This window comes from Amblyomma maculatum, chromosome 9, assembly GCF_055883805.1.
Source record: "Amblyomma maculatum isolate TAMU_Amacu chromosome 9, ASM5588380v1, whole genome shotgun sequence".
Taxonomy (NCBI): domain Eukaryota; kingdom Metazoa; phylum Arthropoda; class Arachnida; order Ixodida; family Ixodidae; genus Amblyomma; species Amblyomma maculatum.
The window spans coordinates 43692342-43836520 of record NC_139352.1 but is presented as its reverse complement, the minus strand read 5'-3'; the positions used below and the strand labels follow the sequence as shown (position 1 = coordinate 43836520).

Here is a 144179-nt window from a genome sequence, read left to right as displayed (position 1 = left end):
GTCTTCTTGTTTCTTCCAGATTGCCATGCATTCTCCAGATGATTCATCCATGATGCCTCCATGGTAAAGTTGCTACTCGCACAACCGAACTGTTGGGCGGCAACAAAACCGCGTTGATGAGATGAAACGATGGAGGGCTGCAAAGGAGCGTCCACTATAGCGCATAAACAAAATACTTCTCAATTAGACGCAGTGGCAGCTCACAAGCGAGCGAAGGTGCGGTTCGCACATTCTTCTTTCACTATGCCACGACTACTCGTCTGATTGGACGACACGAACAAGAGTCAGCTCCGCTATTAAGCGAATCGCTGGATAGCAAACGCAGATTTTTTTTCTCTTGTTTTTTTGTTTTTAAATCTTATTTTGCTTCGTATTTTTTTCTCTATCTGCCGAGTGATGGCGTCATCGGTAAGCTCGGACAGGCTTGTTGTTGCGACTGTAGGAAGAAGGAAAAGAAAGTTCACGTGACTGCTACTGGAAAAATGAGGAAATAGAGAAAAAAGAAAAAAAATAGGTAGAGAGAATAAAGCTCGTCAGAACAGCCGTCGTCAGCCCCAGATACGGTAGCGGGTTCAATGACTGCCTACAACAGGTACCACCGCCACTTGGAATTTGATCCAACCCAATGTTGTTGTTGCGGCTATAGGAAGAAGGAAAATAAAATGCACGGGCCTGCTACTGGCTGTGTAGCTGAGTCATCTCCACTGCCTGATTGATTGATTGATTTATAGGAAGGAAAAGGCGCGGTAACTGCCTCACTTGTTTTCTGTGGGCACCTCAACCGCGCCGTAGGGGAAGGGAGGAAGATGGGAGTAAAAGTGGAGAGAGGGAAGAGGAGGTGTAGTGGAAGGCTACGGAGCAATTTCGACCACTTGGGGATCTTAACGTGCGCTGACATCGCTCAGCACACGGACGCCTCCGCTGCCTCGTGTGGACAGAAGAGAAAATCGAAAAGAAAGGAAAAAGCAGAGGCTGAGAAAGACGCGCGCAAAAACAGCCGTCATCCACCACCGAAGTAGTAGCGGGTGCAATGACAGCCTACAACAGATATATTTCGGTGGCTGGCCAGCCCCCGCCACATGCAGCAGCGGAGCACTCCGTATTTTCAGCCAACTGACGTTCTTTAACGTGCATTGGCATCGGACGGTACACAGGCGCTTTGCCTTTTGCCTCTATTGAAATGTCCCGCATTCTTGGACACAGCAGTCAGGCGCCTTAACCAATGCGCCACCGCTGCGCGAACGATAACATTCTTCTGTAAATTGATTTGTCGGGTGGTGTGTGAATTACGTTGGGGCAAAAACTGCCTGCAGCCGCGTTTTGTAATTCGCCGGGGGTCATGTCAGTGTCCAGAATACCGGAGGTCGTGCGAGGGGACCTCTCGATCGTTTTCGCTGCTATAAGGGCGCTAGTGTTTAGCAAACCCTGACATATTGCTTCTCCTAATGACGAATCTCTACAGTCACTCTCCTGACCTTAAACAGACGTTTGTACTGGCGACCTTTGTCTAGGTACGACTTCTCTAATTGCTCGTACAGGCAAACAAACTGAGACGGTATATATCAGGCAAAAGGGAGCCTTGTAACTCACTGCAAGCGTCCCTTTAGGTTCTTTGCAGTTCTAGTAATATGTGAATGTTTTGCTAACATTCATAGAGGTTCTGCCTGAAGGTGGATCAGTCGAAAACTTATCTGCGGGCGCTCCGCTCTGAGACAGCATCGGAGGATATACTTGCATACATACGGGATAACAGCGATGATTGCCTAACGTTGGTGTGGAAATGCCATTCCTGAACGAAATTGGATACAATCCACGTCAGGTCCGGTCCCCGACAGCCGATCGGGGTAGGGAAAGGTCTTTCGTTAAAACAAGCCAGTCTTTTCCATGGCGTTACCAAGGGCTTCTTCTCCGGTGGTAGGTTTGGTGCAACCTCGTTTTATGCGCTGCCCATTGTAATCACCCCAAACGATGATCCTTGCTTCGAGATGACTGCAAAAGGCTTCGAGCCTCGAGAAGCTATGTCGAAATTTGTATGGTGTTTCAGGCCGTATATAGGTAGACCGGAACAGCAATCACCATGACATCATAAAGCTTGAATTTCACAGAGGCGAGTTCTTGGTATGAAATACAATGTGAGGAGGTACCAATTTAGGATATACGGATGGAATTATGTACGCTGGTCACGGCTTGTTCAACTACCCATGATTAGCTACTCACAGGAAGAGAAAGGCGCAATGTCTGTCTCACTTGTTTCTGTAGACACCCGATCGATGTATAGGAAGGGAAAGGCGCGGTAACTGTCTCACTTGTTTTCTTTGGACACCGCAACCGCGCCGTAAGGAAGGGAGGAAGGTGGAATTGAAGTGGAAAGAGAGAACGAGGAGCCATAGTGGAGGGCTTAGGAGTAATTTCGATCACCTGGGGATCTTTAACGTGCGGTGACATCGCACGGCACACGGAGAGTGAAGCCTCTTCGTTTCGCCTTCATCGAAACGCAGCCGCCGCGGTCGGATCCAACTCGGGTAATCCGGCACAGTAGTCGGGCGTCTTACCACTGCACCTCGCGTAGCCGTTGCTCTAGCGGTGGCGGAGAGCTATAGAACCCGACGGTCGCTAACAATACTCACGGACTCTCAAACAGCCTGTCGAAATTGCATGATTAGTAGGGTAGGTTGTCACGCGCTCCGCATACTCCTTGAAGCGAGCAACAAAACTTAAAACCCCGAAGAAAACAAGACCACACACAAACGTGTTTTGGTACCGGGGCACAAGGGGGTGGCAGATTGGATTGGAACACATTTATTTCGTCAAAATGCAGATGGAGACGGAGCGCTCTAGATGGCCTCCAGTCCATGGCTAGTGGCGACCTTAGTGGCCCACTCGGTGGCCAAGGCTTGAATGCCCAGGTCCGAGCTGACCAGAACGGCCCTCCCATCGCTCAAGAGAAGGAATTTGTACTAGATCTTCAGGTGGAGGTTCTTCTTTACATTGCCATAGTATGTGATCATACGAGGCTATTTCGCCACAGAACCTGCACGCGGGGTTAAAGTCATCCGCGTACATATTTGCTAATAGGTAAGGGATCAGAAAGGATCTCGTCTGGAGTCTCCTCTAAGCAGTCTCTTGTGCCTTATCCAACGTTTCGTCAGGTGGTGGAAATTTGTGCCTTTCCAATCTGTAATGTCTTGTGATATCGTAAAAAGGTGCCAGCCCTGAGGCAGCAAAGCTCGTCGTTGCTTCCCCTACGTTGCTATAGAGAAGGCAGGGACGCTCTACAAGGAGAACACATCGCCTTTCCTTTCGTTGAACCAATTAATATTATTATTATTATTAAATTACAGCGCACCAGAGCTTGTCATCGCGCCCCTACGTTGCCGTAGATATGGCAGGAACGCTATAGAGAACACCTCTCACGGAATAATAATAATATTAATAATAATAATTGGTTCACAGGAAGGGAAAGGCGATCCTTGTATAGCGTCCCTGCCGTCTCTATGGCAACATAGGGGACGCTACGACGAGTTTTGATGCCTTATGGTTCTCTGCCCCCCCCCCCCCCCCCCCCCCATGTGCTCCGGTACCCACAAAATGTCGTGTGTGGTCTTGTCTACAATGGCCTACAACAGGTACAAATATGGTGGCAGGCTAGCACACGCCACAAGCGGCGATGTCCTACTAGTCCCAGCCCAGTAGGGCCAGGAGCGACCACCCTATAGTGCCATTAAATGTTACCTGCTAAAACGCGCATTGCTCACAACACGCGAAAACAGTGATTGATCGTGTCGATTGTACGCTATGCAAGACTTCGTTTTGACTGGCTAACCTCTGAAACAGACTCAGCGGCACGACTGCGACTAATAGTGCTTCTACGTAATACGAAATAAATGAACAGCTAAGTTGGTTCGGTTTGGTTTGTGGGGCTATGACTCAGGCTATGAGAGACGCTGAAGTGGAGGACTCCGTAAATTTCGACAACCTGGGGTTCTTTAACGTGCACTGACATCGCACAGCGCACGGGCGTCTTGCTTTTCGCCGCCATCGAAAAGCGGCCGCCGAGGCCGGGGTTCGATCCCACGTCTTTGGGAACAGTAGTCAAGCGCCGTAACCACTGCGCCACCGCGGCGAAGCGAAAACATATGTTGGCTTGTATCGACAGTATACCAGCTCCTAATCTCTAAAGCAGCTCTGTTACCTAACATCAACGAACTTATAAGGTAGAAACGCGGCATGAGATACACATAGAGCAGACTGGCCGCTGCATGAAATTCACTTCGGAGCCGAGGGTCTAATTACGTCACAATCACATCGCAAAATGCTGTTAAATGCATTTAAGACTGCTTAGATGTGATAATGCGAAAGCGTGTAGACGACCGCAAAGGCCAAAGAAACCTCTTCGCATTGCACAGGTATATCGAGTGTTAAGGCTCTCGCTTTAACACTGTCACATGCCAGTTTCTCCTATGCAGGTCGACTGGTCAGCCGGTCATAATCGACAAATTAGAGCTGAGCTTGCTAGTTGTTTGCTTGTTTGTGGGGTTTAACGTCCCAAAGCAACTCAGGCTATGAGAGACGCCGTAGTGGAGGGGTGCAGAAATTCGACCATCTGGGGTTCTTCAACGTGCACTGACATCGCACAGCACACGGGCGCCTTGCTTTTCACCTTCATTAAAAAGCTGCCGCCGAGGCCGGGATTCGATCCCGCAACCTTGGGAACAGTAGTCGAGCGCCGTAACCACTGCGCCACCCCGGCGGGGTGCAGAGCTTGCGAATAGGTTTGTGACAGGTTTTGTGATATGATCGTCACGTAAATCTGCTAGGATGAACGTCATTTACCGAAACGTGGTTGGATTCAGTAATGCAACCTTTACAAAAAGTCAAGATCGTACACAAGTGCAGCCACGAAACCGTCGGGAACACGAAGCATATTTCATGAAGAGAGCTACTGCCTATTTCAGTGACACGTCGATCAGCTGTTAAAAGTATTGAAATATGTGCCTTCTTGAAGCAACGCTCCAGTGAGATGATGACCCCGCCCACCATTTTTTGTTGTCGTCAAATATGGCTTTGATACCGTTTTTAGCCTGTGCTGGTAAAATTATGAAACCCACCTGTTCAAGCAAACCTCAGTTGTAAGTTTCTGCTCACCATTCATATCTTTTCGAAACTGTGGAACATACCCGAGCGTGCGCACCATATATGTTGTCTGCAGAAACTATTCCGAGTACCTCTAACAATAAACAGTGTTTTAGGTCTGCGAATCGGCCCTGGGAAACAGATATAAGACGTGTACTTTTTATTTGTATATTTGTATGTACATTGGACGTTTCGACAAACTGCAATTTCATCTTACATGTTACCCTCAATATAGTTCATGCAGCGAACTTTGTCAGCCCATTTGTCGGACTATAATTTTGATCATTTCATGTTATACGGTTACTCATCGGTGCATCTTAGTAACCATTTAATGGTCGCCTTTTTTATGTACCCTCTTTATTTCTTTTTATTTTCCACACCACTTCCCTTCCATCTTTCGCTCCCAAATTCCCTTTCCCGCGCATTGTAGCATGCCAGCGAATTCTAAACGCCGGATAAATTCGCTGTATTTTAATAAAGGCTTTCTTACCCTCTCTCTTTTCTCTTGGAGTGTTTTTTCTTGCCCATCATACCTTTCCATGGCCTCCTGTTAGGCCTTTGCAGGAAAACTGAATTTGTGGTTGTAGCTTGAAGGAAAAGAAAATGAACGGGCCTGCTACTGGCTCTGTAGCTGAGCCACCTCCGTTGCCTCGTTCCGACAGAAGAGAAAATAGAGATGAAAGGAAAAAGAAGAGGGAGAGAAAGACGCGTGCCGCAACAACAGCCGTCGTCCACTACCTAAGTGGTGGCGGATGCAATGACGGCCTACAACAGATAAAAATTCGGTGGCTGGTTAGCCCTCACCGCAAGCGGCGTTGACCTAAAAGCAATCAATGTGGTAAAAAGAGGGTATGCAATGAGAGATAAAATAAACGGATGGTGATATAAGCGAAAAGAGTCACACGATAACGGCGTGCTGTCCTCTGATGTGATCTCGCATTGAGAAATCAAACGAAGACGAGCAGGCAGAGGCGAAAGCGCTTCCGAACGGATAAGGTTGATACAAAGGAGATGCATTCTACGCGGGTGCAGGTTGCCCACTGAACAAAAAGCTTGATAAATTACACTTACACCCCGTCTCTAAGTGTATGACGCGTAGCGTAGGCTTTCAGCCCACATATAAATTCCCATTTTAACCAATCCAAATGAATGCACCTGCGGGGCCTAGGAGTAACGTTAATGCAATGGTCCTGGCAGGCTGATTCTGATATCACCCGCGCTTTCGGAAGGAGAAGGTCGAGGTGGCAGGCCTTTGGGAGAACAAGAATTCTGGCGGCAATGGTCAACACGATATTTTCATGTATCTATAAACAGTGTTTTTAACTGTTTGAGGGTCTTTTTGATGTAACATAACGTCCAGCTCGAACCTACACCAGCGGTTGTGTAACCTGTATGGTTAGGTATCTTTTGTTGTCTGTTGTAACGTTTGGGTATGTGCAACGTGATTATTTGCTCTTTTGATTGTCATTTTTTAGCAACATTCATGCTTACAGTCCATTTTATTTGGAGGGAGTTGTCCTCTTGTTGTCATTTACCATCGTGTCATGTTTTCACATGATCGTATTGACCCCGTGCCATGGTGTCGATGGTCTGTTTTGTACTGCTGTACTTGACATGTCATTTTCGGGTGTAATAAAATATTTTCTTTCGCCTTTTTACCGCGAGGTTTCCGAGATAAAGTCGACTCTCGATGCAGACCTGTCGGCTGTTAATATAGGCGACCTACCAGCCATACGCATCAGCGAATTAGTAGCCGTTCGCAGGCTTTCAGCTGATGAGCAACGAGAGACCGCTATAAGCAAATGGCGAGAGTGGACAGCTTGTCGGCTGCCAAATGAAGTGCGATATTTTGACTGGCTGAGGCGCTGGGGCGTCCTCCTCACGAGAGAGCGCCTTGCCAGATGGGGTGGTGTACCCGATGACCAGTATGCCAACTGCGGTGCTCCCGAGAGCCTCGCGCATGTTTTTTTTCGAATGCGTAGTTGCGAGAAGAATGTGGCGGCTCGCATTAAGGATGTTCAACGTCCGCATGAAATCCGGGGTCAGGCGCCGGCGCAACCCTTTTGAACACCTTGTGTTCAGTGTGATTCCGTTTGTGTTGTGGCGTCGCAGGTGCCTCGCTGAGGTGCGCCGAACTCCCGCCTGAGCAATGTACCCAGCCGTGCAGAGGCTGCGCCTCGTCGTCTGGAAGTATCTGTCTGGACACAGAAACTCACGGCGAGACGCGGTTTCTGCGGCGCTGGCATACGCGCTTCTATGTTGTACAAGCTAGGAGACTTCAGATGCCTGTCGTCCTTTATTAGAACCCTCCTAGTTTATAGTTTTCCCTCTCTGGGGAATCATGCTATTTTTAGTTTATTGTGCATATGTAACCTATATAGTGCTTTGTTTTGTGAGTAATAATAATAATAATTGGTTGACAGGAAGGAAAAGGCGCTGTATCTGTCACACTTGCTCTGTGGACACCTGAACTGCGCCGTAAGGGAAAGGGAGAGGGGAGTGGATGAGCAAGTGGACAGAGAGAAAGAGGAGCCGTAGTGGAGGTCTGCGGAGTAATTTCGACCACCTGGGGATCTTTACCGTGCGCTGACATCACACAGCACACGGACGCCACTTCGTTTCGCCTCCATCGAAACGCAGCCACCGTGGTCGGGTTCGAACCCGGGAACTCCGGCACAGTAGTGGGGCGTCTTACCACTGCGCCACCCCGGTGGGGCCTTTGTTTTGTGAGTAATGTGCGTATTTGCATGTATGTACCCAAGAAATTCTCTTTTCGTGGCAGCTCCTGCAAAACATAAAGTCAGGCGCCTCTACCTCTAATCAATGCGCGACCATTTTGAACTGCCTGCTTTCGCCTGCCGGCGCCATGTTCGGGAGTTTTCGCTCACACCCCAACACCAGATGTTCTGGTTAATAACGTTATCTATTTAAAAAAGCTGCACTATACTCATATGAAAGTATACAGCTAAATTGTCCTAGCACTCAAATTCATTTCTGGAGACTGATTGACTGCCTGGCTAAATTTTACAGTAATAATGGAGTTATGACTACATTCGGATTTGCTTTCTCGTGTGCATTATCACCTTCCCTTGTGGTTTGTTGCTCGTTCACCTTCTCATTTATTTTTTAGCACAGCTAAGCACCTCTCTCTGCCTTCAGGTGGTCTAAACCCCCACACGGTCTAAATTTAGGCAGCCCTCCACTACGCAGTAGTTCATACCCCGAGCCACCAAGGGATGTTAAACCCCGTAAAGCAAACCAATTACCTAGTGTGCACCTGTGTATGTGCCACTTGTCGTAACGCAACAACAATATGCATAGACGAGACGCCACGTTTCCACTAGTTAACGTTCAGGAGCTCAGCGATGACCGCTATCCCGCCGCGTGCAGATAAAAAAACTGATTGATTTATAGGAAGGGAAAGGCACGTTAACTGTTTCACTTGTTTCCTGTCGACACCTCAACCGCGCCGTAGGGGAAGGGAGGAAGGTGGGAGTGATAGTGGAAAGAGAGAAAGAGGAGCCGTAGTGGAGGGCTACGGAGTAATTTCGACCACCTCGTGCGCTGACATCGCACAGCACACGGACGCCGCTTCGTTTCGCCTCCATCGAAACCGCGTGCAGATAGAAACGAGCAGGAAGGAATATAAAGAGAGAGAGAGAGAAACAACTTTATTTCCTCGGGCTAAATACGACGTCTGCTTAGACGCCGTCGATGGGAGTGGTTCCCTCTTCACGGGACCCATATGCATCCCTGGCCGCCTGGCCCCTAGAGATCAGGACGAGCTGCTCTTCTACGGCGGGGCTGGTTAGCAAGGTCTCCCATCACTCGGTAAGGGAGGATGAGGGATGGGGTGGTGGGGTAGTGGGACAGGTAAGACGTGGGGGGATTTCCTTGATGAAGTTGCATACTCCAATGACATGTTCGAGCATGCCTATCTCAGTCTTGCAGAAATCACATTCCTTCTGGTACCTTTCCGGGTACATCTTGTGTTGAAGGTAAGGGTGCGGGAAGAATCCTGGCTGTATCTGCCTGTAGATCGCTTGCTGTTGTCTGGTAAGCGATTTGTGAGGGTCAGGGTAACATCGCCTCTCCGTCTTGTAATAGTTTGTAATTTCCTTATAGCTAGTAATGGACTGTGGCTCACCTTACTCTTCCCGGTGTTCCATCTCTCGGACGAACTGGTGGGCAAGTTCGTTGCCCTCCAGCCCAACTCAACTTTCCTTTCAGGAACGTCGCGTTTACTTTTGAGAATTCTTAGTGCCGTAAGAGACACCCATCGCGTTCTGTAATTGTTATACGCCTTTTGCGAGTCGGTGACAATTCTTCTCACTTTGGGCTGCCGAGTGCAAGCGCTATCGCGGCCTCTTCTGCCGCCTCTGGAAAAGACGAGGCGCAGGTTACGAGCATATTCCGCGTCGTAACTGCCAGCGTGGCTTTCGATGAAAACATGGGTAACGAAGCGTCTGTGAAGAGGCTGGCACCCTGTTCCTCTTCTATTTTCTCTAATGTATCTGTCAAGGCCGCTATGCGAGCCGTTCTGCGGCCGTCGTTACGACCCGGCCTCATGTTTCGAGGCAGCGGCTAAAGAGACGTACGCTTTTTCAGCGCATAAGATGACAGCAGATGAGAGCACGAACACCGGACTAGCATCTGGCACTAATTTATTTGCGAAATATACAGGGCTATGTTTTAATATATATCTTTCGTAGCATCTCGAAAGCTACGAAAGATACGTCTGCGTCCTGCACATTAAGATTTTAGATCAAGCCAGATATTAGGAAAAGGCCCCGTTTCCAAATTAGCTTAATCTAGAAATGCCGAATGTGAAACATGTGCAGAAAAAAGGTCGTTGAGCTGACTTTACCGCATTGCATATTTATTTAGCGACGTCTTTACATGTGGTTGATTCAACATCCCGAAATACTTAAACGGCATCTGTGTTTATTGCATAAAAAACGCTAGACACTCCATGCTCTTAAAGTGAAACGCCGGAAAGGCAATTCAACAGGGTTTATATGAGTATTTTAGAAGTTAAATATTTTGACCCCTACTGCAGATAACGGAATTGAAAAGAAGGGCATAGTTTATTAACCACGGCCTCAACTTTTACAAGGATTATCGTCTCTTATAAATGGAATGGCTTGTTACATACTTTTAGTTAATTGCCTAATCATCAAGCCCTACCACGTATATAATGCTCGCCTTGTTGCAAAACACGCCTGCGCTGACCATAGTGTTTGATAGTATTTGATATGCAATTTCGTAAGTGGGTAAAGAAATCATGTATTTATAATGCTTTATTCCTATGGGTGTGAAAGCAAGCTGACAGATAGATGAAAGTAAAAAGAGAAAAAGGGGTACACCCCACCCTAAATTCAGCACTTTACGAACCAACTGCGGTAACGCGGGAAGGTCTGTTCGCGCAATATACAGTGCATTATGTTACAGGCCATGATTGTCATTCGTTGAGGCCTACCATCTCTTAAATCCAGCCAGATTCAACCGGGTTGTCATCGTCCTCGTTTTTCCACACGGGACACCGGGACACTGGAGGGTCACGTGGACAATTGAAGACTGTCCGGAATCTCTGCAGGTCCCGGACAGCAAGGTTCACCCGAACGCTGGGCGGCAGGATGAGTCGATAGTGCATGCGTTCCTTCATCTGCGCCTCTTCGCTCTTGGGAACGCAGAAACCCGCTGCATTGTTGACAAAGAACAGCCGCCAGGCGGTCCGATTGGAGGGATGCCAGTCGAGTTCGGAGAGGGGAGCGTGCGAGAAGCGTCTGAAAGCCACCGTAAGGGGCTTAATAACAGCATTGTCCGCGAGGATGTCTGCGAGGAAGTAGCGCGCGTTTGTTGCGGAGACACGAAGCTTGCGGATGGCTCGCTCGTAGCGCTTCAGGAGGCAATACTGAAGATCGCGGGATCGGTCTAGTTGCCAGCTGGACCACTGGGCATCTTCGAGCGAGGACAGGGAAAGCGCTCTCGTCACGTCGGCTGCCAGGAGTGAGAACAGGGTGGAAGAGTAGTTAGCACGCATCACGAGCGCCGTAGAGGCCACGCTGCTGGAAGTGAGGCAGATTCCCAACGGTGACTCAGGGGAGCGCGTCCATTCGATGTCCAGGTCTCTCAATCGTTGGTCATAACGCGCATCGTAGCCGGCGCCATCTGAGCTTGACTCCCAGTATCTGTTTAGGCTGCCGGCGAGCATCTTTCCGTAGTTGCGGACGAGGCTGTCCGGCCCGTAGGAGACGTTCAAGGGGGTGTAGTACTGATCGATGTCTTCTTCGTGCTCCTGACCCGCCAAGTACGCCACTTGTATCGCCTTGAGTCGTCTAATGATGTGGGCAACGTCCACGCTCTGCGTCCAAGTGGCGCCTTGGCGGAAAATGTGCGCCAACGAGGACACCATGTTCTTGGTCGTGAGGTCCCACTGGCGGTCAAGGTCGGACGTCTTGGCGAGAATGCCTCGCAGAACCCACCGCATACCGTGTGGAAAGAGCCGACTTACTAGGTGGAAGCAACTTTGGGTCCTAGCCTCTATGTGGTGTTGGAAACCTGGAAAGCCCATGCGTATTGTGTCTCGCGGGATTGAGTCCTGCGGAAGGAGTGGAGCCATATGTGTGATCATGCGGACACCGAAGAAATTGAGGACAGTTCGCGGTATAAGTTCACGAAGAATGGTGGGAAGACTACCAATACAGGCTTCGTTTAGGACCACAACTTCGTTCGCGTCATGTGGCCTTAAATGGGAAAGGTTAGCGTCTACGCGAAACATAGGTAGCCTAAGCGAATCTTTCAATGAATAGACGGTGGCTTCTTTCCAGAAGAAAGACGTGAATCAGCCGTCGTCCACCACCGAAACGGTGGCGGGTCCAATGACGGCCTACAGCAGACAAATATTTGGTGGCAGCCTAGCCCCCGCCGCAAGCGGCAGTAACCTTCCAGTCCCAGCCCCGCTGGGCCAGGAACAATCACCAACTACATTTTTAACCACGGCCACCGACCCCTACCCTTCGGAGCCGCTCATGGCGCCATTTAGGCTTTGCGCACTTTTCCGTGGTGGTTTTACCTGCTTCTACTTGCTGTTCCCGTTTCGGACGTGCTGTGTGATGTCAGCGCACGTTAAATATCCTCAGGTGGTCGAAATTACTCCGGAGCCCAACACTTCGTCTCCTCTTTCTCTCTATCCACTTTCACTCCAACCTCCTTTCGTTACGGCGCGGTTCAGGTGTCCACAGAAGCAAGTGTGACAGATACTGCGCCTTTCCCTTCCTGTGAACCAATTATTATTTATTATTACTATTATTCGGACGTGTTGTGTTGTTGTGACTGTAGGAAGAATTAAAAGAAAATGCACAGTCCTGCTACTGGCTCTGTAGCTGAGCACGTGATTCCGTTCTCTCAACTGTAGGGTCCTCTGAGCAGCGTCACCTGGCGACAGATAGTGGAAATATTGTAAGGGTCTTCTGAGCAGCGTCACCTGGCGACAGATAGTGGAAATATTGTAAAAATGAATAAGAGCACATTTAAAGCCTGCCGTACTCCTTGCCTCAGTGGCGCAATAACTGACAGACCGTACGAAGAAATGGATTTTTCACATTCCTCAAAAACATGAAACGATTGACTAACTGGCGCAGAAGCAGATGTGCCAAACCAAGCCCGCCGTCCTTCACCCGGCGGAAGAAATTTGTCCGACTTGTCCGTTCCCACGAAGACCCCCACACAAAGACGGCAAAGATACGATGCATCTTTTGGACATTAGCTCTTGAACAATATAACACTTGAAGCACATACCAAACTGGGTCAAGCTCTCCCGGGAATTGTCGTTTCTTCTGACCGCATGTCAGGAGGTGTCCACGGGTATCTAAGGGAAGTGGTCTTGGCGTACAGGTTCTTGATGGTGCGGTTTACTTTAGACTATTTGTGGAGTGTAAACCGGAAAAAACTGTATAAAGACTTGTGCGATGTGGTGCTTCCAGAACCGTTGTACAGAGCTGTGTACTCGTCCACAGGGGGGCAAAAATGTTCTTAAAAGAGTGAAGAGGATGATGGTGCCGGCAGGGGTGAAAACGTTCTTTTTTAAGCTGCACACTGGAACATTGGAGGTAAAGAAATGGAAGGAACAGAAAGGGCTTTTTGTACCCTGGGGTGTCCATTGCATAATATGCAGGAAAGAGGAGACGATTGAACACGTGTTTCTCGAATGCTGGGATGCCGTATTTTTATGGGACGTGTTCCAGGGGACGCTTAAAAAGGAACTACCCATAAGCCCACATGGTATCCGATTCTTGCCAGTAAAAGCGAACAATGATACACCGTTGGATCTTTTGATGCTACTGGCTGTCCACAGCATATGGAAAAGCAGAATGGCTGTCGAGCACGGTGACATCGATGCACGTTCAGCGAGACAGCTCTTTAGAGAGAGCATACGGGCATATGTGGACGAATAGAAAGCTTTAAAACTAGAGCCAGAATGTTTAGTTAGTTTTGAAGGGTTGTCACATATGAGGGATTTTAATCTGACAACTTCAGCTAAGGAAGGCTGAAGCTTTAAGTCAATGCTTGATCTTTTATTTTGTCATGGTATTGATGTCACATGTGTCTTTTTTCTGTACGTCCTCGGTCAGGAAATAAAGAAAAAGAAAAAAAAAGCCTCAGTGGCGCAATAGATTAACATTACTTACCTAAGCACTTGGCGAATAAAATGTATCCTGCATTTCCAAATTTTTCCAATTTTGTTTTTCAAATTGCAACATTAAAATAACCTACTAATATCTTTCTGAAAGGGGTTCCCCTTTAGGTTGCATCATGTGATGTCTTTAATTCTTTGTTACAAAACCTGCCTTGAACACAGCCGCGAGACAGCAGAATGACAACGCTTACACTATTTAATAATTTTCAACGTAATCATTTCCTGCCTTTAGTGCGTGTATATTACGTTTAGGTTGCGTTCAGACACACCTCTCAGTAACAATCGCCGTTTAACCCGCTCAGAGGCAACCAGTGACGACAAAGAAGTTGCGGGAGCCTACCGTTGAGAAGACGGAATTACGCTGCCTCGCGCAGATAGAAGAAAAAATAGAGAAGAAAGAAAAGGTAGAGGGAGAGCAAGATGCGCGCCGCAACAACAGCCGTCGTCCACCATCAAAACGGTGGCGGGTGCAATGACGGCCAACAACAGATAAAATTCCGGCACAGTAGTCTGGCGTCTCACCACTGCACCACCCCGGCGGGGCACGTCCGCTGCCTCGTGCAGGCAGAAGAGAGAAAGTAGAGAAAAAAGAAGAGGGAGAGAAAGACGCGCGCCGCGACAGCCGTTGTCCACCACCCAAACGGTTTCGGGTGCAATGACGTCCTACAACAACTAAATTTAGTGGCTGGCTAGCCCCCGCCGCAAGCGGCGTTGACCCACTGTGCCAGCCCCGTAGGCCCAGAAACAGCCACCCTTCACCACCTCCTCAGCCTCTGACTCGGACAGAAAAGATTGATTGATTGATTTTTTGATTGATTGATTGATTTTTTTTTACCCGGGTTCGATCCCGACCTCGGCGGCTGCGTTTCGATGTAGGTGAAATGAAGAGGTCCGTGTGCTGTGCGATGTCAGCGCACGTTAAAGATCCCCAGGTGGTCGAAATTACTCCGTAGCCCTCCACTACGGCTCCTCTTTCTTTCTTTCCACTTTCCCTCCTTCCTCCCTTCCCTTACGGCGTGGCTGCGGTGTCCACAGAAAACAAGTGAGACATGGATGGATGGATGGAAAAACTTTATTTTCCTCAGAGAGCATGTATGGATGGTTCCGTGTTAGATGGCCATCAACCCATGGCTGACGGCGACCTGGGTGGCCCACTCCACGGCCCTGGTCTGGACGACCGGGTCTGAGCTGGCCAACACGGCCTCCCACTGCTCGAGGGAAGGATCACGCATAATATCCGCCGGTGGCGGTGCTATGCTACAGCTCCATAATATGTGGTCATAGGTTGCCAATTCCTGACACCATTTGCACTCCGGCTGAATGTCCGGGTAGAATTTGCTCAACAGGTATGGGTTGAAGAAACATCTAGTCTGCAATCGTCGCCAGACGCATTCCTGCACCTTCACCAATTGCTTGTCCGGGGGTGGGTAAATCCTCCGCTCAAGTTTGAAATGATTAGTAATGTCATGAAAGGATACCAGCCCATCTCTCGTGGACCTTCCCGGAACGTCCGGCTTACCTACTCGGCTGACGAAACCTCGAGCATTCATGTGAGCCGTCTCGTTCCCAGGATTCCCAGAGTGTGCTGGTACCCAGACAATTTCCGCCTCCGTGACATCGCACAGCACACGAAGAGGCGTCGTGTGCTGTGCGATGTCAGCGCACGTTAAAGATCCCCAGGTGGTCGAAATTACTCCGTAGCCCTCCACTACGGCTCCTCTTTCTCTCTTTCCACTTTCATTCCCACCCTCCTCCCTTCCCTTACGGCGCGGTTCGGGTGTCCACAGAGCAAGTGTGACAGTTACTGCGCCTTTCCCTTCCTGTGAACCAATTTAATTTAATTTAGTCCCTCGCCCCGTGGCCCGATTCAGCAATCGCGCCTCTGTGACAGATATTCTGCCCCTCGCTAAATTTTGGATGGCTGTTTTGGAATCGCTGAAGATCAAGTCAGTATTACTACTAGTAATAGCTAGTGCTATCGCCGCTTCCTCTGCAGTTTCTCACTTGTTTTCTGTGGGCACCTGAACCGCGCCGTAAGAGAAGGAGGTAGCAGTGAAAGTGGAAAGAGAGAAAGAGGAGCCGTAGTGGAGGGCTACGGAGTAATTTTGACCATCTGGGGATCTCTAAAAGTAGAGAAGCAAAAAAAAGAAGAGAGAGAGAGAAAGACGCGCGCCGCAACCGCAACAGCTGTCGTCCACCACCTGAGCGGTGGCGGGTGCAATGACGGCCCACAACAGATAAAAGTTCGGTAGCTGGCTAGGTGGTGGTGGTGGTGGTACAAACTTTATTCATTGAAGGCCAAAAAATTAAAAAAAGTAAAATTATGTTGCCGCCGTTCCGTGGGTGGCCTTCCGGCTGCTGGTCGTGGCCTCCAGGTCACGCCTGGCGGCGACTTCCGCTGCCCAGGTCGTAAGCCGCTGTTGAATATGCGGCTCCGAGCTGGCCAAAGCAGCCTCCCACAGCTGCGGGCTGTTTATTTGCCAGGAGACGGGGGGAAAGTGCGCCGGACAAGAGTAAAGAATGTGAGCATAGTCTGCTCGGGGAGAGCTGCAAAGCGTGCATTGGGGCGAGAAGGCACCAGGGTGAATAAGGGCAAGGCGTGCAGGGGAGAGGAAAGTGTGGGCCTGTAAATGGCGCCACGTATTCTGTTCGATTTTAGATAGGGACTTGTGAGGGGGAGGGAGGGATAATCGGGAGTTGCGGTAGTGGAGGGTGATGTCATGGAAGGTGAGGAGGGAGTCACGCGTGTCCATCCCGGGGTGGAGGGGGCCAGCTCGGTCGGTCATTTCGCGAGCGATAGAATTTGCCGCCTCATTTCCAGGGTGCCCCGCGTGAGCCGGAACCCAAAATAGTTGGATAGATCGGGAAGGGGGGGAGGAGTGCTTAAGGATATTGAGCGCAGAGGAAGAGATTCTACCCTTTGCAAAGTTGCGGACTGCGGTCTTAGAGTCGCTAAATATGAAAAGGGCTGGTGTGCTGGCAATGGCGAGGGCGATGGCTGCTTCCTCTGCGGCAGTGGAAGTGAGAGCATGGATAGTGGCGACGGAGAGGGGGGCTCGTGTATTAGAGACAGTGGCCAGGGCATAGGCGGGATGCGAGAGGTAGGGTGCCGCATCAACATACACGGCGTCAGACCGTGTACCGTACTGGCACCAGAGGGCGGAGGCGCGGGCAGATCGGCGAGCGGCATGATGCTCAGGGTGCATGTTCTTGGGAAGGGGCTTGACAGTGAGCATGGAGAAGAGGGAGCTGGGCAAGGGATGGGTGACAGAGATAGGGGAGACAGGGGTCAAGCGAAGGGAAGTAAGAAGGGCTCTACCAGGGGTGGTGCGAGATAAACGATCGAGTTGTGCCACGCGATGGGCATCCACAAGTTCTGAAAGAGTATTGTGGACGCCCATCGCCAGTAGACGAGAAGTGGGGGTGGAAGTGGGAAGCCCGAGAGCCGACTTATAAGTTTGGCGGATGAGACAGTTGACCTTGTCTTCCTCGGTACGAGACAGAAAGAGGTAGGGGAGGGAGTAGACAAGGCGGCTTAGCACAAAGGCCTGAACAAGACGACGGAGGTCGTGCTCGCGCATGCCGTAGTGTCGGTTAGCGACCCGTCGGATCAGCCGTACCGTCTGCTGGACGGTGGTAGTAAGGCGGGAAAGGACAGTAGTGTGTTTGCCATTGGATTGCAGAAAGAGACCGAGAATACGGATGCAAGAGACAGAAGGGATGGGATGTCCATCGATAGTGACGTTAAGGTTAGGAGATGAGGTTGGAGCTATGCCTCGAGCCAGGAGGAGCAGGAGCTCCGACTTGGACGGGGAACAAGCTAGCCCGACCGTGCGAGCATAATCGGCGACCGTTTTAGCGCCTGCCTGGAGAGCGGCTTCCATCTCACCAAGATTGCCGGTAGTCACCCAGAGGGTGATATCATCAGCGTAGAAAGCATGGGAGAGGTTAGGAATGCTAGCTAGAGCACGTGCCATCGGAAAAAGGGTGATGTTGAAGAGAAGGGGAGAGAGAACAGAACCCTGGGGGGTACCTCGATTTCCAAGAGGGAAAGTAGGAGAGGAGAGGGTGCCGAATGAGATCTCAGCCGTGCGATGGGCAAGAAAAGCCTTGATGTAACTATGGATTCGGGAGCCCACGTTAAGGGTAGAAAGGGCGTCTAGGATGGCAGTATGGAAGACATTATCAAATGCTTTTGTCAAGTCCAGTGCCATGATCGCGCGAGTGCGCTTGGCGTGAAGAGGGTGAAGGACCTCTTCGGAGAGCTGGAGCATGACATCCTGTGTAGAGAGGGATGGGCGAAAGCCGAACATCGAATCGGGGAAGAGATTGTTGTCCTCGAGGAAGCTCTGTAAGCGGTCTAGAACGACGTGCTCAAAGAGCTTACCGAGACAAGAGGTGAGGGAAATAGGACGGAGATTTTGAATGTCTGTGGGTTTGCCGGGCTTGGGGATGAAGGTCACCTTAGCGTGGGTCCACTCAGAAGGCAGGGTGCCTTCGTGCCAATGTTTGTTAAAGAGGTCCGTAATGGCCTCTAGGGATGATGTGTCCAGGTTACGGAGGGCCTTATTAGAAATTTGGTCTGCTCCTGGTGCGGAAGTGGTGCGGAGCTTATGTAGCGCCGCACAAACCTCCCCCAAAGTGATATCTGCGTCAAGCGCAGAATGAATGGTGCCGAAGTAAGAAGGGAGGGGGGACGGAGGGGAAGTGCAAAGATAGCGATCTCGGAGTGCAAGAAGGAAATCGGAATCGGATAGCGGTGAGGATTGCAGGAGGCGCGTCACATCCCTGCGTTGCGTGGCCTTGACATGCGACGGGTCAAGGAGGGCACGTAGGAGCGCCCACGTATCCCTCAGCCCGAGATTACCGGCCATGCGGTCGCATGTCTGGCCCCACTGCTGCCTGGTGAGGTATGAGCAGTGCTCCTCAATTTCCATACCCAGGCGGGCAAGGCGGAGGCGTATTGAGCGATTGTGTTTTTGTGAAAGCCATCGGCGGTGCAGGGAATGATGCGCCTCCCATAGGTGAAGGAGGCGGCTGTCAGCCGTGGAGGAGTGAGGAGGGGTAGGGACGGTAGAGGTGGCGGATGAAACATCTTTGAGCAAGGTGGCAGTCCATTGAGAAAGGTCTGAGATGGAGGTGGGGGCATGTTGCCGTGAGTGGCGGAACCGATCCCAATCGACTACCTGGCTCAGACGCTGGCGGGAGGATAGGCTAGGAAGAGAGAAAGAGATGGACAGGATATAGTGGTCGCTGCCGAGAAAGACCCAGGTGTTCGTCCACGCTGCATCCACGACGTTTTTGCAGATGGAAAGGTCCGGATTAGTGTTGCGTTGGACGCTGGAGCCGATGCGGGTTGGGTCAGAAAAATCATTAAGGACGGATAACTGTTCGTTCTGGATGAATGTCCACAGCGCGAGACCTTTCCTATTGTTCCCGGGATAACCCCAGCTGACGTGATGTGCGTTGAAATCCCCAAGAATGAGGAGCGCGTTGCGATGTGCGCGAGAAAGGGCTTTGCGTAGAAGGAGGAGGAGAGGAGCTGAAGGTGTGCGAGGAGGGCTGTAGACATTAAGAACAAAGAGACTGGCATCCTGCCGCTGCCGGGGGAGGAGTTCTAGGAAAAGGTGCGTGCACTCTGGAACGTCGAGAGGATGCTCTATCGCCGTGTAGTTGCGGTGAACCAGAGTGGCAATGTTGGGGGGGGATGAGGAAGAAGGATGGAAAGCAGTGAAGTCGCGCAGCTTAACTGGGGAGAAAGTTTCTTGGAGAGCGATCAAAGCGGGGAGCTCGGAGGGAGGGATGTTCTGGAGGTGGAGCTGCAGCGCGTTCCGCTTTCCGCGGAAACCACGGCAGTTCCACTGCCAGAAATTAAGGCGTGAGGGGTGTCTGGCCATCACGAGGCCTGGGTGCCCCTGATGGTGCAGGGGGATTGGGAGATGAGGAGGAGGGGAGGAGGGATGACACCATTAGGGTCGTCTGGGCAAGTTCGGCTTCGTGGGCACTCTGGCGGGCCTCAATTCTGGCTACGCGTTCGTTAATTTGTTCCATCCATTTCTGCGTGTCGGTACGCAGCGTAGAAATTGCGGCCATGAGGCGTTGCTCATGGGCTTCAAGAAACGAGGCTGTGTGGTGGATGACGGCCTCCACCTCCGGGATGGATGTGGGCTGGTTGGTGGATCGCCTCTTTTGTGGAGGGGTGCGGGAAGGAGAGGTGGCGCGGGAGGAAGCATTGGAGGAGATGGACATGGGGGCGGGTAGGGGCGGCTGGGGCTTTTGAGTGACAGGAGGTGGGGGGCATTGTGAAGAAGGGCTGGGGAGTTGGGGGTGCCCCAACAACGCCTGCAGCTGTTGTTTTAGCAGGGTAATCTCCCTGTTTTGGGCAGCGACTTGAGCTTTGAGCTCTTCTTTTTCGGGGTCGGGGGTGGGAGGCTGCAAAGGCCGGCTCACCTGGGAAGAAGTCGATGAGGTGTCTTGACTCGGCAGTGGCGGAAAAGAGACGGAGCGGCGGCGGGGGCTGCGTCCTTGGCGGGTCCCGGAGTTGGACCGCTGGCTGGGTCTAGATGGGCGGGAGTCTTCGGTGGACGGTTTTGATTGCGGTGGGGTGGATAACGTTGACTTAAGGCTGGAGTTGGTTGGAGAGGGACCGGTCCGCGCGTAGCGAAGTCCACACGGGCGGGATCCCGTGACATGTGTGCCTTGGCACAAGATGCATTTAGGTGTGCAGTCGGGGGGCTCCCGAATCTCGTGCACGGCTCCGCAGCGAGTGCAGCGTCCGGATCTGGGCTGGGTGCATACGTCGGAGCGATGGCCGTAGCTCCAACAATTGGTGCAGGCTTCGGCCTTGCGGCGGAAAGGGTGGCAGATAAAAAGGCCGCAGTTGAATATCACGGTGCGGGGTAGTTCTTTTGTGCCGACGAAGGTGATCAGGATGGACCGCGTACGCCCCATCTGTCTTGCATCGGCAATGGCGTAGGTATTGCTGGGGTTCATAGCTTGAAGGTCTGCTATGATCTCCTCTTGGCTCTGTTGGTCCACGGCGTTGTAGATTACACCGCGGAGAGCGTTGTCAGGAGCGGCAACATAAGCGCGCAGGGGGTACGAATTGGTTGCGAGACGCAGCTCAGAGGTTTGGACATATAACCGGGTGCGTTGGTCTGAGGGTGAACTAACAGTGAATGAGTTGTTGTATGGGTTGATACGTACGCGATCCTTGGCACGGGCGGTGGCATAGTCAACTTTGGCGATGGCACAAAGTGAGGTCAGGAGGGCCCCATTGGTAGTGGTGCGGAGGTCGAGGCCACCGCCGGGGCGGAACACGATCTTGTAGTCTTCTTGTGGAAGTCGAGGTAGAGGGACATGGTGACGTAATCTGGGAGTCTTCAGTGATGGCGGGGACGCTATTGCGGACTTGAGGGGGTCGCTTTGAGGAGTAGCGTCTCCTCTAGGGTAGGCCGAACGCTGGGCCTTAACAATTCGGGTCCAGCGGGGGTCGTCGTCAAATTCTTCTGGAGTGATGGGCGTACCGTCGACTTGGTTCTCCATGTCGACGTCTTTGAGGCTACAGCAGCTGCGGCGATGGCTCAGCGGCCGCAGGGATGGCGTGAGACGCAGCTCTGCGCTGCGGACAAAGCGGTGCCACGCCGAGCGTTAGGCTTAGCTCGGCTGCTTCGTGGTGGGTCAAAGATGAGGTCCTAGTCAACCGGCGGTCGGTCGGATGAGGGCAAATAAGGTGTCAGGTGAATCCTTACACCTTCACGGGCTCGCTCACAAAAATGGGTGAGTATCCGAGGCGAAATATGAAATCCACGCACTGAAGAATACGGATCCCATGCGAGGTACGTTCGCACGCGTTCCCTGGTGAGAGAGAAAGCCTGGCTAGGTGGTAACAACTTTTATTGCCACGAAATTAAAGGAATTATTTCGGGTTGGGGCGAGTCTAGGGTGGCCTCCAGTCGGGAGCGACCTCTTGAGCTCGCGTGACGAGGGCCAGTTGCGTAGTTTTTCTTGGGCTGGCCAACAGCTTGTCCCATTCCTCCGCTGAGGGAGCTGGCAAGAGTGTCTTTGGAGGGGGATTACTGGCGCATTCCCACAGTATATGGTCTTGAGTGGCCTGCGTCCCGTCACCGCAGTGCCGGCATGCAGGGTTGAATTCTCCGTTCGTAATTAACGATAATCGGTAGGGGCTAAGAATGACCCTTGTTTGTAGGCGTCTGAGTGTCGTGGCTTGCGCCCGGTCGAGGTCGGGGTGAGGGGCTGGGTACGTGCATCTTAGCTCGCGATAAAAGTTTGTTACCTCCGCGTATGTGCGCGGTGCCTCGACAGGCGCGTCCGTTCCCGATAGATCTCCCGTCTCCCGGTTGGTTAAGCCTCGGGCTAGACGGTCGACCCCTTCGTTTCCGGAGTTACCCGCGTAAGCAGGAACCCATACGAGATTGATGTTGTGATTGAGAGATCGGTTGCGCAGAATTCGCGCCGCGAGTGCGCTTACAGAATTTTGGCGAAATTTTGAACGGCGCTTTTTGAGTCGCTTAGAATAGTTTTGGTGCGGGGATCCGCGATGGCCAGTACGATAGCTACTTCCTCTGTCTCGCATATGGAGCTAGCATGAAATGTTATGGCGTTAATGAAGGTTGACTTTGGAGTGGCCATACATGCCACGTATGCTCCGTTTTTGATGTGTTGAGCTGCACCCACGTACACTGCTTGTGGATCGTCCTCGTACTGTTTCTCAAGGGTCTGTGCCCTTGTCTTCCTGCGGGCATCATGTCTACCTGGTAGCATGTTTTTGGCTATTGGTTTAACAACTAGTCTACTAGTTATGTCAGCCGTTAAATGGGATATTGCGCACACCTCCTCAGTGGGGTGTATGTGGAGCTTGTCGAGAATTACGCGTCCCGCAAGGCTGCGTGACAAGGGGGTCACTTGTGCTGTCTTATGGGCTTCAATTAGTTCAGATAGCGTGTTAAAAATTCCTAACAGCAGTAGTCGATCTGAGTTAGCGTATACTGGTAAGCTAAGGGCCGCTTTGTATGCTGTTCTAATTATGCTATTAAGTGCATGTTCGTCCCTTCGACGCAGATGATAGTACGGGCAAGCGTACATGATTCTGCTTATCATAAAGGCTTGAATGATCCTGCACAGGTCGGCTTCTCTCATACCCCTGCGACGTGTGGCAATGCGTCTCACCAGCCCACCTATCTGGTGCGCCGTGACGCGTAGCCGGCGTATAGCTTCTGTGTTCTGCGTATTATTCAGAATCAACATTCCGAGAACTCTGATCGTGGCTACCGGGGGTATCGGATGGTTGTCAATGTGTAACTGGATAGGTTCTCGAGAATCTGGTTTTACCTGTGAAGCTTGTTTGTTCCTTATAACTAATAGTTCTGATTTAGCCGGTGAACAGGTAAGGCCGTTTTCCTGTACATAAGACTGTACCGTGTCGATAGCTCGTTGTAATGACTCTGTAATATCTCCATCGGAGCCAGAATTGGTCCATATGGTGATGTCGTCGGCGTATATGGAATGATGTATGTGTGGGATATCATCTAACAGACGCGGGAGGCCGCTAATAACGATGTTAAAGAGAAAAGGTGAAAGTACGGCGCCTTGCGGTGTTCCTCTCGTCCCTAGTGTAATTTTGTCGCTAACTTTGTCAACGAAATGGAGCGTAGCCGTACGCGCATTCAGAAAGGCAGCGATGTAGTCGTATGTCCGTTTGCCTACGTTTAACTGTGAGACGTGATTGAGGATGGAAGCGTGTGACACATTGTCGAAGGCCTTACTCACATCGAGTCCCAGGATGGTTCGCGTGGCTCTTATGCGATTTGTATCTAGAATGTCTTGTTGAATTTGCCACATAATGTCCTGAGTCGAAAGACCTGCTCGAAACCCAATCATGGACGGGGGAAACGTGCCTTCCGCATCGGTGTGCATAAGGAGCCTGTTTAAGACAACGTGTTCCATTACCTTCCCGAGACATGACGTTAGCGAGATTGGGCGGAGGTTCCCCATCTCCAGTCTTTTGCCCGGTTTAGGTATGAAAATACTTTTAGCGTGCTTCCATGCCTCAGGGACGCTGCCCTCTGTCCAGTACCTGTTGAAGAGGTCCGTAAGAGCCTCTACTGACTGGTCTTCTAAATTGCGCAACATCTTATTGGTGATGCAATCTTCCCCCGGTGCCGAGGTGGTGTTAATTTGGTTAAGAGCAGCCCTAATCTCTGTTACGGTAAAGACGCTATCCATGCGAGGATTATCCAATCCTGAGTACTCATCTGGCGGGGGTATATCCTGGGAGGTGTTAATGTATTTATCTTTTAAAGTGGTCATGAGCTCTTCGTCGGTGCCTTGGAAAGATTGCGAGATCCTATGTAGGTTCTTGTGGGAATCTGCCTTAGTTCTCGTAGGATCCAGTAAATGTCTAAGTAAAAACCACGTGTTCTTGTTGCCCAGTTGCCCAATAAGGCGGTCGCAAGTCTGATGCCACTGTTCTCGGCAAAGTTCCCACGAGTAAGCCTCGATTTCCTTTTCAAGCCGGGTTAGCCGAATTTTTGAACGTCGGTTGTGCTTATTTTTACGCCATCGAGCATAGATACTTCCGTGTGCTTCAATCATGTGCACTAGCTTAGCATCCGGGCTGGGACTGCTGTCCTCGAGGGTAACAGTTCTTGAAGTGTTTGCGGCGTCTTGCAACAGACGCTAAGTCCATTGTCTTAAATCTACTATACTTTCCGCTGGCCTTTGCGAGCGGACATATCTAAAGGCGGCCTAGTTCGTGTGCTTCACTTCCTGGCGGCGCATTTTGCAATGCGTGGCTCGGAAAGTGGTCCATAGTACATAGTGGTCGCTTCCTATGTTTGTATTTAGGTTTTCCCATCTCGCATCGGGGATATTTCTGGCAAAGGTAAGGTCAGGGCACGTATCCCTGGTTACACTGTTACCAATGCGCCGTCCCAGCCCCATCAGAAACAGAACCGCCCCCCTTACCCACCTCCCCCTCCCACGGCAGTCCCTGGACCTACGGGGCTGTGACGGTGGGTCAACACCACTTGCGGCGGGGGCTAGAGAGTCACTGATTTTTGTCTGTTGTGGGCCGTCATTGCACCCGCCACCGCTTCCGCATCGTGGACGACGGCTGTTGTTGCGGTGCGCCTCTTTCTCTCCCTCTTCTTTTCATTCTTCTCTATTTTCTCTTGCCCCGCAGGGGTGGTGCAGTGGTAAGACGCCCGACTACTGTGCCGGGGTTCCCTGGTTCCAACCCGACCTCGGCGGTTCCGTTTCGACGGAGGCGAAACGAAAAGGCGTCCGTGTGCTGTGCAATGTGTGCGCACGTTAAAGATCCCCAGGTGGTCGAAATTACTCCGCAGCCCTTCACAACAGCTCCTCTTTCTCTCTTTACACTTTCACTCTCACCATCCTTCCTTCCCTTACGGCGCGGTTGAGGTGTCCACAGAAAACAAGTGAGACTGTTACCGCGCCTTTCCTTTCCTATAAATCAATCAGTTTTGCGGTGCTGCACAGGATTGGCTTGCAGGAAAGGAAAGGCGCTTTATCTGCCACTTTCTCCGGCAAGCGTCGGGACTGTTCACAAAGCTCCTGTCGCGCGGCGTTCCTTGGCGCGCGTTCAAATCTCAGGAGCGCTAGAATATGCGAAATATGACAGATCTCGCGCACAACTCGCGTACGGGTTTGCTTCATGAACCTAGAAAGGTTTTCGCCTTAAAAAATTCGCTGGTGGTTAACTCTGGTTAACGAAATGGTGTTGCGAAAGCAACTTGCTTGGCTACGCTAAGAACTCGCTTATGTTTAGGCGTTGATATGCTGCTGTGAACTTGGCTAATCTCTATTCAAGTCGCTTGGCATGCTCTTCGCCCCTCTCCGGCAACGGCGCTTCTTTATGGCTTCGTTCCATCTTCTGTCTCTAGCTGACTTCTCAGTCGCCGAACTTGAAGCGTCGTCTTCGACCGTCGCCACGGATTCACTGTTTGAGGCTAAACAAGCTTGTCTAGCCGCGTCTTCATTGCGGCGCTTGTTGTTCTCTAATTTGATAGCCAATACCCACACAGGGGGATCGGGCAAGAATTGGGGTGCAGAGATAATCTAGCCGTTTGATACGATCTTCGCTCTCTTCGGAACGCTGTCTTCCGCTTGCTTCGTTCGGACGCCGAACTCTGGCTTCTTTCAGTCTAGCCGTCCTGTTGCTTTCCATAACGGATCGCCTTCCGCTACACTTTTGTTGTTGCGACTGAAGGAAGAAGGAAAAGACAATGCACGGACCTGCTACTGGCTCTGTAGCTGAGTCACCTCCGTTGCTTTGAGCGGAAAGAGAAAATAGACAAGAAAGAAAAAGAAAAGGTGGAGAAAGACGCGCGTCAGCCGTCATCCACCACCTAAACGGTGGCGGGTCCAATGACGGCCTACAGCAGACAAATATTTGATGGCAGGCTAGCCCCCGCCGCTAGCGGCAGTAACCTTCCAGTCCCAGCCCCGTTGGGCCAGGAACAACCATCAACTACTTGTTCTTACCGCGGCCACCGACCCCTACCCTTCGGAGCCGCTAATGGCGCCATTTAGGCTTTGCGCACTTTTCCGTGGTGGTTTTACCTGGTTCCACTTGCTGTTCCCGTTTCGGACGTGCTGTGCGACGTCAGCGCACGTTATAGATACTCAGGTGGTCGAAATTACTCCGGAGCCCGACACTACGTCTCCTCTTTCTCTCTATCGACTTTCACTCCCACCTCCTTTCGCTACGGCGCGGTTCAGGTGTCCACAGAAGCAAGTGTGACAGGTACTGCGCCTTTCCCTTCCTGTGAACCAATTATTATTTTTTATTACTATTATTCGGACGTGTTGTGTTGTTTTGACTGTAGGAAGAAGGAAAAGAAAATGGTTGGTTGGTTGGTGGGGTTTAACGTCCCAAAGCAACTCAGGCTATGAGAGACGCCGTAGTGGAGGACTCCGGAAATTTCGACCACCTGGGGTTCTTTAACGTGCACTGACATCGCACAGCACACGGGCGCCTTGCTTTTCGCCTCCATCGAAAAGCTGCCGCCGAGGCCGGGATTCGATCCCGCGTCCTTGGGAACAGTAGTCGAGCGCCGTAACCACTGCGCCACCCCGGCGGGTAGAAAATGCACGGGCCTACTACTGGCTCTGTAACTGAGCCACCTCCGCTGCCTCGTGCACACAGAAGAAAAGTAAAGAAAGAAAACAAAGAGGGAGAGAAAGACACGCGCCGGAACAGCCGTCGTCCACCACCAACACGGTGGCGGGTGCAATGACGGCCTACAACAGATAAAAATTCTGTGGCAGGCTAGCCCCCACCGCAAGCGGCGGTGACCTATCTTTCCCAGCCCCATCAGGGGAGTACCGCGGCCCGCAGAGGACCCTGGGCAACCTCTAACTACGCCGCTCTTTCGCGGATGTTGCTTTTTTTTGGCCACGTGCTGTGTGCCAAGCCGCCCAGACGCGGCTTGGCACACAGCAGCGTGGTACGCAGGACGATTCCCAGCAGCGGAATTGACTCTCGCTGAAATTAAGAGGCTTTTTTTATAGCCAGATGTTTATGGTAGCTCGACCACACCAAGTAGAGCAGTTCGAATTATCCTAAAATTCGAATTAGCGAGGTTTGATTTAATGAGCTTTCACTGTAAAAACCCATAAACAAACAAAATTCCAAGTAGAAGATTTGTCATAATGGTGCAGGATGATACTGTAGTATGTATGCTCTGTAGACTTCTAAATTTGGGATTCGAGTTTCAACTTCAAAACCCACGTATAAACAATAACATTTGTACTCATCAATAGCATTGTTCTTTTGACTGATGTCAAAAATGAAATTCAAACTTGGTGGAAACCAATTTGTAAAAGTGAGAAATCACTATAGTCGGGGCTAAATATTCACGAAGAAAAGAAGCGGCTGGGGCAGTTGTACTAGGCAAAAAAAAACTTAAAATATTCTCTTCAGCACACTACATCAAGTTGGGAACTACTGTGCAAACTGTGCACACTCCATGTGCTCAATAAAAGAAATGGGGGAAACATCACATTAGGCCATCATTTATTTTTATTTGCTCGAGCAGTAGCTCGGATGTAATGCAAGGGTATACTATAATCGCTTAACGTAAATCGACAGTATAAACATAAATAGAAACGTCGCAGCGTTTGTGTAAAATTGCACAGGTCCACAATTCTGCTAATTTTAGCATTTGGTTGCAAGGCTGTCTCTGCCAGTAGTCTGAGGTCCTCAGCAATGCCATAACCCAACTTCAGAATTCTGCGCGATGACAGAATTTCAGAGAGCAGCTTGTCCCAATCAGAGGCTTGCAATTCCGCTACATGTTTCAGCACATTCCAGATGAACACCAAGTCCCAAACCGCCAGCTGAATTAAGGCCAGCCTTGAAGGAATCAATCCAATGGTTGGCTTCCACTCTGCGTCGATACCAACAACATTGTAGTGCGTAATAACTCCGATGAAATGCTTTAAACCAGCAGATGAAGTCACCATAGACGCATCTTGAAAGTTAAGCCTCAGTTGCAAGAACATGCCAGTAGACTCTGGAACATCAGTCACGTTCCATGATGTAAGCAGTTCCTGCCCTTTTGGTGGTTCACATTGATTCTTGTAGTCCAAAAGGTGCCTTGGCCAATAATCCTCTGGATAACCAAGCTTCAGTGCAAAGCTTAGAGCAGTTTCATAGTCATTCAATGACTCAAGTATTTCAGAAAGTCATGCTGCAGTTTCATGAAACCGTGGACAACATCATAAATCCTCTCTTTTTTAGCTTGCTTCTGAGTACTCTTTCGCATACCGCTTATGGATAAGGTACTTCAAAGCCTTCTTGCTCCTAGTGTAGTGAATACTAGGGCAGAGCTCGGCTGACAGTCTATACTGCTTAAGTAGCCTAGAGCAACCTTGGAAATTGTTTCACCATTAAGCTTCTCTTTGCTCACCAGCTTGATATTCAGATTGTTCTTCACCTTCTCAACACGGGATGGCTCAACGAACAAGAGGTCGAGGAACTTCAGTAGATCCATTTGAGCTTGAGGCTCTCCTTCGATGTATTTCTCCAGCAGCTCCACTTTGTCTAGAAGGTAGAGTGGGACAGCAATTTCTTCAATTCTGTAATATACTTGAAGCTTCAGCCTTGCAACGATATTGCTTGCCTTATTATAATAGTTCTTGACTAGCAAGTAATCTATGATGTCAATGTTGTCATAGGGATTGTCTTCCAGCTTGTACACTTGGCACACGACATTAATCAAAGATATATTTGCTTGCTTTACGACTACCGCCAAAGCACGGTGTTTCATTTCCTTCCAAAGTCGATCATACAAAGCTGGATGGCCAGATATCCAATTCTGAAATTCCTTCATGACCGTAAAGCCTAGGGTGTTGGGACGATTCCGATGAAAATCCCGCGTTGTACGCATCAGCACAAGTGCACGTTCAAAACAGTTGGGAGCTTCGTCAAAGCATGTGTGCAGAAGACTTACAAGATAATCGGTCTTCTTGTTTCTTCCAGATTGCCAGGCATTCTCCAGATGATTTATCCATGATGCCTCCATGGTAAAGTTGCTCCTCGCACAACCGAACTGCCGGACGGCATCAACAAAACCGCGTTGATGAGATGAAACGATGGAGGGCTGCAAAGGAAGGAGCGTCCACTATAGCGCGTCAAAGAAATACGTATCAATTAAGACCCACCGGCAGCTCACAAGCGACCGAAGCTGCGGTTCGCACATTCTTCTTTCACTGTGCCACGACTACTCGTCAGATTGGACGATACGAACAAGAGCCAGCTACGCTATTAAGGGAATCACGGGATAGCAAACGCTCGCGAAGGAGATTTTTTTCACTTGCTTATAGTTTTTAAATCTTATTTTGTTTCATATTTTTTTCTCTGTCTGCCGGGCGATGGCGTCATCGGTAAGCTCGGACACCGTTTTATTTCCACCGATTCAAACGGTGTCCAACGATTCAAAGAGAATCACGGGGTAGCAAACGCTATCCCGTGATTCCCTTAATAGCGGAGCTGACTCTTAATCCGTAGAAATTAAAGTTGTAATCAATCAATCAAACAATCGGACACCGTTTGTTGTTGAGACTGTGGGAAGAGAAGAAAATGCACGGGCCTGCTACTGGCTCTGTACCTGATCCACCTTGTTCTTGTGGCTGTAGGAAGAAAGAAAAGAAAAAAATGCACGAGCCTGCTACTGGCTCTGAGCTGCTGTTGTTGTTGTTGTGGCTGTATAGGAAGAAGGAAAAGAAAATGCACGGGCCTGCTACTGGCTCTGTAGCTGGGCCACCTCCGCTGCCTCGTGCAGACAGAAGAGAAAATAGAGAAGAAAGAAAAGGATTGATTGGTTGGTTGGTTGGTTCATAGGAAGGGAAAGGCGCAGTATCTGTCACACTTGCTCTGTGGACACCTGAACCGCGCCGTAAGGGAAGGGAACAAGGTATGAGTGAAAGTGGAAAGAGAGGAAAGAGGAGCCGTAGTGGAGGGCTACGGAGTAATTTCGACCACCTGGGGATCTTTAACGTGCGCTGACATCGCACAGCACACGGACGCCTCTTCGTTTCGCCTCCATCGAAACGCAGCCGCCGAGGTCGGGTTCGAACCCGGGTACTCCGGCACAGTAGTCGGGCGTCTTACCACTGCACCTTTATTGAATGGGAAGGCTCATGGCCATGGATGGGGATAGGAAGAGGGAGAGAAAGACGCGCGCCGCAACAACGGCCGTCGTCCACCACCGAAGGGATGGCGAGTGCAATGACGGCCTACAACAGGTAAAACTTCGAACAGGCTAGCCCCCGCCGCCAGCGGCAGTGACCTACCTGTCCCAGCCCCATCAGGGGAGCTGAGCCACCCGCTGCCTCGTGCTGTGGTTGTGGCTGTAAGAAGGAAAAGAAAAGTTGGAGGATGCTTAAGCTTCGCCTTTAAGAACGCAACGTGATAGCGTTATTGAGCAACTTGCTGTACTGATTTTTATTTGTTAATCCTTCCGAGACGTAGAAGCGATGCCAGCCACCTTGCCAAAACCCAAGGGCCTCAAGTTGCAGTCGTAGTTCGTTCGTCGGTAACATCGTTGCCGATCTGCGCCGGCGCGTTGAAGATCTCGGAGGCCATGCCCTGTCTATCTTATTCAGTGCGCCACACGCATGATGGCACTACGTGCACGTCCAGCGAAGAGGTACCACAGCGGAAAAGTATTTTGCCACTCGCTTAACTGCGTGTTCGGTAATTCTGTAATTTACATCCTCAAAATTATTATTATACGCCACAATACACTTCTCTAAGGGAGATTTCTGAGACAACAACACCGCAATCAATAGACGCGGCTTTGTCCATTTCAAACCATCTAGCTGGCGTGGTGGAGACACTAAGAGAATTTTAGCATGACGACGCCACAACCCACCTGGCTGATTGTTGAATTAATAATTGCTCATTGTGCCCTGTAAGTGATTTTGTGTATTGTGGTTCCTGCCGAAGTCAGGCAATAAAGAATAAAAAAGCTGGCGTGGTGGAGTGGTTAGCGTGCTCGTCTCGCACCCAGGAGGCCCACGTTCGATTCCTCAGGTCGGCGATTTTTCCTACTCGCTCTTATTTATTAATGCTTCTGGGATTTTTTGGTCACGGCCAACGCCGGACGACGCGGGACGGTGGCCAACGACGACGACACTGACTTCTCTGCGACACGGGGCCCTTAACGCTATCGCGTTAAAATGCACGGGCCTGCTACTGATCTGTAGTGTAGCCACCTGATTTATTTATAGAAAGGGAAAGGCGCGGTAACTGTCTCACTTGTTTTCTGTGGACACCGCGACCGCGCCATAAGGAAAGAGAAGGTGGGAGTCAAAGTGGAAAGAGATAAAGAGGAGACGTAATGGAGGGCTACGGCGTAATTTCGACCACCTGGGGATCTTTAACGTGCGTTGACATCGCGCAGCACACGGACGCCTCTTCGTTTCGCCTCCATCGAAATGTCGGGTTCGAACCCTGGTACTCCGGCACAGTAGTCGGGCGTCTTACCACTGCACCACCCCGGCGGAGCACGTCCGCTGCCTCGTGCAGGCAGAAGAAAGTAGAGAAAAAAGAAGAGGGAGAGAAAGACGCGCGCCGCGACAGCCGTTGTCCACCACCCAAAAGGTTGCGGGTGCAATGACGTTCTACAACAAATAAAAATGTAGTGGCTGGCTAGCCCCCGGCGCAAGCGGCGTTGCCCCACTGTCCCAGCCCCGTAGGGCAAGGAACAGCCACCCTTCACCACCTCCTCAGCCTCTGACTCGTGCGGACAGAAAGGATTGATTGATTGATTTATAGGAAGGGAAAGGCGAGGTAACTGTCTCACTTGTTTTCTGTGGACACCTCAACCGCGCCGTAAGGGAAGGAGGTGGCAGTGAAAGTGGAAAGAGAGAAATAGGAGCCGTAGTGGAGGGCTACGGTGTAATTTTGACCATCTGGGATCTTTAAATGTAGAGAAGAAAAAAAAAAGAAGAGGGAGAGAAAGACGCGCGCCGCATCCGCAACAGCTGTCGTCCGAAGCGGTGGCGGGCCAGCTGGCTAGCCCTTGCCGCAAGCGGCGTTGACCTACCGTCCCAGCCCCATCAGAAACAGAAACCGCCCCCCTTACCCACCTCCTAATCCCACGGCAGTTACTGGCCCTACGGGGCTGGGACGGTGGGTCAACACCACTTGCGGCGGGAGCTAGACAGTCACTGATTTTTGTCTGTTTTTGGCCGTCGTTGCACCCGCCACCGCTTCTGCAGTGGTGGACGACGGCTGTTGTTGCGGTGCGCCTCTTTCTCTCCCTCTTCTTTTTAGTCTTGTCTAGTTTCTCTTGCCCCGCCGCGCCTCTCCCTTCCTATAAATAAATCATAATAAATCTCTTGCCCCGCCGGGGTGGTGCAGTGGTAAGACGCCCGACTTCTACCGGAGTACCCAGGTCCGAACACCCACCTCGGCGGCTGCGTTTCGACGGAGGCGAAACGAAGAGGCGTCCGTGTGCTGTGCGATGTCAGCGCACGTTAAAGGTCCCCAGGTGGTCGAAATACTCCGTAGCCCTCCACAACGGCTCCTCTTTCTCTCTTTCCACTTTCACTCTCAATATCGTTCCTTCCATTACTGCGCGGTTGAGGTGTCCACATAAAACAAGTGAGACAGTTACCGCGCCTTTCCCTTCCTATAAATCAATCAGTTTTGAGGTGCTGCATAGGATTGGCTTACAGGAAAGGAAAGGCGCTTTATCTGCCACTTTCTCCGGCAAGCGTTAGAACTGTACACAAAGCTCCTGTCGCGCGGCGTTCCTTGGCGCGCGTTCAAATGGCAGGAGCGCTAGAATATATTGCGAAATATGACAGATCTCGCGCACAACTCTCGCGTACGGTTCATGAGCCTAGAAAGACTCTCGCGTACGGGAGTTTGCTTCATGAGCCTAGAAAGGTTTTCGCCTCAAAAAATTCGCTGGTGGTTAACTCTGGTTAACGAAATGGTGCTGCGAAAGCAACTTGCTTGGCTACGCTAAGAATTCGCTTGTGTTTAGGCGTTGATATGCTGCTCTGACATTGGCTAATCTCTATTCAAGTCGCTTGGCATGCAATTCGCCCCTCTCCGGCAACGGCGCTTCTTTATGGTTTCGTTCCATCTTCTGTCTCTAGCTGACTTCTCAGTCGCTAAACTTCAAGCGTCGTCTTCGACCGTCTTCACCGATTCACTGTCTGAGGCTAAACAAGCTTGTCTAGCCGCGTCTTCATTACGGCGCTTGTTGTTGTTCTCTAATTTGATGTCGAATACAGGGGATCGGGCAAGAATCGGGGTGCAGAGATAATCTAGCCGTTTGATACGATCTTCGCTCTCTTCGGAACGCTGTCTTCTGCTTGCTTCGTTCCGACGCCGAACTCTGGCTTCTTTCAGTCTAGCCGACTTGTTGCTTTCCATAACGGCTCGTCTTCCGCTAAACTGTTGTTGTTGCGACTGAAGGAAGAAGGAAAAGACAATGCACGGACCAGCTACTGGCTCTGTAGCTGAGTCACCTCCGTTGCTTGCGTGGACAGAAGAGAAAATAGAGAAGAAAGAAAAACAAAAGGTGGAGAAAGACGCACGTCAGCCGTCGTCCACCACCTAAACGGTGGCGGGTCCAATGACGGCCTACACCCGACAAATATTTTATGGCAGGCTAGGCCCACTGCAAGCGGCAGTAACCTTACCAGTCCCAGCCCCGTAAGCCCAGGAACAACCACCAACTACCTTTTTTTAACCGCGGCCACCGACCCCTACCCTTCGGAGCTGCTCATGGCGCCATTAGTCTTTGGGCACTCTTCCGTGGTGGTTTTACGTGGTTCCATTTGCTGTTCCCGTTTCGAACGTGCTGTGCGATGTCAGCGCACGTTAAAGATCCCCAGGTGGTCGAAATTGCTCCGTAGCCCTACACTACGGCTCCTCTTTCTCTCTATCTGCTTTCACTCCCACCTGCTTTCCTTACGGCGCGGTTCAGGTGTCCAATGAAGCAAGTGTGACAAATACTGCTCCTTTCTCTTTCTGTGAACCAATTACATTTATTATTACTATTATTCTGACGTGTTGTGTTGTTGTGACTATAGGAAGAAGGAAAAGAAAATGCAAGGGCCTGCTACTAGCTCTGAAGCTGAGCCACCTACGCTGCCTCGTGCAGACAGAAGAAAAAAATTAAGAAAGAAAAGAAAGAGGGAGAGAAAGACGCGCGCCGCAACAACAGTCGTCGTCCACCACCAACACGGTGGCGGGTGCAATGAAGGCCTACAACAGATAAAAATTCTGTGGCAGGCTAGCCCCCACCGCTAGCGGCGGTGACCTATCTTTCCCAGCCCCATCAGGGGAGTACCGCGGCCCGCAGAGGACCCTGGGCAACCTCTAACTACGCCGTTCTTTCGCGGATGATGCTTTTTTTTGGCCACGTGATCTGTTGCTGCTTGGTATACAGCACGATTCCCAGCAGCGGAACTGACTCTCTCTGAAATTGAGGCTTTTTTATAGCCAGATGTTTATGGTAGCGCGACCACACCAAGTAGAGCAGTTCGAATTATCCTAAAATTCGAATTAGCGAGGTTCGATTTACGAGCTTTCCCTGTAAAACCCCATAAACAAAACAAAATTTCAAGTCGAATATTTATCATGATGGTGCACTTTTACACTGTAGTATGCTCTGCAGACGACTAAATTTGATATTCGAGTTTCAACGTCAAACCTCATGTATAAATAATCCTATTTGTACTCATCAATAGCATTGTTCTTTTGACTGATGTCAAAAATAAATTCGAACTTGGTGGAAGCCAGTTCGTAAAAGTGAGAAATCACTATAGTCGGGGCTAAATATTCGCGAAGAAAAGAAGCGGCTGGGGCAGTTGTTATAGGCAAAAAAAAATTACCGACGATTACGTTACTTCCTAATGCGAAATTTGAGCGCAGCAAATAAGCTGTTTCACCTTTTCGATAGATTGAGGTAATCCGCCGCCACCGATCTGGCTCTCTGATTGCCACCGCACAGGGGTTGCATTGGAGGAGGAGCGAAGAAAGGAATTAAGTTCGAGCCGGCGCTTTGACAACCGGAGACTCGCAGGAAGAGGGAAGAGGGGGGCGGCGTGTACACCCAGTGGCAAACGAGGGGGGCAGAAGCGCGCGCAGCAAGCGGACAACGCGATAAAGGGAGGAGGGAAGAGATAGCAGCGACTGACGATGCTGACGCCGATGGTGAGTCAACCCCAGCTGCGGAGTTGGTTTCAGGGACAACGCCGCCGATGCCGACGCAAACAATATGATACCCTCGCTTCCGCAGCGCCAAGAACCATGTCTAGCCGTGGGAAGGTGGTCACGTATTCGTCGACGTGCCGGGGCCTACGTGAAATAACTGGCGCGTCGGCAACTGAAAAGCACCCTATGCGCCACACAGGGACAGAGAGGGGGGGGGGGACCCTCCCCTCCTCTTTCTGCATGGCGGCGACGGTGTTCTATGCAGTCACGTTATCTTGACTCTCTAGCGGCGTCAGCGGCATCCAGCGGTATCAGTCGGTCGCTGCTAGCGCTGGGGGGATGAAAGGGGGGCGGAGCTGGTTACGAGGCCGACGACGACGCGAAACCCAGGAGCGGACGCCAAAGAGCTGCGCTCTAAAACTTAAAATATTCTCTGCAGCACACTACATCAAGTTGGGAACTACTGTGCAAGCAGTGCACACTATATGTGTTCAATAAAAACATGGGGAAACATCACATAAGGCCTTCATTAATTTTTATTTGCTCGAGCAGTAGCTCGGATGTAATGCAAGAGTATACTATAATCGCTTAACGTAAATAGACAGTATAAACATAAATAGAAACGTCGCAGCGTCTGCGTAAAATTGCACAGGTCCACAATTCTGCTAACTTTAGCATTTGGTTGCAAGGCTGTCTCTGCCAGCAGTCTGAGGTCTTCAGCAATGCCATAACCCAACTTCATAATTCTGTGCGATGACAGAATTTCAGAGAGCAGTTTGTCCCAATCAGAGGCTTGCAATTCCGCTACATGTTTCAGCACATTCAAGATGAACACGAAGTCCCAAACCGCCAGCTGAATTAAGTGAGGCCAGCCTTGAAGGAATCAATCCAATGGTTGGCTTCCACTCTGCGTCGATACCAACAACATTGTAGTGCGTAATAGCTCTGATGAAATGTTTTAAACCAGCAGATGAAATCACCATAGACGCATTTTGAAAGTTAAGCTTCAGTTGCAAGAACATGCCAGTAGACGCTGGAACATCAGTCAAGTTCCATGATGTAAGCAGTTCCTGCCCTTTTGGTGGTTCACATTGATTCTTGTAGTCCAAAACGTGCCTTGGCCAATAATCCTCTGGATAACCAAGCTTCAGTGCAAAGCTTAGAGCAGTTTCACAGTCATTCAATGACTCAAGTATTTCAGAAAGTCATGCTGCAGTTTCATGAAACCGTGGACAACATCATAAATTCTCTTTTTTAGCTTGCTTCTGAGTACTCTTTCGCATAATGCTTACGGGTAAGGTACTTCAGAGCCATCTTGCTCCTAGTGTAGTGAATATTAGGGCAGAGCTCGACTGACAGTCTATACTGCTTAAGTAGCCTAGAGGAAACCTCGGCGATTGTTTCACCATTAAGCTTCTCTTTGCTCACCAGCTTTATATTCAGATTGTTCTGCAGCTTCTTAACACGGGATGGCTCAACGAACAAGAGGTCGAGGAACTTCAGTAGATCCATTTGAGCTTGAGGCTCTCCTTCGATGTATTTCTCCAGCAGCTTCATTTTGTCCAGGAGGTAGAGTGGGACAGCAATCTCTTCAATTCTGGAATATACTTGAAGCTTCAGCCTTGCAACGATAGTGCTTGCCTCGTTATAAAAGTTCATGACTAGCAAGTCATCTGTGATGTCAATGTAGTCATAGGGATTGCCTTCCAGCTTGTACACTTGGCCCACGACATCAATCAAAGATATATTTGCTTGCTTGATGACTACCGCCAAAGCACGGTGTTTCATTTCCTTCCAAAGTCGATCATACAAAGCTGGATGGCCGCATATCCACTTCTGAAATTCCTTCATGACCGTAAAGCCCAGGGTGTTGGGAAGATTCCGATGAAAATCCCGCGTTGTGCGCATCAGCACAAGTGCACGTTCAAAGCAGTTGGGAGCTTCGTCAAAGCAGGTGTGCAGAAGACTTACAAGATAGGTTTGGTTTGTGGGGCTTATACGTCCCAAAGTGACTCAGGCTATGAGAGACGCCGTAGCGGAGGACTCCGGAAATTTCGACCACCTGGGGTTCTTTACCGTGCACTGACATCCCACAGCAAAGTACATCACGCAAAGCACTTACAAGATAATCGGTCTTCTTGTTTCTTCCAGATTGCCAGGCATTCTCCAGATGATTCATCCAAGGTGCTTCCATGGTAAAGTTGCTCCTCGCACAACCGAACTGTCGGGCGGCAACAAAACCGCGTTGATGAGATGAAACGATGGAGGGCTGCAAAGGAGCGTCCATCAACAAAATACTTCTCAATTAGACCTAGCGGCAGCTCACAAGCGACCGAAGCTGCGGTTCGCACATTCTTCTTTCACTATGCCACGACTACTCGTCTGATTGGACGACTCGAGCAAGAGTCAGCTCCGCTATTAAGGGAATGACGGGATACTAAACGCTCACAAATGAGATTTTTTTCATTGGTTTTTTTGTTTTCAAATCTTATTTTGCTTCATTTTTTTTTTCTGTGTCTGCTGGGCGATGGCGTCATCGGTAAGCTTCGGAGCGTGATTCCGTTCTCTCAACGGTAGTGTCCTCTGAGCAGCGTCACCTGGCGAGAGATAGCGAAAATATTGTAAAAATAAATAAGAGCACGTTGAAAGGGAGACCACGCTAAGAAGCTCCGACGAAAAAACACAGCGATTCGCCGTCCGCCTGGCGGCCGAGGCTGAAGACCTCTTCTCCTAGACGAGGCCGGGTGTCCTCTGGCCGCGGTGTGACAGACTGCCTCCCCGGACGCCTGCGTGCGGACACGTAGGTGGCTGCTGAACCATATTCGGCGGAAATAAATGTTCTTCCTCCTCCTCCTCCTCCTACCGTACTCGTTGCCTCAGTGGCGCAATGGATTAGCATTACGTAGCTGGCCACTTCAGTTCAGGCGTTCAGTCGTGTCCGACTCTTCGTGACCCTATGGACCATGTCACGCCACGCTTTCCGGTCTCTCACTATCTTCTTAACATCACATAGCTTCATCTGCAATGCCTCGAGAATGCCATCTAACCATCGCGTTCGCTGCCTACCCCTTCTCCGGCGACCCTCAACCTTTCCCAACATCAAATCTTTCTCCAGCGACTCCTCTCTTCTCATCAGATGACCAAAGTAGCTGAGCTTTAACTTTAGAATTTGACCCTCCAATGAGCAGTCAGGGTTTATGGTCGACAATATCGACTGATTTGATCTTCTGGCAGTCCAAGGAACTCTTAAGAGTTTTCGCCAGCACCACAATTCAAACGCGTCAATTCTTCGGCGGTCAGCCTTTTTCACAGTCCAACTCTCGCATCCATACATCACAACTGGAAAGACCATAGCACGGGTTATACGGATCTTGGTTGGCATACTAATGTCTCTGCTCTTTACTAGGCGGTCAAGGCTAACCATTGCTCTCTTTCCCAGAAGCAGGCGTCTCCTAATTTCATGGCTGCAGCCTCCTTCCGAGGTAATCTTGGCGCCCAAGAACAGAAAATCTGTCACAGCTTCCACTTCTTGTCCATTGATGCTCCAGGACTTGATAGGGCAAGCAAATGGGTACAAGCGTCCCCCGGCCTGGTGCTCGGCTTTTACAGGGGTGTGCGTTTGGGAGAAGCTCCGTAAACCCCGCTGCGCGCCCCTCCTCCGCAGTGGGCCCAAACCCAGTTTCGAACCTCGCAGCCTGCAAAGGTGGTTCTGTTTGTCTTGCAAAGGTACTTCCTTTGCAAGACAACCGAAGCGGTGGCCTTGTGGTAGAGCATCCGCCTCGCATTCGGGAGGTACCGGGTTCGATCCCTGGTGCCGCCGGTTACCCACCGGTTTTTAAATGGGTACAAGCTTTCCCCCGGCCTGGTGCTCGGCTCTTCTGGGGTGAAATGCTTGGGAAAAGGTGCCACGGCCCAAATAGTTGCGCCGATGTGGCAGTGATTCGTTCCGCCATCGGACAACAATAAGTCCGCCTTGCGCGGCAACAGCCCATTATGTGGCCCTTTTTTAGGACTGCTGCAGCTGAGGCTCTAAGGGAGCACTTCAGGTGAGGGTCAAAGGAAGTACCTTTGCAAGACAAACAGAACCACCTTTGCAGGCTGCGAGGTTCGAAACTGGGTTTGGGCCCACTGCGGAGGAGGGGCGCGCAGCGGGGTTTACGGAGCTTCTCCCAAACGCACACCCCTGTAAAAGCCGAGCACCAGGCCGGGGGACGCTTGTACCCATTTTTACCGGTGGGTGTCCGGCGGTGGGTTTCGAACTGACCACCTCCCGCAGCCGAGACGGGCGCTCTAACCACTAGGCCACGGACTGCTGGCCTAGTGCAGTCCCACCCACCCACCGCCGGACACCCACCGGCAAAAATGGGTACAAGCGTCCCCCGGCCTGGTGCTCGGCTCTTGTGGGGTGAAATGCTTGGGAAAAGGTGTCACGGCCTAAATAGTTGCGCCGATGTGGCAGTGATCAGTTCCGCCATCGGACAACAATAAGCCCGCCTCGCGCGGCAAAAGCCCATTATGTGGCCCTTTTTTTATTAATAAATCTTTAAATCAACCATATCTCTTTGCTGCAGCACAATGGGGGGGGAGAAAAACATGAGAAAACCACGGATGAGAGAGAAAAACAAAACAAAAAAAATGAGAGATGCCTGTACAAAAGAGTCCCGACCAGCGGTGACCGCAGCCGCTCACAGTTCCTCGTGCTTGTGGTCTTCGTCGTCCTCGGGCGCGGCGGTGGTGTCTTCTTCCTCCTTGTCTTTGTCATCGTCCTTGTCTTCGTCTTCGAACTCGTCCTCCTCCTTGGCGTCGTCTTCTTTCTTGCTCTTGGCGTCCTCTTCCTCCTCCTGCTTTTCCTTCATCTTCTTCTCGGCATCCTTCAGTGCGGCCCACGTCTCCTCGCCATGGACTCGCGCGTACTCCTCGTCGTCCGTGATCAGCAGATTGTCGAAGATGGTGCCAGACTTGACCTGCCACAGATCGAAGCCGATGGTGCAGATCTCCGGGTGGTGATAGAGCTTCGGGTCTGGCGTGTACTCTGGGTTGTCGATCTCCGGGTGGACCCAAGCGCCCTTGTAAGCAGGGTTGTCGATCTGCTTGGGTTTCCACTCACCCTTGTACTCCGGGTTGTTGATCTGCGGGGGCTCCCACTCACCATCCATGTCGTCGTCCCAGTCCTCTGGCTTGGTGGCGTCGGGGTCAGGGATGTACTCGGGCTTGTCCCAGTCCTCGGGCTTCTTCTCGTCCGGGTCGTCGATCTTGGCGCGGTCGTCCCAGTCTTCGGGCTTCTTGGCCTCCGGGTCTTTGATCTTCTTGGGTGGCAGGAAGGACCAATCGCTCTCGAGCTCGCCCTTCTCGGCAACCTCGTTGTCGATCTTGACCACGTACGTGTTGTCAGGCTTCACGATCAGTGTGTACAGGTGGGTGTACACGTCGTCCTTGCAGCGGATCTCCTTGTTGATGAGGTGGTTCTTGCCCTTGTAGTTGAAAATGACGTGGACCTTCTTGGTACCGGGCCCGCAGATGTCTGGGCCGAACATGATCCTGTATGGGGACTCGCCGTGCATCTGCGTCTGGTCTAGGCTGCAATCGAACAGTTTTACGTAGCCGCCACCGCAGTCAATGTTCTGCTCGTGCTTGACGGTGAACTGCACCACCAGGGTCTTGTCCTCGTTGGAGAAGGGGTCGAACTTGGCTGAGATGCCGTAGAACCGTGCATCTTCGGACGTCTGCAGACCCTTGCTTTTCTCTGCGTCTCCGTAGAACTTGCCGGCGGATAGCACAAACTTGCCCAGGTTGTCGCCCTTCGTCGACTCGACCCACCGGCTCTTCCAGCCGTCTCCATCGTTAAATTCTTCTTTGAAGTACACGGTGGGATCGGCTTTGGTTTGGGCGCCCGTCTCGGCTGCGGGAGGTGGTCAGTTCGAAACCCACCGCCGGACACCCACCGGTAAAAATGGGTACAAGCGTCCCCCGGCCTGGTGCTCGGCTTTTACAGGGGTGTGCGTTTGGGAGAAGCTCCGTAAACCCCGCTGCGCGCCCCTCCTCCGCAGTGGGCCCAAACCCAGTTTCGAACCTCGCAGCCTGCAAAGGTGGTTCTGTTTGTCTTGCAAAGGTACTTCCTTTGACCCTCACCTGAGGTGCTCCCTTAGAGCCTCAGCTGCAGCAGTCCCGCAGCTGGCCACTTAGCGAATAAAATATATTTTTTTTTTTTTTTTATTGTTTTTTGGTGCGCTACAGGAAAATAGGCAGACACTGCTTGAACCCATAGCCAGCGGCTAGTAAAGGGTCCAATGGAAAAAGTTCATAGGTTGCAGGCACCCAATCGTCAAAGTTAGAGACATCAGAAGTAGTAACTTTACAATAAACATAACAAAGTTAGTTATCGCTTATACATTCGTAAAACTACCAATGAAGAGAAGAAAATATAAACTAAAACCTCACAAATCAAACAAAAGCGCGTAGAACTTATACAAGAAATAAAGCAAAGAAAGATGAATGCATAATGTCACCACACTATAACAATACATAATGTCACATGTCGCGGAGAAATAACGCATCAGATACAATACAGGTATACGTAGAGGTTACATGGGTAATACCAGGCGAACAATGTAAGGTTACAGTAGGCAAATGCAAGTATGGACTCAAAGTGTTTCATTCATTTTAAGGTAGTATTCTTTTATTGCAATGGAAAAATTCTTGGCAAGCTTTACGTCACAGGGTAGAGAATTCCAGATTTTGACGCCCGTAAACTGCAGCATACGCTCACCATAAACGTTTCTTTTTATGGGTAAATTAAAATTTCCGTAAGTGTGGCTTCGGGTTGTACGTGACGGGATGTTAAATATAGATATATCGAAGGGGAGGTTGTTACTTACTATTTTGTGGATACATTCAGCAGTGTTTTTCTGACGAAGCAGGTCAAAAGGCAGCACGCGTAGTTTAATAAATAGTGGTTTGCTGGGTCTAGAGCAGTCTGAAAACGAGATTATTCTAAGTGCTCGCTTTTGTGAACGTCTAATGGGTTCTAGGTAAGTATTGTACGTCCAACCCCACGACTCAATGCAGTATGACAGGTGAGTATGTACTAATGTGAAGTAAAGGACTCTCAGAATATTGACATCAAAATATTGGCGAAATTGATGAAGAGCATAGCAACCCGATGCAATCTTCGTGCAAATGGAGTCAATCTGATGTTGCCAATGTAAATGGTTATCTAGGGTCACTCCAAGGTACGTAAAGACAGTGGTTGGTTCAAGCTGGGTCTGACTGATAGTTAATCTAATATCACTCGAGTCGTGATTTTTTCCGTGAATGGAACAGTATGTATTTAGTTTTCTTAGTGTTCAATGTTAATTTGTTCGCGAGATACCAGTCTGCAATTTTTTTCAATTCTGTGTTTGCGATGCTTTCTAGTTCGGCAGTATGACAAGCAGTAACGATAATGGCAGTGTCATCGGCATACATGAGAGCACTGGCTGAGGATAATACCTGAGGAAAATCGTTGACGTAAAGTGAGAAAAGTAACGGACCGAGAGTTGAACCTTGCGGTACTCCTGTGTATAAGCACCGCACATTTGATGTTAGGTTATTCATTGAGACAACTTGTTTGCGATCAGTAAGGTAACTAGAAAAAAAGTCAAGCACCCTATCACGAAATCCATATATTCTTAATTTATTAAGCATGATGCCGTGGTTCACTGTGTCGAAGGCTTTTCTTATGTCCAGAAATATAACAGCGGCCAGCTCATTGTTATCTAATGCACTGTTAATTGCCTGGGTGAGTGTAATGACTGCTGAGCTAGTAGAGTGCTTTGGGCGAAATCCATGTTGCTGGGGGCAGATAATATTGTATTTCTCAAGAAAAAGGAGAATACGTTTGGACAGAATTTTTTCAAATATGTTATTAATAACGCTAAGTACGGAAATAGGCCTGTAACTAGAGGGGTCAGAAGGGTCACCATCTTTAAATACAGGGGTAACTCGGGCTACCTTTAAGGGTGATGGGTATGTGTAATTCAGCAGGGAATGATTGAACAGCCGGCATAGTATGGGCGCTAAGATATCAATGTTTTCCTTAATAAGCTTTGCAGGAATGCCGTCCAAGCCTGCTGCCTTGTTTGTTTTCAACTCCATGACAACAGACAACACCTCATTGATTTCAACTTCGTGCAGAGCGAAAGAATTAACAACTGACGCTGGAAGATTATTGTCTGCACTGGCATCAGGAAGCTTTGCAGCTAGATCTGGACCGACACTTGTGAAAAATGTATTGAATTCATCAACAGTTTTTTCAGTGATATTAGAGGGAAGTGTGGGATATCTTTTCAAGTTTTGCGTGACCTCATTGATAACTTCCCACATTTTTTTTGGATTTCCAGCAGAACCTTGAATTCGGCTAGTAAAATATTCTTTTTTTCGGGCTCTCATTAAGGACACAGATTTATTACGGACGCATTTGTACTGATACAGATAATATTCGTTGCCTTTATGATGTAGCCATTTATGATACCAATAGTCCTTTCTTCTTAATATGTTCAATATTTCTTCGGTCATCCAGGGACAAATTGGTTTATGACGCTGGGAAGACGCTACACTTTGGCTGCTGCAATTTATAAGGTCAACCAGAGCGCTAATCAAGTTAGAGAACTCTATATTGACATCTTCATGATATATTAAGTCAGTATTGAGTAATAACAATTTGTTACGGAATAATTCATAATTTAACTTGGTTGTATTTCTTGGTTTCATACCTTTTACTTTTGTAGGTGTGTCTACCTTAACGAAAATTGGCAAGTGGTCCGAAATTGGTGTTTGGTAGACGCCAGCATGTACACCGGTGTCAATATTTGTCAGTGCATGATCAATAGATGTTGCCGAAAGGGTGGTTATGCGTGTCGGAGAAGCAATCAAGTTGCGGAAGTTGTATGATTGAAGAAGGTATGTGTAATCTGGGGCACTTGTGGAGCTAGTATCAATATTCATGTCACCAACGATAATAACTCGGTTTTTGTAGCTTTTAGTTAAACAGGACAAGATTGATTCCAGTTTATCAAAAAAATCGGCAAGATTTGAATTCGGAGGTCGGTAGACTACGCCCACTATAAGTCCGCATTCAAGTTTCACAAATAAGGCTTCAAGTTCGGGTGAACAACAAGAGACTGATGATAAGATAGTGTAGTGAAGGCTTTCTGTCACGAATAATGCCCTGAGTTTGTAACTTTTTCAAAACGTTTTTTTTTTTTAATTGCAACATTAAAATAAGCTACTAATATCTTTCCTCGAGGGAGTTCCCCAATAGGTTGCATCATGTGATGTTTTTAATTTTTAATAGACACAATACCTGCCGTGAACACAGCCACGAGACAACACAATGACAACGCTTAAACGATTTAATTACAACATAATCATTTCCTGCCTTTAGTGAGTGTATGTTACCTTTAGGTTGCGTTCAGACACACCTCGGAAACAGTCGCCGTTTAACCCGCTCAGAGGCAACCAGTGACGAGAAAGATGTTGCGGGACCCTACCGTTAATGCTGCACCTACTATTCTGCATACTGTAGCCCTCCGAATTTTGCTCAGCGTACGTAAGACTCTTTTCATTGGCATCTACGTTTCAGCCCCATATGTGAGTACATGTAAGACGCAACTGTTGTATACTTTCCTCTTGAAGGATATCGGTAAGCTGCTAGTCATAACCTGCGAATACTTGCCAAATACGCTCCATCACAGTCTTATTCTCCTTGTTATTTCCCTTTCATAGCCCGAATATGCAGTTACTAGCTGTCCTAAGTAGACATGTTGGCCTACTACTTCCAGTGTCTCACTATCTATTGTAAACTGATCTCCCTTCCCTAGGCTGTTGAACATTACTTTAATCTTCTACATACTAATTTTTGGCCCAACTTCCTGCTTTTCCTGCATAGGTATATAATAGTTTTTTTGCAATTCATTTCGTCTGTTATTCAGCAAGGCAATGTCATCAGTGAATCGCAGAATACTTAGGTATCAGCCCTTATTCCTAGCAGAAGTAGGCAGCAGGATAGTTAGGATGCCTAAAATTACCCAAGCAGACGAAAGGTTTTAAGAAACGCCAATGCACAGCAGCCTCCGACCCAGCAAAGAGGATAGAACTGGCAGAGCTATCAATCTAATCAATAGGTGCAAACTGTCCGACGTAATGAAGTATAATATGGACAAAATCGAACATACTCTTAAGAACGGTGGCAGCCTAACGCGATGAAGCGGAAGTAGGCAAAAATCAGAATTATGCGCAAAGGAACAAGGCGGTCAACGTCATCATTAATACGGTCAAGATAGTGAAAGTAATTGAGGAGTCCTATACTCACCTATACAGTAGCCAATGTAGTGAGGAAAATAATGAGACTAGCAGTAGTGAAGAGCAGTCAGACATTCTGACAGGAACGAAGGATGAAGTAAAAAAGCTTTAGGAGCTATGAAAAGTGGGGAAGGCAGCTGGGAAGGATAAGGTAAATACAGATTTGTTGAAGGACGAAGGATATCGTGTTAGAACTGGCCACCCTGTATATGCAATGCCTGGTGACATCGACGGTACCGGAATCATGAAAGAACGGAAATACTATCTTAATTCATAAGATAGCGGACACAAAGGACTTGAAAAATTATAGACCAACCAGCCTACTACCCTTTAGGTACGAGGTATTCAATAAAGTAACCGCTAACAAAATCACGGCAATCTTAGACTTCAATGAAACAAAAGATCAAGCCGGTTTTCAGAAAGGTTACTCTACTATCGATCATATCCTTACTATCAATCAGATGACAGAAAAATGCTCGTAATATAACGCCTATAGATAGCATTTGTTGATTACAAAAAAGCATCTGATCTGTCTAAACCTCCTCATTCTCGGAGGCATTCCAAGTCAGGGAGTAGATGAGGCGTATAGGGGAGTACTTCAAAGTATCTATAGTGGCGACAACAGCAACCATAGCTCTGCTTAAAGAGAATAATAAAAATCCGAAAAGGAAAGGTTTTAGGCGGTGTTCGGCAAAGAGACACGACCTCCACAGTACTGTAATCTCTACTAAAAATCAGTTGCTTGAATTATGGCGTAAGATGTCTGAAAACTTTATTAGCTACTAAGGAATGTTCATGGGCTTGTCACCATTATTGTGGAGGAAATGAATTTCTTCTGCTGTTTTTTTTTTTTTTTTTTTTGGGGGGGGGGGGGGTGTGATTTTACGCCTTAAACCAGTTCAGTGCTCTGCTCAGATTGTGGCTGATGTACTAATTTCCCTAAGTCATGTCCAGTTGTAGGCTTAGTTCATCTCTTGTTAATGCAGAATTTACCCGACTATGGCGGCAGCGTTTCGATGCAGGCGAAACGAAGTGGCGTCCGTGTGCTGTGCTGTGCTATGTCAGCGCACGTTAAAGATCCCCAGGTGGTCGAAAATACTCCGTAGGCCTCCACTACGGCTTCCCTTTTTCGCTTTCCACTTTCACTCCCACCTTCCTCCATCCCAGGTGATCGAAATTACTCCGTAGCCCTCCACTACTGCTCCTCTTTCTCTCTTTGCACTTTCACTCCCATCTTCCTACCTTTCCTTACGGCGCGGTTGCGGCGTCCACAGAAAAACAAGTGAGACAGTTACCGCGCCTTTCCCTTCCTATAAATAAATCAGTTTTTTTTACGACGTGGTTCAGGTGTCCACAGAGCACGTGTGACAGATAGTGCGCCTTTCCCTTCCCTTGAACCAATTATTATTAGTGCAGAATTTCGAGTACTGGCTGTGATGCAAAGCATTCAGATTCTGCGAAGTTCTGGTCATGACCATTTTTTATTAGCGGCAGTAGAGCCTTGCTAATACGTTTTTCACGGCACCGCAAAAGAATTTTAAATGTAAGAACCGAGCAGTAGGACAGTGGAAAAGGATAGTAGGCGGCATTTGAACATCGTGCGCGTTTTCTGCCGCATTTCTCACTACCGGTGAGCTCAGCTCGCTTCGCCAGGACTTGTACTGCCGTGTGGCTCTCGAGATTGTCACAAATATACCTGCTGAGAAGGTAAAGGCCGCTACAGCAACGTAAAGGTTTGTTCTGACAGCAGTTTACCCACTCTCTATTTATTACAACTGTTGTCCGTAGAGAACCTCGGCCCCGCCGGGGTGGTGCAGTGGTAAGACGCCCGACTACTGTGCCGGTGTACCCGGGTTCGATCACCTTCTTGACTAAGGCCCTTCCACGGAGGCCATGACGTCACGCCAGTTGCCCTCGCCAGTTTTGCTGTCGCTAATTATGAACTTGGCTGCTGTTCCTACGCAAGCTAGCGCTATCGCAACTTCCTCCGCAGTCTCTATGTTGCGGCCCCTGATGGCTGCCGCGGATACCGGTGCCCCTCGGCCATCGACTACCGAAGCTACCGCCGCACCTGTTCTGCCACTTGCCGCATCAACATAGACTACTTCCTTTGCTCCCATGTTCTTGAACCGTGGCTCTAGGGCTTCAGCTCGTTTGGCCCTTCTTTCCACATTAAATTCTGGATGCATATTCCTAGGGAAGGGGGGGACTACCAAGGCATTCCTGATTTCACTATTAATTGTGACTTTTTTTTTAACTCCAATGTCTGGGTTGAGGCCAACTTTTGCAAGGATTACCCTGCCCGTCTCGGTCGTGCTTAGTCTCTCTAATTGGGAGACTCGCACTGCCTCCGCCAATTCTACCCACGTGTTATGCACCCCGAGTTCGAGTAGTCGTTCGCTCGAGGTACCCATGGGCAGTCCTAGCGCCTTCTTAACGCATCTGCGAATCAGGCAGTCTAACTTCTATTTTTCGCCGGCCTTGATTTCCAGGTAGGGCGTGGCGTAACTGATTCTGCTTATTACGTATTCCTGGATTAGTTTTAGTAAATTTCTCTTCTTGAGGCCTCTTCCTTTAGTGGCGACCCTCCTCAAGAGCCCGAGGGTTTGCATCGCGTAACTTTCTAATTTTTTCAGGACCTCTCCGTTGTGACCGTGGGATTGAATGACCATCCCCAAAATCCTGATCTGATCTACTTTTGGCACCGGTTTGCCCTCCACCTGAATATGAAACTCCCCGCTATTCTTGCAGCGGAGGTACTTCGGGTTATAAACGAACAACTCAGATTTATGCGGGGAGCACGAAAGTCCCCTTTTAGCCGCGTAATCGACAATGAAGTCGGTCGCTGCTTGCAGGCGTTCCTCCGTACTCGCATCGCTCCCATGGTTAATCCAGAGGTTAATATCGTCCGCATACATGCTAAAATTTAGCCCCTTGATTTGGTTAAGTTTACCCGGGAGGCCTCTCATTGCCACGTTGAATAGAAAAGGCGATAGCACTGAGCCCTGCGGTGTGCCTTTGCTTCTTAACTCTATCGTAGGAGATTCTAAATTTTTAAATATCATGCAGGCTTTTCTGCCCGATAAGAAGTCTTTTATGTAGTTCTACGTTCTCTCCCCTACTCCGAGCACTTCGAGCCCTTCGAGAATAGCCTCGTGCCTGACATTGTCGAAGGCCTTGGTGAGGTCTAGGCCCAGGATCACTTTGGCGTCTCTCGATCGCGAGTCTATGATACCATGCTTTAGTCGGAGCATTACGTCCTGCGTGCACAAGTGTGGTCGGAAACCGACCATTTCGTGCGGCCACAGGTTGTTTTGCTCCATGAAGCACGTTAATCTTGTCTGTATTACGTGCTCCAGCAACTTCCCTACGCATGAGGTTAGGGAAATCGGTCTCAAATTTTCCAATCGCGGGGGTTTTCCCGGTTTGGGTATTAGTATAATGTTTGCCGTTTTCCACTGATCTGGCAACTGGCTCGCTTCCCAAACTTTGGGATATCGCCGGAGGCGGCCAAAATCCTCACCCAAAGAACAATAAATAGGAAAATTCAGTTGATTTGACACCCGCTCACGCTGCCGTCCCTGGTAACGAGGCGGCTCACGAGCTAGCCCGAGCTCTCTACTTCCGGGTAGCCGTCGAGCCCCCCGAACAATGGGCATACGACGAGCGTCTGCAAAATTACGGCGAAATCATCGACCATTATAAATTGGGACGTAGGCTGGTACCCCCGCCAGATGTTAGACTTAATAATAGAGAAGCTGTCGCGTGGAGGCGGCTACAAACTAATACGTTCATGAACCCGGTCTGGGCGTTTCACGCGCTACCAGACTTTAGGGACAATGATCTCTGCAAACACTGTGGGGCGAGAGGGACCCTCGACCACATAATTTGGGAGTGCCCACAATCTCCAGGGATAGGGCAAAATTTTACAAGTAGAGAAGCCTGGGATACCCTGCTGCGAAGCGCGGACCCTGCGATCCAGCACCGCACCGTCCATCTGGCGGAAGAGGCCGCAGGAAGCCAAGGGCTACCTGCCAGCCTCTAATCCGCGGGCGCACGACTCCCCGTTTCCGATGGAATTAAAAGTTGTACAACCAACCAACCAACCTCGCCACCCCGGATGCTGATTTCGGCCGCCTGGCGTTCGCGTTAAATCTCTCGCGGCTGCTTGTTATAATGACACCGAGGTGCGCGTTTGTTGCAGGTTTTTTGCGTTCGGTAATTAAGGGAGCTTCACTAACACTCGAGTTTATTGTTTTCGCACCACCGAGCTCCTTAACGCTACCGCATTAAAATATTGAATTATGACCAGCGTCACTGGTCTCGAACCTGATTCCGGGAACGTTCGCAGAAAGCCTTTGTTGCCTCATACTGTCGTCGAACAAAGCTATCCGGGCGAACGGCGCACCTGGTTGGTCGACAGAGAAGTGACATCACCAGTCCTCACTGCGATCAGCGGACCCGGCCAGGCAGAAGATCGTCGTCAGCCGGGCCGCATACGTCATGGATAAACATAATATGAACGTTTAGATCGTGAGTGGGGTCGTGCGGAGACCCAGGAGGCCTGCGTGCCTCGAATTCTTCTGCAAATAAAGTTTTTTCCTCCTCCTCCTCCATCACCAGTCACCAAAATCGAAGCGACCAACCAGAAGTCTCATTTTGTCTAGCGTTCCTGCCATCTGCAATCCCACACGAACGCGCGCCAAAGCACGCCACGCGACAGGAGCGATGGTGTACCGTCCAAACGCCAAAGGTGACAGAAAATGTCAACTAGCGTGACGCAGACGCTGAGGAGAGATTTAAACTGATTTATTTATAGGAAGGGAAGGGCGTGGTAACTGTCTCACTTGTTTTCTGTGGACACCGCCACCGCGCCGCAAGGGAAGGGAGTAAGGTGGGAGTGAAAGTGGAAAGAGAGAAAGAGGAGGCATAGTGGAGGGCTACGGAGTAATTTCGGCCACCTGGGGACCTCTAACGTGCGCTGACATCGCACAGCACACGGACGCCTCTTCGTTTCGCCTCCATCTAAACGCAGCCGCCGCGTTCGGGTTCGAACCCTGGTACTCCGGCACAGTACGGCGTCTTACCATTGCACCACACCGGCGGGAACCCGACCTCGCCGGCTGCGTATCATGGAGGCGAAACGAAGACGCGTCCGCGTGCTGTGCGATGTGGTCGAAATTACTCCGTAGCCCTCCACTATGGCTCCTCTTTCTCTCCTTCCACCTTCACTCCCACCTTTCTTCCATTACGGCGCGGTTGAGGTGTCCACACAAAACAAGTGAGACAGTTACCGTGCCTTTCCCTTCCTATATATCAATCAATCAGAGAACTTCGGCTACGATCTAATCAACATTCGACACCTCAGATGTGGCAATGGCATCGTCCACAGAAACTTAAAGGGATCCTGCGAAATAATTTGAGTGCATTGTTTTGTTTATTTGTGACAATCATTGAGTTATGGCGATTCTATTGCCACCAATCATAACGCGCATTTTTCGGTACTTAATATTTTAATTTGCTCTTGAGTGAGTGAGTGAGTGAAAACTTTATTGAATATTTTAAGGGTTTCGCGGTTGTGAAGTCTCCGTCGTCTTCTCTGGCGCTGGCGACTTGAGACTTCTCGTCAGCAAGGGTGGGCCCCTATTCCAAGGCTCCACTGAGTCGTGCTGCATCAGTCGCGTGCTGCACTAAGGCCCTTTGGGTCGCGAGCTCGCCGTTTGTGAGCCGACTCTCCCATTGCTCCGCACTCGGGTCTTCGTGTTGGTGGAATGCTTTGTTGCGTTCGCATTCCCACGTGATATGATAAAGTGTAGGTGTGGCATCGCACCAAGGGCAAATGGCTCTGTATTGTGTCGGGAACATTTTATTAAGTATGTGTAGGTTAGGAAAGGAGTTGGTCTGTAATCTGCGCCAGCCGGTCGCTTCCTCCTTTGTTAGGGCTTTGTGTGGTGGTGGATATCTAATTCTAGCTCCCCTATGCAAGTGCAAGATCTCTGCGTATCCCCCCTCGCAAGCCTGTAGGCGGAGCTCCGGAGCATTTGACTGCCCTGCTCGGAATGCGTAACCTCGAGCTAGGCTGTCTGCTCTTTCGTTCCCCCCTATGCCCGTGTGGCCCGGGATCCAGATTAGGTTATGCCTGGGTTTCTCCTCGGCGGAGGTTGCCCCGCTGAGTATTTTAAGGGCTGTTCTGCTGATCCTGCCCCTCGTGTAGTTCCTGCACGTCTCTTTCGAGTCCGTCAGTATGTTGAGAGATCGGCCCGTTCTGTAGCCTTCTGCTGCCGCCAGCGCGACGGCAATTTCTTCTTGAAGCAAATTCACGGTACTGATGGTGTCAGTACACAGTGGTGGCCCTTTTCAGCAGATATGACGTCAACAGGGGTGTGTTTGACAATTGAAAAAAATTAAAGAGCACTGCAGAATCTGCATTGGAGTAATGCGAAAGCACGGATGCTGCTGTTGGTTGCTTCTGTTTACTTCTAGTTGCTTAATTCACTTCTTGTTTGCCATTTTAGTCTCTGGTACTTTCAAATTGCGTGCCAATCCCTTCCTATGCCCCTCTTTGAGTCTGCTCCCGGTTGCGTGACGTCACATTATTTCACTTCCTCTTTACACATTTCAGTCTTCGGTACTTTCAAATTGCACGCCAACACCTTCATATGCCCTTTTTTGGCTCGACTTCAGGTTGCGTGACGTCACATCCTTGGCCTCACTTTAATTGACTTATTTAATTACCGATTTTAGTATTTGATACATGCAAATGTGGAGCAAGCCATTGGTTATTGAGGCCATTTTCACCTTTACTTTTAAATTTTTGCCTCTAATTTATTACCAAATTACCTTTTTGGCCTCATTATTTTTTCGGACAAAACATACGTCAACTTCTATTGATCGACATCACTCATTAACCTCTACTATAGTGTACTAGAATACTTTCCCAAAGTATTCTAGTACACTGTACCTCTACCACTTCGCAATTACAACTGCTGCGGACACGATTTTGCGTGCTTTGCCTCTAAATAATTACGTAATAATCTTATTGATCTAATTATGTTTTGAACACAACATTATGTCACCCTCTATCATCTGACACAACTCATTAACCTTTACCACTTTTCAATTACAACTGCTGCGGACACGATTTCCCTGACGTGGTCTGCGGACGCGGTCTGTAGACAGAAATTTGTCAACATAGCGAAGTAATGCTTTCGCATTAATAAATAGCAAATGTACGGCAAATTCTGTCCATTAGAAAAGATTTGTTTTATCACTTTGGGCTCTGCAGACGTCTAAATTTGAGACTCGAGTTTCAACATCAAAACCCACATATAAACAACCCTATTTGTACACATCAGTAGCATTGTTTTTTTTACTAATGTGAAAAATGAAATTCAAACATGGTGCACGCCAATTTGTAAATGTGAGAAACCACTATAGTCGGGGCTAAATATTCACGAAGAAAAGAAGCGGCTGGAGCAATTGTACAAGGCATAACTTATAAGATTCTCTGTAACACACTACTTCAAGTTTGGAACTACTGTGCAAGCAGTGCACACTATATGTGTTCAATAAAAAACATGGGGAAACATCACATTAGGCCATCATTTATTTTTATTTGCTCGAGCAGTAGCTCGAATGTAATGCAAGAGTATACAATAATCGCTTAACGTAAATAGACGGTATAAACATAAATAAAAAAGAGAAGCCCTTGAAGATGAAGAAAAATGTTTTTAGAGCCAGTATAATGCAGGAGTACCACTTCCAGGCAGCTCCAAGTGATAACATAACCCTAACGCTTGTTGGATGTAGGCCTGGGACCGTTCCTTCGGCGGGCTGTCTTGGCTCGGCTCATTTCCGTCCAAGTTTCTTCGGCATCTCGAAGAAGCATTCCAAAGCCCAGATGTTCCTCTTCACACCTTTTCTTGAGCTCTTCGTAGATTTGCAGGAGGCAGTAGGCATCCCATACGCTGTCTCAGATGGACGCAGCAACCTCTTCTCCCAAATGGAGCAGCGCTGACTCTTGTTTAATGGTAAGCCCAGCTTCAAATATGTCAGTTCAGACAATCCTTTGCAGTTCCGCCTTGGGTACACCGGTTTAATAACCCTTGGGTAGTCACGTCGCAGCTTCTGTGTAAAATTGCACTGGTCCACAACTCTGCTAACTTTAGCATTTGGTTGCATGACTATCTCTGCCAGTAGTCTGAGGTCTTTAGCAATACCAGAACCCAACCTCAGAATTCTGTGCGATGACCGATTTTCAGAGAACAGTTTGTCCCAATCAGAGGCTTGCAATTCTGCTACAAGTTTCAGCTCATCTAAGATGAACGCGAAGACCCAAACCGCCAGCTGAATTAAGGCCAGCCTTGAAGGAATCAATCCAATGGTTGGCTTCCACTCTGCGTCGATACCAGCACGCACAGCTCAGCAACAGCACGCACAGCTCAGCACAGCACTTACAAGATAATCGGTCTTCTTGTTTCTTCCAGATTGCCAGGCATTCTCCAGATGATTCATCCATGATGCCTCCATGGGAAAGTTGCAACTCGCAACATCGAACTGTCGGGCGGCATCAACAAAACCGCGTTGATGAGATGAAACGATGGAGGGCTGCAAAGGAGCGTCCACTATAGCGCATAAACAGAATACTTCTCACTTAGACCCAGTAGCAGCTCACAAGCGACCGAAGCTGTGGTTCGCACATTCTTCTTTCACTACGCCACGACTACTCGTCTGATTGGACAGCTCGAGCAAGTCAGCTCTGCTATTAAGGGAATCACGGGATAGCAAACGTTGACGAATGAGATTTTTTACACTTGTTTTGTGTTTTTAAATCTTATATTGCTTCATATTTTTTTCTCTGTCTGCCGGGTGATGGCGTCATCGGTAAGCTCGGACACCGCTTGTTGTTGAGACTGTAGGAAGGAGGAAAAGAAAATTCACGTGCCTGCTACTGGATCTGTAGCTGAGCCACCTCCCCTGCATCGTGTGTAAAAGGGAGAAAATAGAGAAGAAAGAAAAAAAATAGGTAGAGAGAATGACGCGCGTCAAAACAGCCATCGTCAGCCCCTTAAACGGTAGCGGGTTCAATGACTACCTACAACAGCTACCACAGCCACTTCGAATTTGATACAACCCAATGTTGTTGTTGTGGTTGTAGGAAGAAGGAAAATAAAATGCACGGTCCTGCTACTGGCTGCGTAGCTGAGTCACCTCCACTGCCTGATTGATTGATTGATTGATTGATTGATTGATTGATTGATTGATTGATTGATTGGAAGGAAAAAGCGCGGTAACTGCCTCACTTGTTTTCTGTGGACGCCTCAACCGCGCCGTAAGGGAAGGGAGGAAAGTGGGATTGAAAGTGGAGAGAGAGGAAGAGCAGGCGTAGTGGAGGGCTACGAAGCAATTTCGGCCCCCTGGAGATCTTAACGTGCGCTGACATCGCACAGCACACGGACGCCTCCGCTGCCTCGTGCGGACAGAAGAGAAAATAGAGAAGAAAGCAAAAAGCAGAGGGAGAGAAAAACGCGCGCAGCAACAACAGCCATCATCCACCACCGAAGCAGTGGCGGGTGCAATGAAGGCCTACAAGAGAGAAATTTCGGTGGCTGGCTAGCCCCCGCCACAAGCGGCAGCGGAGCACTCCGTAATTTTCAGCCAACTGACGTTCTTTAACGTGCATTGACATCGGATGGTACACAGGTGCTTTGCCTTTCGCCTCTATTGAAAAGTCTTGCATTTTTGGGTACAGCAGTCAAGCGCCTTAACCTCTGCGCCACCGCTGCTCGAACGACAACATTCTTCTGCAAATTTATTTGTCGGGTGGTGTGTCAATTACGTTAAAGCAAAAAGTGCCTGCAGCCACGTTTTGTAATTCGTTGGGGGTCATGTCAGTGGGCAGAATACCGGAGGTCGTGCGAGGGGACCTCTTTCGATCGTTTTTGCTGCTATAAGTGGACCAATGTTTAGCAAACCCTGACATATTGCTTCGCCTAATGACGATTCTCTGCAGTCACTCTCCTGACCTTAAAGAGACGTTTGTACTGGCGACCTTTGTCTAGGTGCGACTTCTCTAATTGCTCATACAGGCAAACAAACTGAGACGGTATATATCAGCCAAAATGAGCTTTGTAACTCAATGCAAGCGTCCCTTTACGTGCTTTGCAGTTGTAGTAATATGTGAATGTTTTGCTAACATTCATAGAGCTTCTGCCTGAAGGTGGACCAGTCGACAACTTGTCTGCGGCCGCTCCGCTCTGAGGCAGCATCGAAGGATATACTTGCATACATACGGGATAACAGCGATGATTTCCTAAAGTGCGGTTGTGTGAATGCCATTCCTGAACGATATTGGATACGGTCCACGCCAGGCCCGCGATAGCCGATCGGGGTAGGGAAAGGTCTTTCGTTAATACAAGCCAGCCTTTTCCATGACGTTGCCAAGATCCTCTACTCCGGTGGTAGGTTTGGTGCAACCTCGTTTTATGCGTTGTCCATTATAATCATCCCAAACGATGATCCTTGCTTCGAGATGGCTGCAAAAGACTTCGAGCCTCGATAAGCTATGTCGAAATTTGTATGGTGTTTCAGGCCGTTTATAGGTAGACCGGAACATCAATCACCATGACATCATAGAGTTTGAATTTCACGGAGACGAGTTCTTGGTATGAAATACAGCGTGAGGAGGTACCAATTTAGGATGTACGGATGGAATTATGAACACTGGTCATGGCTTGTTCAACTACCCGTGTTTAGCTACTCACAGGAAGGGAAAGGCGGAGTATCTGTCACACTTGTTTCTGTAGACACCTGAACCGCGCCTCACGGAGAGAGAAGGTGGGAGTGAAAGTGGAAAGAGAGAAAGAGTAGGTGTAGTGTAGGGCTTCGGGGTAAATTCGACCACCTAGGGATCTTTAACGTGCGCTGAAGGTGGACAAACGCCGCTCGCGGCGGTAGCAAGCCGGCCACATAATTTTTATCTGTTGTAGGCGGTCATTGCACCCGCCACCACTTCGGTGGTGGTGGACGACGGCCTACGTTGGGGCACGCGTCTTTCTCTCCCTCTTCTTTTTTTTTTCTTCTCCATTTTCTCTTCTGTCCGCATGAGGCAGCGGAGGTGGCTCAGCTACAGAGTCAGTAGCAGGCCCGTGCATTTTCCTTTCCTTCTTCCTACAGCCACAACAACAACAACAGCGCTGACATCGTGGGGGCTAGGACAGGTGGGTTACCGGCGCTTGCGGCGGGGCTGCCACCGAATTTTTATCTGTTGCAGGCCGTCATTGCACCCGCCACCGCTTCGGTGGTGGACGACGGCTGTTGTTGCAGCGCGCGTCTTTCTCTCCAACTTCCTTTTCTTTCTTCTCTATTTTCTCTTCTGTCTGCACGAGGCAGCGGAGGTGGCTCAGCTACAGGGCCAGTAGCAGGCCTGTGCCTTTTCTTTTCCTTCTTCCTACAGCCACAACAACACAACAACGCTGACGTCGCACAGCACACGGAGAGCCTCTTCGCTTCGCCTCCATCGAAACGCAGCCGCCGCGGTCGGGATCGAACCCGGGTAATCCGGCACAGTAGTCGGGCGCAGCAGTTGCTCTAGCGATGGCGGAGGGCTATAGAATCCGGCGGTCGCTAACGATACTCACGGACTCTCAAAGAGCCTGTCGAAATTACATGAATTGTAGGATAGGTTGTCATGCGCTCCGCATACTCCTCGAAGCCAGCGACAAAATTAAAAACCACGAAGTAAACAAGACCACACATAACATTTTGTGGGTACCAGGGCACACGGGGATGGCAGAGAAACATGAGGCAGCAAAGCTCGTCGTTTCGTCGCCTATGTTGCCATAGAGACGGCAGGGACGCTATACAAGGAGAACACATCGCCTTTCTTTCCTTGAACCAATTATTACTATTAATAATATTAAATTACAGCGCAGTAGAACTTGTCATCGCGCCCATACGTTGCCATAGAGATGGCAGGAACGCTATACAGAGAGAACAGCTCTCACGGAATAATAATAATAATAATAATAATAATAATAATAATAATAATAATAATAATAAGAATAATAATAATAATAATAATAATAATTGGTTCACAGGAAGAGAAAGGCGATCCTTGTTTAGCGTCCCTGCCGTCTCTATGGCAACCTAGGGGACGCAACGACGAGCTTTGCTGCCTCGTGCATGGTTCTCTGCCACCCCCATGTGTCCCGGTACCCATAAAAAATGTGTGTGTGGTCTTGTGCTACAATGGCCTACAACAGATAAAAATATGGTGGCAGGCTAGCCACCGCCGCAAGCGGTGGTGGCCTACCAGTCCCAGCCCAATAGGGCCAGGAGCGCCCACCCTATTGTGGCATTCAATGTTACCTGCTAAAACGCGCATTGCCAACAACACGCGAAAGCAGTGAGCGATCGTGTCGATTGTACGCTAGGCAAGATTTCTCTTTAACTGGCTAACCTTTGAAACGGACTCAAACTAGGGCTGCTACGTAATACGAAATAAATGAACACCGAAGCGAAAACATATGTTGGATTGTATTGATTGTATACCAGCTCCTAATAACAACAGCGCCCTGTTGCCTAATAGCAACGCTCTTATAAGGTAGACACGCGGCATGAAATCTACATAGAGTAGACTGGCCGCTGCATGAAATTCACTTCAAAATCGAGGGCCTAATTACATAGCGATCACATCACGTAAGTGCATTTAAGACTGCTTAGATGCAATAATGCGAAAACATGAATACGACTGTAAAGGCCAAAGAAACCTCTTCGCATTCCACAGGTCTTTCGATCAGAGGGCTTGTCCAAGCTCTCGCTTTAACACTGGCACATCTCATTTTCTCCTATGTTGGTCGACTCGTCAGCCGCTCATAATCGACAAATTAGTGCGGAGCTTGGAATCGGTTTGTGACAGGTTCTGTGATATTACCGTCACGTAATTCTGCTAGGATCAACGTCGCTTACAAAAACGTGGTATGGTTCAGTAATTCAAGCTTTTACAAAAAAATCAAGATCCTACTAAAGTGCAGCCACGAAAAAACTGATTGATTGATTTATAGGAAGAGACAGGCGCGGTAACTGTCTAACTTGTTTTCGGTGGACACCTCAAACTGCGCCGTAAAGGAAGAGAAGAAGGTGGGAGTAAAAATGAAAAGAGAGAAAGAGGAGTCGTAGTGGAGGGCTGTGGAGTAATTTCGACTACCTGGGGATCTTTAACGTGCGCTGACATCGCACAGCACAAGGACGCCTCTTCGTTTCACCCACGAAACAGCCGGGAACTCGAAGCATATTTCATGAAAAGAGCTACTGGCTGTCGATCAACTGTTAAAAATATTGAAATATGCTTTCTTGAAGCACCGCTCCAGTGAGATGATGACCTCGCCCACCATTTTTTTTGTTGTCAAATATGTCTTTGATACCGTTTTTAGCCTGTGCTGGTAAAATTATGAAACCCACCTGTTGAAGCAAACCTCAGTTGTAAGTTTCTGCTCGTCATTCATGTCTTCTCGAAACTGTGGGACATACACTGCTTGAGTTTCCTGCGTATGATGACAAGCGTGCGCACTATGAACGTTGTATGAAGGAACTATTCCCAGTGCCTCTAACAAAAACAGTGTTTTAGGTCTCCCAATCGGCCCTGGGAAAGAGAGACATGACGTGTTTTTTTTTATGTGTATATTTGTATGTCCATTGGACGTTTCGACAACCTGTAATTATATCTTACGTGATACCCCCAACATAATTCGTGCAGCGAACTTTGTCAGCCCATTTGTCGCACTATGAATTTGATCATTTCATGTTATAAGGTTACTCACCGGTCCATCTTATTAACCATTTATTGGCCGCTTTTTTTATATACCCTCATTACTTCTTTTTATTTTCCACACCAGTTTCCTTCCATCTTTTGCTCCCCAATTCCCTTTCCCGCGCAAAGTAGCGTGCCAGCGAATTCTAAACGCCGGATAAATTCGCTGTATTTCATTAAAGGCTTTCTTACCCTCTCTTTTCTCTTGTGAGTGTTTTTTCTTGCCCATCATATCTTTCCAACCCGCCGGGGTGGCGCAGTGGTTACGGCGCTCGACTACTGTTCCCAAGGACGCGGAATCGAATCCCGGCCTCGGCGGCCGCTTTTCGATGGAGGCGAAAAGCAAGGTGCCCGTGTGCTGTGCGATGTCAGTGCACGTTAAGGAACCCCAAATGGTCGAAGTTTCCATATTCCACTACGGCGTCTCTCGTAGCCTGAGTTGCTTTGGGACGTCAAACCCCGCAAACCAAACCAAACCATCATATATTTCCATGCTCTCCTGTCAGGCTTTTTGAGGAAAACTGCTTTTGAAAGCAATATATGTGGTAAAAAAAGGGTATGCAGTGAGAGATAAAATAAAACGATGGTGATATAAGTGAAAAGCATCACGCGGTGATGGCGTGCTGTCCTCTGGTGTGCTCCGGCATCGATAAATCAAACGCAGACGAGCGGGCAGAGGCGGAAGCGCTTCCGAATGGAGAATGTAGATACAACGAAGGTGTATTCTATGCGGGTGCATGTTGCTCGCTGGAAAAAAAGCATGAGAAATTACACTTAACCCCGCCTCTAAGTGTATAACGCGTAACGTATAGGCTTTCAACCCACATATAAATCCCCGTTTTAAGCAAGCCTGCGTGGCCTAGGTGTAACGTTAATGCAAGGGTTCTGGCAGGTTGATTGTGATATCACCTACACTTGTGAAAGGAGAGAATCGAGATGGCAGCTCCTGCAAAACGTAATATAAGCAACTCTACTTCTAATCAATGCGCGACCATTTTGAGCTGCCTGCTATCGCCGCCAACGCCAGATATTCTTGTGAACGGGGTCTTTAATAACGCTATTTATAAAAGGTGCACTATACTCATATGAAAGTATACTGCTTAATTAATTCACCTAGCGCTCAAATTTATTCCTGAAGACTAATTGACTGCCTGGCTAAATCTTACAGTATTATAGAAATTATGACTACATTTGGATTTGCTTTCTCGTGTGCATTATCGCCTTCCCTTGTGGTTTGTTGCTCGTTCCCCTCCTGTTTTACTTTTTGGCACAGCTGGGCACCTCTCTCTGCCTGCAGGAACTAACCGAATTTCTGAGCGTGATCCCGGCTCCGGCCACGCCAGGGTGGCGCAGTGGTAAGACGCCCGACTACTGTGCCGGAGTACCCGGGTTCGAACCCGACCTTGGCGGCTGCGTTTCGATGGAGGCGAAACAAAGAGGCGTCCGTGTGCTGTGCGATGCCAGCGCACGTTAAGGACCCCCAAGTGGTCGAAATTACTCCGTAGCCCTCCACAACGGCTCCTCTTTCTATCTTTCCACTTAAACTCCCACCTTCCTTTTCCTTACGGCGCGGTAGAGGTGTCCACAGAAAACAAGTGAGACAGTTACCGCGCCTTTCCCTTCCCATAAATCAATCAATCAATCAATCAATCAGAGAACCTCGGCCTCGATCTAATCAACATTCGACACCTCGGAGGTGGCAATGGCATCGTCCACAGAAACTTCAAGGGATCCTGCTACATAATTTGAGTGCATTGTTTTGCATATGTGTGACAATCATTGCGTTATGGCGATGCTATTGCCACCAATCATAACGCGCATATTTCGGTACTTAATGTTTTTAATTTCCTTGTGAAATGAAATCATGGTACTGACGGTGTCGGCACACAGTGGTGGTCCTTTGCAGCGGATATGACGTCAACAGGTGCGTGTTTGATAATTGAAAAAATTAAAGAGCACTGCAGAATCTGCATTGGAGTAATGCGAAATCACGGATGCTGCTGTTGGTTGCTTGGGTTTGCTTCTAGTTGCTTAATTCACTTCTTGTTTGCCATTTTATTCTTTTGGCTATCAAATTGCATGCCAATCCTTTCCTATGCCCTTTTCTGAGTCTACTCCCGGTTGCGTGACGTCACATTCTTGAAGTCACATTATTTCACTTCCTTTTTACCCATTTTATTCTTCCGTTTCAAATTGCGCGCGAATCCTTTCCTGTGCCCTTTTTCGGCTCTACTTCCGGTTGCGTGACGTCACGTTCTTGACGTCCACCTAACTGACTGCCTTAATTAACTACTTTAGTCTTTGGTACTTTCAAATTGCGCGCCAATCCCTTCTTATGCCCTTTTTTGGCTCTACTTCATGTTGCGTGCCGTCCCATTCTTGACCTCACTTTAATTGACCTATTTAATTAATATTTTAGTATTTGATACATTCAACTGTGGAGCAAGCCATTGGCTATTGGGGCCATTTTCGCCTTTACTTTTAAATTTTTGCCTGTAATTTATTAACAAATTAACATTTTGGCCTAATATTTTTTCGGACAAAACATTACGTCACCCCCTATCGATCGACACTACTCGTTAACCTCTACTACAGTGTACTAGAATACTTTCCCAAAGTATTCTAGTACACTGTACCTCTATCACTTCTCAATTACTCACAACTGCTGCGGACACGATTTTGCGTGCTTTGCCTCTAAATAATTACCTAATTAACTAATTGACCTAATTATTTTTCGAACACAACATTATGTCACCCTCTATCGACTGACGCTACTCATTAACCTTTACCACTTCTCAATTACAACTGCTGCGGACACGATTTCACTGACGCTGTCTGCGGACGCGGTCTGTAGACAGAAATATGTGAACATAGCGAAGTAATGCTTTGGCATTATTAAATAGCAAATGCACGACAAATTGTGTCCATTAGGAAAGATTTGTTTTATCACGTTGTTGTTTTTTATATTAAAGGGGTCATGCCATGGTCATCCAATACATTGTTTTTTTTTAGTTTGTGAGAGAGTACTGGAGCTTATTATTCCATTTCCAAAATGTGAGCGCCATAGGCACATTGAATAAGTGGCTGAAATTGACAACGCGAAGCTCCTCCTGTCGACAGCGTTCGCCATGTTGAAATGCTTGGTGACGTCACAGAGCGACACCGGTCACCGCGTTGTCTTCTGCAGCGCTGGCACCGATAAGCTGCCAATACGAACAGTACTGTGTTCGCGTTTGCCTTGCTAAAAGACCGGCATAACTCTTAATAAGTGTACTCAGCACGTTTCTGAGAACAGCACACAGACTGTAGCGAAGCGCGATTTAGTTCTTCCCAGGCATCCACCTTTGGCGCGACCGCCGCTGCCGCCGCCGACGTTCGTGGCAGAACTGCCCCCATTGCAGTTAGTATCGCTGTGCCAAAAGTGCCGGCCGTGTTTTCCGCCCAAGCTGTCCACGTCCGCACCAGCGATACGAGGGATCCTTTACGGAGGTGGTTCAGCTACAGTACCCGGGTTCGAACACGACCTCGGCGGCTGCGTTTCGACGGAGGCGAAACGGAGGCGTCCGTGTGCTTTGCAATGTCAGCGCACGTTAAAGATCCCCAGGTGGTCGAAATTACTCCGTAGCCCTCCACTACGGCCCCTCTTTGTCTCTTTCCACTTTCATTCCCACCATCCTCCCTTCCCTTACGACGCGGTTGAGGCGTCCACAGAAAACAAGTGAGACAGTTACCGCGCCTTTCCCTTCCTAGACATCAGTCAGTTTTGCAGTGCTACATAGGATTGGCTTACAGGGAAGGAAAGGCGGTTTATCTGCCACTTTCTCCGGCAAGCGTTAGGACTGTACACAAAGCTCCTGTCGCGCGGCGTTAATTGGCGCGCGTTCAGATGGCAGGAATGCTAGAATATATTGCGAAATATGACAGATCTCGCGCACAACTCTCGCGTACGGGAGTTTGCTTCGTGAGCCTAGAAAGGTTTTCGCCTTAACAAATTGGCTGGTGGTTAACTCTGGTTAACGAAATGGTGTTGCGAAAGCAACTTGCTTGGCTACGCTTAGAGTTCGCTTGTGTTTAGGCGTTGATATGATGCTGTGAACTCGCTAATCTCTATTCAAGTCGCTTGGCATGCTCTTCGCCCGTCTCAGGCACGGCGCTTGTTTGTGGTTTCGTTCCATCTTCTGTCTCTGGCTGACTTCTCAGTCGCCGAACTTGAAGCGTCGTCTTCGACCGTCGTCACGGATTCACTGTTTGAGGCTAAACAAGCTTGTCTAGCCGCGTCTTCATTGCGGCGGTTGTTGTTGTTCTCTAATTTGATGGCCAATACCCACACAGGGGGATCGGGCAAGAATTGGGGTGCAGAGATAATCTAGCCGTTTGATACGATCTTCGCTCTCTTCGGAACGCTGTCTTCTGCTTGCTTCGTTCCAACGCCGAACTCTGGCTTCTTTCAGTCTAGCCGACCTGTCGCTTTCCATAACGGCTCGCCTTCCGCTACAGTGTTGTTGTTGCGACTGAAGGAAGAAGGAAAGAACAATGCACGGACCTGTTACTGGCTCTGTAGCTGAGTCACCTGCTTTGCCTTTAAGATTTATTTGTAGGAAGGGAAAGGCATGGTAATTGTCTCAATTGTTTTCTGTGGACACCGCAACCACGCCGTAAGGGAAGGGAGGAAGGTGGGAGTGAAAGTCGAAAGAGAGAAAGAGGAGCCGTAGTGTGACGGGCTACGGAGTAATTTCGACCAGCTGGGGATCTTTAACGTGCGCTGACATCGCACAGCACACGGACGCCTCTTCGTTTCGCCTCCATCGAAACGCAGCCGACGAGGTCGGGTTCGAACCCGGGTACTCCGGCACAGTAGTCGGCCGTCTTACCACTGCACCACCCCGGCGGGGCTCCTTTGCCGTGCGCGGACAGAAGAGAAAATAGAGAAGAAAGAAAAAGAAAAGGTGGAGAAAGACGCGCTTTAGCCGTCGTCTACCACCGAAACAGTGGCGGGTCCAATGACGGCCTACAACCGACAAGCGGTAGTAACCTACCAGTCACAGCCCCGTAGGGCCAGGAACAACCACCAACTCCCTTTTTTTTAACCGCGGCAACCGACCCCTACCCTTCGGAGCCGCTCATGGCGCCATTTAGGCTTTGCGCACTCTTCCGTGGTGGTTTTACCTGGTTCCATTTGCTGTTCCCGTTTCGAGCGTGCTGTGCGATGTCAGCGCACGTTAAAGATCCCCAGGTGGTCGACATTACTCCGTAGCCCGACACTACGGCTCCTCTTTCTCTCTAAACACTTTCACTCCCACATCCTTTCATCACGGTGCGGTTCAGGTGTCCACAGAAGCAAGTGTGACAGATACTGCGCCTTTCCATTCCTGTGAACCAATTATTATTGTTTATTACTATTATTCGGACGTGTTGTGATGTGACTGTAGGAAGAAGGAAATGAAAATGCACGGGCCTGCTACTGGCTCTGTAGCTGAGCCAACTCCGCTGCCTCGTGCAGAAAGAAGAAAAAATAGAAAATAAAGAAAAGGAAGAGGGAGAGAAAGGCGCGCGCCGCAACAACAGCCGTCGTCCACTACCAGAACGGTGGCGGGTGCAATGACGGCCTACAACCAAAAAATATGTGGCAGGCTAGTCCCCGCCGCAAGCGGCGGTGACCTACCTGTCCCAGCCCCATCAGGGGAATACCGCGGCCCTCAAAGGACCCTGCGCAACCGCTAACAACGCCGCTCTGCCTCTTTCGCGGAGGTTGTTTTTTTTTTGGCCACGTCTGGGCGGCTTGGCACACATCATGATTCCCAGCATCGGAATCGGCTCTCGCTCAAATTAAGAGGCTTTTTTTATACCCAGATGTTTATGGTAGCTCAACCACACCAAGTAGAGCAGTTCGAATTATCCTAAAATTCGAATTAGTGAGGTTTGATTTAATGAGCTTTCACTGTAAAACCCCATACAAAACAAAATTCGAAGTAGAAGATTTGTCATAATGGTGCAGGTTGATACTGTAGTATGCTCTCTAGACTTCTAAATTTGGGATTCGAGTTTCAACTTAAAACCCACGTATAAACAATAATATTTGTACTCATCAATAGCATTTTTTTTTACTAATGGGAAAAATGAAATTCAAACATGGTGCAAGCCAATTTGTAAATGTGAGAAACAACTATATTCGGGGCTAAATATTCAAGAAAAATATAAACGGCTGGGGCAGTTGTACAAGAAAAAACTTGATTCTCTGCAGCACACTTACGTCAAGTTGGGAACTACTGCGCAAACAGTTCACACTACATGTGCTCAATAAAAAAATGAGGAAAACATCACATTAGGCCATCATTTATTTTTATTTGCTCGAGCAGCAGCTCTGATTCAATGCAAGAGTAGACAATAATCACTAAGCGTAAATAGACAATATAAACATAAATAAAACGAAAAGCTCTTGAAGATGAAGAAAAAAGTTGTTTTAGAGCCAGTACAATGCAGAAGTACCACTTCCAGGAAGTTGCAAGTGATACTTCTGCGGGCTGTCTTGGCTCGGCTCATTTCCGTCCAAGTTTCTTCGGCATCTCGAAGGAGCATTACAAAGCCCAGATGTTCTCTCTTCAAACCTTTCCTTGAGCTCTTCGTGGATTTGCAGGAGGAAGTAGGCTTCCTGTACAGTTTGAGATGGAGGCAGCGACCTCTTCTCCCAATTGGAGCATGGTAAGCCCAGCGTCAAATATTTCAGTTCAGACAATCCTTTGCAGTTCCGCCTGGGGTACACCGCTTTAATAGCTCTTCGGTAGTCACGTCGCAGCTTCTGTGTAAAATTGCACAGGTCCACAACTCTGCTAACTTTAGCATTTGGTTGCATGACTGTCTCTGCCAGTAGTCAGAGGTCTTCAGCAATGCCATAACCCAACTTCAGAATTCTGTGCGATGACCGAATTTCAGAGAACAGTTTGTCCCACTCAGAGCCTTGCAATTCCGTTTCACGCTTCAGAACATCCAAGATGAACACGAAGTCCCAAACCGCAAGCTCAATTAAGGCCAGCTTTGAAGGATTCAATCCAATGGTTGGCTTCCACTCTGCGTCGATACCAATAACATTGTAGTGCGTAATAACTCTAATGCAATGCTTTAAACCAGCAGATGAATTCACCACAGACACATCTTGAAGGTTAAGCATCAGTTGCAAGAACATGCCAGTAGTCTTGAACATCAGTCAAATTCCATGATGTAAGCAGTTCCTGTCCTTTTTGTGGTTCACATCGATTCTTGTAGTCCAAAAGGTGCCTTGACCAATAATCTTCTGGATAACCAAGCTTCACTGCAAAGCTTAGAGCAGTTTCATATTCATTGAATGACATCACGTTATTTCAGAAGGTCATGCTGCAGTTTCATGAAACTGTGGACAACATCATAAATTCTCTCTTTCCAGCTTGCTTCTGAGTACTCTTTCGCATACCGCTTATGGATAAGGTTCTTCACAGCTTTCTTGCTCCTAGTGTAGTGAATATTAGGGCAGAGCTCGACTGACAGTCTATACTGCTTAAGTAGCCTAGAGGCAACCTTGGCAATTGTTTCACCACTAAGCTTTTCTTTGCTCACCAGCTTGATATTCAGATTGTTCTTCAGCTTCTCAACCCGGGATGGCTCAGTGAACAAGAGGTCGAGGAACTACAGTAGATCCATTTGAGCTTGAGGCTCTCCTTCGATGTATTTCTCCAGCAACTCAATTTTGTCCAAGAGATAGAGTGGGACAGCAATCTCTTCAATTCTGTAATATACTTGAAGCTTCAGCCTTGCAACGATAGTGATTGCCTCACTATAAAAATTCTTGACTAGCAAGTAATCTATGATGTCAATGTAGTCATAGGGATTGTCTTCCAGCTTGTACACTTGGCACACGACATCAATCAAAGATATATTTGCTTGCCTGACGACTACCGCCAAACACGGTGTTTCCTTTCCTTCCAAATTCGATCATACAAAGCTGGGTGGTCAGATATCCACTTCTGAACTTCCTTCATGACCGTAAAGCCTAGGGTGTTGGGACGATTCCGATGAAAATCCCGCGTTGTACGCATCAGCACAAGTGCACGTTCAAAGCATTTGGGAGCTTCGTCAAAGCAGGTGTGCAGAAGACTTACAAGATAATCGGTCTTCTTGTTTCTTGCAGATTGCCAGGCATACTCCCAATGATACATCCATGATGCCTCCATGGTAAAGTTGCCCCTCGGACAACCGAACTGCCGGGCGGCATCAACAAAACCGCGTTGATGAGATGCAACAATGGAGGGCTGCAAAGGATCGTCCACTATGGCGCATCAACGAAATACGTATCAATTAGACCCAGCGGCAGCTCACAAGCGACCGATGCTGTGGTTCGCACATTCTTCTTTCACTATGCCTCGACTACTCGTCTGATTGGACGACACGAACAAGAGTCAGCTCCGCTATTAAGGGAATCACGGGATAGCAAACGCTCGCGAAGGAGATCTTTTTCACTTGCTTTTAGTTTTTCTTATTTTGTTTCATATTTTTTTTCTCTGTCTGCCGGGTGATGGCGTCATCGGTAAGCTCGGACACCGCTTGTTGTTGAGACTGTAGGATTTGGATTGGAAAAATCCCGCGTTGTACGCATCAGCACAAGTGCACGTTCAAAGCAGTTGGGAGCTTCGTCAAAGCAGGTGTGCAGAAGACTTACAAAATAGGTTTGGTTTGTGGGGCTTAACGTCCCATAGTGACTCAGGCTATGAGAGACGCCGTAGTGGAGGACTCCGGAAATTTCGACCACCTGGGGTTCTTTAACGTGCACTGACATCACACAGCACAGCGCTTCACTTACAAGATAATCGGTCTTTTTGTTTCTTCCAGATTGCCGGGCATTCTCCAGATGATTCATCCATGATGCCTCCATGGTAAAGTTGCAACTAGCACAACCGAACTGTCGGGCGGCATCAACAAAACCGCGTTAATGAGATGAAACGATGGAGGGCTGCAAAGGATCGTCCACTATAGCGCATAAACAAAATACTTCTCAATTAGACCGAGTGGCAGCTAACAAGCGACCGATGCTGTGGTTCGCACATTCTTCTCTCACTATGCCACGACAACTCGTCTGATTGGACGATACGAACAAGAGTCAGCTCCGCTATTAAGGGAATCACGGGATAGCAAACGCTCGCGAAGGAGATCTTTTTCACTTGCTTTTAGTTTTTAAATCTTATTTTGTTTCATATCTTTTTCTCTGTCTGCCGGGCGATGACGTCATCGGTAAGCTCGGACACCGTTTGATTTCTACCGATTCAAACGGTGTCCGAGCTTACCGATGACGCCATCGCCCGGCAGACAGAGAAAAAAATATGAAACAAAATAAGATTTCAAAACTAAATGCAAGTGAACAAAATCTCCTCCGTGAGCGTTTGCTATCCCGTGATTCCCTTAATAGCGGAGCTGACTCTGAATCGGCGGAAAAAAAGTTGTAATCAATCAATCAAACAATCGGACACCGTTTGTTGCTGAGACTGTGGGAAGAGAAGAAAATGCACGGGCCTGCTACTGGCTCTGTAGCTGAGCCACCTTGTTGTTGTGGCTGTAGGAAGAAAGAAAAAAAAAAGCACGAGCCTGCTACTGGCTCTGTAGCTGTTGTTGTTGTTGTTGTTGCTGTATAGGAAGAAGGAAAAGAAAATGCACGGGCCTGCTACTGGCTCTGTAGCTGAGCCACCTTGTTGTTGTGGCTGTAGGAAGAAACAAAAGAAAAAAATGCACGAGCCTGCTACTGGCTCTGTAGCTGTTGTTGTTGTTGTGGCTGTATAGGAAGAAGGAAAAGAAAATGCACGGGCCTGCTACTGGGTCTGTAGCTGAGCCACCTACGCTGCCTCGTGCAGACAGAAGAGAAAATAGAGAAGAAAGAAAAGGATTGATTGATTGAATGTCCTTTATTGAATGGGAAGGCTCATGGCCATGGATGGGGATAGGAAGAGGGAGAGAAAGACGCGCGCCGCAACAATGGCCGTCTTCCACCACCGAAGAGATGGCGAGTGCAATGACGGCCTACAACAGGTAAAACTTCGAACAGGCTAGCCCCCGCCTCCAGCGGCAGTGACCTACCTGTCCCAGCCCCATCAGGGGAGCTGAGCCACCCGCTGCCTCGTGCTGTTGTTGTGGCTGTAAGAAGGAAATGAAAAGTTGGAGGATGCTTAAGCTTCGCCTTTAAGAATGGAACGTGATAGCGTTATCGAGCAACTTGCTATACTAATTTTTATTTGTCAATCCTTCCGGGACGTAGAAGCGCTGCCAGCCACCTTGCCAAAACCCGCGGGCCTCAAGTTGCAGTCGTAGTTCGTTTGTCGGCACCATCGTAGCCGATCTGTGCAGGTGCGTTGAAGATCTCGGAGGCCATGCCCTGTCTATCTTATTCCGTGCGCCACACGCATGATGGCGCTACGTGCACGCCAAGCGAAGAGGAAGTACAGCGGAAAAGTAATTTGCCACTCGCTTAACTGCGTGTTCTGTAATTCTGTAATTTACATCCTCAAAATTATTATTATACGCCACAATACACTTCTCTAAGGGAGATTTCTGAGACAACACCGCAATCAATAGACGCGCATTTGTCCATTTCAAACCATCTAGCTGGCGTGGTGGAGACACTAAGAGAATTTTAGCCTGACGACGCCACAACTCACCTGGCTCATTGTTGTATTAATGATTGCTCACTGTGCCCTGTAAGTGGTTTTGTGTATTGTGGTTCCTCCCGAAGTCAGGCAATAAAGAATAAAAAAGCTGGCGTGGTGGAGTGGTTAGCGTGCTCGTCTCGCACCCCGGTACCCACTTTCGATTCCTCAGGTCGGCGATTTTTCCTACTCGCTCTTATTTATTAATGCTTCTGGGATTGTTTGCCCACGGCCAACGCCCGACGACGCGGGACGGTGGGCGCGGACGACGACACCGACTTCTCTGCGACACGGGGCCCTTAACCTTATCGCGTTAAAATGCACGGGCCAGCTACTGGCTCTGTAGCGTAGCCACCTGATTTATTTATAGGAAGGGAAGGGCGCGGTAACTGTCTCGCTTGTTTTCTCTGGACACCGCAACCGCGCCGTAAGGAAGGGGAAGAAGGTGGGAGTGAAAGTGAAAAGAGAGAAAGAGGAGCCGGCGTTGACCCACTGTTTCAACACCGCAGGGCCACGAACCGCCACCCTTTACCACCTCCTCAACCTCTGACTCGTGCGGACAGAAAAGATTGATTGATTGATTTATAGGAAGGGAAAGGCGCGGTAACTGTCTCACTTGTTTTCTGTGGACAGCTCAACCACGCCGTAAGGGAAGGAGGTGGCAGTGAAAGTGGAAAGAGAGAAAGAGGAACCGTAGTGGAAGGCTACGGAGTAATTTCGACCACCTGGGGATCTTTAAAAGTAGAGAAGCAAAAAAAAGAAGACGAGAGAATGACGCGCGCCGCAACCGCTGCAGCTGTCGTCCACCACCTAAGCGGTGGCGGGTGCAATGACGGCCCACAACAGATAAAATTTCGGTAGCTGGCTAGCCCTTGCCGCAAGCGGCGTTGACCTACAGTCCCAGGCCCATCAGAAACAGAAACCGCCCCCCTTACCCACCTCCCCCTCCCACGGCATTTCCTGGTCCTACGGGGCTGGGAAGGTGGGTCAACACCACTTGCGGCGAGGGGCTAGACAGCCACTGATTTTTGTCTGTAGTGGGCCGTTATTGCACCCGCCACCGCTTCCGCAGTGGTGGACGACGACTGTTGTTGAGGTGCGCCTCTTTCTCTCCCTCTTCTTTTCATTCTTTCTATTTTCTCTTGCCCCGGCGCCCCGCCGGGGTGGTGCAGTGGTAAGACGCCCGACTACTGTGCCGGAGTACCCGGGTTCGAACCTGACCTCGGCGGCTGCGTTTCGACGGAGGCGAAACGAAGAGGCGTCTGTGTGCTGTGCGATGTCAGCGCACGTTAAAGATTCCCAGGTGGTCGAAATTACTCCGTAGCCCTCCACTACGGCTCCTCTTTCTCTCTTTCCACTTTCACTCCCACCTTCCTTCCTTCCCTTACGGCGCGGTTGCGGTGTCCACAGAAAACAAGTGAGACAGTTACCGCGCCTTTCCCTTCCTATAAATAAATCAGTTTTTTTTTCTCTTGCCCCGGCGCCCCGCCGAGGTGGTGCAGTGGTAAGACGCCCGACTACTGTGCCGGAGCAACACCCTCTTGACAAAAGTCGAGAAGGTGTTGGCCGGAGTACCCGGGTTCGAACCCGACCTCGGCGGCTTCGTTTCGAGGGAGGCGAAAGGAAGAGGCGTCCGTGTGCTGTGCGATGTCAGCGCACGTTAATGATCCCCAGGTGGTCGAAATTACTCCGTAGCCCTCAACTACGGCTCCTCTTTCTCTCTTTCCACTTTCTCTCCCACCTTCCTCCCTTCCCTTACGGCGCGGTTGCGGTGTCCACAGAAAACAAGTGAGACAGTTACCGCGCGCCTTTCCCTTCCTGTAAATAAAAATAAAACTCTTCAACAGCCACAACAACAAGTTGTGGCTGTATAGACTGAGAGGGAACCCACGTATAAGAATTACGAACTGGCATAAAAACAACATACTGAAATATCCAAAACCCCACCCTACACTCAAATCATAAAAAACAATAATCAGAAAACTTCAGACAAATGCGTGCTTTAATTCACATAAATTAGCACAATGGTATCCAGGCTAGTACAGCCCCTCATGTTCCCTTTGCCGTGATCAAAGGGCAGATCTAGATCACATCATGTTTAAATGTGAAAACATATGTTACCGCTGGAGGGCCTGCAGATTACCGATTCGGAACAATATGGGACGCTGCATTTGCTTACCTCTGATCCAGGCCGGCAACATGCCGTCAAGGCCTGGGCCAAGGAGGTCCCTAGGGCAGCTTTAGCAGAAGCCTCTTCTCACGAAGAGAGAATACTACTCCAATTTCTCCACAATAAAGTTTCCTCCTCCTCCTTCTCACAGCTTTCGCTCTATCACTATGTTCAAGCCATGCTTAAATCCCCCAATTTTTTTACTCTCCTTATTCTATTATTTCATTTTTTCTGTTAATTCAATGCATTGATCAGTTATACTCTTTTTTTTTTTTACTTAGCATCATCAAGCATTGGTTTTCATTCAGACCATTTTGACACCTTTGAATGCGGCCCCTGAAATGCTCCTTGCGGTGATATTTTAATACAAGAAATCCATAGAAGTGCTCCCTATGAGTATTCGAGTCAAATTTGAAAGCTTTGAGTGGATCGTATAATTTACAAATACTCTGACAAAAGTTCTCCTGAGCAGGGTGTCGAACCGTAATTTTTTCGGGTTCGGTTCCGGTTCGGGTTCACGCTTTTCAAGTTTGGCTCGGGCTCCGGGGAAACATGTCGTTCCGGTTCGAACGGGTTCGACCCTGCCTGAGCCGATTGAAACGGGTTCAGAAAAAAAAAATTCTTCGAGCCTGTTTTTTACTCCACTTTTTTAATGCTCAGTTTTCTTTCTTATACCAGCATAAAATAAAAGCTGAGAATTCATATATTAGTCCGCCTATTGTTTTCGTCGTCATATGTGAAGGGCTCCACTGGTTGTACAGACCACGACTTACTACAGACATCAGCAAAATGTTTATAATGAGTGACGGACAATTAGAACAGGATTGGAGGAAAATAATGATTTTTTTGGTTGGTTGGTTTCTGGGGTTTAACATCCCAAAGCAGCTCAGGCTATGAGAGACGCCGTAGTGGAGGACTTCGGAAATTTCGACCACCACGTGCACGGATATCGCACAGCACGCTGGCGTCTTGGTTTTCGCCTCCATCAAAAAGGGCCGCCGAGGCCGGGATTCGATCCTGCGTCCTTGGGAACAGTGGTCGAGCGCCGTAACCACTGAGCCACCCCGGCGGGGTATTCCTTTGCACATAACCAGCTAAAGCTGTCACGAGCCGAAAGAAAGCTAAAAGAAAAAAATGTTTTCTGCTGCGCTTTTCAGCTACACAGAATTTCACATGGATTTTATTTTAGAGTGTAACTTTCACTATTGCATAAACAATTCAGTGTTTCGTGCGGCTCCCACTAAATGACCTTGAAATCAGCTAGACCAAGGTTGAACAAAGCACACACCTCAAGACTATGTATATACCATATATGTGTGACTACACACTCGTATGTATATATACCATATATGTGTGACTACACACTCGTATGTCACCCTGCCGGGGTGGCACAGTGGTTACGGCGCTCGACTACTGTTCCCAAGGACGCAGGATCGGATCCCGGCCTCGGCGGCCGCTTTTCAATAGAGGCGAAATGCAAGGATGTCCGTGCACGTTAATGAACCCCAGGTGGTTGAAACCTCCGGAGTCCTCCACTACGACGTCTCTCATAGCCTAAGTTGCCTTTTGGGAGATCCTACTGTTGTGGTCACATCCTGACACACAGCCAGAATTAATCCGACTGGCCGAACACGCTGCCCGGGTCCAAGGTCTCCAAGCTGCCGTGTAGGTGGATAGGTTGACGCCTATCCTGTATTAGTTGGGCATAAAGTTTTTACCACTACCATCCGACATCTTTTAACAGATTCATCATTACGTTTTTGAATTGTACATATATATTTATTTATCTGGATACGTAAAACTTAAGAATTTTATTCTGTTGTTTCACTGCCTAGGAGAAAGGGTTCAGCGGGCTGTCAAGTGATCACGCTATTGCATCTCTTCAAGACAACTGTGTCATATAAAAGTACTCGACAAGTACCTTCACTGCATTTTCTACAATGTAAGGGAAGGTTGGAGCCGGTGCCAGTCTTCTGACACAGGCTGCCAAGCTTGCATGGAGCAGAGAATACCGCAGGAACCTTGAATTTTGTTGCTACCTTCTTCAAGTCATGAGCGACACGGTGTGTGTATGGAACTACTACAGGTTTAGTCGGTTTTGCAGAATCATCCCTTTGTACTCTTCTTTCTGCTTTCACTCTTAGCACAAGTGTTTCAGATACAGCAGATAATAAAGTAGTGGGGAACCTAGCAGATTTCGGCTTTGTGATCTGTCTATTAAAGCTAGTTCTTTGAATATGGCAACATGACTTATTGAGGCTGGATTGCAGAGTGATGCTATCACTTGTTTTACTGTTTTAGAATGCATGGAACCGAACGGTAAAAGCTCTTTTTTTGCTGGCACGAGAACTGTACATTTAGCATACCTGGTCTTCCATGACAGTGATATGTATATCTAAAAACTGCAAACAGCTATTAATGGTAACTATATGTGTAAATTCTAATGACATGATGTGCTGTTTAAAATAAGTTTGACAGCATCTCATTCAAATTGAATGTGTGTAATCCTTTAGCACTGCAAATCCTTTTAATAAGCACGGTATCTATCACATTTGTTTCTGTGGAGGCCTAAACTGCCTGTAAGGTAAGAGAGGATGCTGGGAGTGAAAGTGGAAAGAGAGAGAAAGAGGAGCCGTAGTTAGGGCTACAAAGTAATTTTGACCACCTGGGGATCTTAGTACACATTTCAGTGAAAACCAAGCAATCGTGGACACACATAATCAGTTAGGTTCAAGCACAGTAAATACTGTATTGATTGATTCTGCTTTGCATCGTCATCCAGCAAGCGGTGTAGTGTAAGGGACAAGTGGCCGCACTTGTGTGAAAATATGATGTGGCAATGACGTGTAGAGCGGGCTCACTTGCATAGCGATGCTTGTGGATAATGTTTCCAGGAGGCAGTGCTTCTTGCCAAAAATGTATTTCATACTTTGCAATAGCGGCACAGCACTTCTAACCTGCTCGTGGGGATGTCTGCAGCCAATTCCCAAACATAGACCCTACCTCGAGGAAGAAGTGGACACCGGTCCCTCATATCTATCCCAACCTTCACCCCCACCACCACCCATACCCTCACCCCCACCCCTACATCCATGAAGCAACTTAGTTCTGCCGCAAGGTAAACGCCTACCGTAAGCAGAAATAAAGAATAATAAAAAAAAAAAAACAATCAAGGCTTTTAGCTTTGACACTATGACAGGTGATAAATTGGCTTACATGGACGTTAATACCATGAACAGGCAAGTGCCACTTATATCTGTATGTCTGTAGAAATTTCGTGTTGATTATTGTGTTTAGGCGAGCTACACTTGCCACACATCGGAACATACAATCCTGAAACAAGCTTTGGAATCATACAACATGCATTGCCTTTTGTCTCTAGCCAGCTATAATTTTTCCACAGCTACGGTGACTACCTACATAAACAATCTTCCTAATAACAAGTGCTTGCTGACTATTGTATTCTATACACCATCATACAAATAAAATTTCTCATTGTAACAAGTTGTCGGACCAATTCTCCACATCCCAGAAAAACTTCTGAACAGAAGTTAGGTGAATTAGTAAATAATATTACTGTAGTTCACTTAGTTTGTAATGCAATGCCACCATTAGAATGGAGTTTCTTACTTACAAAAGGCAGGCTTCTTTGTGACTGGAGTACCACTGTATATCCTTTTCTGAATTTTGACAACTTCAATTTCCTGCAGATTTCTCCTTTTTTGGTCTGTGCCTGGACCTTTGAAACATTTTCATTAAGTAGACGATAGCCAGACGCGACCTCAAAGAAAAAGCGAATATGAATTAGTTTTTTCTTCTTTGGAAAAGTGCTTTATGTTCCTTACATGCATAGGCAAAATTATGTTGAGCAAAGGATACTAACAAGAACTATTATCTATCACATCATCCATGTCACTAAGTTCGGTAATTCTCAATTAGTGCTTGAGCTTTGATATGTCTTGCCTTCATTAAGGATGTGATATAACAATCCCAGGATGCCAAGACAAAGTGTTTATGGTAAGCAATCTCACATTGAGTCACTGACTCCTGCAGGAGTTGACCTACAAGGCAGTATAAACCTCCTAGGTAGTGTACCAGTTGTAGTTAAGCAATCCTGATTTCTTGGCACTACAGCAAGACAGTCATCAATCTGCATCACCAATGAAGCCTGCATCTTGGTCCAGAGATGGGCCTGCATGCCTGGCAATTTGTTAAATATACTGCAATTAAAAAGGCAACGCATATTTGTCAACCTAAAGATTTGAAAATTAGTAAAATCCTCCAAGCGGGGGGAAAGGGGGCAGCACTTATTTTTTTATATTTTTCGAAGGTCAAAGGATATACCTTTTGCAGCAAGCTTACTCATGTTTTCGTGTTGTGGAGAGAAATGAGCAAGCACTCCAATGGTGAACCATTTATTTTTTCAATGATTTTGCTGTTACCGACTTTGCCTGCTTGACAAGCTTCTCTATGTAAGTCTGCTCCAAAGAAGTTCTACTCTGGTGCCCTTTCACCATCAGCAGACATTAGAGCGTTTTCTCACACACAGATAAGCGGAACTCTGAGTTTTGTTCACAATACTGAATATTCTGTCGCATTCACCATTACAGTGGGGAATAGAGAGGATGCCAAGCATAACCGTTAAAATTCTTTGGAACCTGAGCGATCTGTCAACACTTCGAACATTTCCTAATTGTGACCACTGCACGTCGCACCTTGACTGATTCAATACGTCTGCTGGGACCCAGTATGCTTGCAAGTTGGCAAACTGGACTTCAAGTGCGTCGATTGCATCTTCTCTTGATTCCCCACTCTGCTGGGGTAGAATAGCAGGAAATGCCATAATAAAGTGACGTACTAGCTGAATGAAGCAGTCTCGAGACCTTGCATTTGAGCAACTTCAGCCCTCTTAGAGATGACGTGGCTGTCCTGCCAATGACTATGTCTTCATCCTTTTTTTTGGTTCTCTGCAGCTCCATAGTCAACTTCCAGCAATGAATGACATCCCTTAACACCTGGGACACAAATTTCGTCACAAGGTCCTCGAAAAGAAGGTTCGAGAGGCCCCTCAGCGCATGAATCTGAGGAGGTTTTGCCTGAACAAGGGATTTTGACTCCTCAAAAATCGGTACAACATTCTGGAGAAAAAGGCAGCATGCTCTGCTTAGTTCTGACGACAGAAAAATAAAACAGTTGGCTTCTCTGGATTCCTTGGGATGAAGTTTCAGTTTATGCACTGGTGGTCCAGAATCAGCTCCTTTTCTCTTTAGCGAGTGTTCATAACCATTGCTGCTTTTCTTCCCGAGGCCTGCAGCAGTCTTGAGAAGGTGAGTAGCAGGCTTTGGGGTCGGCGCAAGGTTCTTGGGGGTTGGTCAGGAGGTCCTTGGAATCTCGTACGACTCCAAAAACAAGCTGTGCTTGTTGCACTGCTTTGTTTCTGATAGAATAAAGCTAAGTAGTGGTTTTCACTGGTCTAGCAGCCTCTTCAAACACTTTCCCAACGACAGCCAACGTGTCAGCGAACGTTTCAACATATTTCTGACCTCGACGTCATGTATCTTTTGAAAATCTAAAGCCAATCTTTTCATTTCGAGCTTTTTCCTAGGTAGAAAAAGATATCAACCAATGCCTCATCAACCTTCACAGGAACACATGAAGCTCCTTTTCGGGCGGCCAAGTTGTTCAGATGGCACGGGCAACTAACCCCTATCAAACCTGGTAGAGCCTCACTCAGTACAGTAGAAACACTGTTTTTTTCTTGCTGATGATGACATTGGCCTTGCCCGTACACAGCGCCCAGCAGGCTTCCAACAGGCAAATTCTGGGAATTTTTCTCGTCCAAAACCAGACTTCTAATCTTGTCACCCGTTGCTTCCCCTTGGATTGTTCTGGGGCAGAGAAGGCAGCTTTCAACTCTATTCGTTTCTTTAATGAAATATGCCACAACAATAAGGTAGAGCTGCATACCCCAATTATTACTGCCATCCACAGTGATGGAAAATACTTGCCATTTCAGGGCATCCAGCAAAGGAATCTCTGCATCGGCGGCCATTTTTTGAACAATTGACACCTTCGTTCAGTCACAGGCGTAGCGTTTCGCTTCTTCGCACTTCGGGAACATCTTCCGGCAAAGCGGTTCGGCATGATTGCTGACACTCAGCGGGATGTAGCACACAACTAAAATGCCGTGACGAGGTATTCTGCACGAATCACACAGAGGTCGTTGTCGCTGCGTACAAAACTTGACTGGCTGTCCGGAGCTTGCACGTACCCCTGATGCTTTTTAGAAACGATGTGAACTTTGCTGTCAGACTTGCCACCATGCGAAAGGCTCACGTCACAGGTGCACATGATGCAAAATCCAAACTTCTCCCCCTTCTTCAATGGCACGAAGCACGGATATTCTGCCATATACAGTTTCAAAATTACTTGGAAATATCGGGCCTCTGAGCCCCACCATTGCACTGCGAAGCCACTACAGCTAAAACACAGTCACACTCCTCTGGACGAAGCAACTAGTCGCTCAAAGGACAAGGCCAACACCGAAATTACTAAAGACCACAGCCGGGGCGTACAAAGGCAACAGCGGCAACAGGCATGGCAACAGGTTTGCGGAGGCGCTATCGAGTTTTGGATATGTTGTTGTTGTTGCAACTCTAGGAAGAAGGAAAAGAAAATGCATGGGCCTGCTACTGGCTTTATAGATGAGCCACCTCTGCTGCCTCGTGTGGACGGAAAGGAAAATAGAGAAGAAATAAAGAAAAAGAAAAGGGAGAGAAAGACATGCGTTGCAACAGCCGTCATCCATCACCGAAGCGGTGGCGGGTGCAATGACGGCCTACAACAGATAAAGATCCGGTGGCAGGCTAGCTCCTGCCGCAATTAAGTGGCGGTAGCATTATCATGTGCGCTTTTTTTTTCTCATAATTTGCAGTGCCTATGATTTCGTTTTTAACAAAATAATCTTGCCCGGCAGGCTTTCTGTGGTCCGTGTGAATCGGTTGCCGAGGTACTAATGTAGCCCTTTCGTGCCTTTGAACTTAATACTAATTCCTCACTTGTGAAATTCACTTCAGGAAGGCTTGAGAGAAGTGTTACTAAGTGCTTTCGATGACAGAGTCAGTCAATGCAATGTCTGTGCTTCACCTGTATGTCTGTGAAGCAAAAACTACTCTGCACTTCATCGTTCAGAACAGCTGCTTCAGAAATATGCTGGCTTTTTTGTGCCTGTTAACGACTGCATGATAATCAGCTAAGCAGCACACTGCAGGCTTGATACAATTGTTTCAAAGTTCTCTGGATTAGATAATAATTTGGATAAGTCTTGTCCCTGAAGCTTTCCGTGTTGCACCCATTTGGTGCACTGTAGTGTATCCAGTGAGGATGAATTTACCTTGAGCTGGTCTTTAATTGTAATCTATTTCTGCCACACTTTTGGCATTGTCACTAATTTTGAAATCCTAAGTATTTTGTTTCCATGACCACATATTAATTTTTTTTTTTTTTTTTTTTTTCAGTTTCTTCTGCATCCTTCTTCTCCCAAAAGAAGTGTAGCATATCTTGGTGCTTCTTACAAAACTGGCTATAACCTCTGTTGTCCTTGAAAGAGTTCCTCTTTTATTTTTTTTAAAGAGTCTGTTTCAAAGCATGTAAAAATGACATAACAGAATTACAAACTGTTGAATCAGGTTTTGCTGTACTATGTTTTTACATTTCGCCTCAATTACTGTCTACACTCACAACACACAGAACAAAGAGAATGTCATGTTTTTTTTGTATGCCAATTTAAGGCACACTATTTGCAACATTGAAATAGATGCCGAAATCAGGGGTGCTGGGTGGGCCAGAGCCTTGGCCTGAACCAATCTCAGTTCAGCTTACATTTACATTTCGAAATGTAGATTCCTGTTTACGTGGCACGCATGCCTTAATTCCTCTGATTAAAAAAAAAAAAACTGAGAGACTGGCCAGCACAGCACTTTCTGTATCTGCATCCCTGAAGGTTGCCGATGTTTACAGGTTAGATGGTGGCAGTGGTGGTCATAATTCGGTGGAGGCGAAATGTAATGCAAATGCCAATTAATATACTGGTGTATTGTTGCGATAGTGACGTGAAATAAAGAACGCCAAGTGGCCTAAGTCATCTGCAGCCCTCTGCTATATGCATTGCCCATATATGCACATGTCGCTTCAATGGGTTAAATCTCGCAGTCTACCGAATGGGATGCAGTCTCAGTGCAACTACAATCGTACTCTAATGCAGGCGTCTTGTGGAAAACATGGGTGCATGTCTCTGAATGACTGAACTGTATAGTGCAAAATATAAAAATCCCCGGCAGAGCTTTTTTTTGTCAGTCTATTTTGAGCACTGTCGGTAGCTTACTATGATAAATCAGCTCTTCTGCACACCAGCGCCCAGAAGAAGACCACCTGAGCTATTAAAATGTTACCAAAACATGCTACGATCATCGAGTCTGGCTAATTCTTAGTAGCGTGCTTAACTGTGCGCATCAGGTGTGTGCGCTGGCGCAATCTTGCTGAGGACACCCAGATCATGAACAACATTCCAGTTGACACTACAGTCATAAGAAGAAAGTGCCGTGCCCAAATGCAACCGCTTTTTTCACTGTTGCTGACTGACCGACTAACTGTGCCATGCTTGCTGGAGTCTGCAGGCATCTCGAGGCACGAGCACTGACGAGGGAGATTACGATTTGTGAAATTTCGGCCACTTTTCGAACCGACGTCTCTTGTCATTGGACCCTCACCTAAAGCTCAAACTATCACCTGGCCTACCACGATGTGAAACAACTTTGCTGCGTCGCCTGTGGTTTGGTGTTGCCTTCCCAAATCATTACCTATATATAGTAGTTGACTATTCAGGTAAGGTAAGAGGAATCTGCTGATGTACTGCTGCCTGTTGCCTCTTTCAGACATAATGACCTTGAATGGGCACAGCAGTTTTCGTCTCGGATGTTTAAAAAGAGAGTTGGTGGGAAAGCATGAAACACCACCATGCATGTACAACGTAGTATGACAAAGAACACCTCAGCGCAATGCAGAGTGTGGGTAACACACGTGTCCTTCACTTTTAGGCCGAGCAGCTACGAAATGAAAGCAAATTAAACCGAGTCCGCATCTAACGGGAAACCCAGATCGAAGTCATGGACGTGAGACATGCTCATATGGCAAACAGGCAGGACGAGAACTCTTCGAAAAACACTCTACCTTAAGCAGCTTTTCACACGTTCAGCTACTCCAGCGTCCAGAAAATGGTCCAGACCATCTAGACGGTCGAAACAATCGATTAGCTAACGTTTCAACGGTTCCAACAACCAAGAACGCCGCGCTAATCAAGCGTTGCACTGTTGTCATAGCAGCTGCATGAAAAAAAAAAAAAAAAAAAAAGAAAACATCAAAATTTTTGTTTTCATTTCTTATTCCTGAACATTGTGCTTAACATGTTATTATATGGACTTACTTCGTGGTATTCGCCAGTGATCATTAAATATTTCCTGCTTGATGTTTCGATTTCGGTTATCGAACTATATTATTTTATTTTTGCATGCGCATGCGCAGTTTTGTTTTCTTCCATGATTTCGGACAGTTTAGGCGTAGAGGCGTGCACGTTTGAGAGATATTTGGAGATCTTGTGCCCTCATTAACATGACTTGTTCCTATCAAGCTGCTTTGTGGTCAGAAGAAGTGAGAGTTCGCGGATAAAACTACTGCAGCGGCGAGTTCAGCATCATACACACTGCACCATCCTGCGCGTATGAGAGAGGGACCGCGAAATTCAATCTCCGAGATTGCTTCTCTTCGACGTCGCTTCCTGCGCCGCTTGGATATTGTTAAAGTGCCATCGACCGCGTACTGCTGCATGAACACTCTGGATGCTAGGTGGGTAGTAAATGTGACTTCCTGCTTTATGTAATATGACTTTCTCGGCGTTTTCTGAGGTGCCATCGAAGTCTCGCGTGCAATTGTGAACGCAAACAGCAGGACGAACGCGACGAGGTTGGTGCCATTTAATTCTCCTCTTCTCGATTGTTATGGCCCTTCTGCTGGTGATCGAAGCCGAAAAGAATCTGCGTAGCTGGGGGAGAGCAGGTATAAACAGCAGGTACGCTCACCACGACTCTAGTCGCACTACATGCGCCAATTTTCACTTCATTTGTTGATTGCGCCGCCAACCGCAGTAGTGTGAGAACACTGAAACATGCAGGCCGACCATTTGTGGAGTGGCACAAAATATAGCTTGAAAAGCGGTGTGTCCGGCACACCGCGTTTAAAGCTGTTTTGTGCCTCCAGAAAGCATCGCAGTGCACGAAAGTGCTTGTATGCACTGTAGCATACGCTCAAAATACAGTGGCAATTGAAAAAAGAAAGAAAAAAAAATACGTTGAGTAATCACACAAGAGAAAGACAAGATAAAACATGTTAGCCCTCTCGGCTTTAAACAGTGATCCTGCAGGTGAATAGCGCCGAATTTCTGAGTGTGAAATGAAAAGGGTTGCTCTGTGAACAGCCCCGGAGTTCTAAGAGCATCAGTTGTTTACTACAGTCCATTATGTCTAATTAGAAATCCTCGACACCATTTCAACTTTTTTTTTTTTTTTTTTTTTTTTTTTAATGAGTACAGGCCAACCGTATTGGCTAAGCTACCTGTGATAACAAATCTGCCAGATTCAAGATCCTTATTAGGCGGATCATAAGAAAACATAAGGAAAATGAGGCGCTCGTGAGATACATACGAAGGAAGCCTGCAGCAAACTGACACTACCATAGAAAGCACTGGGGAATTTTTGTGTGTGTGTGCATCTGCGTTCGTTGATCAACGTGAAATAGTAATGTAGTCGTGGCGGTAAACAATTAGAAAGTATAACGACAACCAAGAAATAACTTATCAGGAATTTTAGGTGGTTTGGTGATGTACAAAAAAAAAAATTTGCCTCTGCAGTTAAAAAAAAAAGTGTAATTTAATATTCAGTACTTGAAGAAATTGGCAGGAAGATTGAAGAAAGAGATTTGCTTTGCATGCATTGTAACTGGCTCCAGCAACAAGTCCAATTATTTTCTTTTTTTTTTTTTGCAGAATTAACAGTTAAGATCTGATTTTGATGCGGTGCTCCAAACCAATAGACAATAGTTATTATGTGACTGATATATGACTGATAGGTTAATTTGAACATGTAGTGGAAGTGGATCAACTTCCGGAAAAAGTCCCAATAGGTCAGTTGACTTCATGCAGGCAACAAAACTCCACGTGACTTGAACATGTTCTCTGTTTACATGTTGCTGTTGTCAGGTGGCAGAGGCTTGTTCGGGGTGATTTTTAGGTTTACTGGTTGGAAAAATGCTGCTTTACACATAGTACAATTTATGGCTAAACCATTGTACTGAGACCAAGTGTGGAGCGTTTAAAAGGTGAGCTGTCCGTATCTATTAGGCCATCAGAGGAAAGAGGCTCCTAGTGTCCACATACAAAATAGACTGCATATCATGCATATCTCTGGCTATGATAAGGACACCATTAATGTATGTTTTCGATAGAAATGGGACCAAAAGGCTGCCCTGAGCAACATTGCAGCATGTTGCTCAAGCCAATGCCATTCATTACAAAAGACTTTTTTTTTTTTTCGCTAGTTTAATAAGTAACATTGGAAAAAAATCTAGAGATATTCCACGGACACCATATTTCCTCATTAGCAAAGTGATATATTATGGTTCAGGAGGTCAAGTTGTTTGCTGAAGTCAATGAACATCGAAGCGTTAGATGCTTGTTTTCAGTATTCTTTAAGATTAGCTCTTTCTGCAACAGTAAACCAGATTCAGAACAACATTTGCAAAAACTAAAGTGTGGATTACTTATCGTTATGTGCATATTAAAAAAACTTTCACTTCATTTAAGTACTATCGTCTTTATAGCTTTATAGAAAAATGGGAGAACAGAAATAGGGCGACAATTTAAAAGAATACTGCGGTCATCATTTTTAATGTTACTGAAATTTTGGAATTATTCATCCTGCTTCGAAATACAGTGAGTGGAAGGCACAAATTAAATATGAAAGCTAGAAGCAGTGCTATTATGTCACCTACATACTTGTTTTCCTTTATTTGTAGGCCGTCATAGTCTGCAAGGGGTGTTGATTTCAGGTTTATTAATATGCTGAACAGTTCAGTAAGATGAGTGAAGATGAGTTCAGTAAGATGAGTGCTTTAAGTTGAACTTTCACGTAACTTGCAATTCCTCTGCTGCTTGTGCGATGAATCGAGTTGAGAGTGCATAACCTGGCAGAATCACAGCCTTTTGCAGGCAGAAAGAAAGAGGGAGAGACTTTCTCTCAACTGCTTCATTTCTTTCCTTTAGGTGTCGAGGCATGTGAGAAGCTTTTCAAACTAACTAGAAAGCGTTTAGCTAAGTTTCTCAATGCCGCCTACTTTTTTGGGCAAGCAAGGAAAGATTTTCATTTTTTAAGTGGAATCAAAAAGGACATTAGGCATAGCTATTCTTCCGGCACATCGGAAACAGCACTACTCTCATTCTCATTTTCTATGATTTGGTAACATGAATAGCATTTCAGTTTCTTCCAGTGCGTTGTGGCTTTTAAGGGTCCTCTCTGCTATCCCAGAACACGAACTGGCATTTAGATAGAATTCACAGTCGGTGCATGTCAGATACGCTGTGTTGTCCTGAAACACTTCCCTACCAGTACAACATTGTGACGTCATACTGCTGCACAGAAAGGTGTTAGGCAAGGAGACACAATCTCCCCAATACTCACAGCTTGCTTAGAGGAAGTATTCAGAGACTTGGAATGGGAGCAGTTAGGGATAAGGGTAGATGGAGAATACCTCAGTAATCTGCGATTCGCTGATGACATTGCCTTGCTAAGCAACTCGGGGGATGAACTGCAAATAATGATTGATGACCTAGACAAGAAAAGTAGAAAGGTAGGCTTGAAAATCAATATGCAGAAGACTAAGGTAATGTTCAACAGCCTCGGGAAGGAGCAGCAGTTTACATTAGGTAGCGAAGTACTGGAAGTAGTAGGCGAATATGTCTACTTAGGACAGATAGTAACCGCAGATCCGGTCCATGAAAAGGAAATAACAAGAATAAGATTGGGATGGAGTGCATTTGGCAAGCACTCGCAGATTATGACTAGCAGCTTACCGGTATCGCTCAAGAGGGAAGTATACCACACTTGCATCTTACCTGTACTCACCTATGGGGCTGAAACGTGGAGGCTAACCAAGAGCGTTCTACTTGAGTTGAGGATAACCCAGAGGGCTATGGAACGAAAAATGGTAAGGGTAACATTAAGAGATAGGAAGCGTGCAGAGTGGGTCAGAGAAATAACTCAAGTTACCGACATTCTAGTGGAAATTAAGAAGAAGAAATGGGCATGGGCAGAACATGTAGTGCAAAGAGAGGATAACCGATGGTCGCTTAGGGTAACAAACTGGATTCCAAGGGAAGGAAAGCGTAGCAGGGGGCGGCAGAAAGTTAGGTGGGCGGATGAGGTTAAGAAGTTCGCTGGGGTCAAGTGGATGCAGCTAGCACAGAACTGGGTTAAGTGGAGAAATATGGGAGAGGCCTTCGCCCTGCAGTGGGTATAGTCAGGCTGATGATGATGATGATGACTGCTGCACATGCTACAGCACATGTGTGGTCTAATGCGCTGCGCATCTCATGCCTCGTGCCATGTGCTTAAAATTAAAATGAACAGCAGCAAAGTGGGGAGGGATCATACAGTGCGAGAAAGCGTATGTGACAACCTATTCAGTGCCAGTGAGCCATTCTCACACATTAACACTAGATTGACCCATGAATTGCCTTTGAATTTTTCTTAGTTTGTTCCGTGACTTATAACTAGCACTCTTTTTTTTTTTTTTCTATGGTTCCTCTACCTGCACTACTGTTCAGAGTATTATTGGCTGTTAACACTCTAACATGCAAGGTACATTCGAGTCTCCATCTTTCTTTGTTTTTGGAATAGAAATGGGTTAATTTCTGGCTTTTGTTTCCGGACCACGCAAGCACTCATTAAGCATGAATTGGGCAAATGGTAACACCAGCTAGCTTGTAGAAATCATTCAACCTCATATTGTGCCAGGAGCACTCTGGAAGTGAAGTCTGTAACCTTTCCTCTCTTCTGACTGCACATACGCACCTATTTCTGTGCTTCTGTGAAATGCGCATTGTACTCAGTGGTATGGGCAAAGGCACATTATTCTTTCTTTTCTGGAGCCTCACAGTACTGTATGTCTTGGGAAAGAAAAGCCCATTACACCTAGGAGGATTAACCAATACTGTATTTTTCTATTTTCTTCCAAGCCCCAGGCTAATGGTTGTCTCAGGAAAAGAAATAATTCTATGTTTGAGGCTCTTAAAACATTGGGTTGGAACGCAAAGATGCAAAGCGAGGAATGCAAGAAAGAAGAGCAAAGAAATGCATGAGAAAAACGAGGCACACAGACAGGGCAACAGCAGGTTAAGTGACAGCGTGCCGCATGATGGGCTTTGTTAGAACCTGAACCGAGGCTGCCTTACACAACTGGTGATGGTGTTGGGATTTGAATGTTCAGGCTCATTTCTTGAGTCGCAAACCCTGGTAAGGCAAACGTCCAGGCCGGGCCATGGCTTGTACCCGTTGGAGGGAACCATTGGGTATATGACCGGCAGCGAGATTCTGACCCATCACCTCCCAGAGTTGAGGCCGCCACTATAACCTAGGGCTTCAGGAACAAACCTGCCAGTCAAGGGACGTTATTCTTTAAGGTAACATATGTCTAAGGGTGGCTGCCAATGGTGTGGCAGGCAGTGTGGACGTAAGTGCTTCCATTCTATTTGTTGTTGCAATTGATGACATATGTATTTTATTTACCAATGGTGTTTGGCCTGACAGAACGATGGAGGCTTTGTGATGCTGGAAAGTATTCTAGTTATTACGAGTGCTACAAAAATGATGGTCATCATTTTTGTTGCAGTGATGTCATTAACCTCACTCACTTCGTTACGAAGGATATGACTGTAATGGCTAAAGCCCATAAAATTCTCTATGAATAGAATATCTTCTCACATTCGAATAGAAACATCCGTGACAAGGAATTACTTCAATACACTCCAAGCGATAAAAGCCTCATGAATTTGGCTCAACGAGCGGCTTGTGTTCGATAGTTGTTTTTGCACAGCAACTTTAGCTTTTTTTGCGAGCTGTCTGTGTTCAATGCCATTGTCCCGCTTGCCACTTTGATGTTTAGGCAGTGGCTGTTGTGAGGCTATCTTCATCGATACCATCGAGTGTTGACAACAACAGCAGCGTAAGATGGAAACAAGCATTCTCTTTCCATGCAGAATTGGTTCGCACAGAGCATAACAGCCAAGGAGGTTACTCTTATTAACCTTTGTTACTTACGCATTAGTTGTTTTGGTATGAATTAGTGAACAAGGTTGCAATTGCATGCGTTTCTCAATATCCGTACTAACCTTGCCTTATGTCTGTCAATTTTCTGCTTTTCCCTTCCCCTGAGAGGTCTCCCTCGTGCCACAGATTTTTCAAGCTTTTTACTTGACAATCGTTACCAACAGTGGAAGGTTTTCAGAGCATATGCCGAATGTGCCTACCTAGCACTAGCTTGATCATCCACTGAATGACCTTTGCTCTCGATAAATCCTGTACAATCTTTTCACGTGTATCTAATGGTGGTGAGAGGTGATAATTTGTTCGTTTATTTTCTCTCGGCATCTGCACACTTCATCTCTATTTTGCTCCTTGGTTGTTATATCTCCTGCACCCGGCTCCACAAAGTGCTCGTTACCATTGTCACTTTTGTTTGACACCTTGCGATTGTTCACTGTTTAAAATGAAACATTTGTTGCCCACTTCTCACACTTCTCTTGGTTTACTGACATTACTTGGTTGTTTGCATTACTTTTTCTGCTTATCATCCCTTCTGCAAAGCAATTTGGGGGGGGGATATCATTGCAACGCTCTCTTTGCCTCAGAACAGGCCAACTGGTGTAAGACTTTTCACTCTACAGAGTCCCTGCGTAGATCAAAGTGGTGCCATTTTTGGTTATTGGGTCCCTTTCAAAAGTTGTCCACATGTACAGGGTGATCCACTTCTAGCTATAACATGGCCACTGCTTTCAAAGTAGCATTGCGTCCGACCCGGCCATTCCATAAATCTAGCCGGCAGACCATGCGAAGCAGCACCTCCGCGTCCCACTGTGCACATATCGCTTTGCCTCGATAAGCGCCTGCATCCGACGCAACGCTGCTTTGAAAGCAGTGACCGTGTTGTAGCTAGAAGTGGGTCACATTGCACTCCTGTGCACCACCACTTTGCTTCGTTGCCTGCGCAGGTGCTGATCCTAGTGTCCAGGCACTGTGCAGCACTGGGACTGGCCACGGCGTTGTGATGAGCCCCCCGAAAGGCTGGTCCGGTGCCAAACCTGGATGAACTTCGTGCGCCAGTTTCCTGGTGGTGGTAACAGTGACCGGACGCAGCCAGAGGGCGAGGAAAGCTTTCTGTGCTCACAAAACTTTGACCTGAAGTGTATACGCAATCCCTGCAAAAGTGTTTGGGCCTACAAGCAGATGCTGTACCTTTGCTGAGTGCTGGAAAGGGCTGTTTCCTTCCGAGTACCATGGACAGCTCTTCTGCCAATGCTGCAGATGTAGCCGTGTCGCAGGTTTGTACCCAAATTCAAGTTGGCCGGTATCAATGGAATACCCTGTTCCACTGAGGATTACAAAAAGTGAAGTTAAAATGATTGGAAGCATTGCGTGTGTAAGCTTGGATGGATGGATGGACTAAACTTTAATGTCCAACAGATAAGGTGATCTACTCACCCCCCGACACGCAGGTCAAGGGGCGGGTGCCGCCGCCTCAAAGGCAGGCCGGGAGGTCTTGGGTCCCAGCAGCCTCTTCAGCCAGTTGGACGAGTAGGAGCTGGAGCTCAGGGTCCGAGCTGCGCAGCAGGGTCTCCCAGGTGTCTCTACAGCCTATATTGTTCGTCCTCCTGGGAGAATACGGGCATTCCCATATTATGTGGTCGAGGGTCCCTCTCGCCCCACAAAGATTGCACTTGTCACTCCTAGCCTCAGGGAACATGTGGTTCGCCATAACCGGGTGCGGATATGTATATGTTTGCAGTCGCCTCCACGCCACTGCTTGTCTGCTGTTTAATTTCGGGTCTGGTGGGGGTACCAGTCTACGATCCAATCTGTAGTGCTGCGTGATCTCCCCATATTTTAGCAAGCGCTCTCCGCTTCCTCGGTCATCAAGTGGCCCTGTAGCGGCTCGGCGGTAGAGATCTCGAGCCAGCTTGTGGGCCGCCTCGTTGCCGGGGACGGCTTCGTGCGCAGGAGTCCAGATTATTTGAATTTTCCTATCCAACTTTTTCTGGCCTAGGATTCTGGCTGCTAAGGGCGAGATCCTGCCCTTGCTAAAATTTTGTATGGCAGTTTTGCTGTCACTTATGACAAACTTCGCTTCCGTTCCCACGCAAGCTAACGCGCTCGCAGTTTCCTCGGCTATTTCTATGCTCCGCCCGCGCAAAGTGGCAGCTGTCACGGGATTTCCCCGGCCGCTGACGACCGTTGCTACCGTGAAACTGCCACCACCTCCCGCCGCGTCTACATAGGCCACTTCATGTTCCGACATTTCGCCGAATCTAATTTCTAATGCTTCGGCTCGTTTTTTCCTCCTGTCTTTGTTATATTCCGGGTGCATGTTTTTTGGCAGCGGCGGAATCACCAAATTTTGTCTGACTTCTCTAGCTACCTCCACCTTGACCGTGGGACCTCTATCCGAATTTATTCCAACTTTCGTCAAAATGACTCTTCCTGTCTTCGTGGTGCTAAGTCTCTCAATTTGAGAGGTTCGCACCGCTTCCGCAAGTTCTGCCCATGTGTTGTGTACCCCTAGAGCCATCAATCTCTCTGTGGATGTGCATATGGGCAGTCCCAGCGCTCTTTTTACGCATTTTCTAATTAGAGACTCAATTTTTTCTTTTTCCACCGCTTTCAAATCTAGATACGGCGTTGCGTAGCTCACTCGGCTGAAGATGTAGGCCTGTATCAGTTTCATCAAATTTTTTTCCTTTAACCCTCGGCCTCTGTTGGCCACCCGCCTAATTAGGCTCAGGGTCTGCATCGCGTGATTCTCCAGCCTCTTGATGGTCTCGCCATTATGTCCGTGTGACTGGAGAATCAAGCCCAAGATTCTAATTTGCTCGACTATGGGTACCTCGTTACCCGCCACTTTAATTTTGATCTCCGACGGTGCCTTGCACCTTAAGTGCTTCGGATTGTATATAAACAATTCTGATTTCTGCGGCGAGCACGCTAGGCCTCTCTCTGCCGCGTAATCGACTATAATGTCGGTGGCGGTTTGGAGCAGGTTTTCGACGCACGAATCACTTCCCCGGTTGACCCAAAGGGTGATATCATCCGCATATATACTAAATTTTAATCCTTCGAGCTTTGCCAATTGCTCGGGGAGTTCCCTCATTGCCACGTTGAAGAGTAGGGGGGACAGCACTGATCCCTGGGGCGTACCCTTACTCCCTAGCTCTATTGCGGGGGATTCCAGCGTCTGGAACTTCATGCAGGCCGTTCTACCTGTCAGAAAGTCCCTGATGTACCGATATGTCCTGGTACCTACATTAATCTTGTTCAGCCCTTCCAGGACCGCCTCATGTTTTACGTTGTCAAAAGCCTTCGTGAGGTCGAGCCCCAAAATTGCTTTCGCATCTTTAGACTTTGAGTCTATTATGTCATGTTTGATTTGGAGCATGACGTCCTGCGTACACAAGTGAGGACGGAACCCAACCATCTCATGTGGCCACAGATCGCCCTGCTCCATGAAACTCATCAGTCTGGTCTGGACGACGTGTTCCATCAATTTCCTCACGCATGAGGTTAAGGAAATTGGTCGTAAATTTGCTAGTTGAGGAGGCTTCCCTGGTTTCGGTATTAAAATAATGCTTGCCGTCTTCCACTGTTGTGGGAGCTCGCCTTTTTCCCAACATTCCTGCATATACTCCGTTAGATACCTAATGGAGTCATCATCTAGGTTCCTGAGCATTTTGTTCGTTACTCCGTCAGGGCCTGGAGCCGACTTCGTTTTAAGTCTTACAATCTCTGCCCTCACTTCCGCTTCTGTGATGGGGGCGTCCAGCGCCTCGTTAGGCGCTCCACCATAGTCAGGAAGTGGGGTTCGTGAAGTTTCTCCCACATACGTCTCAATTAATTTGTTCATGAAATCATCATCGTTCCCTTCGAAAGCGTGCCTCACTTTTGCCAATCTTATACCAGATTGCGTCTTCGAGTTGTCTGGGTCCAACAAGTGCCGGAGGAAGCTCCACGTCTTGGAGAGGTTCATGCTCCCCTCCATTTCGTCACACTTGTTGTCCCAATTTTGTTCGCATAATTTGAAAGTATAGTCTTCGATTTCCTTATTATGTCGCGCAATCCTTCTTCTGAGGTTGCGGTTCCATTTCTGCTTTTTGAGACGACGCTCCATGCTCTGCTTAGCTTCCCACATATGCAGAAGACGGCTGTCCGCAATCTCCGGGGCGTTATCACCTTCGAGCAATTTTCTTGCCTCTCTAACATCCGATTTGAGCGCAGTCTCCCATTCCTTGATGCTTCTGATGGGCTATAGTTCCTGAGCCCTCCTGATATCTCTAAATTCATCCCACTCAACGACGGCCGGCGCGCGAGCCCGGCGTGTTTTAACGCCTTTCCTCAGTGTGGAGACAATTATGCAGTGGTCGCTGCCAAAATTTTGATCCGAATTATGCCATTCTAGACCTTTTACGTTTTTCGAGAATGTTAGGTCTGGGGATGTATCCTTACTGACGCTATTGCCCACCCTCGTTGGGCTGTCGGGGTCCGTGTGCAAAGTGAGCCATAGGTCATGCGTATCCTCCCACAGCTGTCTACCTTTTGGGCACTGGTGCGGGTACCCCCATTCCTGGTGATGTGCATTAAAGTCCCCCACTATCAACAGTGGCTCGTTGTTTGAAATTTTGAGGGCCTTGCGAAGCAGAGCTCTGAACCTCACCTTCCTTTGCCTGGGTGAGCTGTATAAATTTAGAATGAATAGACTAGGGTCTTTCTGTTTTCCGGTTAAAACTTCTACAAACACGTTTTCGATCTCTCTCGACTCTAGATCGTGTTCAATGGCTGCAATGTTTCTTTTCACGAGTGTTGTGACCGAGGATTTCTCTCCCCTGCCACTATGAAATGCCTGATATCCCGACAATTTTGCGGGCCCCCCGGTTTCTTGGAGAGCAATTGCCAATGGAGTCTCATCTAATAGCAATAGGTACTGTTGCAGAATCGGCCGCTTGCGCCGGAAGCCGCGACAGTTCCACTGCCAGATTTGATTTTCATTTGCGCGCCTGGCCATTTTGCAGTTGCGAGACGACCTGTTCTATATTTTGTTGCCACCCGTTTATGGCGGCCATCTCATTCCTTAACCTTTGGCATTCCTCGGCCTGTTTCTGAACTGCCCCGAGGACAGCTTGAATTTGGATGTTGATATGATTCATAAATTCACTCATCTTGGCATCTAACCTTTCCAAATTTTCCATCCTTTTCTCCATAGCCTGAATAGGGTCGGTGTCTTGAATTTTGCGTTTCACCGGTGGTGGGAGGGACGGCTCTGTGACCATCTTATCCTGTCCCTGAGGCTGTTGACGTACCGCTTGGGAGGTCGTTTGTCTAATGGGTTGTTGCGGAGGTGTTGCCTGAAAGCTTAAGAAATGAAATGCAGGTATTCCTGCCTGGTTGCTACCAGAAGGAGGGTTTTGTGAAATCAAAAGCAGTTCACGTGTATCTCTGAAGCTAGATTTCAGTGCAGTTTGCTTCCTAACAGCGATCACAGAGTCCGTCTTGATATTGGCATCACGAGTTTCAATAGAGTGGCAAGGAAGAAAATAATGTTTTCAACTTCGACTTTCCTAGTAGTAATGGTTTCTTCTACTGTTGAAAAAACATCGGCACAACCATAGCGAACATCATAATTATGTTTGGTAACAAAAATAATTAGGCATTATTTGCAGTGTCTTCTTAAACGGTGCTGATAGTTTCCTTTGTTTAGAGGTTGGTTTTGACCAGTTTTTAAGCATGCTTGCGGTTAAAGGGCCCACGAAGAGCTATTTACTAAAATTATGAAACGTGCGCTAGCAAGACATATTGGATAATTTTTTTCCTCAACACAAAAAGTTTTAAGCTAGCTTCATTAGCACTGAACATATGCAATTTTTGTTGCACTTTGGGTGAAACTATTTTTGGCTACATTTAATGTTGTTTGAAAGTGATCAGGTTTGAATTGTATCGGCCCTGCTACTCAGAGATGACTTGCCCAAAAGTGACGCTTGATTTTGAAATGCAAAATTGAATGGCAGCTACGCATTGGCAACATATTGCAGTTTTATTTCTTTTGTGCAGTAGCTTCTACAAAAATAAAATTCTTTATTGCCCAAGTCACATCATTGCAGTATTAATTTGCTTTTGTAAAACTGCGGGCCATAATAGGAAGTGGAAGGTTTGGGTTTAAACAGCCTGAATTGATGTGTCCAGATGGGCGTGGCTCAGGCTGCACTGTGTCATATTGCTCAAGCCTCATGTTCCATTTCAGCAGTTCCTGTGTGACAGAAGTGAACTGTACAATTGCGGTGTGGAAACTATTTTGCCTAAATTTACCTCTGACCTTCCTGAGCACTGCTTTTACCACCATTGCCTCTGTGCCCCATCGTTAATAAATATTCATTTTATTGTCATTTTTCTCAGGTGTGTGCACATTCAACGAGCTGACCTATTGTACAGCTGCTCTACATTACTTTATAGTGCCTCAAAGGGCCAGTATGTTCTCATTTATCGCAAAGTTGAGTATGCAAATTTTCTTGAGACGATGGTACGCTTAGCAGGGATTTTATCATGTCAAGATGAAGATGGGGATGAAGACAGGGATGGACGTTAGAGAAGAAGGCTGCGTCAATGCGGTGCAGAAATTCCTCAGTTTTTTTGTGAGCATTAATTGACGTATATCTGAATGACTGGTGCATACGAGTCACATTGTTAAACCTGTTTTAACTATACTACTTCAAAGGGCTAAACTAGGTTGCAAAATTCAAAGATAATGCGAGAAGTAAGGCCGGCTTGTTTATGTAATGGAAATAATGGAACAGCATTGTCAGATGGGGCTGGACAAAGAGACAAAGACGTGATACTTTTACTGGGCGTCAGTCTCATTCTCTTGTCCCGTCTGCTAGCGCTGTTCCATAGTTTCGTCTACTATAACGTGAGAGAGTTAAGATGAGAATAACAAGGTGCTTTTATTTTGCCCACGTGTGTACTTCTAAAAAAGTGATGATATTTACTTTTGTTTACTCCCTCTAGAATGGTGCATCAACCCAGTACATTGCTCTAGACGCCACCCAGTCAGTAGAGCTGTTCAACTTGTCGAAGTCGACGCAGTGCTCCCCATTGAAGATGTCTACACTTACACACACTATGGAAGAGATTACGAAGGAAAAAGGTATCAGACATATTCATATTTTGAATTGATAAGAAGTTTTCTGCCCATGCCTATCCCATTGATAGCCTACTGTCGATGGTTTCAGAGTCGTATCGTATTCAGAAATGTGACGCAACAAACACAAACACAAGAGAAGATACACAACAACGCGCTCTTGTGTTTGTGTTTGTTGCGCCACATTTCTGAATACGATGCAGCACCAACTAGCCCCTCAAGCCGTTATTTTCAGAGTCGTATTTTTCCTCTTTTCTAAGTGCTCCTGAACAGACAGCTAGAACCATCCAGTGGGCAACAGAGGAACTAATCTATCAGTTTCAGTTTTGTGTTTAATTTTTCCGTCACATGGTGAGATTTAAAACCCCTCTGGAGTCGGGTCAGGTGTTTCACGCTGCTTTTACAACATGGCAGCACCGTCGCTCTGCAGAAAAGACATGTTTTCTCTAAGTTTGATATTCCCACAGACAAGGTTTTGAACAATGACAGTAGCTGCGACGCACAAGACAACTTCTGTTCATCACATTTCTGTACACAGTAAAACTGCATCACATTAAACCAGAATGCCAGCAGGCATTCACCTATAAGTTTCGCTTTGTTCTCTGTATTGTTTTGCCTCACATTAATTGTTTTGGCATCACAACACACATTTGTCATAACTCTTTAAAAACAGAACTTGCCTTGAAATGATATGGTGCACTTTTCCATGCTCTTTGTAAAGGTACTACGCAGCGGTGGCGTAGAGGTAGAACATCCGCCTCGCATGCAAGAGGATCATGGTTCGAATCCCGGTGCCTTGCAATTTTCCACAGGATAAAAAAAATGAAATTGACTTCATACTGTGTTCTAACCCCGCCATTATGTAGGATGTAGAGGTAATCGGGAAAGTGCAGTGCAGTGACCACAGGATGGTAAGGTCTCGAATTAGTCTAAATCTGAAGAGGGAATAAAACAGATTAGTAAGAAAGAAGTCCTTTAACGAATTAGCGGTGAGGAGGGGGAGGGCAGAAGACTTCATGATCTCGTTATAGAATGGATATTCAACTCTAACAGAGGATGACGACATTAGCCTAAAGCAGTGAACAATGATTTCAGAGATATCATTACTGAGTGCGCTGTAGAAGTAGGCGGTAGGATATAGGATAGTTAGAGGATACCGGTGAGCTGTCTAAGGAGATGAAAGATTAGATTAAGAAACGCCAAAGTATGAAAGCTTCCAATCCAACAGACCAGAGAGAATTGGTATAGATATCAAAGCTAATTAATAGGGGCAAAGTAGCTGATATAAGGAAGTATAACATGGAGAAAATTGAGCATGCTGTAAAGAACGGGGGAAGGGGGGGGGGGGGTGAAGAAGGAATCGGGCATAGGCAAAAATCAGATGTATACACTAAGGGACAAGGCGGGCAACGTCATCATGAATATGGACAAGATAGTCCAAATAGCCGAGGAGTTCTATACTGATCTCTACAGTAGCCAAAGTAGTCAGGGCAATAACGGGATTTTGTCGTAGGGAAAAGCAGTCAGATGTTACGCCAGTGACGAAGGACGAGGTTAAGAAAGCAATATAGAAACTATGAAAAAGGAAAAAGCAGCTGGAGAGGATCAGGTAACCGTTGATTTGTTGAATGACAGGGGGGGGGGGGGAATATCGTGCTAAAAAAACTGACCCCCCCTGTATATGCAGTGCCTGGCTTCATCGGGACCCGTGGAAGAACGCAAACATTATTGTAATTTATAAGAAAGGGGATGCTAATGACTTGAAAAATTACAGACCAGTCAGATTACTGTGTGTTATGTATAAGGTATTTATTAAGGTAATCGCTAATAGAATCAGGACAACCTTAGACTGCAACCCAGCAAAGGATCAAGCAGGCTTTCGGAAAGGGTACTCTGCTATCAATCATATCCATACCATCAACCAGGTGGTAGAAAAATGCTTGGAATATAACCAGCCCCTTATACATAGCATTCATCGATTACAAAAAACTATGACTCAGTAGAAACCTCGGTAGAAAATCGGTAGAAAATCGGGTGGAAACGAGCCGTACGGAAAGTGCCGGAAGATATATGTAGTGGTTGCATAGCAACCATAGTTTTTCATAAAGAAAGTAACAAAATTTCTCTAAAGAGAGCTGTTAGGCAAGGAGACACTATCTCCCCAGTACTATTCACAGCTTGCTTAGAAGAAGTATTCGGAGACTTGGAATGGGAGCAGTTAGGGATAAGGGTAGATGGAGATCACCTTAGTAATCTGCGATTTGCTGATGACAATGCCTTACCAAGTAATTCAGGGGATGAACTGCAAAGAATGGTTGATGACCTAGAGAGAAGTGGGAAGGTAGGCTTGAAAATGTATGTTGAAGACTAAGTAATGTTCAGCAACTTCAGGAATTAACAGCAGTTTACAATAGGAAGCGAAACACTGCAAGTGCTCGGCGAATATTTATACTTAGGACAGGTAGTAACCGCAGATCCAGACCATGACAGGGAAATAACAAGGAGAATAAGATTGGGACTGCACTGTATTGTTGAATACAGTGCAGTCCAGTTATAATGATATTATATATATCGATATGTCACTTATAACAATCAAATTCTTGGGATAAATCAGTTTTCCCATTACCCCAATGCAAAAATACGCCAGATATAACTATCGATCATCGGCAGTATATCTAGTACAACGATAGCTTTATCGCTGCCCGATAGATGTTTACCATGAAAATTTATCTGAATGTTTGATAAATGAAATACTAAGAAGAGAACGATGGGAAAACTTGACATTGCGGCGAGAACGGACTGTCGTGGAGAAATCCGCGAGCACCATTGTATGTGATTAGAAAATGAGCACTACCATCATCACAGTCGCTGCCTGTTGCCACACAAAAGGGTGTGGCCCTATCGTCATCGCCATCGCCAGTTGTGCGTCCATGGAAGATTATGCCTACCACACTACAGCACGATAACTCTCGAGATGAAACAGCAGATTTATCGGGATTTCTGGCAGGGCTTCAAGCTTAGGATCCTCACGAAAAATAGGGCATTTGCATGATTTTAACGATCATCAAAGCTGGGGATGTCCTGCAATTCATCAAGTCGCTGATTTGTTTCATGCACGAATAAAAGACTAGTGCCAGTACGTGCTACTGGAAGCGATGCTCGCAGCGATTGTGAAGCTGCGGCTGCCGCTCAAGCGAGCGCGAATTTTTAAGTATGCTTAAGTTACTTTATGGATATTGATGTATCCTGTAATAAAGTGTTTAGTGCTCTTTACGATGATTAGCCTTGTTTAACCCAATTCATTCATCGCTGATAAGTAGGCAAGCCTACGTGAATGGCAAAATTTGTGTGTTAGCTTTTTTTTTTTTTTTCCTTTCTTTTTTCGCTGGTCCAGATATAACGGATATTGGTTATAGCGATCAAATTTTTCGGTTTTCTCAATACCGTTATAAGTGGACTGCACTGTAACTTGTTATCATGCTGGCTGGTGAAATAGGGAGTCAACTCGACATGTTGGAGTTTTGACATAAAAAGGGGGAGAAAATCGTTTGGCGTGCGAAATAGGTCTTCTCACCTTGTGTACAGGATCTAGTCTGGAAAATATGAATAGAGGCAACAGTATTAAATTCATTGCATAAACACTGATGATGGAATAACTTATGAAAAAGGCTCAGGTAAGGAATTTTGAAGCAGACGACAAGGATATTTATTGGTACTGACGCCATTTGCGGTATACTTAAAAATGACTAAAAATGCAGCATTACTATCCGCCATTTTTAATGACTCATTAGATATCTTTGACTTGGACCCTAATCGACAGAGAGTACTCGAGTTGGATTTAATAAAGATTTGTAGTGAAGTAATTTTATGAAAAAAATGTGAAAAATGATTAAGCGGGTGTCCTTTGTGTATCGTGTTTTTTGTGTCTGTGTTTTTACCGCTAACAAAATGATTCCAAAAAGAAATTACCATCTCGCTCGGCTTGAAGTTTTAATGAAGTTTTAGCCAAATAAAAGTCGTGCTGAAATTAGCATTCAGTTGACGTCGGTGGTTACGTGCTGATGGTAATGTACAAATGAGATAAGAGGCGACGTGCAACTACTTGTAAATAGACACAGGATCCAAAGGCTTGTTAATAAATGATTACAAGGGGAATTTGTTATTAATTTTTTATGCACGTACGAGTTTAAGTTTAACATATTCAATTTCATTACCATGGTTAGATTTTCATTGCAAGTTATGTTGGTAAAAATTGCCCTTTTGCAAATAACTGAATAAGAGGAATTGTTGGAAGTTCGACTTTCTACGTGAAAAAAAGCAAAAGGAGGTCCAAGCACACAAGCTTACACGTCTGAGCAAACAAGGCTGAGCTTGGAGGTGGGTATTGTTGACTGGGACAAATTATGAACAGTTAGTGAGGACAACCTTGAGCCAGGTTAGAATTTAGGGGTCCAGGCTTAATAGGTAAAGTCTGTAAATTAATAAGCTTTGGAGTACTTCATCATATGTTCATAAGAGCCTGATTATACTACGTCATTTACTTAAAGATGGCTGGGTGAAAGTTTATGCATTAATGGTACTACACTGCACAACATTTCTTGGCAATGTAGCAGAAGCCACAGGGCATGTACTCCCTTCCTATGCAGTTGTTATATTAATAATTATTAGTATAATAAATATCCCAGTCATGTGGGCTGTTTAAAGGCTACTGAGTTGAGATTGGGGGGTGTAGTACTCTAGAGTGCAGGTGAGTGAAGGCCCGAAGGCAAGAGATGCATTTCTATCGGAATGTGATCAGAGATTTACACAGCAGGGTGCCTGGCTCAGTGGATGCTTAGAGAGTGGTGAATTCATATTGACAACAGGTTCTCACTAAAGGAGAAGAGAGTCTAATCTTAATTAAATGGTTCTAGAGCGAAGGCCTATTCACGGTAGAGGGCGGTAGTGAACAGGAAGGTCACATTTGGACATCAGTGCCTGCCTCACGGGCAAACTCCCTGTGGGAGAGCAGCATGAATCAGGCCTGTTCTTAGTTATTCATTTTACTGACAGGTTTGATTGAGCATCTTAGGCATGCTTCTTTTGATAAAGCTTATCAGGTTAGCTTTTGCCTGATGATGCTTTGAGTAAGCAACTTCTTTGTGTCAGTTTTGGTAACTGAATGCTGGAAAGTACACTATAACCACGTTGAATACGTTCCTGATCCACATTATTTCCCGTTCTGTGCACTCGAAACCGCAGGCAATACGAATGTCGCATAGAATGGCACATCCTGGATAACATGATTTTCTGGCCTCTAGATTCAAAATTTTGACTAAATATGGTTGCACGATGTCTTTAGTGATCAATCGCACTATTGCGAACATAAGAGCTGGCTGATTTTTGGGCGTGCGATGGGAGGAGATGAAAAGCAGTGCTGCTCACCTACCGTTGTGGCTTCTCTGCAGTGCCTAGGTGCACAAGGGAGAAGTATTATACAACAGCGGGCTAAAATATTTATTTTACCTTCAGGCTAGAGTGCATTACAGAGCAATGAAGGGCCATTTCCACGAAGACGATGTAAATAGGAGGAAAGCAGTCACAGTGGTTACGAGCGGGAGGCAGAGAACCTAAGGATTACAGCTACAGTGCAGTCCACTTATAACAATATATAGAAAACTGAAAATCCGGTTGGTTATTTGTCGTTATATCTGGACCGACAAAAAAAAAGAAGAAAACTGGAAAAAGCCACAAACCCATGTGTCTTTCCATGCATCTAGGCTTGCCTGCTTACCAGCAATGAGTAAATTGGGCTCAACAACGCTAATCATCGTAAAGGGCACTGAACACTTTATTACAAGATACATCAATAGTCATAAAGTAACTTAAGCATACTTAAAGAAGTCAGAAATTTGCGCTCGCTGAAGCTTGAAGCTTGACTATCACTGTGAGCATCGCTTCCAGTAGCACGTGCACTGGCGGCAGTCATTTTTGCGTGCATGAAACTGATTAATGACTGGATGAAGAGCAGGGTACTCCCAGCCTTGATGATCATTAAAATCGTAGAGCGCGAATGCCTGCATTTTTTTACAATGCTTCCAACCTTGAAACCCTGCCTGAAATCCTGATGTATGTGCTGTTTCATTTCAAGAGCTATTGCGCCATGAATGTGGACTTCACCATCTTCCATGGACGCACAACTGGCGATGACGATATGGCCGCACGAAAACAGGCAGCGATTGCAATGATGATAGCGCTCATTTCCTAATCGCACGCAATGGCACTCGCGGATTTTTTCACGACAGTCTGTTTTCGCCGCATATGTCGAGTTTTCACAACATTCTCTTCCGAGTACTTTATTAAACATTCAGACAAATTTTCAGGGTAAACATAACTGGGTATCAATAAAGCTATCGTTGCATCCGATTTATTGCCGATGATCGATCGTTATATCTTTTTTTTCTTTTTTTTACAATGGGCCAATGGGAGAACAGATAAATCCCAGGAATTTGATTGTTATCGTGTTTACTCGCCTAATGAAACCTTCTCCTTCTGTTTCTAAGAGTTTACATTTTTTTTATCTCACGGTGATTTATTAGCACAGTCAACTGCAGTTGAATCCCGGTACAACGAACGCCACTTCAGGAAAAATTTTGCCGCTATGAAGTATTTTGCATTCCCCGTGAAACCCTCATAGGACTTAATGTATTAAAATTTCCTCAAAAACGAAGTACTTTGCGAGCACATGTTCACTTCAACAAATTTCTTTTTGCGAATTTTCGTGGGTGAGTGGCCCCTCTATCTTGTCTTTCTTCAGAAGGTGGATACTGGAGAGCGACATTCTTGTTCCCACTGTTTATTTTTATTGCGGAAGCAATACTACTCTAGGTTTCGAGCCTTCAGCGTAGTGCGGCCGGTAGCTACATCTTACCCATGTGACGCCGTGACGCCACACCTCACGTGACACTAGGGTGAGAGCTGGGCTACCAACTCAAGTGGTCGGCAGGAGCTGCCAACTTGGGTCTCTCGTTTCACATGGGACGGTTATGTCAGAATCAGCCTGCTAGGACTCTGGCATTCACATTATCCCTATTGGCCGCTAAGGCATGTTCATATGGGTTGGTTAAAGCGGGGCTTTATATGTGGGCTGAGGAAGAAAAAGAGAACGCTCAGTCACCCACAGCTAATGCTTTCACTCAATATTTGGTTCAGCAGCATTGAGCCCTTGTAATTTTTTTGCATCGCAGACCGCTGGGGGAGGGGGGGCGCACCCATACCGCACATCTTCCTTACGCGCACCGCTCGTTTGCGTTTCTTTTTTCTTTCAAATGCCCACATGAATTTTGAAGTGACGTCATGCCCCGCTCATTGGCTAACTTCATTCTGCGTGTAAAAAAATGAGTCCGCCCTTGTCTTTGCTGGGCTTCTTCGATTGATGCAGCTCACGGTGATGGTGCTCGCGGTCACCATGCTCGCAGTTTCCTGCCAAGCAGGAAAGCACATCATGATCGCGTGTGAGCGGTGTGGGCTGGCAAGCGTTCGCGGCCTCCAAGCGAAAAGGGGCTGCTCAAAATTGTGTGTAAAATGCGCCAGCGCGTAAATATGATGTCCGGGAAGAAAGCAGCGAGTATTGCCGCAGATTTTGGCATCGTGCCGAGTTAGTTGTTAACGATACTGAAGAGTAAAGAAAGCACCTGCAAGGCACTTGCGTCGGTCACTTCAGCTGAACACAAGAAGGTGATGCAGCCAATATATGACTACGCCTGGTTCATCGAAACGCGAGCCAAGACGACTACACCTGGTTCGTCGAAACGCGAGCCAAGAATATCCCGCTTAGCGGAATAATTGTTCAGCAGAAGCCCCTCAATTATGCCTGTTTGCTAGGCCTGGATGACTTTAAGGCTAGCACAGGTTGGCTCAATTGCTTCAAAGCGAGGCACAAAATCGTGGGGAAAGTTTTGTGTGGTGAAGCAAGTTCCGCGGACACTGGCGGTGCATTGAAATGGGTGGTAGACAACTTGGCTGATATTGTGAGTGGCTACGTGCCGTCTGATATTTACAACGTGGATGAGACTGGCCTCTTTTTTGAGATGCCACCAGCAATGACACTAGATTTTAAAGGGCAGCATTGCCAGGGTGGCAAGCAGATCAAGAAAAGGGTGACTGTGTGGCTGTGTGCAAACATGGATGGATCGGAAAAGCGTCCCCTGTTAGTTATTGGCAAAAGTGCTAAACCGCGCTACTTCAAGAAAGACGGAATCCTTCCCCTCACGTACGTTGCTAACGGGCAGTTGTGGATGACCCGTGTCATATTTGCGGACTGGCTTACGGCATTTGACCGCAACGTGAACAGGCAGACCAGAAAAGTTTATTTGCTCTTGGACAATTGTTCTGCCCACCGCATTGACGATGTCAAAATGTCAAGCCTCGAAGTGCGATTTTTCCCACTGAACTGCACTTCGATCATTAACGTGAACAGGCAGAATGGAAAGGTTTATTTGCTCTTGGACAATTGCTCTGCCCACCGCATTGACGATGTCAAAATGTCAAGCCTCGAAGTGCGATTTTTCCCTCTGATCTGCACTTCGATCATTCAGCTGCTGGATTAGGGCATCATCCGAAGTGTGATGTGCGCTTATCAGGAGAAGCTGATTCAGCGGATACTCTTGAACCTTGGAACTGGCAGGGAGACAAAGGTACAATGGTGGACCTATTCATGGCTCTTCAGATGATTGTAGCTGCGTGGGACGTGACCCAGTCCACCTTGATCTACAACTGCTTCCAGCACACAGGGTTTGTTGACCTGGAGGTGACTAGCACAGCTACAGCCGCAGAAGATGACGCTCCATCATCTTCAACTTCGGGGATTAGTACGGCCTGGAAATACCTCTAGGATGCTGGAAACATCCCTGGCGATATCGAGCTGGACGATTTCCTTAACGCTGACGCAGATGTGCTTGTCTACGACGAGCTAAGTGCTGAGGACATGATTAAAAATGTTGGCTAGCCAGAAGATCCGCCGATCGACGCTGAAGACAACTCCGCCCAGGATGCACCCACCTTGTCAACCTCGTCGCGAGTGATGGATGCCTTTGATGTTATTAGAAAGTTCCTGGGCTCTCACGACGACGACATTGCAATGCCTCTCTTAGCAGAGTGTGAGTCGCGTGACACCGCTGTTGGCAGTGAAACGTCAGCCAAGCTTAAGGACTTCTGGAAATAAATTTTTTTTTTTTTTGCTCAGGTTGTCTGTAAATTCTCGACAACGAAATTCCACGATAACGAAATTTTCTGTACGCCTTGCTGATTTCGTTGTAGCGGGATTCAACTGTACCACAAAAACGTCAGATCTTGCCATGATAACAGGAAGCTGATTTTAAATCGAGTGATGCTAGAAAACGACGGCATGATTGCGGTGAACCAGGTGCCTGTGTTGGTGATTAATGGGCGGGCAGATGGACATGAATCGTATTTCGAATCTTGCAAAGAAAAAAGTATTGTTGGGACTATTCTTTTCGCATTATGAACGTTGTTTCGAAATAACTGTCAACTTTTCTTGAAAAGCTTTTTGAGGACAATCATATCCCTGATGCAAAATTTTAGCGCTGCTTGTGCAGCTCATTTAGCAGCAGCGGCGGACGACGCAGTTCCACTGGTTGCGTCGCTGTTTCTTCAGGAAGAACTGGCTGAGACCGTTCTATACTACTTTTACAGCCAGCACCAATGCAGATAAACTATCCTGGCCTGGACCTTTTGCCTTCGTACCCCTAGACGGTCCTAAGTGTCTCGAAAATTTTTCACAAAGCAAAGAGAACACAAGTGGAGAGCACAGAAAGGGAGCGAGGGAGAAAAAGAGAGCCTATACTGCGTGTGTTCGTGCCGGCCTCTCTGAGACTCGCACTCGGCGCAGCGGAAGGCTTCCAACACGTGAACTGGCGCAGACCTCGTGGCTCTTATTTCATGCGTCTTCTGCACTGCTTTTGCTCACCTATACAGCAGTGACTATGGGGATGTGACTCAACTAGTGAATGGGAGCGTAAGAGCTGTGCTTTAGAAAAGTTTGTTCATTACACGAGTAGACAAGCTGGCCTCGTCTGGGGAATTCATCATGAGGAGAAAAAAAATGGTGACATTCAGCCGTTGTGATGGTCGCCTCTCCACACTGCAATGGTGTAAGGGGGGCAGAGCATCTGGAAATGAGGAGGAGGTGATTACAGCCTGCAGTCACCATCAGCAGACCGGACGGGGTGAAAAATGTCCTTCGCACGAAAAATCTATGCAAATGAACACTATACTCTGTGAGCACTGCATTATTTTCGCGAATCTAAGTATGTCTGGATTCTAAGCATTCTCCCCCCCCCCCCTCTTGTTTTTGCCAAAAAATAAAAAAAAAATTCGCATGTGAATCTCAGCACCTACTTCCTTCTAAGGAAGTGCGCATATTCAAGGTCACCAAGCACGCTTGCCCACTGTTGTCGGCCCGGAGATGTTAGTCCTGGTTCACGAGGCGGCGTGACATTCGTCTCCGGCTTCATGTGCTGCTGTTTCAGATGGCACATGACAAATGGTGGCATTAAATGCGGAAAACTGGCCGAAAATGATCCTGATAACTTTATCAGCACGCTTTCACGTGGGCCTGATATCGGTGGTGCTCGGCAGATTTAACGGGCGTAGCGGGCGTGTGTTTGCTTGTTTGACGACAGTTGTTTGAGAGCCGTGATAGAAGTCAAAATGAGCCTATGAGGGCTGCCTGCAACTTGGTAAGCGAACTGAAGTCACGTTTACCGAAGATATTTGCCAACTTTTTACCAAAGATGTTTGACAAATTATTTCTTGTGCCCATCTCGTCGAGATATAATAGCCATGAAAACAAGAGAGGGGAGGGCTTCAGTCTAGATTTTTTGAACCTAATGGCGCATTTGGTAGAGGTACGTGAGCAGAGGCGCTGAGCATTGAAGAGCAGTACAGGAGCACGCCGAGTGAGGGTGTAACTGTCCTCCCACGGGAACGCTCTCTGTCGATAGTGGCAAGCCACGACCACGTGACCGCACTTCTCTCCTCAGCATTCTCCGCCTGCCCATAGTGGCAGCAGTTGCAACCCGATGAGAAGCCAACGCTCCATGAAGAACCGGCTGTTTTGTATGCCTTTGTTCTCATACCGTGGCGATTTGTCTCCTTTGGCCCTTTTGATGCCAGCAGTGACTCTCAAACATGCATAAGCACCTGAGCAATGCTTTCCGCGCCCGATGCAAATTCGCTTGATTGCGAAGAGCTCTTCGAGCGCTGATGCTTTGCAGCCGCCATCTTGAGCGTCGCTGACTACAGAGAAAAAAAAAAAAAAAAGATGGCACGGATATGACGCTTTATGCCATGTGACTTCCTCTGCACTCACTTTAGACGAGAGAGCAGCCGGGAGTGCACTCGGGTGCTCTCAGCAGAGGAAAAGCCGTCCTCCTCTACCACTGGAAGCCAGTGATTCTACTGCTCTCCCACTGGAGTGCGCCCGATTGTCGGAGCACTTTTGACGTCGGGTGCACCTGCTCTCCGGCTCGAATTTGCCATAAGCAGCTCTCTCCCTTTGGTCATTGCAATCGTGAAAAAAGGGGCTGCTTAGAATCAAGTAAATACGGTGAATTAGCAATTCATATCTTATACTAAGAAACACTAATTAATGTTTTTATAAAGTGAAAGTGTCAGCAAATGCCTCTTACTTCGTTCAAGTTGCGTTTTCTCAAAATTGAGCAGTTTATATTGTCCGTTATTTCAGATAGTTCTTTTTGCATTTTTAATCGAAGAAACATTACTGTATATCTATATTTTTGCTTTTAGTGTAATGCGAGAAATTTCATTTTCCAGGCGGGCACATTGCTCAAGATGAGGATGTGGACATCTTGTCTGAATCGCCTGTCCCAGAGCTGAGCGAAGATGACGTCGATAGCTCAAGTGATGAAGAAATCATTGCTGAGTTAGCACCAGCAGAGGAAGATGAAACTGTTTATAGTGACCCATGCTCTAGCAGTGCTACACTGAAGCGGAAACGGACATACCAGCGAAAAGGACCTTTGAAAAAGAAGGCACACAACCTAGCCTTGAATGGACAACTCGGTGAAGTCGACACTGACTCAACCCCAAGCAGTACAAGTGACCTTCGTACTGAGATTCCTGATGTGTTGGAAGCATGGGATCCAATGTATTCTTCTAAAGACCTTGAGAATGCTAAGCAAGCCTTTTCTTTGTACTTTGATGATGAGGTATTAGATATGCTTCTTATTCAAACAAACAAGTACGCCAATGATACCAACTATCGAGGATGGTACGACACCACGAAGGAAGAACTTGAAGCTTTCCTTGGCATTCTCATTTTGATGAGTGTGAATCCATCACATCACATGTACTTGTACTGGAGTACGGACAAGCTTTTCAATGTTGAAGAGATATCAAGAGTGATGGCATTCAAAAGGTTCCAAGCTCTCTTGAACTGTTTGCACGTTGCTGATCTTTCGCAGCTGAAAAAAAGGGAGGACGGCCGCGACTGGATTGGAAAAGTTCGTCCACTAGTGGATGTATTGAATGAGCGTTTCAGGGATCATTATATTGCTTCATCCCATCAGTCCATAGACGAAAGCGTGATTCCCTTCAAGAGATGCTCTTCATCGAGGCAGTGCATGTCTACAATGCCTGTCGAGGGTGGTTATAGAGTGTGGCGCTGGGCTGACGCCCAAACTGGCTATCTCCTGCACTTGCGTACGTATGAAAGCACAGATAGATCCCAGTCAGCTGATCTAACCATTGGAGAAGACGTTGTTCTATCTTTGGCTAAAGAGATTTGGTCAGGCACAGAGGTGTACTTGGGCAATAATTTCACAACAACCCGTCTCCTTGAAAAGCTTGCAGAAAGGGGCATTGCTGCCACAGGTGCTGTGCGAACGAGGCCTAAAGGCTTCCCCAACATGGGGCGGTGTTACAAGCTCAAACAAGGCGAATATGTCTGGAGGTCAAAAGGAGAAGTAACAGTGTATCTATGGAGGGACACTGAATGTGTTTACGTGATGTCTAACTTTCACAACCCGGAGGCCACGGTGGAAGCAAACCCAAGTTTTTCAAGCGGAGTCTTAGGTGGAGTCGGATGCCCGAAGGCAGTCGCGGAATACTACGCTTGGATGGATGGTGTACGTAGGTTTGATCAGAAGCTCAGTGCCTACCCGTCTGGTCGGCGTTCTACAAAGGGATGGCTCCAAATGTTTTACTACTTGCTGGACGCAGCTGTGGTAAATGCTTTTTTGCAATTTGACGTGCAGCACGAAGTGACATATTTGATGTTTCGGTTGTCTTTGGGTCGAGGGCTCATCAATGGACAAACGTTCAGGAGGAGGTCAGAGGTAACGGCGGCCTACAGGAAAAAGAAGACTGGAAAAGCTGCTGGCCACCAGTCGGTCGGTGTACCTGAAGAGGTGAGGCTCGTTGGTAAAGATCACCATCCGCAGCGATCTGCAACACGACGGCGTTGCAGGTGGTGTTCAACGGAACAAAGGGAGGTCCGCACAAAGTTCTTGTGCACAGCATGCCAAGTTCCTTTGTGTGTCGAGTGTTTCAAGCCTTTCCACGAGTGAATTTGTGTTTAAGACTTTGTGGACCACATTTACAAGTTTTTTTTTATCCCCTTCAGGCGCCGTGTCCCTGCATGGAGACGCAAACTTTGTGCGGCCTGCTGTGCAAAATGACAATGAAAAACACCATTTTGAATGTTTCAAAAGTAAAAGAAATCCTGGCTGAAAAGCGCGGCAAAAATGGGCACGGCTACGTTCTACGGAACTAACAGTAATGGCTTCTTGTTTTTGTCATTTTGGGTTGTTTAGAACCTGGTCTGAACAAAATATTAGCATTTCTTTATCTGAGGAAGGGCCCTTGACTGTGAAATAATGGCAATCATCCTTGTAACAAGCGTATTCAGCCTTGCACGCACTTCATAATTTTAGCGTCCCTGTTCGAGGTCAGGGTGCCTTAAAGCTGCCTCTGCAGGCACTCTTCTTTTCTGAGTGTTCGGCATAATTTTCTTAATTTGTGCATCCTGCTGTTCACAAAAGGCAATAAAAGCTCTGTTTTGGATCTTTCAAAACACACCAAACTCGACTTCCTTATGTCATTACCCTCTAGACCAAGGACGAGAGAGTGGCCGGTGAGGGTAATTTCTCACATTCTTTTGCGCTGTGCAACAGCTGGATAGAATACCTGTGAGACGCAAGTGCCGAGAAGTTTGAACAGAAAAGTATTTTGGACATGACGGCCTTCCAAACTGGCATTGTGAACAGCCTAATTGTGGTGTGCAGCAGAACACCTCAAAAATAGCGCGGTCAGCCAAGTAGCGAGTACCCAGAGCCTGTTGCGATGAAGGCTACACTGCATTTTCTACCGACAGCCACCATTAGGCACAACAGCTACAACCACTGGCCAATGCATTTCAGCACACTGAACTTGTAGCGCTGCCACCATAAAGGATGTACAGTGAAGTGTCGGATTTGCTGCCAAAAGTGCCACATCTGTTTGTGTATGCCTGCTCAGAGCAACTGCTTTTAATTTTTTCACAATAAGTATACTCCAGAGTGATTGATTTCATTAAGAAATCAATAATCTGTTAACCATCTTTTGTGCCGGAAATCTTGCTAAGGACACCATCGCACTTTCAGCTAGCAGCATGCATTACCTTTCCTGTATTGAGGCACCCTGTCCCCAAATGGGGACATTTCAAAAGACAATGAAAAAATAAAATTTTTTCTTAAATTTCTTCAGGACTTATCATTTGAAGCGTGGAAAGCCAGAAGTGGCCCTTAGGTAATATAAAATTGCATAGATGTTTTTCACACCTGAAGGGGTCATTGTATGTGGACAGTGGTACAAACATGTACCACATTTCAGTTTCCGTTTTAAAGACTATTGTTGTGTGCCTTTTTTTTCGGTGGCATTGCTGTCTCCAGTGTCGGAAGAGAATGCCATTCAGGTTCTGCAGTGATTGTAATTGGAGTTCTATCACTGACATGGAATTACAAAATATTAGACATCGTTTTCATGTTTGCGGGCATAGGACCTCAATGAGTGAAAACTGGTTGCTACTCACTGATTGGGCCTTCGTATGCCATGGTAGTCACCTTGCTCGCTTGTTTTTATTGCAACCGTCAGTGACCTTCCAACCTCTGCCCTCTCCTTCACACATAGAGAAGATTGCCCGTCTCTATTTGGCACTCGCCAACCTTGGAAACAAGCAGGTCTTTCCAAGTTTTGGTGAAAAGTTTTACTGATATGCCTGTGGTACCTGCCCATTTATTGTTCATATCGAGAGGATAGAAGAAAGATTCAGCGGTTGTGAATCCAGAAAAACTTAGAGAAATCTTATTATATAAAGTCTGGGGAGAATTTTGCTTTTAGTTCAATTCGAATTCCACTTTTATTCAGAGTTCATAAGTTGTTCCTTCCCCTAACTATGTATATGTATATGCTCTCTATGATCATAAACTGTTCGTCACGTGGAATGATAGGAAGTACCTAAGTGGGCATGACAAAAACATTGCCAATGCTGACTGAACATTCAAGCTATGGACATTGCCAGCAGAGCTCTGTACCTGTTGAACTGCAATATCGTGGAGCCACTCTCTGGGCTTTGCTTTTATGGCATTGTGTACGTCACAATACTTTGAGTGCACTCTGACTGGTTACGTGCTGGTTTTTAGTTTTTTTTTTTTTTAACTCGAAATTTTTATTGTTTTCTTCATCTGCCTGCCTGCCTGCACTGGACCCATGTCACGGTTCTTTGTGGAAGTGAATCTTCTCTAAGTTTTTGGAATTGTCTGGCAGAGTCAGGTCTGAACAAACTTGTTCTTAACCAAAGGTCCTTGGGTGATCAAAATATTGAACACTCTATTAGTCATTTATTTCAGCTTTGTTGATTGAGTACCATACCGCTATGCTTGGAGGCTGGCAAAAAATACTGCAGAATTGCTTGCATGAAAGTTGTATTTAGAGAGGCAGACTAAGTGCTCGGCCAACACTGTGCTAACCTGTGCTACATCATAGAGGCTTCTAATCAGTCTGTATCAAACAACCAGCAATAAAGGGCATAACGCAAAAGGCAACAATCGAGACAAAAAAAAATTAAGACTGAGTTTCGCTGCTCCACTCGAGATGTCACTGATGTGAGTACAGTAATCCTTGCATTTACATTATGTTCCCTTCAAGCGACTTGTATGGTGCTCATTCCAGCAGAGATAATGCCACTTTCCTTCTCAGTTGAGACCATTACAGTGTTTGCGGTGACGCTTGATGACCTGTGACTGACGCTCCTTATACGGACTAGCAGCATATCGAGCTATGCTGAATAAAAAAAAAAAAGTGTTTTATGCTCCAGAAGCCTAGCCGCAGACAAATAATTTCCGAGGCTGCTGTCCTGATTAACTGATATACCCTGACTAATGCACATGGCTCTGTGCATGTGTATGGACAAATCTAGACAAACAGCCGGCAAAACCTTCGATGTCCGTTCTTTGTTTGCATCTGCCTAGAGAGGTTTGAGTGAGGAAGAGAACTGCAGCCCGAAGAAGAGCCAAGGTTCACAAAGAGAAAAGACTTTCGATCCTGCCGCGTGGGAGAATAACGTAACAGTTTCGGATGTTACCACTAAATTTAAAGATACTAGTCGATCTCCCCACACTAAATGTGTCCAATAAGACAATTGCTTTTTAGGTTATTTCCACCAATAGGCATATTGTTTCTATAGGGAATGGTTTGCTGGGAGCATGGGGTCCATGTGGGCCTGTGAGTCTGAGTGAGTTTTGGTGCGGCAGCTGCATCTTTTGGCACAGCCAAAACAAAGATGAATGTCGAAGTTTCAAAACATAAATCATGTTTTTTAACGCCTATTGCTAATTCCTGCTTTCTGTGTAGCCACACATTTGTCTTTACCTGCACGGAAAAAGATTTTGTTTATACAGTCATGCTGGCAATACCATGCTATTGCATATTATGATAAGCAATTTTAAAAGTAACCAGTCAGGAACTGTGCAGTTGGTGAGAATTTGTACAGGATCAGGTCACAGAGTACAAACATGGCCTTCAGCGATAATTTCCCTTGAATAATGGTTCGACATGGAAAGTGTGTAGGTCGCTTGGATGTTCAACATGCTCATGCACATTGCACCAAAGGCCGTACACACCTGCACACCGCAGCCATGGCCCAATGGTTTCGTCGCCCACCTTGGCTGCAGGAGGTGGCAGGTTCGAAACCCACCACTGGCCGCCCAACAGGTGAAAAACCGTGCGCACGTTTTCCCCCACCCAGCAACCAGTTCTCTCAGGGGGGAATACCTGGGAGGATGCCACTAGTGCTGGATTGATTGCACATGTATCTCTATTTAGTGGCCGCTTGTCCACTGTTGAGGTCAGAATGACAGTCGCCCAAGCGTCCTTTAAAAAAAATGGCCACATGTATGCTTCTGCCCCATGAAGCAGACTTATGGCTGTCCGATGGCAGAATGAATGACACATCAATGTAACTTTTTGGTTCATGGCCCCTTTTCCAAGCAGGGAGAAAGCCTGGCACTTTCCAATTTTGCAGAAGACTAAGGTAAGGCTCGGCAAGAAACAGCAGTGTAGTGAAGCACTGAAAGTGATAGGTGAATATATCTACTTAGGACAGGTAGTAATCACAGATCCAGACCATCAACAGGAATTAAGTAAGAAAACATTGCAAGAGCATGGCAGAATCCACTGGAGCACTGCTGCTTCACACAATATTGCGCGCCCCTTGTAGAGGTTTTGCTAGCAAGGCCATGGCTCGTGCTGCACAGTGGAAATACGCTTTCCTTGGTGTGCGTTTGTCACATTGCTATGTATAATTATAACTGGTTTACAGGAAAAGAAAAGCACAGTATCTGTCATACTTTCTCCTGCGAGTATGAAATTTGGATGGTACACTGTTGCTCCTGTTGCATGGCATTCCTTGACGCGCATTCGTTGCAGTGCTCATTCAAGTGTGGGATTGGCAGTGTGGCGTTGCTCCTAACGTGCTGCATTCTCATAGCCACGTGACATTCTGACGGGCCACGCCTGAAACAAACTTTCTGGGTCTTTTCCATTGCGCCACTGCTCTCTCCCCACAATGTTATCGCTCCGCTGCCCTCTTCCATGGCGTCATTTTGCTGGGGTGTGTCATGGTGTGAGCTGCGGCAGTCTGCGTGGCAACCACGAGCATACCCTTTTTGTGACATGTTTTTGGCAAATGCTGTCTTATTATCGTTCATTCATGTTAATCTATTCCAACCCTTTGTTCGCCTTGCTTGTGCATCTTTTGCCACAACCTTGACGACCTCCACTCTAGTCTGACATCACTGATAATTTTGTACATCCCTGCTCTATATTGACATCTGGCTTTTTTGACGTTTAATTGATTTTTTACCTCTAATTAGCTAATCACTCTACATCGGCCAAGTTTGGTATTTACCGACATTTTTTCATCCTCTCATACAGTCATTCTTTTCTCTTAACTCTTGACTCAACAATGCAAATATGCAGACAAGTTCTGCATCCACTTTCTGATGACATGAAATCATGAATAGTCAAGTAAGGCTTTCGTCTTAAGATTGGGGTTGAGCGCATTTGGCAATTACTCGCAGATAATGGCTAGCAGATTACTAGTATCAATCAAAAGGAAGGTATATAACAGTTGCATCTTACTGGCACTCACCTATTGCTGAAACATGGAGACTGACGAAGAGTTCTACTTTAGTTCAGGACAATGCAGAGAGCTATGGAATGGAAAATGGTAGGTGTAATGTTAAAAGATAGGAAGTGTGCAGAGCGGGTGAGAGAAATAATGACATTCTAGTGGAAATCAAACAGCAGAAATGGGCAGGGCAGGTAGTGCAAAAAGAGGATAACTGATGGTCGCTAAGGTAACAATTTGGATTGCAAGGAAAGGAAAGTGTAGCAGGTGGTGGCAGAAAGTTAGGTGTGGCAGATGAGGTGAAAACGTTTGCAGGGGTCTAGTGGATGCAGCTAGCACAGGATCGGGTTAATTGGAGGAATATGGGAGAGGCCTTCACTTTACAGCAAGTAAATCCAGCTTATAATGATTATTGTGAGGCAGATGTTCTACCACAAGGCCACCGCTACGATGGCTCCCGAGTGTACACCCCTGAGGAAAGCCAGGCGCCAGGCTGGTGGATGCTTAAACACATTTTTAAGCCAAGCTAAGACAAATGTCCAAACCACTATGTCATGCCAGCAAATGTTAATTCATCCAGGAGTGTAACAGTGGGAATGCATGGCCTTAGGGTGAGGTCTCATGGTGCTACTCTTGTTATGAGCGGGGTTGCAGACATACACTGCATTAGCCAGACCTGGCTGCTCAGTGGTGCACACTTCCGTTTTGTTTGAGAGACTGCCTGAAATAGAGTGTTATGCATTCTGCCGTGGTGGTGCAGTGTTTGGGGGTTCAACTACTGTGCCCAAGAATGTGCAATTGAATCCTGGCTGCTTTTCTATCATTGAGGCAAAAAGCAAGGTGGCTGTGGAATGTCAGTACACATTAAGAAATCCCAGGTTGTTGAAATTTCCGGAGCGTTCCACTACAGTGTCTCTGATAGCCTGAGTCGCTTTGGGATGTTAAGCCCTATAAACCAATATAAGGCCAAGCCCTGCAGTACCTTTAGTAGTCTGTAGTAGCAATGATATCTAAAAATGAATCAACATTTGAAGGCAGTCTACTTGGGCTGGTAGTGCCAAACATAGTCCGGTCTAACTATGTGATAATGAAGGGCAGCTTGGTGACACTCCGGGATAGCACTGAGAAATACAATCATTTTGATCCTGACTGTTGGTGGCTGCGTTTCGATGGAGGCAAAATGGAGAGGCATCTGTGTTCTGTGTTAGTGCCTGTAAGATCCCCAGGTGGTCGAAATTACTCTGGAATTAAATGGCTCCTCTTTCCAGTTTCACTGCCACCTTCCTCTCTTCCCCTATTGCCAGCAGTTCAGGTGTCCACAGAAACAATTGTGACAGATACTGTGCCTTTCCCTTACTGTGAACAAATTATTATTATTGATTTTCGAGTGGAAGCTCTACTTTCGCACTGCAGCTCCCAAGGTCAAGTTTGGCGCAACTTTAACCTTCAGCCACCAGAGTAGAGGTGAGTGTCTGTGTGACGTCACACCCCATGATCCGCTGTGGAGAGGCAACTCAGCTGTGCTCACTTGGAGCCTTGCCACTGTCAGCCACATGACTAGACAAGGGTATAACCGCTGCACTGCCAGCAGATAGTCTTTATGTCTAGCCATGGCTGAGGCATGTGGAATTCTGAGTGGGTCAATTCTGGAACAGGCGCCTGCTAACTCTGATCTCTATGCCGATACACCTTGCCAGGTAGAAGCAGATTTATAAGGCCATACTAAAGTGCAGCCATGCTTAACAGAGCTGCCACTCAGATAACTAGTAGGTTTAGCCAGCATAAGCCCACAATTTTTGAGAACAACCTGACATTTTGTAGAAGTACATACAGTGCGTACCTTGATACAATTGTACAGTGCATGCCATCAAATTTATTATGATGCAGATTGCCTGATCATGCATGGGTGCATGGTTACCAGTAGTCTGCAAGCAAGTCTTATAAACAAGTTTTATGTGACATCATAAGTGTGGTGACTGATTACTAGACGAGGCATCCCTGAGCCTGTCGAAGCTGGCTTCGATTGATGGATTAGAAAAGGATACATGTTTCCATTCTGCTTCTAGATTTGAACAAGGTGGCTGCTGCTATGTTGATACTACCCATCTAAACTATGTTCCTATGCCTTGAGGGGCTGCTTCTCTGATTTGTGCCAAAATCTTTAATAACAACCTCTTAGCCAAAGGATCCTTGATTTAACAGCTTTTGCAAAGTGATGGTACAGTTTAATGAGGGAAACATACCAATGCTTCTACATCACATGTTGATGACACTGACTGCAACAGCTGTAAAGTATTGTTCAGGAATTTCTTTACTCTAATTATAAGTGATGTGTTAACTGAGAAATATTGTCAAAATTGCTTTTGCGGTCCAGGATTAGGCCAAGCTAACTGATTAAAAAATAACGTATCCAAGTAACACCTGTAGCAATAAAGTTTATGTACCACCAGAGTCTTGTACCAATGCCAGAAGTTTCATATAAGGGCAAGAGTAACTTCTGGCAATTTATGGCACAGATCGGAGCAGAAAGTGTAAACATATACACGAATATTGATAGTATATTTTGGTTGATGTTATTACTTGGACGGAAGTTACAAGAAAGATAACGAAGGAAAATTTACTATCAAATCAGTCTTTGTAGCAAAACATTTGATGACAACATATGTGTGGTATTTGCACTGCATGCTATACACTGCCATCATAGAAATATGTGTATTCCGTGTTCCTGGAACATCATGTGTAGAAATCTGTGGCAGATTCAAGGGTGCTGCCTGATATTGATGCACCGCATGGCTCATCGTACCAGCAGTCAGTCTCTGTGAATGTGTTCTTCGAATTCAGCAAGTAGTAAATAAACACCGCAGACGTTTGCTTGAAAGGACCATTCTGTCGTTTCTAAATTGCTTTCCTATGGTTTCACAGTTTTTCTTATGTTCATTTTTTCTTCTTGCAGTGTCGCGCTGCGTATAGGCTTCATTTGTTCTTGCAGCATTTTCTAGTCTTCAGTCCTTGCTCGTTTCATTCCAGTAGCAGATTGTGACTTGCACTGAATTATTCTCTTTTGTTTTGGCTTATCTGCCATTAGAATGTGTTTCTGTTTTCATTTTAGGTGTTTATCGCATCTCCAGTTAGTGAGGCTTAATCACAATCTTTTAAAAGTGGATTTTATCACTCCGCAAAACCCAGGAGAGTCAAGCGCAGTAAGTGCACCTAAAGAAAGTAGGCAATGCAAAAAAAACTTTGGTCAAGATCAGAATGTTCCTTATAATAAATGCCTATGTATCCTAATGTGTGTACTACTTTACATATCACTGATGTCATTCTCCTCGATGACTGAGGCAAAATGTAAACAAGGAAAAATTAATGCAGACTTCTTTTAATTATTAGTGGGAAAGGTGCAGTTGGAGTGACTATTTATTCATGAAAGTCAAGATTGAAAAGCCTTATTACAGATATTGAGATGGATATTTCAACAGCAGCTTGTCGCTTTTCAACTATGTTTGTCCCCTGCTGGCCAGACATAATGCAGGCACTCATGTCCCTGAGTGATCATGCTTTTTCTGTGGTTAAAAGATGTAGCTGGCTCCTGAAAGCCTAAGTGGCCAACTTCTGATGTAGAAAATGTGATGGACAATCCGCGTTAGCAGAAAGAATTCATCTATCGTGCATTATACTTTCTGTGTTGTTCATGTAGACATTGAAGAATGCAACCTTAAGAACAGTGAACTTTTCTACGTAGTCTTCTACCTTCTCCAAAAGGCTGAAGAGATGGTCGAAGGCACTTGTTAACACTATTTCATTTTTATGAGTCAAACCACTGAGCCATGATATGCTTTCTTAAGAGTTGGATGTAGCTGGAGCATGCCCTTATTGCACACTTCTTCACAAACATGCAAGGCACAAGTATGCAGCAAAAAACCCTGTGTGACCACCTTTATTACCTGCACTATTCTTCGCAGCAGCTGTGTCAGACAGGCTCGCCCTTCAGTACATGCAGCCTCGAAGGTCTGGTGGTTCTCGACGCTTCGTATGCTTTTGATGTCTGGGTGGGCGCTGGCAAATACGCCGGGAGGCTGTCGGTAATCCTCGCCATGGTGTGCAGGAAATGTTTTTGAACACCACGTTGCCGCAGCGCACCCACACATTCAGCCAACCATTGGTCCACACAAACAATGCCATTTGCGTCAAAGCACTTTTTTGCAGGAATGCACCTGAAGGGAGTGAAATGTAAAGCAGGAAATTTTTTTACACTAGTACGGCACACTCACAAAAATGCCTCTTGTTCGTTGTCAGTAGGTAGGCAAGATATCGACACTGTCTTCATTACCCTGCATGTGGGAAATGCTCCAGGAAGAGAACAGGCATACACTGCCTTTCAAGACCATGCTCACCTACCAGGGACAATGCAGGGCAGGTGAAAAATTCCAAGGTGCATGTAGCCTTCCGCATGCAGAAAATGCATGAGCATGACTAGTTTTGGGGATGGCGCAACTAAATTTGGAAGTCACTACTTAGTTGGCCATAGTCAAATTATCATCACCATCATCATCAGCCTGACTATACCCACTGCAGGGCAAGGGCCTCTCCCATATTACTTCATTAACCCGGTTCTGTGCTAGCTGCATCCACTTGATCCCTGCTAACTTCTTAAACTCATCCCTCCACCTAACTTTCTGCCGCCCCCTGCTACGCTTTCTTTCTCTTGGAATCCAATTTGTTACCCTAAGCGACCATCGGTTATCCTCTCTTCGCACTACATGTCCTACCCATGCCCATTTCTTTTCTTGATTTCCACTACAATGTCAGTAACTTGAGTTAGTTCTCTGACCCACTATGCACGCTTCCTATTTCTTAATGTTCACCATACCATTTTTTGTTCCATAGCCCTCTGTGTTGTCCTCAACTTAATAGAACTGTCTTGATTAACCTCCACGTTTCAGCCCCATAAGTGAGTACAGGTAAGATGCAACTGTTGTATACTTTCCTCTTGAGCGATACCGGTAAGCTGCTAGTTATAATCTGCGAGTGCTTGCCAAATGCATTCCATCACAATCTTATTCTTCTTGTTATTTCCTTTTCATGGTCCGGATCTGCGGTTACTACCTGTTTTAAGTAGACATATTCGCTTACTACTTTCAGTGCTTCGCTACCTAAAGTAAACTGCTGTTCCTTTCTGAGGCTGTTGAACATTACCTTAGTCTTCTGCATATTGATTTTCAAGCTTACCTTTCTACTTTTCCTGTCTAGGTCATCAATCATTATTTGCAGTTCATCCCCCGATTTAGTAGCAAGGCAATGTCATTAGCAAATCGCAGATTACTGAGGTATTCTACACCTACTCTTATCCCTAACTGCTCCCATTCCAAGTCTCTGAATACTTCCTCTAAGCAAGCTGTGAATAGTACTGGGGAGATCGTGTCTTCTTGCCTAACACCTTTCTTTATGGGAATTTTGTTACTTTCTTAATGCAGAACTGTGGTTGCTGTGAAGCAACTATATATATCTTCCTGCACTTTCACGTGCGGCTCGTCTACTCCCTGATTTCGCAATGCCTGCATCACCGCAGAGGTTTCTACTGAGTCAAATGCTTTTTCGAAATCAATAAATGCTATGTATAAGGGCTGGTTATATTCAGAGCATTTTTCTATCACCTGGTTGATGGTATGGATATGAGCTATAGTAGAGTACCGTTTCCGAAAACCTGCTGGATTGCAGTCTCAGGTTGTCCTGATTCTATTAGCGATTACTGTAGTAAATACCATATGGTATGTAACAGGCAGTAAACTGATTGGTTTGTGATTTTTAAGGTCCTTTGTGCCTTTTTCGTATGTATGAGGATAATGTTTGCATTCTTCCATGGTTCTGGTGCCGTCGATGACACCAGGCACTGCGTATCTAGGGTGGCCAGTTTTTCTAGCACGATATCCCCCCGTCCTTCAGCAAATCTGTAGTTATATGATCCTCTCCAGCTGATTTCCCCCTTTTCATAGTTTCTAGTGCTTTCTTGACATCGTCCTTCGTCACTGGTGGAACGTCTGATGGTTTTTCCCTACCGCCATTCTCATTACGGTCCTGACTACTTTGGCTACTGTAGAGAGCTGTATAGAACTGCTCGGCTATTTTGACTATCTTTTCCATATTAGTGATGACGTTGCCCGCTTTGTCCCTTATCGCATACATCTGGTTTTTGCCTATGCCCAATTTCTTCTTTACCGCTTTAAGGCTTCCCCCGTTCTTTACAGCATGCTCAATTTTCTCCATGTTATACTTCCGTATATCGGCCACCTTGCGCTTATTGATTAGCTTTGATATGTTGGCCAATTCTATCTAGTCTGTTGATTTGGACGCTTTCATACTCTGGCGTTTCTTAATCAAACCTTTCGTCTCCTTTAGACAGCTTACGGATATCCTCTCTAACTATCCTACCGCCTACTTCTACAGCGCACTCAGTAATGATCTCTGAAATTATTGTTCATTGCTTCTAGGGTAATTTCGCCATCCTCGGTTAGAGCTGAATATCTATTCTGTAGCGAGATCCTGAACTCTTCTGCCCTCTCCCTCACCGCTAATTCGTTGACGGGTTTCTTTCTTACTAATCTGTTGCGTTCCTTCTTCAGATTTAGGTTAATTCGGAACCTCACCATCCTGTGGTTACTGCATCGCACTTTCCCAATTACCTCTACATCTTGCATAATGGCAGGGGTTGAACACAGTATGAAGTCAATTTCATTTTTATTCTTCCCGTTAGGACTTTTCCATGTCAATTTCCGGTTCTTCCGTTTGCTGAAGAAGGTATTCATGATTCTTAAGTTATTGCGCTCTGCAAACTCGACTAGTAACAACCCCCTGCTATTCCTAGAACCAATGTCATAGTCACCTACTGCCTGGTCTGCCTGCTTTTTCCCTACCGTGGCATTGAAATCGTCTATTACTACAGTATACTGCATCTTTACTTTTCGCATTGCCGATTCTACATCTTCGTAGAAGCTTTGAACTGCCTGGTCATCTATGTGCATAGGCCTGTACAACTTTCAGTTTATGCCGCTTATTAAGCCTAATTACGATGCTTGCCACCCTCTCATTAAGACTGTATAATTCATCTATATTACCCGCTATATACTTATTGACAAGGAAACCTACTCCTAGTTCTCGGCTCTCCGGTAAACCTCGATAACACATTACATGCCCATCCTTCAGTGCAGTATATGCCTCATTCGGCCTCCTAACCTCACTAAGCCCTATGACATCACATTTCATACCCTCTAGTTTGTCTAAAAGCACCACTAAACTAGCTTCACTAGCTAGGGTTCTAGCGTTAAACGTTGCCAGGGTCAGTTTCCAATGGCGGCCTGTCCAGCGGAGCCAGGAATTCTTAGCACCCCCTGCTGCGTCACAGGTCTCACCGCCGCCGTGGTCAGTTCCGGAGCCGCTGGTGACTGAGGGCCGGGGTTTTATGGAACTAATCATGAGAGGTTGCGGCCAATTACTGCACTAGGGTGGCCAACTCCTGTTCTGGTGAGGGAGCGTTGCCGGAGGTGTTCGCCGGCTTTAGGTCGCACCCACGGTGGTCGCACCCCAAACCTGTTTATGCAATTCCATGGACACACGGATTTTTTTTTCCGGTAGAGAATTGCGCGGCACCGGGATTTGAGCCCCGGTCCTCTTGCATACGAGGCGGATGTCCTATCGCTACGCCACCGCTGGAACCACCAGTTTTGGTCAAATTAGGACTCAGTTTTTGGGGTCCAAATTTCAGGTATATGGTCCACCAAAATTTTGAAGTGACTACTAAGTTGTTATGCTCAAATTAGGTTAATAATAACTGGTTCAAGGAAAGGGAAGGTGCAGCATCTGTCACACTTGTTCTGTGGGCACCTGAACCGTATATGGGAAGAAAGAAAAAGAGGAGTGAAAAGTAGAGAGAGGAGCCATAGTAGAGGGTAAGGGAGTAATTTCGACTACCTGTGGATCTTTAACGTGCACTGTCATTGCACGGTACATGAACAGCTCTCTGTGTCACCTCCATCGAAACACAGCTGCCGGAAGTCGGGTTCGGAGCCAGAAACTCGAACCTGAGGTTAGACCCCAATTCTGGTTAAATTTGGAGGAGGTCAAATCGTGGAGGTCGAGGGGGGGGGGGGGGGCAATTTTTGAGATTACCCATTTAAATTTGGAAGTCACATTTAGTTGTTCATACTCAGTTAGGCTAGACACCAGGGTTAAATATGGACGGTCGAATGTTGGGGTCCAGGGGGCCACATTTTGAGGGTGGTCCATCTGAATTTGGAGCCTACCATTGCCCATACTCGAATTAGGTTAGACGTCAATTTTGGTCAAATTTGGGTTAACTCAAATGTTGGCGGGAAGGGAGGAAGGTGGGAGTGAAAGTGGAAAGAACGAAAGGGGAGCCATATTAGAGGGCTAAGGAGTAATTTCAACCACCTGGGAATCTTTAACGTGCGCTGACATCACACATATGCACACGGACGCCACTTTTCGCCTCCATCGAAACGCAGCCGCTGAGGTTAGGTTCGAACCCAGCAACTCCGGCAGAGTAGTCGGGCGTCTTACCACTGCACCACCACGACGGGTCATATATGTTCATCAATAGTTGGAAAAACGTGTTATAGGCGTCATTTTAATTGGTTCACAGGAGAGAGAGATAACTTATTTGTCCAACAGAGTGACTATCCCGCTCTTCAGGGGTTAGACCTGGAAGGTGGGACAGTTGCCTTAGTTGCAGGCCGGTAGTTCTTAGACTGCGGCGGCATCTTCGGCCAGTCGAGCAATTTCTCTTTGGGCTCTTGGGCCTGAACCTCGCAGAAGTGTCTCCCAGATGTTTTTATTTATATTTTTAGCCCTGCCTGGCGGCTTCACACATTCCCATATGTGATGTAGTGATCCCCTTTCCTTAGATAATGAACATAGGTCTGATCGTATTTCCGGCCGTATATGGTTGACTAGAACTGGGTTCGGGTATGTATTTGTCTGTAGCTTTTTTCATGCTACGGCTATTTCTTTGCCTAACGTAGGGTCTGTTGGTGGACTCTCCTGCTCAGTCTGTAGTGTGTTGTTATTTCGCTATAGCTGATGAGGTCCTCTTGTTTGCCTTGCTCCGGTGTCACTCCCTCTGAAACGTTTTGATCCACAATTTGACAGGCCATGCTCGTACTGTGGGGAGGGGTCTGACACTACATGGTGTAGGCCTGCCAGAAAACCCATCTTTGCCCCCTATCCCCAACCCCACCCGAGAGAACTGGGAGGCGACCCTGTCCGGCTGCTGCACCCTAGAGGCCCAAAAGGCGCGCCCGGGCGGCGGCAAACGCTAATGAAATTCCTGTCTAGGCATCCCACCCAGTGTCTGTACCTATCTGTACATATAACAATAAATGTTTTCACCAGCACCACCAGCCCGGTGTACGAGATCTCGGGCTAGGTTGTGGGTGGTGGTGAAAACATTTATTGCACATTTTGGGGGGTTTGTTTGACGCGGAGCCTTGAGGGCCTCGGCCTTACAATACTGGGTGGAGACTATTCAGGGACCCCATAGGGACCTTGCGCTGGAATTTTGAGTAGGGTGGCGCCGCCTCGTGGCGGCCAAGAAAAGCCTGACTGGGTAGTACAACGGCGGCTCTGCCTATGCTGCAACGCGTATCTCGCAGGCGTTCTACATCCATTCGTGCTTCACTTTGCCGCTTCGTGAGCGTGAAAAGATTCTTCACGTGTTACGGACATCATTGTGAACCAGCAGTGGCCTAACGTTAAAAAGTGCTGCGGCTGCCTTCCGGCGAAATGTTCAAACCATGCGGCATTGATCTTGCCGTGTACCATCCGTCCCGAAACATCGTCACCGCTGCTATTTTCGCTTGCATCGTAGGGTGCTACGGACAAGTTAACACTTTCCTTGTTCAACTCTACAGCTTTCTTTCAAGCCGCACGGAACGGGGCTACGATGCGATTGGTAAGGGCGATCATGTGCATGCATGCACTGGTTAGAGAAACGCCGTTCGCTCTAAGTTGCCCGCTCCGCCGGCTCAGAGCTGAAATTATATAGAGTACAGCTATATGTTTATCTGTGATCGAGAGCGAAACCGTCCGTTATGCTACGTTTTCGGCAAGATGGAGAAGGCGGACAAGAAAATTGGCAAGCAAATATTTGGACAGCAGTAGGGGGACCAGCCAGGAATTATCAAGAAAAAGGTTAAGGAAACAGCGAGGGGTCTGTGGAAAACAGGGATATAGACTAAATCAGCATTAGAAATGTACTGAACTTTCAAGCAGGAAATAGCCAAAAAAAAACATTTACGATAATTCTAGGGGCAGCCCATTGTTGTTCGAGGCTAGGACAGGAGTATTGCGGATTAAGACGTACCGAGTCAAGTACCAAGAGATAGACACGCTGTGCAGGGTGTGCGGGGAGGATGAGGAAACGCCTGAACACTTAATAATTTCCTGTAAAGGGCTCCGCCCCATAGTTCAAGGCAATGGGCCAGATTTAGCCAAAGCATTGGGGTTTAAGAATAATGAAGGGAAAATAGATTTTAAAAGGGTAGAAATAACCAAACGGAGGTTAGCTGATTGGTGGCTGAAAGGAAGGCAAGAAAAGGTCCACCCTATATATTACTATTCACGGCTAGGCGGCCTGTGGCGCCGCCGCCCGATTCAAAGGGTTCAGCATCCATCCATCTGTCCGTCCGTCCGTCCATCCATCCATTCCATCCATTCCATTCATTCCTTCCATTCCATCCATCCATCCGTTCGTGGCGCCCCCTACGCAGCGCAATTAAGGCTCCTATTGGCGGTTGCCGCCACCCGCGCGCGCAGCCTTAACGTCCTTAGGGCCTGTATGTCGCATCCATCCATCCATCCATCCATCCATCCATCCATCCACCCACCCATCCATGCACCCACCTATCCATCCATCCATCCATCCATCCGTCCATCCGTCCATCCATCCATCCATCCATCCATCCATCGTCCGTCCGTCCGTTCGTTCGTTCATTCGTTCGTTCATTCATTCATTCCATCCATTCCATTCATCCATCCATCCATCCATTCGTGGCGCCCCCTAGGCAGCGCAAGGCTCCTATTGGCGGTTGATGCCACCCGCGCGCGCAGCGTTAACGTCCTTTGGGCCTGTATGTCGCAGCAGCCGAGCAGGGTCGCCTCCCAGTCTTCCCGGGAAGGTTTAGGGATGGGGGAAGGGATGGGTTTTGTTGGCAGGCACATACCATGTGGTAGTTGTCAGCCACCTGCCCACAGTACTGGCACTGGAGAGTAAATTTGGTGTCAAAATGTTGAAGTACTGCCGGGCACATCATTGTGTTAGTGAAGAGGCACAGGAGCAGCCTCTCGTTCGCTTTTCCTAACCCTTTTCAGGAGTTAGGGTATTTGCGATGCGATTTTGATAAAAAATTACAATATCTTCGAATGTGCATGCCGGATTGGAATCGATGTCCTCAGCCGATTCGAGTGCCGAGGAAACCCGGAGAGAATGCGCGTGGGCGGCTGTGTCAGCTGCCTCGTTCCCTGCGAGACCCTGGTGGCTGACCCTGGTGGCTAGGAGCCCAGACGAGATATCGGCACGCGGGGTCCATGTCCCAACTGCAATTTTGACATATTCTATAGGCTAAGGAGGTGGTCCACCCTTGCGCGACGTTCCACAAGCCCATCGTGAGTCGGTGATGATATATTTAGAAGTGTGGTCTGAGGCGACCAATGCAATGGCTACCTCTTCAGCGTGTGCTATAGATTTGGCCTTGAATGTAAGGTCATCGACTGTGTTCCCGTTGTGAACGACTGCGGCCGTATACCAGCCCCCCGGATGGGGGCCCGAGGCATCCACGCAGAACACACCTGATTTGTTGCCATAATGGCGAGCCAATTAAGGCTTCCGCTTGCGCCAGGCGCCGCCCATTATGGTCTTCGGAGGTGTCTGACACCTACCACATGGTGTGGGCCTGTTAGAAAAACCTATCTTTGCCCCCTAACCCCAACCACACCCGAGAGAACTGGGAGGCGACCCTGTCCGGCTGCTGCACCCTAGAGGCCCAAAAGGCCTTCACACAACGCGCCCGGGCTGCGGCGAACGCCAATGGAGTGCCTGTCTATAGGCATCCCACCCCGTGTCTATGCCTATCTGTACATAGAACAATAAACGTTTTCACCACCACCACCAACCCGGTGTGTGAGATCTCGGGCTAGGTTGTGTGCCGCCTCGTTTCCGGGCACGCCTGAGCGGGCTGGCGCCCAAACAAGGTGACGTTTCTTTCTATTCGCTTTTGATCGAGGATTCTACCCGCGAAGGAATTTTTACCGAAGAGGTATATGGAGAGGTGATCACTGATTTCGGTCGCCAGCACACCTGGTGTCAGCAGATCATCACTGATGTTTGTTATGAAAGTGTCGAGCAGGGTTGTTACATTGCACTGGATACCTGTAGGGCTCTCAAGGAGTTGTAAAAAGGCATAATTGCACATGGAATCTGTGCAAACTTTCTGGTAGCAACTGAGTTATCAAGAAGATTTATGTTCCGGGCACCGCCAAGAGCAACTTCATACTGCCGGTCCTTGTGGCAGCTAAGATAATTACAAAAAAAAAAAGACAAAAACATGTAACACTTCCAAGACGTGGTCTGTAAGCGACGGAAAATACGTATATGTCACACTACATAAACGTATCTCGTAGTCATCTGTTATCTCGGTAATTCTTTAGAAATGTTAAATATCAAGTCCTTTTTTGCTTATTCCTATTCGTTCATATCACTGAATTTCAATGAATGTCTGCCCTGATTAACCTGCACTGCTGGAAATGGCTGGCTGCCTAATTCACGCCTGGTTAGTTGCGAATGCAGTATTATGTATGTGCTTTCAACTACAGGGCAAAACGAAAAAAGAAGGATTGTGGTGAAAAAAGGTTGCGGGCAGATTCATCTTTCCTATCCTAGTTTTATCGGCTGGCGGAAAAACAATTTTTGGAGTGGATTCGGCGCCTTATGCAATGCATGAAGCGTAACCGCCTCAATCGAAACACGAGCTTAGCTACTTGCCTATGCCATGAAAGACATTTGGTTTTCGCTAGCACTATACTATAGTCGCATATGAAATCGGTGCACTGACCAAACATGTCACTGTCAGGCCATCACCCATTTCTGGGGGTAACATCGGCGCATTTCCCAGCTGAATACGTCGTCATCCTTACCTTGAGGTCCCAATAGGTAACTCGCAACGGCAACCTGAACTTCCACAACAAACGGCAACACCTGGCTGCCTTCCATTTGCCTAGAGCCGCACCTGTGCGCTCTCCAAACGACTGGTTGCGCCACTGTAAAAAAAAATTGGTCAAAATGACGGAAAATTCTTGGCAGCTCTATTTCCAAGCATTATCCGTCATTTCAACTTATGGTGCTTTTAGTCATTTTGATGTTTACTTGTCAAACTGGAATACATTTAAACCGTCAATATGACAATTGACCATCATTTCTAAATGACTGTGCATTTCTTCATTTCGATATAATGTACTTAAGTTGTAAATATGACCGTTGATCGTCATTCACAAATGACGGTTCATTTCATTATTTGGTATAATACACTTATGCCGTCAGTATGATGGCTGGCTGTCATTCCCACATGATGGAGTTGTTAATCATTTTGACGTACTGCTTGTGAACCAGGAATACAACGGAGTCATCAATGTGCCATTGTACAATGTGCCGTCATATTGACGGTTGCTGTGTCAGTTTGAAATACATTTAAAGCGTCAATATGACAACTCGACATGTTTTCACTTCATGGTCCAATGACATTAAGCACTTTTTTGTACAGTACAGCATCAGTTCAACATTTTTTATCGTTCAACATAAAGCATATTTAAGCATCAATATAAACCTATAAGAATCCGTCAATATCATTTCAGCTATTTGAATCTAAAACACATTTATTTAGAATTTCCTAAAGCCTCGGTTGTAAGAAGCTGAGCAAAATTTAAGTTAAATTTTGTGCCGCTCTGAAATCGAGCCTCAAGAACAAAGTTCAACTGCTTCTCTTTGTCATTTGGATCTGTTCTTTTTTATTTTTAATCAAGGACTTCCACTGCTGCTGCTGTCAAGCTGCAGACTGACTCGCAGAATATCTTTAAAGAAGACACAAAAATTAGCGCTTTCAAAACAACCTTTATTGTTATAAATGCACTAAAATGTAATGTAAAAATACACTTTGAACTTGCAGCTTGCTGCTCGCAGATTCTTCCCAAAATCATGCATGGTGTATCTAGAAAACAGAATATGACGTATACTCATATTAGATACATGATCATATTAAGGGTATTTAAATAAAACAATATGGGGCCATAAGAAAAGCATCCAACATATGCTGAAACTAACTTCGGATATAAAAAATACAAACATTCAACACGTGGGCAACTTCTGTTACCATCATTGCATTCCAGTAATTTCTATAAAGTGAGACAACAGAAATCTGTCCAATTCGTATTTATGAACTTTGAGTCATTTTGTCCAGCCTCTTCCCTGATTCTGCGAGAGATTGTGATTTTGTCAAGCTAGCCCGACATTCCAGTTTCCAAGTCCACTTATCCCAGCTGTTATTTTCCAAAGCCTTAGAAAATAAACAATTTGAACAGAGATGAACCACAAAAATTGAGATGACAGTCAAATTCTTTATAGTACCGTAGTTCAGGTAAACATTTTATGCTGTCGGAAGGAATGGCTTCATTTTCTCACTTCATTACCATTTCATCTCTAAGCCATTGAGATTATATTCATGCAATTACTTTTATGTTTCCCATGTGAAGGCAACTATATTGGTCACTTTTTTTCCTTTGCCTGATTCTTTCAGTTAAAGAACAGAAACGCTTAAAATTACTCGAGGTCAAACTTTCACTTATGGGGCACTTCATATGCTGCAATTTAGGCACAGTCTTAGTTGAATGCATCAGTACCATCTCACTCAACTGGCCAGCTCCGAGAAACAAAATTGTCCCTCCCGCAAGGAACGTTTGCAACCGCCGCAAGACCGACAACAAATTTTTCAGATTCACTAGGGCTGCAGGAAGGTTAGAAAAATCAAATTTTGTACAAAACATGACTTTACATAAACTTCCAATTGCCAACATGGTGGAGCAAGAGATTCGCAGTTTTGTTTCCGTTCTGATGCTTGACTGTCTCAGCACATTGTTTACATAGACGACAAGCAGTAATCGATGACAATGGCTATAGTGGTTCTGCAAGCCTAGGGCAAACATGGGCTTAGACGAAGTTAAGACTCAAATTAAACCTGCCACTGTGAGTTTACTCAAGCGTAGATGCTTGGGCTTGTTGGTTCATGGTATAAAAGGAAAGAAGCATAGCAGAAAAAGAGATGGACACACAGTCAAGACACACAGTGCGAACTTCCAACAAATGTTTATTTTAGTAAAGAAAGGTTTTTATGCCTTCATATTACAGTGGGCCATCAGGCATGCACTAGCAAAGTATTTCTGACAGATACACAAGTTCCCTCGACAAAGTGCGACCAAAGGGCTGCATGCATAATTGTCTTTGAAAAGGGACAATCACTGGGCTTCAATTAATTTACGTGTTAACCTGTTTTTATGCACTTTTAAAACCACAAGCTTTCTGAGATGGTAAATGCATTCACACACATGGCAGTGAGTCGACAAACTTTTCCCGCACATGCTCTTCTACATCCAGCCCATGGTCCCGATGCTTATCATTCAGGCATCTGCCCATTTCTCCTACATATTGTTTGCCACATGGGAGAGGAATTTGGTAGGGAACATTCTCGGAGCAATAAACAAAATTTTCCCCAAGCTTCCTTGTGCAGCAGCCAACCGGCTTATTGAGCTCTGAAAAAGTTTTGTGCACAGACGACTCAACTTGTTAGGAGCCGAAAAACCCGCTCTGCTGCTAGATCACTGCGCTATTTTCTTTTGAGCCCAGCAACACAGTGGCAGAGTTCTATTTTTCGGCTCCTTATAAGTTGAGTCATCTGTGCACGAAAACGTTTTCAAAACTCAATAAGGCAGTTAGCTGCACAATGAGGCTTGAAGAAAAATCCATTTATTGCACTGAAAATGTTGTCTATCCAGCTTATATCTCCTATGGGCTGTGGCAAACAATATGTAGCACAAGTGGGCAGATGCTTGAGTGATAAGCTTTGGGACCATGGGCTGGGCATTAAGAGCATGTGCGGGAAAGGTTTATCGACCCAATTCCATGTGTGTGAATGCATTCCCAATCTCAGAAAACATGTGATTTTAAAAGTGCATAAAAACAGGTTAGTACGTGAAATAATTGAAGCCCAGTGGATCGTCCCTTTCGAAAGAAAATTATGCAAGCAAGCCATCGGTCGCACTGTTGTCAAGGGAACTTGTGTATCTGTCAGATACGCTTTGCTAGTGCATGCCTGATGGTCCACTGTGATATGAAGGTATAATAACACTTCTTTACTAAAATAAACATTTCTTGCACTGCATGTCTCTCCTACTTGTGTCCATGTCTTTTTGCGCTACATATTTTTTCTTTGAGCTCACTGAACGACCACATTTTGTGGGACACTTCCCTGCATAGTCTTGTAGCTCATGTGGCTAACCACTTTCAAAACATGGCAGTTATAGCTGTGAAAAGCCACCACTGCTACTGCGTTGCACTGCAGAAATGTGTGCGAAGGCACTCACAATTCTGAATTATTTCTTGAACATTTCTAAGAATGTGTGCAAAAGCAGAACACTAGATTAAATGGAAAAAAATGGTCCTTGGCGCATGGTTTTGAATAATATTCAGAGCGTTCATTAGGTGAAAGTACTGTGATGCTGTATGTTCTTGGCAGTTCTTGTCAGTTTCATAGGGTTATTCAACGATTCTAAGCATTTACCTCATCTCTTAATGATGAATTGATCAAGATTGTTGTGTTTGCGAAAAAAGCAAGCACATGTGAGCTCTGCGAACTTTGAGCAGTGCAAGCTTTGGCAGTGGATGATATCTCAGAACAGTAAGAACTTGCAGCCATTCGTATGTACTGAATGAACCCACTGATGATAATAGACTTGCTTTTATTAGGCTCCTTTCTGGATTAAATTTTCTGTGTGATCACATTTTCGGCCTCCTTGAATTCTGAATTATTGACTTTCCACTCTGCATATTATATAGTGGTTCGGCTCTTTGCAGCAGCATTGCGGCGAATATAAAAGGTTTGAAAAACTTAGAACATTGGTTCTATGACTACTGCTGTGGTTCCATGAAAATGCCGAAATAATCGAGAATCGGAAAACTCACAGGTCAGAAATTTCGCCTTTGAATGCTACATAGTTGGCCGTTTTGCACATTGCCTGCTTCAAATCTCAGCAACTACAGATATTCAAATTTTTGGAGCTGCAAGAAATAATCACAGTAAAGGGTTTTTTGCCATTTACTTTAACTACCACAGCAACTACCAGCTGCCGCTGAATATTTCCTCGCCTTATTCTCAGACGAATTTATAATACAAATGAATTCTATCTTAATGCACTACACAATTTGCAACTTAGCCTTTCATGTCTAATGGTGCATCAATCAAGTCACACTGAACAACACTTTCTTTAAAAAGCCTTTCATGTAGGAATGAGGTTCCTTGAACTAAGAGGAGTGAAGGAAATCCTAATGCATTGTGTAGATGTGCATTAACTCTAGACACTGCTATAAGCTATCACAGTAGCACAAGCCACATAACAGTGACAGTGATCAATTCAAAGGTCAACTCACCAGTGTAAAAACACCCGCAGCAGGCTCAACGACCTCGGTGAAATACCGCTGGCTGGCCCTTTTCCTCGGCCCTTGAAAAGGTTTATTTTTCCAAAGTACCTGTAAAATATGAATAGTAAAATAAATTAGATTGATTTGGTGAGCGACTCTGCTAACAATGGTTCATTAAAAAGCAGAGGGGTGGGAGAAACAAGAAAGTAAAGATATGCAGGGAGTAGTTCCAGCATATACTCAATAATTTGTCTAAAAATGGCAAGGCCAGTGATGGTATGAAGTAGCACTGAACGAGGATAAAGAGGGCACGCCTCAGTTCGCAAGTCGAGCCAATGTTTCGATAAGTAGACTTGTCTTCGTCTGGCATGACATGGAAATATGACATGGGAATGAATTTTGAGTATGTCAAGAAACATTTTCCGTGCCTCCTCTTTTCTAATTACTTTGCTTCGTTAGTGTCGCAAAAATGAAATAATTGTTAAACCTATCTTGACATTATTTTGCAGTTATATCATGGGCACATCTTCCATATATTCTTATAAACTGAGGCAAATTCCCATAATTTTTTTTTCACCTTTCCCACGACTTTTTAGTAGCCTGTATCTATGCATAATCGAATATTAAACACTATAATGCTCAACAAAAATATTGATTTATTTATACCACGCATTACTTTTGATTAGGATAGCACGTTACCTCAAATATCTCCATCACTGGCCTTTGTAGAACGAGAGGAAGAAGATGGTTTACACGGTATGATGGAGCACTGAACAAGGGTAAAGGGCGACAAGTGGACTTGTCTTCGTCTGGTCTTAGACGAAGACAAGTCCACTTTTTGAAATGTTGGCTCTACCTGCGAACTAAGTTCTGCCCCCTTTACCCTTGTTCTTAGATGAAGACAAGTCCACTTGTGGAAACGTTGGCTCTACCAGCGAACTGAGGCGTACCCCCTTTACCCTTGTTCAGTTATCCATCATACCGTCCAAACCCTCTTCTTTCTCTCGTTCTACCAAGGCCAGTGATGGAGATATTTGAGGTAACATGTGCTATCCTAATCAAAAGTAATGCGTGGTATAAATAAATCAATATTTTTGTTGAGCAGCATAGTGTTTAATGTTTTGATTACGCATAGATACAGGCTACTAAAAAATCGTGGGAAAGGTGAAAAAAAATTATGGGAATTTGCTTCAGTTTATAACAATATATGGAAGATGTGCCCATAATATACCTGCAAAATAATGGCAAGCTAGGTTTAACAATTATTTCATTTTTGCAACACTAACGAAGCAAGAGTAATTAGAAAGGAGGGGGCAAGGAAAATCATTCTTGACATACTCAAAATTCATTTCTATGTCATATATAATGTGACTCATATATTTTGGCATATAGTTGTCTAGAATGCCTTGAATGTTTATAGTGCATAATCTTCTTTGAGGCTGAGTATGCTGAAGTGGTGAAGAGAAACATGTTTGGGACGTCCTGATGACAGAATGCATGTTCACACTCTTAATATGCTCAACTATACAGAATCATTTCCTACTATACATGCTTCAAAAGGAAAAGAGGGTAATCTTCAATAGTAGTTGGTTGCAGTTAAGGCAAAAGACTTAACTTACTTCGAGATGCAGCTAAATAAATCGAAGCAGCCTCTACATATGACGATGAGCGACAGCAATGAAACAACATTTTCACATTATTACCGTGAAAGCCTTAAATATCAGCCCAAAACACAGGACACGAACTCAAACCCTTCAGGTAGTTACATGGACATCACCTAGAGTTCAGTAAAGGAGGCTATTAGATCTCATTAACAAATTGGTTGCTTCCTATTCAACAAAGTAAATAGAATGTACTGTCATGCTCAATACGAGTTGCAACGCATCACGAGTGAATCAGTTCTGGCATCCATGCAACAATAAATTAGTGAGCATTTAGGGAGAGCATGCACCTTGTAAAAATAATAAATGAACTCTGTTATCCATTTCTTCAACTGAATTAATAAATTGTGAGCAAGGCTATAGTCAGTGTGTGCCAAGAACATAGCTCCTACTGCATCTTGTGCGTTGTAGTGCATATTAAGTGCAACAGTACATTTTCAGAAATTTTTACGCAATTCAGAAATGTATTAAGCACATGATGTAAAATGCAAAACTAATATGCATGATATTTACTAGTGTAAATTAATTAAGACTGCCATCTTGCCATGCTAAATACCTGCTAAGTAATTTTTTTACGCATGATAGTCAGGCACAACTAAAGAATGAACCAGCAGTTGCTCTACAAGTCCCTTCAGCAATTGCCATCAAACAGTTTCATGATGGCATGGTTTATCCAAGTGTAGAGTTTTTATTCACCTTTCCTAGTCATCAAAATAAAAAATATCAATTGTGCAAGTTGTTCTATGGAACCCAATATATAAAAAGCCTCAGCAATGATTAAATTGCTCGAAAACTAGAGATGAAATTCTATTTATTTCCTAGCAACTAAAGGGCTTTATCCTTATAGTAACACTTATGTCTTAAATATGTAACCAGTACAGAAATTACAACACCTGATGAAAAGATTTTTTTCCATCATTTGAAACTCATTTACCTCTGCAAAAACACCATAGTAAGAGGGCGCCAGGTGGATAGGAGATATTGAACACGAAGAACGCTCCAAGTAGTAGTGCCATTGCTTTCTCCGTGCTTGCAATGCTAAAGCACTCTTCTTCATCTACTGCCAGCACAACTCGTCCCCCATGTCTGAGCCTGCATGTGAAAACCACATTACTTCACATAAAACTTCATCATGGGTACACAAAACAATTATGATTTGCAACATACTTCGCATAAGTACACAGACAAATATGAAATGAATCTCAAGAATAATAACATACAGGACTATTGTTTCTATATTAATATAAATTGCCCAGTTGTAAGATGAGCAAAAACTCTCAGCATGGTTCAACCCGCCTTTCTTGATTTAGAAGTTTTTCTAGCAAGAGCACTGCCTCTACAAAATGAGGCTATCTATTAACAAGAAAATATAATAATATATGTACACAAAATAGACTCGATTGGAAAATGACTACTGACAGACCATAAGGATTACAGCTACAACTTTGCCCATCTAATTAAAAAAAATGTTTACAATATCTTCTAATTCTAGAAACAAAATTATTTAAAAGTAATAGCACTGCGAACTCATACTATATTTGACTTTGTTTTGGCTCAAGAGAAGATGCCCCTGCGGCCGAAGAAAGACAAAATCTTGTTATCAAACACCTTTCTCTGCGCATGCGACCATGGTGGCGGGGCTGCCACGCAGACGGCTCTCTGGGCAAAACGCAGCAGCGGGCTGCTCTACTGTGATGTTGACTGGAGTCGTGTAACGCTTGACACGCGGTTTTTTCCGCGCGTACGTTCGCCTACTTAAGTACAGAGAAGAGCTGGCTGAGGCTTTCAGCGAACATCGTCCCAGCAAAAAGCAAAAAGAGACAGAAGGTATTGTTATCAAACACCTTTCTCTGCGGACTGCAGGTGGTCACGCGGTAGACGAAAGACAAGCTGGGGCACCATGGCCGCACTGTGGCCCGCAGCGACGAGTTATATGATAGCTCCCAAGAGCAGCGCCGAAGGACGCAGGTGTTCAGGCGGGCGCTAGGTCCCGCCGCTTGAGCAAATCGACTATGAGCGCCAGCAGGACGCCATCTTCCAAATTTTCCGCGCACGCCACATACCCTGCCCTGGCGGCTAGGCGTCAAAGAGAGATAAAACGATCTTCAAACAGACGGCAGCTCTCCAGGCATCGAATGTTAATTCTTTCAATGTCTGCGGTCACCAAAAGTAGCAAAACACTCAAAATTGATCCGTGCCTTTTTGATATAATGAAAACAGAACATGAAAAAAAAAACAGCCAGCGTTGTCTTGTGCTTTTAATAGGCGAATGCACACGTTGAAAATATGAGCCTCGTGACATCACTCCGGTCAACACCACAATATTTCAACCCGCTGCTGGGTTTCGTGTTTTTGAACACGCGAGAGCCCTCTCTGACTGCTGCTCTTCAATCACCGAGAACAACGTACCATTTAACTTGTGCACCTGTATCACGCCCAACGTGCGGTCCATGCGCGCTTTAAAAATTACTTGCACATCGCGCCGTGAGCACCCTGCCCGTGAGCCGCGCCATTATCACATATATTCAACAACCCCATCTCCACAGCAACTCCTTCCTAATCACCTCTTATACGTAACCTTTCAATTTGTGACGTTAAGCCGCACAAACCAAACCATGGACACACTTTGCACAAATACCCGTGAAAAATTCACGTTCTCTATACAAATATATCGCGCCTACAACTTTCCCTTAACGAATGCTAGCGGACAGCCTTCTGTCGTTACGTGGAGCACAATACGAGCGCACGCCGGTTGCCTTCAGATGCATGCTTCGCATAAGCTCGGCGCACGCGCTTGTATTCTACACCACAAGCTCCACAAAGTCTTCAAGTAAATATAAAACACGCAGTACACTTACCGTAATCAGGCAGACTTGGTCGGAGACTGCAGCTTCGTGTGCGGGGCTGACTCCGAACCACGCCGTCCTTTTGCAAAGTGCAATACAAAATGGCGCAACACACACACAAAGGAAGAAGGAACACGAGAAGCCGACGAAAACGATGCAGGAGACGTCGACCTCGCACGCAGTCAACGCAGCGGCACGCTGGGTCTCGCCCGACGCCGAACAAAACATTGCGATAGGCCAAATGCGGATCACGGGTTGTGTGACGTAACCCAAACGGCGGCGAACGATCTGCGCGCATTGTGTTTGTTTTTTAGGACTCCTGGTCCCTTCGCTCTCTCCCGCTATTTGACTCCTCGGCGGCAGTTTATTCTGTTGGCGTCAGCGCTCCATCAAAACTGAGTAGAGGGAGGCCGTCAAAGTGACGAATATTTTTTACAGTCTATGCACAGTTTCGAGAGCATTATGTAATTGAAGTGTTAAGGGTCGCACGTATTGGTATGTTAGAAATGACAAATCGACCCGGAGTTTTAGGGCAGATGTCAGACACATACATAGGTGTTGGCAGTCGCCTAATGCAGGGGTGGCATGAAGGAAGTAATAATAATTGGTTCTGAATAAAGGAAAGGCGCAGTATCTGTCATACTTGTTTGTGTGTACACCTATACCCCGCTGCAAGAAAGGCAGGAATGTATATGAGTGAAAGTGGATTTGGATTGAAAAACATTTATTGTCAGCAATGGGCGATTTGTGGGAGCTACACTTAGATGGCCCCAAGTCCGTTCCTCTCGGCGACCTTTTGAGCCCACTCAGTAGCCCGAACTTGCGTTAACGGGTCTGAGCTGGCCAGTATAGCCTCCCACCGCTCAAAAGAATGGACTGGTAGTAGGTCCGCTGATGGCGGCGGTTTTTTGCAGCTCTATAATATGTGATCGTATACTGCTATTTCGCTGCAGTGTTAACAATTTGGATTGTATTGTGCTGGGTACATGTGCGCTAATTTAGAAGGGCTGAAGAAGGCACGCGTCTGGAGCCGACGCCAGATTACTTCCTGCCTTTTGTCTAGTTTCTTGTCTGGTGGAGGATATATCCGCCTTTCTAGTTTAAAGTGATTAGTGTAGTCATGAAATGAGATTAGTGCATCTCTCGAGAAATTGGGGGAATCAACCTGGCTCACTGCTCGGCTGACATAACCTCGAGCTATGCTGTGAGCCAACTCGTTTCCTTTGTTCCCCGAGTGTGCCGGCACCCTTATTAATTCCACCTCTTTTTGGTTCCGGTCTTTATATCTTAAAATTCGCTCTGTCTGGAGATCATGCCCCTCGCAAAATTGTTTATAGCAGATTTGGAGTTGCTAATTATGGTAACCGCTTTGGTGCTGACCATCGCCGTGGCGATAGCCGCCTCCTCCGCTGTCTCTGAGTAGTTTGTTTTATTCAACCTGCCATTAATGTTTTACCCGAGTCGTTCACGCCCACGATAGCAAAAGAGTTGCCTCCTTTGTATTCTGCCGCGTCTACATAAACTGTATTTAGAGCCTTCTAACTTGGCCTCAAGGGCCTTTGCTCTTGCTTTTCTCCTGCCTTCATGAAAAGCAGGGTGCATGTTTTTTGGTAGCGGTTTAATAGTAAGTGCGTTCCTTACTGCAGTCGGCAGTTTTACTTGTGCATTTCGTTCCGGAATTCTATCTTGTAGTCCTAATTTACCCAAGATTTTCCATCCCGTGGACGTGGGGGCGACCCTTTTTAGCTGTGTTATTATATGTTCCTCGCATAGTTCCATGGTGTTATTGTAGATCCCCAGTTTAAGAAGTCTTTCCGTAGGGGTGCAGTGGGGTAGCCCCAGTGCTGCTTTATATGACTGCCTTATGATCGTTTCAATTTTGTTCTTTTCTGCCACCCCTAGCTTGAGGTAGGGGATGGTGTACACTAATCTGCTTATCACAAAAGCCTGAACAATTCGGCACAAATCTTTCTCTTTGACCCCGTGTCTTTTGTTGGCTATTCGCCTTAACAACCTGGTTGTCATGTTAATTGTTGACTTAAGTCGATTTATTATTTCTGTGTTCTTTCCATTGTCTTGGACTCTCAGTCCCAAGACCCTGATTTTGTCCACTCTGATTATCGGTGTGCCATTTAATTCCACCAAAATGTCTGCAGTGTTGATATTGCGTTTTTTTTTTGTTCCTCGGATTACCAGAAGTTCCGATTTGCTTGGTGAGCATTTCAGCCCTGCCCATTCCTCATATTCTTCAACAATGTCGATTGCCTCTTGAAGATTTTCTTCTATTTCCCCATCGTTGGCTGTGCATGTCCATAACGTGACATCATCAGCATATAGCGTATGTTTCACCCCTTTCACAGTTTTCAGTAATGGTGGGAGGTTCTTTAACCCTAGGTTGAAGAAGAAAGGGGAAATAACTGAGCCCTGTGAGATGCCCTTGTCTCCTAGCCCAATTGTTTCAGACCTGATGTCTCTAAGGCTTATTTCTGCTGTTCTTTCGGTTAGAAAATCCCTAACGTAATCGCAAATCGTCTTGCCAGGGGCAGTTTTCTCCACATTATTTAATATGGCTTCGTGTTTGACATTATCAAAGGCTTTCTGTAGATCAAGGACAAGTACAGTTTTTGTGCCCCCTTCATTGGGCGCGTCAATTATGTCTGCTTTGAGTTGAATCATTACATCCTGCGTGGACAGCTTGCTCCTGAAACCTAGCATTGTTTCGGAAAATACCTCCCTTTCCTCTGCATACTCCTGAAGTCGGTTTAGTATTACATGCTCCATCAGCTTCCCTAGGCACAATGTTAGCGATATCGGCCTGAGGTTGCCTACTGCAAGTTTCTTCCCAGGCTTCGGAATGAAGACCACTTTAGCATGTTTCCACTCTGAAGGCATTCTATCTCGTTTCCATACTCCATTAAAAAAGTCTGTGAGTGCCGTGACTGATACTAAATCCAGGTTTCTCAGCATTTTATTGCTGATCCCATCTGCTCCCGCTGCTGATGTGGTTCTTAGCTGACTCATTGCTCTCCATACCTCCGCTATTGATATGTCTCTATCTAGCTCTGTGTTCTCTGGTCCTCGATATGATGCAGATGAACCCCATTTGCACGTATTAAGGTATCTGCTCTTCAGTTCCTCTATGAGATCTTCAGCCGTGCCCTGGTATTTATGAACCAATCTTTTCAGCTGTCCTTGAGCGGCGGTCTTAGTTTGTCCTGGATCTAGCAAGTGGCGAAGAAGTTGCCACGTGTTTTTACATCCAAGTTTCCCATTCAATTCATCGCAAATCTGCCCCCAGTGTTGACTCTGAAGTTCGTTCGCGTATTCTTTTATCTGTCGTTCAAGTGTAGATATTCTCTTCTTTAGCCTTCTATTGCTTTTCTGCTTTTTCCATCTTTTCGTAAGGCGTGTGCTTCCCACATGTGGGCCAACCTCGAATCTGTGATATCATTTCCGGCGGTTGGGATCTCTTTAGTGTGTGTGCTTACATTACTTTTGAGTCTTGGAAAGAGACTAAGAGGAGCCATAGTGAATGGCTACGGAGTAATTTCGGTCGCCTGGGGATCTTCACATGCGCTGACGTCGCACAGTACATGACGCCTCTTCGTTTCGCCTCCATCGAAACGCAGCCGTCGGGGGTCGGAATCGAGCCCGGGCACTCAGACACAGTAGTCGGGCGTCTTACCAATGCACCACCTTGGCCGGCAGATAAATACATGAAAGGAAAGGTTATCGTGTCCTGCCGAAGCTGCTTCAGTATGTCAAACATTTGTTTGAAGTGCCTGCAAAAAAGACCCTGTTTTGCCCTGGAGGTGTTCGGCCTACCGGCAAAATGGACATGCTTTTTCCCTACCGTCCTGATGTTTCCGAATCGACACCGCTCTCGGACACAGCCCAGTACGCAGAACAATGCAGTCAGCTTGCCCGTTCACTTACAATTTGAAACCAGTGACAACAAAGACACCACCTTCACACGGGCGAGGCTTCTTCATATTTCCTTAACTCTCCGGTGTCGCTCTGGGTTCTTACCGTACGCCTGGCCTTTCCAAGAAGCTCCTTGCTCGGTATCACGGTCCCCACCCGTCCTTGAACAAAACATCTCCTGTCAACTACGTAGTTGATTTTTTGCGCCCTCTGCGGACTTACGTCGAAGTGGACGCGAAACAGTCCAGGTGAACCGAGTCAAGCCTAATACGATCTGTCTGTCCTTTCATCTCCGTAAGTCACCAAGATGGCTCCTACTCTACCCGGGGGAAACTGTAGTGGGCTAATGTTCGTCGTTACAGCCACTGGCATGCACCGCGTGCTGGCGCACCCGAGCAAAAAGACTTTGGTTGCTGTCTCCGTGATTCACCACGCCCGAAACTCTGCTGCGAGTTCATCTTAAGCAGCTGTATCCATCTCGGTCGCCTACACTACACTACACTACACCCCTACTCTGGAAAATTTAAACTGTAATAAATAATTTTAGATAATTTGGATGATCACAAGAAGCGGCAATATTTTAATTTAAGGAAAACCTGTTCAGACTGCGTAATCGTCGCAGAATGATAGTACTATATATTTTTGAGGACATGAATAAAGATAGTGGAGAGAAGATTACTCACCAATAGGAAAGCAGCCGCTCTCAAAACCACAGAAAACAAAAATACTACTATAAGCCTCTCTCAGAGGTCGAGTGGGTGATTATGAAAATGCCATTTTACCAAACATACACAAAGATAAGCTGGAAATCTGCGTAAACGCTCAAAAGATGGAAGCACTTCTTCACGCCGAAGCCTTTTTACTCTTGCTATTGTACCTGACGACGACTGGTCTTATAGATTGCTGGTTCAGCGCGAGCTTGCACGTAGTGTAGTTTTGTAAGTGAAGGGTGTTCTGGATTTTATCTTTAGAGACTGCCTCCAAGACGAGAATATGAACGTTGTCGAAATAAATCCATATTATACTCTACTAGGAGTACCCCGGCCACGCCATTCCGGCGAATAGTTTGAGGGTGTCGCCGATCATCAAGTATTATGCTCGTTCCCTTGTCTCAAAGGCCCGTTTGCTCGACTGGTCAAATGGAATCTAATGCTGCAGGAATAAGATATTTATATATTTGAAATACCATAGAAGCCTTTACAGTTGGACGGATGGATATGGAAGCAAAGCATGAAAAGAAAAGATGGCAAATGATGGCGCCCTTCAGTAAAGTGTGCCAGTTGTGTGACCAGTGTGGCGTTTTACCCCGGTTGCTCATTATTGTTGTATCTGGTTGTGTAATCATGCAGATTTGTGGGCCCAGCTGCTGCTTACAGGAGAGCTAGCTGCATGATGTTGCGCCATCTGGTCTGTCATGCGAATTCCAGCGAAATGTCGCCTTAATTGCAAATCGGTAGACTAAGCACAAGTGGACTGGTAGAAACAGGCAGTACCAACCCAGTCGTATATTACATGAACACGATCTGGACGTTGAAGGCCTGCAAGAAATATGAAGTAAGGAACGGACACTTTCGTATATTCCACGCTTTTGATAAACCAGGATGGCGTGGTTTCCTCCTCTGCAATTCAATTGGTATTAACGCTGAAAGTGTTATTGTGAACAGCCTCCGCTTTATGGGTAGTGATTTCATTTTTGCGGTTCTCAGTGCTGGGTTGTGCCTTCACCGGCGCACATTGCCTAGGCAGCACTCAGAAATCAAACAGCGCCAGTCGTATTAAAGTGCTCAAACTTAAAAATAAAGAAGGTGATCCTTTCCGTCCTCAAAAAGCTAAAGGATAACGAGCTTACAGTAAATGGAGGTTTGTCACCCCCCACGCACTTTCGAAAAAAAAAAAAATTAACCGAGTTTGCTACAGGAAATTTCGATGGCAGACCATATCAGCGTCTTTACAACAAACTGCTAGTGAACAAAACATACTATGTGTATGACCTCGACAGTAACCGTGTTAAACAGCACGTGCAGAAACCGTTTTATGTGATAATATTCCCACCAACCCAGCACACAGAGAATTGTAAACACGAGCGAGGGGATGTGGACGCTGTTTTCAGCAGATACCCTTTTTCTACACCAACATCCGCAATATCACACAGAAACATTACTGTCTAGGGTCCGCCATGGACACTTGTAGCGGTCATATTTTATTAGTAACGGAAACGGCTTCGCTGAAAAATTTGAGACGAAAAGTTACTTCCTTAAAATAACCTCCATCTACCACTCTAATCGTGTCGGCGAACAAGGAGCGGGTGTTCTACGTGCTACCAAAAGAAAGTTTGTTCCCATTGCATCTACGTCGAGGTGCCATTAAATATTCTTTGGCAATGATTGGTTTCAATTAAGTTATCATTGGAGCCTGTTACCTGCTCCCGGACTGTGCAGATTGGTATTAATGGATTCCGCGCTGGACAAATATCGTTTAGAACTGTGCTCAGATTTTCTCTCGAGCAGCTCACAAGAGAGTCAGAAACAACGCGCTATGTTGCCAACCATCTTGATGTCCTCGAATCACACCATGACAAGAATAAGCGACCACTCATTACTTTTTATTCACTTGAATCTCGCGAAGCCTAAACATGCCAAAAGATCAATGTCTATCCGCAACCAGAATCACGCAGACATTGATGCAATTAAGAATGCATTATGTTTCGTTCTTGGAATCTTCCAAAAGGACTTTGACAGTAGAAATGCAATTAACAGTGCATTATGTTCTGTTGGAATTTTCCTTAATGACTTCAACAGCCGTACAGTCGCAATGCAGTTAGCAATATATCATGTTCCGCTCTTTGAATTTTCCATAAGGATTTCGAGAGTGCACAGTCGAAATGAATTCGGATATGTTCGTAATAAGAATGCTTACTGAAGAACTAAGTACAGTACTCACGGATTGAAATAGGACACTCGGAGCGCGTGGCCGTCGCTGCATGCTAGGCATTGTGGTAAACAACAGGCCGGCTTATTGGCGACCGGAAGGAGCAGTTCTGCTTTTTAGATGTTCTCCCCCTCGCGCTATACCACAACGCAGCACCTTGGTTCCATGAGCATCCACGGGCGGCGCTGCATGCAGCGACGGCCTCGCGCTCCGAGTGTCCTATTTCAATCCGTGAGTACTGTACATTCCTGTTGGAACTGCGCCAGTCTTCCTGTTATAATACTCACATAAGACACATATTGAATCAAACGGAGCGATTGAATTGGTCAACCAAGATGTTCAATAAGGGCCGATGTAGCGCTTAGAAATTTGCTTGCAGTGTATCGGCATCTGCACTAAAAACCGCCGCAGGAAACTTCTTATATCACATGTTCCTGTCGATGTCGGCAAGCAGAGCGAAGAAATTTTGGCGCGCAATTCGCCAAACCAATGACAGTTCTGTTGACTACACTGCAAATACCATACCCTCTGACTTATACGCGTACTGCCGGGCTAGTTGGTTGTGACACATTTGTAACAGCAGAGCATACAATCGAAAGAAAAAAGAAAAGAGAAGGCGATAGGACAGCTTTTTTTTCTGATTGTATGCTCTGCTGTTACAACTCTGACTTGTACGCGTACTGCCGGACTAGTTGGTTGGGACACATTTGTAACAGTAGAGCATACAATCAGAAAAAAAAAAGAGAAGCTGATAGGACAGTTTTTTCTTTCTGATTGTATGCTCTGCTGTTACAAATGGATCGCGCACAAATCAGAGGGTATAGTATTTGCAGTAAGTCATCAAGGCAAAGCGAAGAAAGTTTGGCGCGCGATTCGCCAAACTAATGACAGTCTTGTTGATAGGAAAGCGCTCTGTCTTATCGCCTTCTCATTTTTTTCTGATTGTATTAAGAAAACTTATCATGCGTTTATGGTTTAACTTCCCTAGGCATTTGGAAAAGACGGGCAGAATAGATATTGGTGGGCAGTTAGATAACACGTCCTTGTTACCACCTTCAAAAACTAAAGTTATTTGTGCAATTTGGAGTTTTGAAGGAAACACGCCAGAAATAAAAACATTTTTTATGATTTGTGTACGTAGTTGTGAGAATTAGTTTTATACACTCTTAATTGGTACAATTTGCAAATTATCTACTTCACAGCTTTTGCTGTTTTTGGAAGACAGGAGAGTGTCCTCAACCTCTTCCGCTCTTACTGGTGTTATGTTGTGGCTGTAGGAAGATTGAAAAGAAAAT

General features: G+C 46.6%; 2 protein-coding genes, 1 long non-coding RNA gene and 1 pseudogene across 3 annotated transcripts; 1 reads left to right on the top strand and 3 right to left on the bottom strand.

Moving 5' to 3' along the window:
* Positions 1–10618: 10618 nt before the first annotated feature.
* On the bottom strand, positions 10619–11959 carry LOC146178959 (uncharacterized; the record flags this gene model as incomplete). The annotated part of the gene is made up of 1 exon (XM_084580083.1): positions 10619–11959. A coding segment is annotated over one exon (1341 nt), but the record flags the coding sequence as incomplete, so codon positions are not given.
* A 28278-nt stretch (positions 11960–40237) lies between these two features.
* LOC146178958 (calreticulin pseudogene) lies at positions 40238–72565 on the bottom strand (annotated as a pseudogene).
* A 9572-nt stretch (positions 72566–82137) lies between these two features.
* LOC146178957 (uncharacterized) lies at positions 82138–116627 on the top strand. The gene is made up of 6 exons (XM_084580082.1): positions 82138–82434; positions 88907–89236; positions 89411–89536; positions 94959–95097; positions 115193–115323; positions 116523–116627. Exons 2-6 carry the CDS (start codon positions 89192–89194, stop codon positions 116625–116627), a joined length of 546 nt encoding a protein of 181 aa, XP_084436208.1. The 5' UTR covers positions 82138–82434; positions 88907–89191.
* Positions 116628–127926: 11299 nt separating this feature from the next.
* Positions 127927–134271, bottom strand: LOC146178956 (uncharacterized). Its single transcript, XR_014700901.1, has 3 exons — positions 134121–134271; positions 131535–131633; positions 127927–128046 (listed from the first exon to the last, which is right to left on the bottom strand). It is a non-coding gene; the product is annotated as an uncharacterized LOC146178956 (long non-coding RNA).
* Between the last annotated feature and the right edge of the window lie 9908 nt (positions 134272–144179).

Bases quoted from the DNA above. Each gene is read 5' to 3' on its own strand.
- LOC146178957 (XM_084580082.1), top strand. From the start codon at position 89,192: ATGGACAGCTCTTCTGCCAATGCTGCAGATGTAGCCGTGTCGCAG. The intron at 89,537-94,958 runs GTGTCTCTACAG...TACTCCCTCTAG, and splicing joins TGCGCAGCAGGGTCTCCCAG to AATGGTGCATCAACCCAGTA. The intron at 115,324-116,522 runs GTCAGCCACATG...CATCATGTGTAG, and splicing joins TCACTTGGAGCCTTGCCACT to AAATCTGTGGCAGATTCAAG.